At 42.2% G+C, this 144,179-nt stretch overlaps 1 protein-coding gene and 1 pseudogene across 1 annotated transcript; both read right to left on the bottom strand.

The window, feature by feature from the left end:
* Nucleotides 1-38,510: 38,510 nt before the first annotated feature.
* SPA4 (SPA1-related 4) lies at nt 38,511-77,258 on the bottom strand. Its single transcript, XM_087387106.1, has 8 exons — nt 76,700-77,258; nt 74,111-76,137; nt 69,887-70,044; nt 53,527-54,496; nt 41,396-41,542; nt 40,865-41,182; nt 40,362-40,421; nt 38,511-40,250 (listed from the first exon to the last, which is right to left on the bottom strand). Exons 2-8 carry the CDS (start codon nt 75,827-75,829, stop codon nt 40,059-40,061), a joined length of 3,564 nt encoding a protein of 1,187 aa, XP_087243232.1. The 5' UTR covers nt 75,830-76,137; nt 76,700-77,258; the 3' UTR covers nt 38,511-40,058.
* Nucleotides 77,259-133,009: 55,751 nt separating this feature from the next.
* On the bottom strand, nt 133,010-133,881 carry LOC147904536 (alcohol dehydrogenase class-3-like; annotated as a pseudogene).
* Between the last annotated feature and the right edge of the window lie 10,298 nt (nt 133,882-144,179).

Genomic DNA, 144,179 nt, shown 5'->3' on the forward strand with positions numbered 1-144,179 from the left:
TGCTTGTCTCTACTCCCACCTTTACATTGATTTAGTCTTCAATGCATCCTCTAGCATGTTTGGGCTATTTTGCTCCATCCATCTCTTCTACTGGGGCTGAGGATTGTGGCATAGATCCCCTTCATCTACAAGTCTCTTCAATCAGCCACATGGCTCTTAGCTTGCCTGGCCACTCTATGAGTTTCCATGGCCTCGTAACTCTCTATTATATGATACATGAGGTTGATATCATGGCTTATGCTCATACTATAACTTGTGGCAGTGTGCCACCTCATATTTCTCATATTTTATGTGTAGACAACGTCGAGCTCTTGTGTTTACACTTTATAGGGATCTTAAGAACAATCATATGAATTATGTTCCTTGATTTCTTTTTTCGTCCCTCTCCCTTACGTTTATTTCAAAAACCCATCTTTACAAATTATCTATATATATATATATATATATATACACACACTTCATTCTCATTCCAAAAAAATTGTTTAATGTGATATCCAATATGTAGTTATGACTCCCTACCTTAAAAGATGCTTTTATGGTTGGAACATTTTATTTCCTTTTTAAGCCTTGTTTATATATATGTATATAGCTAGTTCCATATATTAAACCCCCCCTCTAATTTACACCCTTCCTTCTCAAAAACTCACTAATCCTTTTTGGTAGACTTACACAATTATTCTTCTAAAGTGTATCAATTATTTATCGACTAACTTTTATGTTTCTCCTTTATTTTTCCTTAGATTTCTCAATTTCTTCAAATGCTTAATCTAAAAGGATTTCATAATTTTCCTTTTTCCTTGGAGTTTATTCATAGACTTAGGCAAGTATTTTTTAGCTTCTTTTTTTGGCAAAATTGAAAAGTTTTCCATCATTTTTTCCTTAATCATGGGTGTGGAGTAACCCCCACCATCTTCATCACCTTCTTCATTAATGGTGTTTATAAAAAAAGAATGAGATAGTTTTCTTTCTCACAAGGGTGTGGACTATCCCCCTTTTTTAAAAACATTTCCACTAAAAAAGTGGTGGATCATCCATTGGCATGATTTATTAGTTTTTCATTATGGGTGTGAAGTTTTCTGTCTAAGGCACAATCACCTTTATATAATACTATAGAATTTGAAAGGTTGTGCTTGTTGCTAGGTAAAGCGATAGCAAACTAGGGAGCACATGCATTACCTATCTACTAAAATCAAGGGTCTATGTCAGCATCAGTATGGTACATGAATCTAATCCTATTTAGGACATTTATGAATCTAATGTCTCTTTGTCACATTATTGCTCATAGCTTGTACACTGATTTTTCTTTCCCAACATGATTTCTTGATTAGGCTAGTCATCTAGGTTGGGTTTTTCAAGATCTATCTATTCCTGACGAGAATTGCTTGGTAGAGGTCACCACAAAATATGAAATTCATGCCACTAAATTATTTTGTGTGCATGTTCTTGATTTAACACAATCGACTGTTGATCAATTCAACATTTTTTAGCCATGAGTGATGCCTCATAAAAAACAACTAGTCTTATATTTTGTATATTGTGCTAAGATTGTTGAGATTTTTGCTTGTTATAGAGCTGCTAGTCCACGTGTCATTACTAGAAGGTGTAGTGCCGAGTGGATTGTTGTCCCCCCAATTTGAATGCAGCTTTGGTTGTGCATGCCATTAGCAAAATTGTTGGGAGGTTGATGTAATTGTTAATTGTCTATGCATATTGTCAAATTAGGCCTTGGACTATGATGCATAGTATCAAGGTATTCCCTATGCTAGCACCTCTAGCCAAGAATAGATGGATAGGCTTGTCAAGGGCCAATCTTTTCCAAAGCATTGTACAACAAGAGCTCTTCAATGTTTAGTTTTCTTATTGCATTATTGTAGTATTTGTTCACCATAAACTTGTATGTCCTATGAATTGCATGATTGGTATCTTGTGTGGGTCTAGGTTTTCCAACGTCCAAGCCAATGTCATCTCTAGAATGATCCTTTGTTGCTATATAGGATGATTTCCTTGAGTCATCATCTCTATTGGTAGGCATTACATGGGGAAGTCTTTTGAATTCTTCAACAATTGTTTGTGGATGGATGTTAATATTAGCTGCTATCATCTTATTTAGCAGTTCATTCTCCTATGGTAGCCATCACACATGCTTTTGCTGGTTACGATCCTTCTTTGTTCTTGAGAACATGAAGGAGTTGGCGCCAATCATCTCCTTTGTATGGCTCATACTAGTGCACTCTTTGAAGGTTTTTATATGGCTCATACTAGTGTTTGCATTGTAAGTTGGAGAGTGCACTCTTTAAAAGTTTTTGTAGGTAAGTATTAATAAGCTCCAATTCATGACGCTTGCAACAACATGGGAGATGTGATGAAGCAACATTCGAGAGGTTGAAGCTATTTTTAGCAATGTAAATGAATTTTGTTGTGTTGTTGCTTCATTGATGATGCCCTCATGCTCTTTGAAGAAGCAATGCCAAAGAAGCATGAAATCATACTTTCTACACTTCACTGCTTTGACATGCTTAAAATGGCCATGTGCTCCAAGTTTTCTGGAGAGACTTTGTGCAAGGGGTTTAAGCATATGTTTGTGTTGGAAGGAGCTTGGAAGGAGCTGATTGAAAGAAATCAAAATCAATTTGCAATGCATTCAAGTCTTTCTCTAGAAGCCATCGTGCATACCTTAAAAAATTGCACTCATTGTTTATATTTGCAAATACAAAGAGGTGTCAAGTAGTTCCAACACTATAATTATCTTTGTATGACTCACACTGGCATGTGCATTATAAGTTATAGTGTGCAACATTTAAGGGTTTTTGTATATTAGCACTAAATACTCTCAAAAACAGATAGTAGAAGAAGTTAAGGCCAATTCTCCAAATATATCAACATGCAAGGTCAACCACCATCACATCAAACTACTAAAATCACGGAATGGACTTCCTAGCAATGGTAGGGATATGTTATGAAAATGTACTCACAACCAAATTTGTAAATATTTTAACATAACACTCGCAACAATGAAGATTTCACAAAGAGAAGATGCGAAGCCTAGCATGGCAACCGATAAAATTGCTGTAATAGCAAAGCTACATAGAATCCACAAGCATAGTGGTCACATTGGTTGTTGCAGTGGCAATCCTATCACATAGGAAAGACCATCAGATAAGTACGAGATCTATCACAATCAAGAAGCTCTAAAGAAGAATAACTTTTTGCAACTTGAAATAAGGCCAATCATGAAAGATCCAATATAAGACTCTTCTTTAGTAGAAGAACCAAGTATAAAACAAAATCATTGACAAACCTAAACATATGACATACAAGAGCTAAGCACACACAAAACACCTAGTTGCATGACAATAACATAGTTTAAAATAGTCGGACCTGGGAATAAATCTAGGGGTGTATGGTTTGTCCCCTAGCTTTGAATAGCCTAGGACCCACCCCACCAGTCACCAAAATAACTGAATGCAAAAAAGTGCAAAAGATTATGGACATTCAAGGATTGAATGTAGGACCTAAGTTTGAATATTTCTAAGCTTTAGCCACTATGCCATGCACATGCTCGTGCACATTAGAGACGTATTTATAAACATATGTTTATAAGCATGTTCACACTAAAAAAGGGCTCTAACGATGTTGAGGCCCATTGCATTTGCTAATGACAAACCAAAGACTCCTATATCTATCAAAAGGTAGCCAGACACATACTTTACCGAAAGAATAGCCAACGAATCCATGTTTATAAGCATGCCGACACCAAAAAAGAGCTTCGATGATGTTGAGGCCCACTGCATCTGCTAATGACAAACCAAAGACCCCTATATCTATCATAAGGCATCCAGACACATTCTTTACTGAAAGAATAACTGATGAATCCACATAGCAAGAAGATTCCCAGCAAACACAGAACCAATCAAAGACAAACCACATGGAGAGCACAAACACTTTAATTAATGAAGCCAAATGAGTGATTCAAGTGCCATAGCCAACACAATTATATTGGTAGAAAAGTTGAGAAAACCACATAGCCTTTGCTCCTACAAAAGTTTTTCTTAGCCTAGCTTTTAGTAAAGCCTTTCAAGCTTGTTTCTTATTGTCTACAAAGCCTATCTTTTAGCAAACAATTTAAAGCAGAGAGGTAGGTACGTTGGACTAAGCACCCAACTATGTTTGCTATATTGACACATGATCCATGTCACACTATAAGGCTACTCTTGTATTAAACCACAAAATAGGTGGTAGCATTCATAATAGACCCAGAATCGATTTGACATGAAAAGACTCATAAAACAACACTGGACAGATTCCAAAGACAAACTATAAATTTCACATATGAATTTACAAGGAGCAAGCTGTACCACATTGATACCTAAAGTAGGGACTAAATGCATCAAACTTTCAAGCAAGCATGTGAAGTGTCCATGCTTCCTCAAGTCAAAGACAGCCATCCAAAAAAACCTACGAACATAAAAGGACTCCCACTTGAATCGCCAAAATGGCAAAAAGAACGAAGAGCATCTGGATGTCTTCGAACGACAAAGTCTTTCGTTTAATCGAAGCCATTGTCAAAGAAAATGCACCAACACAAAAGCATCAAGGATTGAATTGTTGAAAGCACTCCATGAAAAATGTTTTGATCAGTCCAACTAGGAATGGAAGAATGAAGGTTCACTAATGCATCTCGACCATAGAGGCAACATGCAACAAGCAAAGCTAAAGAAGATTCTTCCCCCACTGTAATCTATCTCATTGATATATTTGATGTGGAATATGTTACCCTTCTCTAATCTAGTGCAAAATATGTTACCCTTATTTTGATGTAGAATATGTTACCCTTCTTCAATCTAGTGTAGCCACTGAAGTCAATGCATCGATGTAGAGCCCCCCTAATGCATTTGAACCATGGAGCTAAGATAATTTGAAGAAGACTCTTTTCCTTACTCTAGCATATGTGATGTATTGAAGGCAATCATAGAGAACCAACACATAACCAAAGATAGTAGGGTCGAAAGAAACAAAGAATGAACTCCTCCAAACTATTACGATGGAGCATGTAACCAAAGAACAAACGCCTCCAAGCTATTCTTGACCAATGAAGATCCAAGCAACACAACATAGCCCAACAAAACACAACCCAACAAAATGGTAGACTTGGAACAAAAGCCACAAATCATTTGATTGATGAAGCAAGCCACCACATGCAATGATTGGCATAACACATCAGAGAAATTAGGAGAGCCACATGAAGAAAGCACCATGTTAAAACCCACCAAGACATCCACACAAGCCTGCCACCAAGAATGAGGATAGGCAACATCACCAACTGCAAAAGTAATTTGCCTTTAATTCACCCACTAGTCCCTCGCATGCTTGGAGTAATCGTCCTAGATAACCAAAACCTCCTTCTCTTTAGGTAGACCTTGCCATGGGCCTGCCCAAAATCTAAGAAAACATCGTATATGAAATGATTCAGGCCACTCCCAATCACATAGGTACCAACATATTTGCCTATAAAGAAGCCGACCATCATGCAACACCAATGTGCCACTGTATTTTCATACAATCTCTCACTTTGTTTAGCCCCACAACAAACCTTCATTTACAACTCTCCACAATTGTTTCTAAGATCATATCAAGAGGGGAGAGAGACAAATGCAAATTTGTGCAGGCGAACATAGAGAATTGAGCACCCAAGAATGTGTACCCTAAAGGCACCCAAGAATAAGCAAATTGTTTTGGTGATCATATCAAGAGGAGCAACAGATAAATGAAAATTTGTGTTGGTGAACACATAGATTTGAGCACCCAAGAATATGCACACAAAAGGGATACCTAACATTTATAGGGAGGATCAAGTCCTAACGGACCTTGTGTCGTGTCTTATGTCCATTTTTTACATTATTTTCCTTTAAAATTTTGACAAAATGCTAGGAATCAAGTTTAGTTACATGCTTGACAATAGAAAGGCTCTCTATTACAACTCTAGTTACAGTGAGCATCCAAGAAAATCAAATTTGAACATTTAGAAAAAATTGCAAGATTTTCCATTCTTTAAGGATCACAGACATGTAAGGGTACATATGATGATCATTGAATGAGGCAGGTGGCGGGTAGCAATAAACTGGATAATGTATATTGATTATTTCTTAAATGTGCCATGCCAAAATCTCACATGTTCTTGTTGTGCTTGATTTATCATCAAATATGATCGTCATCGTTGCAAGGTTTCTTTTTGGAGATGGTTGGCCATGGTAATAAATGATGACAAAAGGCAAGATTCTCTCAATGAAGCACGAATGATGCAATCATGAAGGTGCCTCTTGGGTAATTAGTACTGAACATTTATATTCACTCGCTAATGAGTTTCCCGACCCAAGATGTTGATTTGTGTATCTGGGTGGCAATTGGCTGATCGTCTTGCAATGAAGCCTCAGCTTGTAGACAAGGTGCTTGTCAAGCTAGCTTCACTCAACATAACATGATGCAGCAATAGTAATTGGTTGTCTCAAGCTCACACACCCATTTTACCACCAGATGCCACTATAGCAGCATGTACTTTTTACCATTGACAAGAAGGCTTGCCATAGCATCTTGTACCATCTGTGACTTGTCTCAATTTTCTTCACCCAAGCTTTTCTTCTACTCACCCATTATAGCACTCAAGTATACTCAACACACATTGCTATCATGATCCTATGATATCAGGGTAGGAAACACTGAAATAATGCCCAGTCAGAAGGTAACTCAGGCAAAAATGTAACATATGATGAGGCCTTGACAAACGTGGTTATCGAGGAATATATGATGTGTAGTAAGAGCATGTATTCTCTAAGTCCTTATGTCATGGTGGTTGATATATGTCCATGCTGGAATGTGTGGCTTAGTATTTGCATAGCACAAAATGATTGAATTTGTATCCTTGATCCCTTCATACTATTTAGCAGATGGATTTTGATATTGACGTCTTTGGTGGCCTGATATCTATACCTTATAATTTTGGCAAATTTAGAGTTTGATAGAGGCCAATAGATCCTTGAGAAGCAGTAGCCAGAGTAGCAACAGTAGTTGTGGTAGCAATTGCAGCTAGGGTAGTAGTTGCAAGAGTAGTAGCAGTGGTAGAGCAGAAGCAGAAGGCATCTAATTACAATAAAACAAATAGAAAAGAAACTCAAGAAACTCATGGGACACAGTGGCTGACACTCCTCTACAAGCAAAAATGCAGTCTTGAAGGAATCAATAAATTAAGACATCCAAGCGGAAGCAACGGGAGAGGTAAGCACAGACACAAAAAAGAATGAAAGTAGGGAGTATGAGAGGCATGGTAGATTCAAACAAAAGAGGAACATAGACAACAAGCTCAAACTCCAAGATAGAAAGAGAAAATACAAGCATGTATAGAATAACTCATCTAGATGTTGTTGCAAAATGTCTCATGCCAATAGCAGGCACGGTTCACTTAATGATAGTTTCTTGGAGGCCAAAACATGAAGTTGAAGATTGAATGAAAGTAGGGAGTATGAGAGACATGGTAGATTCAAACACAGACACAGAAAAGAATGAAAGTAGGGAGTATGAGAGGCATGGTAGATTCAAACAAAAGAGGAACATAGACAACAAGCTCAAACTCCAAGATAGAAAGAGAAAATACAAGCATGTACAGAATAACTCATCTAGATGTTGTTGCAAAATGTCTCATGCCAATAGTAGGCACGGTTCACTTAATGATAGTTTCTTGGAGGCCAAAACATGAAGTTGAAGATTGAACAAGGAATTATCACAAACATTACCATAATTTTAATCATAATGGTTAGTTTTAGGAAAGACACATCTTTCCTAGCACTGTAAATTCTAAAATTATTTTTTCAAGGCAAAGGACCTCTAGCTTCCTAATAAGTTGATCAGAATTACAAAAGGTGAGGAGATGTTCTAGTCCAAGATAGGTCAACCAAGATAGGTCAAAACATTGTTTGGTGAAATGACTTTGTCATATGCTAATGCAAAAATTCTAAATTGAAAGACTTTTGCAGTTTGCAAAATAGTTTTTTCCCAAGACTAAAATTTGCTCTACCATTGTAAATCCTTATCTTAATGCAAAATTTGGTGAGAGAACGAATCATGTGTACCTACAGATAGCATAGTACGATTAGAGCTTGTTATCAAGGACTCAAAGTTAGGAGGATAGGGAATTGGCTAGATCTATTATTAAATGTTGCAAAGGCACCCAAGCCAAGAGTCTAGGATTGTAGTTGTGATGATTTCAAGTTTAGTCTCCCTGTGTACTCAATGTCCGCAATGTCCAAGGTGACACAAGACATTGATTTGAACATTGCATTGAATGAAGCAGAGGATGCAATTGAGCTTCCAATCCCTTCATGTTGCAGTTTGTTGGAAGGACCTGCTTTGTGTCATCAGTCCCAATCTCACATGGAAGAGCATCCTCAATATGAAGGTGAAGTTCCATTTATCAATTTTGTAAATTGGTTATGAAATTTAATTTGTTTTCCTTTCTTCTTGGCATCTTCAAGTGATTTGTGATTCTTGACGAATTTCATATTGTTTTGCTCTTCAAAAGTAGGGATTAGGGCTGCACTAACTCATATCTTGTATGGCCTTTTGGTCTTATAGATTTTGGCATCACATATAACAGCTTGAAGATTAAAGTGTAGTACATAATGAGTCATCCTTTGGGACGTGGTTCTTCATGTCCTCTTACATTGCATCTTAGCTATCATTCTGCTTTCTCTTTAAGGTGCATTCATAGTAGAGCATTGACATAGTGTGTCAAATGAGACCTGTTGAAGGACTTGATGGACTAGTTGATAATATGAATAAATTTACTGATTGTTTGGATGCCATCAGTAATCTAACCAGGTTTTGAAGCATACATTCCTAAAAAAGGAAAGTTACTAGGAGACAAGTGGTGAGCATGTAAATCCTTTAGATCCTTGACACATTCAGTGTTAGCTTTCAATATATGATGTAAACTTCAACACACCTAAACATAGGAGAGGGAGCTTCGGCAATGGGCTGAACATATACAGGTGGAATATAAGGTGGATCATGATCAGTAACACACTATTTGAAAATTTTAGACTTTTTATCTTAGTTTGGAATTTTTTTTAATAGCATATCCCCTCCACTCAACATCACTTGGTGAACTCTAAAATTGGTTTTTTTGGAGCACTAAATGGGTCACTTCTACACAAATATAGCCTAATAGAGTTGAAAAATCCTTAGTCATGAGTGGTGACCTCCACTCCGTATATCATGATTGTGGGTAAATTTGCAACAAAAAGGGTCACCTTCACACAAATATGACCTAATATGATATGATATGATAGTGAAAATATGGCAACATATGGTAAGAGTTTGTTGAATTCAACAATAGGTGGTGTATAAATACACCATTGGTTTGGAAGAACAAGGCATACAATACATTATCTTATGCATTTAAATCTTGTTTAGAGTCATTAGATTCTTGTACTGCATTTGCACCTGATGGGTCAAGTCTAACCAATTGATATTTAATATGGATATGGCTAGGATCAGGGATTGTGATACATATTTCAACATCATAGCCATGCTTCTTTTAAAAAATTTGAGCCCTTGATTTCCAACAATTAATAATTCTACTCACTTCCACCTCTTTTACGCCCTCTTTATTTGGAACCCATTCACGTTTCTTCTGCAAGCAACCCTCATAGAGTTGCTTTATTGTATATCTTTTTGGAACCCATTCACATTTCTTCTACAAGCAACCCTCATAGAGTTGCTTTATTGTATATATATTTTTTGGAAGACTTTTCAATGGCTTTGGTTCATACCATAAAGCTATGAACATTGTGGGAATCCCATTGTCATCCCTTACTATCTTACCAACCTTTGCCACCCAACTCTAAATCTGGATTAGATGCCCAAACTGCAACAAACAAACCGTCTTTAATATCATTAGATGGTATGAACTCTGGTAAGGGTTTGTCACTCTTCCTACTATAATATCTTAAAGGTAAAAGGCATTGCTCTGTTTCTTCCACATCTGTCTCTTTATTTCTATCCAATCTAGATCCTGGTGACTTAGCTCTTTTTGGCAAAAAAGACTCGGAGTATTCAATTCTTATTAAGTTTTCTTATTTCTTTAAAGATACAAATGCCTCAGTTGACTTGATTATCTCCAAATTTTTAGTTGACTGCTTAGGAGATTTTTTTATCATACTTTCAAGATGTTTAGTAAAGGCTTCCAAGCCTTTCATTTCATCTATGTCAAGTGCTTTGTTCTTTATGAGAACAAATCTAGTTTCCTCCAATGGAATTATTCGTTGTGTAATAAAGCATTTAGCTCACTTCATAAATTATCTCTAGCGAGCGACTGAGTAGTGCTTCCATTGCATCATTGGAGTATTATTGCGCAAGCTAAACTGAAAGTAGTGTGGATTTGTGTGTCCTGTTAGTGCATCATCTCCTTGTTTTAAATATGATTCTATGAATGCTCTCCAATCTACCATCCTCTTTAAAATTGCCAATTCTAATTCTTCTTTTTGCAAACCTTCAAAAAATTTTCCAATACAAAATAGCATATCATCCATTGTTAGAACATCCCTTGACTTAAACTCACCAGAGATAACACTAAATATTTGATCTATGTCTTCATATGTATGATTGACAAAAAGAAAACCAACTTTCACTTCTTCAAATATTTTCAAACCAACCAGCATAAGGCATAAACCAAATATATATCTATTCTTGTTTTCTCTCTAGCAATTATCAGCTTGTATATGCAAGGTGCAAGATAAACAAACACATGAATCTCTAACCTTTCATATTGATTTCATGTGATGGATGTTTCCAATTAGTTGCTATTGCTTTTGTGATAACTATCAATTCATACATCACAAAAGAGTGGTACTAATACCCCACAAGTGCGTTTTTAATCCACATTTACCCCTTAATGGCAATGTAGTACTTTTGTACCTTGGCAAAGTTGTTGTATTGTGGTCATGCCATCAATGGTGATGCACATGGACTTATCAACATGTGAAATAGCTTCCTCTCTCCATGAAGGATACAATGTTCTAGCATCCAGCACATGATGTAAATGGATCATTCACGGCTTTATGTATTTTTCTTGCCGTTGCTCACATCTACTATGTTGGATGGCATTTTTAAATTCATCACATGTCTTACATTTTGACATCTTTTTCTTTGATGTTGTCTTAATATGGCAAAATTGTCCATGCCAGATTTTATATAAGGAGGACCTTGAAATCATGTTCTCATCTCTATCTTGTAAAGTATTATTCGCATTTTCTAGGACAACCTTCTTTGTCATTCCCAAAGGAACATAGTGTTGGCATTACACACTTCCATCTAGTAATTTTTGGTGAAGATGAGGCTGTGGCAACTCATGGTCTACAAGGACTTGCTTTAATATCGCAACTAGCTTTATAGTGCTTCCATTGCATTTACGCTTGTAGGAATTTCCATAAGTTATATGAATCACTTTATCTTTCACCTTTGCCTAAATTGTCCTATATGTGCCATGTTATAGTCTACTTAACAATCGATATCCTTTATTGCAAATGGCTCTTCAACCATGGGTTTCAACCTAGGTTTATAGAGACTTCATCTTAAATCATGATCACCTTGATGAAGAAAGCAAGCATACTCTTAAAGAAGATGGTTATGTCTATTAGGCCCAGTCTTACTCTAAATACCAAGACGTATGGCTGCACAATTATCTTTTCTAAATTTTCTAATGCAAAATTTCTTGCAAGAAACTCACATAAGATTCCTTTCCATATTGTCCTCCTATAACATCACATGTCTCTTGGGTTCTAGAATTGGTACCATGATTCATCACCTCTTCACCCTCACATACTTTCTTTTTGTGAAGTGTCTTACATTTTCCAATCATAAGACCATTACCCATTAGATCCATTTCTCTTGAATCTTCATCTCTAAACTCAAATGTTGAGTGGTTTGGCAAATTTGATGCTTTATAATATCTTGGAAAGGGCAATCTGGTAGACAAGTTTACTGAATCTGTGAATCTGTTGCCAATGCCTATTAAATTATGTGGTTGATGACAAAATATGAAGAGGGGAGAGGAGAAGAGTGGAGATGAGGAGAGAGGGCATAGCTAGAGAGCACATCACAAATAACTAAATGTACACTAGATTTAGTTAAAAATGTAGAATATATACAAACCCATTTAGGGTTAAGGTTAGGGAATCTAACCCTTTCCTTTATAGCACTCTATTGGGTTAGTGCTATGCACATATGATCACATGATGGTGCTATGCACATATGATAACATGATGTTGAGCGTGATCTCTCAACACCTTCCCTCAAGATCAACATCATGAAGTAGGCCTTCCCTCAAGATGATGCTTCTGGGGAATCAAAGAAGGACTGAACATTACATTCCATCACACCCCTTTAATATGAATGTCCTTCCTCTGCATCAAACCGAGAGCTTGTTGGTGTTTCTCAAAAAGCTCTTACTGAGTGGTTTGGTAAAGATGCATGCAACATTATCTTTGCTATCACAATGCTGTAGTGTGATGTCACCAAGTAACACTCTTTCTTTGATGAAGTTCTCTCTGACATCAATGGCATGGTCAGGAAGAAAGGGACACAAGCTGGCAATATTGTGAGCTCTAGTGTGTTGTAGAGGCATGGTCAGGAACAAAGTGACCAAAGTGGCCAAAGATGGCAATATTGTGAGCTCTAGTGTGTTCTAGAGGCATGGTCAGGAAGAAAGTGATAGAAGTTGACAATATTGTGAGCTCTAGTGTGTTCTAGAAAATGAAAAATGCATTGGATGACTTGAACTTATAGTTTTACTAACTAGATAGTCATGGAAGGTTTTGCCAAGGGTCCACATAAGCTTCCCAAGAGGAAGGATGTATTTCTTAGACTTATCTTCTTTACAAGATCCTATTTTAACATAGGAGTGGGAAGTAGTGGAATCTTTGATATAACTGACAATGGACTATCTATAAGTTATGTGTAGGAATACCTTTTAGTCATGGAAAACGAAATGTATAGTCCTTCAAATTTACTTGAAATGGTGAAATAGCAGGCAAGAATCTAGAAAAATGCATGAAAATGTCCATTTTATCCCTCGTGCAACATCAAACAATGTGTTTGACTAGTACAAGCTGTCCATAAATTGTAGGTTGGGCATTTTGGAATTTGCATAGGTTTTCTTCATGACTTGGAGGACATTAAAGGCATTGATGAATTTTATTTTGATGGTTTTATTGTGTGGTTTTGTGTCCAAAATTTTTAGGTAATATGTATAAAGTTTTCATGCCTAAATTTTTCATGTCTCAGTTTATACCTATTTGCCTTGCTTGCATCATTAAAGGAGACAATGCCATGATGGTAAGCATCCTATGTATTGATTTATATTTTATAATCTTTTAATATAAAGTGCTTTGTTGGGTCTACTAATGTAATGGTTGTTGAATTGATGGAGGAGGCATTTGAGATCACTCATTGGTGCACTATATTAGCCGAGCAAGAGGATACGTTGTGCTCTTCCATATCCAATTTTTAGAATGGCCTACTTAACTACTGAAGTGCATCAAAGTATTGACAGCTTGATCATTGTGATCCACATCACATGGCTTCCCCTATTGCATTGTATCGCATTGGCAATGGTGTAAAAAACTTTGTGCCTGGCTACCTTGAGAGGAGAGACTTCATGGTATTAGTATTAGGATCTTACTTGGGGATCTTTTTTCTATGTATTAGAGGTAGCAAAGAGGAGGTACAGGCTATGAAGAGTCTTTGTATTTGAATGGAGAGATTATAATACAAAAATGTACATTTTATCACATTCTCTTCCTTGCAAGATACCATGTCATAAGCAATAATTTTGATTCAGTCATGGTTGAAATTTTGAATGTGTTGTTAATTCAATATAAGGTAATGTCGCTTTGAATTGTAGAGTATTGAATACACCACCTCCAAGTTTGTTGTGTAGAGAGGCGAACCTTTTAGATGCAAACTTGTAACTAATTTTTGAAGGTCTTCTACATTGAATTTGAACATTCGGGTTAAATTAGGGTCGTAGACCATATTTTTCCAGTCAAATATCATAGAGCTTCTCATGCTCTCGATTTTAAACTAAAAAATTTTACAATCGGAGTTATAGCACAACAGTTATAGATATTTTACTATTCTCTTCATATTCCATGCAATTAAGTTCTATTACTTGTATATATATTCTTGTAAAATTAATTTAGGCTTTATGAATATTCCAAGTCAAAATAATACTCTCGACCAAGTGACCATTTTTGGCAAATGTAAGAGGAATTTGACCACGACGCAGAAGGCAAAATTGGTCAGGACATCATGGGGTGTCCAAAAATGCAGAAACATGCCACGACACGAATTTATCCATCTGGACACCCTCTAGATGGCCAAATTCGCACCGTGGTAGGTTTGTGCATTTTGGCACACCCCATGATGTCTTGACCAACTTTGCCTTCTGCGCTGTCATCAAATTCCTCCTTAATTTGCCAAAAATGGACATCAAAATGGCCGAAGTTGTCAAGCTCCTTCATCTACCCCTTCAAAATCTATATTTCTTCATATGAAATCATGAAGTGCATCAATCATTTACAAGGTGATATAGTAGCCAACCTAGAAATTAAAATAAAAGATACATGGACATAACCAACCTCCATGACTAAGAAAACATAGAAAATGAAAATTTTAGATTCCTCTTCAAAATATATATTTTCTCATGTAATGCATCAAATTATTTCAAGGTGATTTAGTGATATGAAATAAAATATCTCATTGACATAGCCAACCTAAAACGTGGCTCTAAAGGAAAGACAAACAAAGAAAATGAAAATTTACAAGGTGATGTAGTGGAAGATCAAAGTCTTCCAGATTAAATAGAAAATTACATTGACATAGCCAACCTACAAGGTTCCTCTAAAGCACAGGAAATTATATAATATATTGCCTAAGGGTCTTACCAGAGCTGTGCTACAAGGCACATAAGTTGTCATATTGACCAACTGTCATTTGCTAAGTTACTTTGTAAATATTTTCTTTTCCATGTTTATCTATGTTGAAGTTGATGCATCTATAAAGACACATGGACTTTAATCAGGTAGATGAAGGAATTTGACAATTTGGGCCATTCCAATGTCCATTTTTGGCAAATGTTGAAGGAATTTGATTGCGGCACTGAAGACAAAGTTGGTCCGGATGTCATGGGGTGTCCAAAAATGCAAAAACCCACCACGGCGTGAATTTTGCCATTTGGAGGGTGTCCAAATGGCCAAATTTGTGCCATGGTGGGTTTTGGCATTTTTGGACACCCCATGATGTCTCGACCAACTTTGCCTTCTTCGCAGTGGTCAAATTCCTCCTACATTTGCCAAAAATTGACATTGAAATGGCCAAAGTTGTCAAATTTCTTCATCTACCCCTTCAAAATCTATATTTCTTTACTTTCGGGCCTTTTTGGTTCGATGCCATCAGATAGAGTCCTGTTCGTTGGATGTGGTACCACACCTTCCTTTTACAGATGTACATGCCTCTATGGATACTTTTTGGGAGATTTTAGCGAGCATGGCATCCTGGCATATCTGGAGAGCCAAATACACAGAGGCTATGGAGGGTACTCAGGTTCATCCCTCGCATACTTTGGCTAGTATCTAGATAGACACCATACATACTTTGATGGCCGTATGGATGAGTATACAAGGAGACTCCCGTGCAGCCTCAGCTAGGAGGGCTTCTTTCTTCAGGGAATGGAAGGATTCTCCTTTCTTCTCTGAGACTCCTATAGGGTTGAGGTGGCACTTTTAGCCTCAGCCTTGGTTGTTTTCCACCTCACTTTGAGGGGGTTTTATTTATCCTCATGATTTCATGATGTTGTATTTCCGCTCCAGAGCTTGCTCTAGCGAGTTTCTTTCTTACTTAATGGAAGTCTCTTTTTTGAAAAAAGAAAAATCTATATTTCTTCGTAGAAAATCATAAAATGCATCAATCCTTTACAAGGTGATGTAAGAAAATCTCAAATTTTGGTTTTTAAACACTCCATCTAATCAATGTGGTGCCATGGTCAAATCCCTTCTACATATGTATTGGAATGGCCAAACTTGTCAAACAACATTTTATTAAAATGTAAGTTACATCAAAATGTGACATAACGTTTGTGTGCAAGCTGATATAAAAAAAGATGCAATATTAAAAACAACAGATAATTAAAATAGACATAACAAAAGATTCACCATTTGGCCATAGATACATGAAAAATTTTTGCTTTAGATAGAAAAATATTATTAGAAATAGGTGTTTGTATTTCAAATTATATTTACAAAGAGTCTTCATAGCCTGTTTCTCTTCTTCTTCAACTCTAATACACCAATAATAGGGTCTTTGAATCCTCGACTAAGTCCTTAGAAAGATCACTATGCTATTTGGAATCTCACATTCAACTCATAAGTTCTTATAATCTCATGTACAACACATTGGAATGGATCATGTAGGTTGCCTTGGGTCAATACCGTCAATTCTCCATGCCTTCTTGTTCCAAATGGATAGATTCTCCATTCTTGCTTGCAACTGCTAAACACGAAGAAACGTCATTTTAGAAATTTAAATTTAAATAGATGTAATGCATCATGTGAATTCTTCTTCTTCAATAAACTTTTGAGCTTCAAGACTTACATTAGCAACATCACAAGCTCCAGCCATCTCCTTTGCATCACCATTCCCTTCAAGTCCTGCATCATCTCCAAAACAACTTGCTCATGCATGACTTTGTGTCTTTCGATATGAAGAGTCCATATCATCCATGCCCACCATTCTTATATCATCCTCCATGAAGTTCCTGAAAGAACAACTAAGGGAACCTTAGCAAAAGCAATGCAACACTGTGGATAATCCAAAGTAAGAGATTACATTGAAACACTACGAAATTAACATTTTATTTCATATTATCCTCTTTAGCACACCTACTAAGGTTTAAGATGCTTCTTTTCTTGAAAAAACAATCATGGATCACATATTGAGCTTGCAACTATACGGTCACATGGTAACCTGGGAGATCTCCTCAAATGGTGCCATCAATAGTTGCAGAGTTTATAGAGACTGTGATAGGCCATGATGGAAGGTAGGTGATGTTTGAGGAGGGATGAGAAGGACCATGAATGATTAGAGGGAGGAGAAGCAAGCGGAGGACTAGGTGTGAGTATGAGGGCAGACAAATATGCATGAGTAGGAGGAGTAGAAGCAACAGGAGCAGGCGTGAGCATGAGGCAAGTGGAGCTTGCATGAGTAGGATGAAGGAGGAGTAGGCATGAGCATGAGGGAAGATGAGAATGGATGAGAAAGAGGGAGGAGGAGGAGGAGGAAAAAGTAGCAGGGGGGGAGGAGTAGGACGCATGTGGGAGGAGGGAGGAGGAGGAGGAAAAAGTAGCAGGGGGGGAGGAGGAGGATGCATGTGGGAAGAGGGAGGAGGAGGAGGGGGGGAGGGAGGAGGGAGGCAGGGGGAGGGAGGAGGAGGAGGAGGAGAAGGAGGAATGGGACATGTGGAAGAGGAGGAAGGAGGGGGGAGACAAGGAGGAGGATGGGGGGAGGAGGAGGGAATTCAAATTCGAAATTCAAAATTCAAAAGTTTGACTTTGGAGGATGGGGGGAGGAGGGAGAGAGAGGGAATTCAAATTCGAAATTCAAAATTTTGACTTTGGGAAAAGTGCCCCCTCCTTGGTGTAAGAGGTGGCCCCCTCCTAGGTGTAAGAGGTGGGATCAACTAGGCTTAACCCACCTAGGTAGGGGAGGTTAGGACTCCCTTGGAGCCCACAAGAGGACTTGCATTAGGCCTAATGCATTTCTTAACCCATTCCTTATGAGGCCCTTTTGAGACCCCAATTCTACCCTAATGATTGTCTTTGAATGCCGTGACTTCTGCATCATGTATTCACCTCCTCTGTCTGATCTCATGACTTTGATCTTTATGCCTATCTAGTTTTCTACCATGGCTTTGAATTCTTGAAATTTGGAAAAGACTTCAGATTTATCTTTTAAAAAGTAGACCCAACAATATATGTTGTAGTCGTCAATGAAAGTCAAGTAGTAAAGTGAACCATTGATGCTGTGGGTCTAGGCATAACCCCATACATCTGTGTGTAATAAATCAAGAATACCTCTCAAGCACGAGAGGTGCTTCTGCCAAAGTTCATTTGCTTTTGTTTGTCGAAGCAGCATGCTTCGTAAAATTTTCCAAGAAACCGTAGCTTAGGAATCCCAATTACACCCATGTCCCCCCAAATCCTCCTCAACCACACTGCCTCACAAGAAGCAAAGCATGCTGATTTGTACTCGGTCTCGGTAGAAGAAAGAGTAACTGTGGGTTGCTTCTTGCTGACCCATGACACAACTCCAGATCCAAGTGAGAAATAGTACCCTGTCACCGATCTCCTGCTGTCCACGTCTCCTGCCCAATCCGAGTCACAGAATCTGGTCAAGACGTTGCCCTTGGTATAGGTGATGCCATAATCAAGTGTGCCTTTGATGTATTTCAACACCTGCATCCCTGCCCTCCAATGGTTCTCCTGGGGCTTATTGGAAAACCTGCTTAGTACACCAGTCGCAAAACTGATGTCCGATCGTGTGTTGCATAGGTAAATCAAGCAACCCACAAGCCTTCTGTACTTCGCTTCGTCCACCAGTGGTGATGAATCCTTGTTTGAGAGCTTCCGTCAACCTCCATAGGGGTACCAATAGTCTTGCACTCAGCCATGCCAAATGCCTTCAGTATTTCTCCATCATACTTCAGCTATGAAATGAAGATCTGTTTTGGCTCCTGCCAAACTTCAATCCCCAAATAGAAATGCATCAGTCCGAGGTCTGTCATTTCAAACTCTCTTCCTAGCAAATGCGAGATCTTCTCTTCATGGTTCCCTGTTATGACAATGTCGTCCATATAAAGGACCATGATCATGCACTTGCCTCCTTCTCTGAAGATATACAAATTTGCATCAAATGGGCTCCTCCTGAACCCGTTTTGTAGAAAGTACGCATCAATTCGCTGGTACCATGCTCATGGGGCCTGTTTCAGCCTGTAAAGTGCCTTCTTCAATTTGCAAACTTTACCTTCTGAACTGGGGATCTCAAAACCTGGTGGTTGTTCTAGGTATACCTCCTCCTTGAGATCTTCATTCAGAAAGGCGTATTTCACATCCATCTGAAACACGGGCCAACTTCCCTAGGCAGCTAAAGCCAAAACACTGTGAATTGTGGTTAGTCGAGCTGTGGGAGCAAAAGTATCTTGATAATCAAAACCATGTATTGTGCAAATCCTTTTGCCATGAGCCGAGCCTTGTACTTATCCAACGTGCCGTCAGACTTGTACTTGGTCTTGTACACCCACTTGGTTCCGATTACCTTGCGTTTTGGTGGTCGATCCACAAGGTCCAAGTGTTGTTCTTCATTATGGAGCCATACTCCGACTGCATAGCCTCCATCCACCTATCATCACCCTGTGCCTCTTCACCTGTGCCTCTTCAAGACACTTGGGTTCATCAGCACGGATCACTTCTGTCATCAAAGCATAGTTGACCAAGTCTTCCTGCACCCTTCTTTGCTCCTCTAATCTCTTGGACCAGCGGTGTTCGGATGGTTCCTCCTCAATGGTTGGAGGTTCTTTGCCGTCCAAAAGCTTCTTTACCCACTTCGGGAATGGCCGTTGCCGTTGTGGTTGTGCAGGTTCTTCTTCATCTTCTTTGTCTTGAATCCTCCCAAGCACCGTTGTGGGAGTTCGGTCTGCTATTGGTGGCAGTACTGGATGGATATCCTGGTCTTGGTTGTCTGGGAAGGAAGCATCCTCCTCCAATTGATGCAGCTGTTCTGAGAAGACCACACCGCGACTTATAATTATCTTCTTGGTAACAGGGTTATAGAGATGGTAACCCTTCACCTCTTCACTGTAGCCCAAGAAAATACACTCCCGGCTCTTCGGTTCCCATTTGGTCCTGGTAGCATCAGGGACATGCACAAATCAGTCACATCCAAAAACTCTGAAATGTGCAGCTGAAGGTTTCTTACCAGAAAAGGCTTGCAGTGGAGTCATCCCATTCACAGCCTTCGTGTAGCCACGATTCAAGATGTAGACTATAGTGTTACATGCTTCAGCCCAGAAAGTCTTTGGCAAATCTTTCCCTTTCATCATACTCCGGCCCATTTCGCAGATGATGGGCATCTTGCATTCTGCTACTCCATTTTGCTGTGATGTATATGGCGGGGGTTTCTGCCCTTGATTCCGTGACTTTTGCAGTAACTTCCGAATTCAGTTGATGTTCCTTGAACCTACTAAAAGCCTCGTCTTTGCTCTTCAAGTATATCCATATCCTTCTACTGTAGTCATCGATCAGCGCCATGAAGTAGTAGGAACCATCCAAAGCTTCCGTCTCCATGTTTCCATAGAGTCTGTGTGAACGAGCTCTAGACGAGCCTTTGCCCCACTGGCCTCTTTAGGAAAGGGCTGCCGATGCTACTTGCCCACCATCATGCAAGCTTCACATACATCGGGAAGATCTGAAATTTCTGGTAGGTCTACAATCATTCCACTTTTATGCATCTCCTTCAAAGAACTAAGGTTTAGATGACCAAAACTCTCATGCCACAGCTTAGTGTTCTTCACATCCGCTCGAGCATTGAAAGCTGAGAGTTTGTAAATGTTGTTGCACCGTGTACCTTTACCAATGACCTTCCCTTGAAGATCCAGAATCTGTGCACCATTCTTATTGAATTGAACTTTGAGTTCCCGATCTATGATCGTGGAAACGGACAACAAGTTCCTCTTGATATTTGGCACATAAAGAACATCGGACAACTATTTTATAACTCCATCTGACTTGAGAGCAATCGTACCTTTTCCTTTTGCTGGACATTTTGCATCATTGCCGACTGCTACCAGGATGTCATTCCCTACCAGCTGTAGAGAGGTATACCAATCCTTCCGACTGGTCATGTGGTGCAATGCACCACTATCAATGATCCAAGGTTCATCCGCAGGTACATGAACTACCTCCGTGCAAATCTCCTCAATTGCTACAAACAACTCTATTGGTGTTACCTCTGCGCGCTGTTGCTGGACTCTTTCTTTACTTCGTTCTTCTCATCTGCAATCTTCTTTTGGCCCTCATTCTGCTTGTGCCCTGCCTTGATCTTCTTCTTTCTCTTTTTATCATCAGAAGAAGATGGGTTACCAGAGTCCTTTCCCTTACCTTTCTTTGATCCGGTCCAAAAAGTCGAATCTTCTCCAGTCCTCGTCTTTTGATGCATCTCCTCCTCCAGAAGCATCGTGCTGAAATCCTCAAAGTTGAGGGGCGGATTTTTGTTCTGCGTATTCAGCATTGTAACAAGACCATCGTACTTTGGTGGGAGAATCCGTATGCACCTTCGTGTTAGATTCTCGCTAGTGAGGTGATGCCAATCACAGTCATCTGATCACGCAGATTCTTCACCCTAGTGATGAACTTCTCTACCGCTTCAGACTCCCGCTTCAGACTCAGACACTTCTCGTTCTCGAGTTGAGTCTCCAGATTTTGAATCCACATCTGATTTGTGGTCTCGTACTGATTTTTCAAGACTGTCCATGCCTCCTCCGCTGTGGTGACATGTTGAATTAATGCCATGGCGGAATCACTAACACTGCAGACAATAGAACACAGCGCATCTGCATTTCTTCTTGTCCACGTGAGAATCTCATCCGTAGTTGGTACTATCTGTTGTCCTGCATTGGCTAGATCCGGTCTCACAACCGGCCTCACATCCACCCCAGTAGCAGTGTCCCAAAGCTCGTATACGCTTAGGATGGTCTTCATCTTGAACTTCCAGAGTGGATAGTTAGAGCCGTGCAACTTTTTGCTTTCGCCAAACGGTGGGATTCGCAGGCTTGCGGGCTGGGCCATCTCTCACAATCTGCTCACAAACAGAAAACACACTACCAAATCTTTTTGCTAGAGTCCAGGCTCTGATACCATGTAAGAAAATAATACAACGTTTGTGCTCAACAGATAACAGGATCTCGTATGCAAGAGAGAAAACAAGATAATATGGAGAATAAAAAATTTGATTACTATAGAACTGATACAATAGATGGCGCTGCCTCCCAACCGTGCGCTCCTGTGAAAGAAGCTTCGATGGCATGCTGGAAACAGTAGAAGACGGAGGTTGGATGCTAAGGAATCAGGGTTGTTGTAGCTAGTGATGAAATGGGCTTCACGGGCTTGCTCTTATATAGCCACCACTTGTAGTCAGCTAGGCCCAATTGGGTGACCGACCCAGTCTGCCCAAAATGATTGATTGGGGGTCGATCCCAAAATAGGCCACCGACCATATGATAAAACCGGTGCGCAAAACAAAGCAACTAACCTACGGTCACCGTTCGGCCCAAATCCGGGATCATCTGAGGCTCCAAACGGGCCCTGCAACCGAAGAGTGGGCTGCCCCGGGAAATGCTCCGTCTACCCTTAGTGTGGTCAATCAAGGGATGCCTTCCCGCACTTGCATGTAGCCTAGTTGGTGGTGTGCCAACTCTATCTAAAGCCATCTAGCCATCAGGCCACACATGGCCCCCATCTAGTGTGCAAACCAGGACCTATTGGATAACCGAGCTACTCAAATGCCTTCTCCTCATATGGGGGGCTTACAAGTAGAGTTAGCCGGTTCCCATGTAGTTACATGAGAGTGGAGCATTGATATCTAACACAAAGCTCTTTTGCATCTTGCCATTTACTACCAGCTCCTTGCCTCTTCCACTCTTGATGTCTATTCATCATGAGATTCCCTCTTTTTGTGGCATTGTGTGCACTTTATAACCACTAATTCTGAGGATTCTTGGCCAAATTTGGCACCTCCTTCATGGATGATTTTTCCCCAACTCATGTCATTACTCCTGATTTGACATGAAATGGCCACTTGCTAGCTAGCCAAAACATCTTGACCTTCATGGGTCTTAGCATGGTTAGGTGTCATGAATTTTGTGATCTATATTAGAATGTCTTTTTAAACCAATGTATTTTCATGAAGTTACATTATTGTGAATGTTGAAAAGCACATGTTAACATTGGAATTGGCTTTCAAGGTCTAAGTTAAATGGGCTATACAACTAGTAATGTCCTAGACAATGGGTCACTGAATCTTGCTTCAACCCTCATTCCATTGTCCAGTTTTAGCACAATTTCCCCTTTAGGTCTTCTAAGATGATAGTCCCATCAAAGTTGTTCATGGTTCGGTATGACCTAACACATACTCAAAGAAGATTTTGTCTTCTTGATCCTAGTGTAGTATAAAGCAATACAGCATGCCCATTTGAGATTTATTTTCTTAATATGGTGATTTTTTCCATGCCTTTATCGTCCATTGAGTTAAGGTTATGGGCACACTACCCTTATATCTAATCTATCAAATTTGGAAAGCTTTTCCATCGTTTTCTGTAGGGATTTCTCTTGTCCATTCGTATGTTGGGTTGCTACCCTTAAGGTAGGCACAAGTATTTCCACCAGTACTACTGTTTCAATGCCAAATGCTAACTCGAATTGAGTGTGCTTCGCACTAACCTTGAATGTCATTTGGTAGGCCCAAATTCTAGTTTGGAGTTTGTGGTCCCAATCATTTTGGTCCTCGTTAGTTTCGTTAAGAATGGATGGCAACACTTTATTCATAGCCTTTGCTTAACGATTCACTCTTGGGTAGTATGTTGTTGATACCTTTTGGTAAATGAGGAAGACGTTTCTCATGATTTCAATAACTAAATTGATGAATTCAAAACTTTTCCCAATGTGATCTCAATTGTGCATCCAAATCTACATATGATGTTCTCATACAAAATTTTTGATGTGCTTCATGCTGCATTATCTTACAGGGCTCCCTTTGGCCAATTTGTTGATGTAGTCTATTGCCACCATTGTATTTGTATTTGTTGCCCCCTAGATGTGTTCGAGTCTTAGGGACTAGTAAAATCTATCACCAATTTTTGAAGGGTTCCCATCGATAGGTGGGATGTGATCCTAGAAATTCCTCCATCCCACTCATTAGCATACATCTCATCTTTTGCAATGCCTTCTTATGACATCTCCATATGTGGTTTTCCACCATAATCCCACACTCAATATTTGCTTGACTATGACATTGGTAGAGAAATGACTTCCTTCCACTCCTTGTTTATGAGCTTCAAATATGACGACTTCTCTCTCATGTGGAATGATGCATCATCAAAGGATCATAGGCACCTATTTTTTGTACAAACCTATAGCAACAATCACTATATATTTGTAGGATTTTGAGTGCAATCTTTTGCATCTTGTCCATTGATTTTCTTTTTAGGGATATGTCTATGGAGAGTACTACATGATTTCTTTGTGCTTATCCTGATACATGGACACATCAACACGATCATTTTCCATCTCTTTTGCCTTCAATTCTAGACAACTAGTTTGCCCATAGTGAGCTAAACTAGGTTTATTTCCACTTCATAGATGAAAATTCCCTTAGAAATACATCAATCTCAATGTTGACCAAATTTGCATAGTTAGGATTCATTTGGTATCTTTGCTACCAAATTAGGTTTGAATCTAGGATCAAGTGAATTTGATGTTGGATGAGAATTGATGATACGTCCTTTATATCTATATACTCCCATGCAAACAAATCTTTGTCTTGTATAAAGGGTTAATAGACTTGCTCTGGAATTCTTGGGAAATTCATCATTGATCTACATCAAGTTAGGTTCTTAATGCAGATCTCTTTGACTTCTTTGATAACCTACCCCTCAATGATTCACCATTGTCACAAATTCAGGTGATGTGATATGTGGGCTCTTCTTGAATTGCCTCTATCTCTCTTGATCTTTAGTGAAACCCTTTGGAATAGCCATTTTGGCTCTTTATTATCCACTGGAATCTCTGTTGCTACCCTCATAGTGCTATCGACACAATGTTCAAGTTTATCCTCTATACATCTATAGCATATGCTTCCTCTACTCCTAGGCATTTGGGTTTACCTCTTTGAGAATGGTGATCTTCACCATAGGTATTCACACTCTTTTCCAATGTTTACAATGGTGAGCATATCACCTCCCCAATAATGCACCAATTTGGTGTTCCCTTTATGTCATTGCTCATTTTCCATCTTCACCACAATCAGTGTCACATGAAAATGCATTTCGTCCTGTCAAAACAGGACGAAACGTTTTCGAAATAATACGAAACGCTCCCAATGAAACGCATGTTTCGCCCAGATCCCAAAGAAGAATTTTTTCCCATTTATCCTTTCTGCCCTTCATGAATCGATTGCAATCCTACTGGCCTGATTTCGTTTGTGTACTCATCATCCTCTCCAGTCCGCTTCTACTCCCTATGCTTCCTATGCTCATGTGAGCTTGTGGCTCGGGGGCTAGCATATGTGCTAGCACTGCCACTGCTCCATTGACCTACTTGCAAGGCTCAAGCTAGCTGCTACTAGCCACCACCAACACAAGGCCTAGAGGCTAGAAGGGAGACCTATGCTAGAACAGTGACGCACTGATGCCATCAACGACCTGCTGCCTGCACAAGCATCGATGCCATGAATGACCTGCATAAACAGGCTGCAATCGATGCCCACACCTAGGGCCTACTGTGCCACCGACAGTCTTGCCCACCATCCCCTTTGTTGCTGTTGTTTTTTTGTTCTGCTCAGGGAGCAACACCTGGGATCAAGGAGCAGCAGCCCAATTTGCCCCAATTCTCTATTTCTTCCCAAATTTCAAGGCCTTCTCCATCATGCCTCCTCGCAAGTCTCCCAAGAGCACAAGGAACACATGGCTGCACTCATGTTCAAGAAGGTATTTTTTTGGCCCATGGTGGATTGCCATCAAAGTTTGAAGAGGTCGGGTCATTGCTCCTTCTACATTTGCCTTTGGAGATAATTGATGCGAAGGTGCAAGAAGCCAAGGAAAGTGAAGCACTGAAAAGAGGGGCCTCTACTTCAACAAGAACCTCAGTTCAAGTGTCTTCTCAAAGTAATACTAGGGCTTCTTCCCAAGTTCATATCACCCCGAAGTCTTCTAACATTGGTGAGTCTTTACCCAATGTCAATGCAAATGAAGCTCCCTCGCATGTTGTGGCTTCTCCACATTCATCAAGCTTTGTTAGTGTTGTTGTGGGTCATGATAGGATCCCAACATCCTCCCATATTCATCTCAAGGCTGCAACAACAAGAAAGAGGGGAAGAGAGCTGTCAAGGTGCCAAATCACCCTTGATGCTAGCTTTGCTCCAAAGTTCAAGCAAGAGGCTCAAATAGCTGAGCATCGTTTCTTCTATCAATGCAACCTTGCTTTCAACATAGCTTGATGTCCAACATACCAAAAGTTCCATCATGCACTTGTGGGAGCAGCCGCAGCAGGAGCTACAGGTCTACCACCAACAAATTATGAGTCCTTGAGAACTACCCACTTGACAAACCAAGTGAGGCAGATTCAAGCGGAGCTTGTGGGTTTGAGAGCTTGTTGGGAGTGATATGGTTGTAGCACCATGTTAGATGGATGGAGTGACACTGTAAGTTATAAGTACAACCCTTCACTCTTGACTCTTGAGTCTTTGGTAAGATTTGTGGTGGCTGATTTCAGTATTAACAACAAATGTATGATTTACTTATGGATCTTGATTCTTGTGACTTGCCAGATGTGGCCAGTGGCAGCGCCACATGATAAATATCTTGGTCTCATCTTGTGCTGGCACTACATTACTTCGTGTAGTTGATGCCTCTGCCCTTGGCTTGAGTATCACTACGGAATGGATTTATGGACACATTAAAAATGCCATTGAGGAGGTTGGGCCATAAAATGTGGTCCAAATTATTATTGACAATGGCTCTAATTGTGCCAAGATGGGAGAATTGGCTGAGAGAGATTATAAAAGCATTTTTTGGACTCCATGTGCTTCTCACTCGATGGACTTGATGATGGAGGACATTGCCAAGTTGGATTGGGTGCAATCTACTCTTAATAAAGTGACCCAAATCATCAAGTTCATAACAAGAAAGAGCCTTGCATTAGCTCTTTTTAGAGTAGTATGCAAGTATGATCTTGTGAAGCCATCTAAGACAAGATTTGGCTATCTCTTTCTTGTTCTTCAAAGGTAAGTCAACATCCTTTTTTAGCTAGCTAATTGAGAGTTCATTTCAATTCTTAATACTTATGTATTCAAATTTTGATTCTTAACTTGTCCTAAATTTGTAGGATGACACAAACAAAAGATGCGCTTAGGCGTCTCGTTTGTAGTGAAGAGTGGGAATCTTGGAGAGGAAGCCGCAAAGCGGAGGCACGTACAATCACTTCATACATCTTGGACAGTATGTTTTGGGAAGAAGCTGCAGCCATAAAGGCTGCCATTGCACCTTTGTACTTCATTTTAAGATTATTTGATCATGAGGGAAGTACAATGAGTCATCTTTATCACTACATGCAAAAGCTTAAAGAGACTATGCTCAATTGTAGATCTCTCTCAAGTCATAGGTATGCAAACTCTTTTGTGATTCTATCATGACTCATGAACTGCTACATAGAATTTTGAGAATGTTTATTTATACAAAATATTGAAATTTAATATATTGCAATTTACAGGGTGGATGATCTTCGTGCCATATGGACAAAAAGATGGAACTCGTTTCATAAACCAATCCATATTGTTTCCTACATGGTGCATCCATTGTACAAGTAGGAAAGTCATTGGCCCGATATTGTTCTTATGAATGGATGGACGTCCTATGTGGATACAATTCTCCCCTCTGAAGAGCAAGGAATGTGAGTACTAACTTCTAAGTATCTTGATCCTTGTAGTATATTGTACGATCAATTAGCTTTTACTTGCAACTTCTTTTGACTCTAGCATGCGTGCCTTTAAAGTCTACTTCATGAATCATTATCCTTATTCCTATCTAACACTAAAGCAATGTCCATGACTCATCTTATAGGATTGAAAGAGAGTTTGTCCTCTATGTTCATGACCGTAGAGCCAATTCAGGCAAGATGTGGCTATGAGTCTAGAGCAAAGGAAATTTGTTGTATCATGGTGGGAGATAAATGGGTGACTTACTCCCACTTTGCAAAGATTAGCTCTTCAAGTTTTATCATAGGATTGTACTAGTGGATCAGCTGAGCGCATATGGAGCATATGTGCGAACATCCATACTAAGAAAAGAAATAGGTAATCCAACTTATAAGTTATGAATGGTTGGATGCATTTCTTGAGTCTTAAGTCTTCTCCAATTTTACAAATCATGACTAATTAGAATCTAGATGCATTTTCAATCTTGTTTTAGTTCGAAATATTTATGTTTTATGTGATGTATCATGTTACAGATTAAGCACATCATAGCTCGATAGGCTGGTCTATGTAAATGCCAACCTTCGTCTCTTGGAGCAATTCAAAGACAAAGAAAGTACCTCGAAAGTACCAGTGGAGCTGAAGGGGTTGAAGTGTTACATTGGAAGGTGAAAGAGGTTGATCCTGAAGTTCTAAGAAAGCTTGAACGAGGCTTGGCTCGAGGGGAGAATATAGATATATCATTCATCCAAAGGCGCAGCAATGAGGATATAGCATATGATTTCCTTCGAGAGGATGAGGCATGCTTTCGATGCGTCACACGTTTGCAATCACGGGTTATTGCACAAGCATCTACTAGTGCACCACCCTTGATTGCAAGCATTGGCACTTCATCTTCACCATGCTATTATAGACGCCGATGAGATCGTGGTCGTACCCTTGCTACTAGTGGTCATAGTAGTGATTCCTTTGAGAAGATGATAGCAAGGGTAGAGGAGGAAGAGAGTTCCGATGGCACAGAATCCACAGATTCAGATGCAGATAGTGATAGTGAACTTGGTAGAGAGAGTAGTGAGCATTGAGCAGTTTCAAATTATGATTTGTTATCACTCATGCTACTCATTTTTGGAACTTTGAAGTTTGAGCTTATGACTCGTCACTTTGGGAACTTATCATTTCATATGTTTATTTTGGGAACTTATATTTACTTGACATTTTGGAAAGTAATGACTCATATACCTAGATTCAAATTTCAATGAATCAATGATGTTTATATATCTAGATGCTAGAATAAAATGTCCAATGTCAATATGCTTTTAAGTTTTGACTCCATAAATATTAATTGGTCTAAATTTGAAACTTGAGAAAGGAGACTTGAATTCTAAATGTGTTTTGTGTTTTGGATTACCTAGACACTGGGTGTCTTGACTAAGGACTTGACACTTGTATTTCTCTTTGTTCACTCTAAACTTGAATATAACATGTCTTATCTGCCCCTATCCTTGTATATATCAAGTATCATTTCGAAACCTATCCGTTTCGTCCGAAGATTCAAAACAAAACCTGTCGAAACCTCGAAATAATGAAACGAACGAAATGTTTCTTGTGACTATGACCACAATGAATGTCATAATGAGATAAGCACCACTTCTTTTAATGCACATATCTTTGAGCATTTCCTTCAATATCTCCAATTGATTTGCCATATGTTTAAATGATGATGGTTTCAACTTGAGCCAATATTGGACCTCTTCTAACATGATGTTAACACTAGATCCTCCATCAATGCGGACTCCTTTCACTATGTGGTTTGTATCTTCATGTCAATCATGGGAACTTCTTCATCCCAAATCTATGTTTTGATCACTTCCATTCTAGTTGTCAACAGCTTTGCTATCAGTAGCTTGTTGATTGGGAGATTCTAAAAGAACTTAGAGCTGCTTCTTATAGCTAACTCTTGCAACGGAAGACTTATTCAATATAGATCACTCTATCTTTACACAAGAGCAAAAATCCCTAATGGGATCCAGTTGAACTAGACCAAAGAGCATGTTAGGTGCTGTGCTTAGGTTGAAGTGTATCATAGGGAATGATGCCTATGGCAAGGCCATAAATACCTTCACACAACAGTCAAAAAACATTTTGTTTGCACAACTGATGCACTTCTTCAAGGTAGTGGAGGTATGGTCAACATCAAGCTTTATCTATCGAGGCAATGCATTCAACCTCTGTCTCAATGTCTACTCTCATCTATCGAACTTGAAGATAAGACATGGTTGCCTAATGATGGATCATCTAAATAAGATGATAACTATGTGAAACAAATTTATGGAAATTGGGTCTCATTTGTAGGCATCAGTCATGAGAAATAGTGTTGACACTTGTGTTTTATGGTATGCAAAGAAAGTTGTGGAAGCTTACCATTGGAGAGTTGCCTCAATGAGCTAAAATTTTTTTCTAAACTAGGGAACTATGCCTGTGATTAACGAATGGCAAGGCTATTAATTATTTCAAACAACATGGTCAACAAATATTAGTTTGCACAAGTGATGCTTTTGTCTAGGTAGCCTAGGTATTGACATAGTTAAGCTCAATCTGTGCTCCAAGACCTATGACCTGTCTCAATCTCAAATCCCACTATCCAACTAGAAGATTAGACGTGTGCCATAGTGATATATCATCTCAATAAGATGACCGTTTTGTGTGATAGATGGATTGAAATTGGCTTTAAGACTAATTTGAAGGTCTCTATATACCCAAAATTGCTAGAGGCACATCAATGAAGTTTGATGAGTTGATTAATCTATTGATCAAAGAAGAGGATTAATGACAAGAATCAATGGAAAACTATGTTAATGGTGTACTAGTGTCGAAGATTTGTAGCACACACTTCAAAGACAAGAAGCATCTACAAGGAGTGCACAACGAAGTGGCTCTATGTCCAAGTCCATATAGAATAAGTGGAATCAAGGATAGCAACATCCTCAATCTACTGCAAAGCAAAAGCAACCAACAAGAAGTAAGGTGAAATGCTACAATTGAGGCAAGTTAGGCCACATTGTCAAAGATTGCCATAGCAGCCGTCGTAAGAATGTTGGATATGCATTAGAAGGGTAGACAAAGGGGACATGTCTCATAAGATATGTTGTGTAGTGGACCTAGGATCCATAGGGTGAAAAAGACAATACAGGGTCAGGATATGTCAGTTCTAGACTATGCACAACCCTTCTAGTAAAAGCGTAATCGTTTTGATCGGGGATGAGATGCCAGACATGGTTCACGGACATCTCATCCCGGAATGGAATCGGGATGTACATCCCCCCGTAGTGATGGGCCAATCGTCCCTTTGATCCATGATAAGAGAGATTTAGATAGTGGCTCTAAGTGCATTGCAACATTTTTGGTTGAAGACCCTTACTCCAAGCAATGACATACCCGGGTGACAACAATCCACTACCAATTAAGGGAATTGGTGACATTCCAATTTAGTTGCCTAATAAGTAGATCAAATTACTATGTGATGTGTTGTTTGTGACTAGACTAGCAATGAATCTCTTATTTGTTTTGTATTGTGCTGGTTAGAAGGTTAAAATTTCACTTTGCAGATAAGAAAAGTAGTCTAAAAAGGGATCATTGGGCACATGATCAAAGATGACATACTATATACATTAACAAAATGGTTCAACTATCTTCACTTTAGAGCCACATAGTTGTTTCAACTACCAAATAGTGGGATATGTGCGAAGGATGCCTCATGAAATGTAACATCAAGAACCACAAGGGCAAAATAACCTTCAGAATTGGTGCATAGTAATGTTGGAAGTCCTCTGACAGCTGCACAATCATTTGCAGGTAGCAAGTATTTATCCACTTTTATAAATGATGCTACTAAAAGAATCATTTGAAAGTTTCAAGAATTCAAGATAAGCAAAGAACTTAGTCTAATCATAAAATCAAATGCCTTGGATCCAACAATGGGAGAGAATATACCTTAGTGTCATGCATTGGGTTTGGGCTTTGTAAGTCGATGATGTGGCAAAATGAAAGAATTGCACCCATAGATGAGAGTGCGAGAAGTGCATGCAAACCAAGGACATGTCCGGTAAGTCTTGGGCAAAAGTGATATGCACAATGGTGCACTTGATCAATCAATCACCCACTAGCTCGTAATTGATGTAACATTAGAGGAAGCATAATTGACATAACACATACTACATCATGCTAGAGGCAAACCCCTCATCGCTCGTACATGGCCTTATTGTTATCTAGGAGAACTTGCATTTTCTCTTCCTCCTACCTTAATCAAGCCCCATCAAGTACACACTAGCAAGGCCTCCCCTCTTACCTTGGCAAAGCGTTTGCCACATGCTATTGTTAGCAATATCAACTCTACTTGAATCATCAAGCCTAATTTCCAAGAAAAACTTCGGCAAGTCCCTCCAAGAAAGTAGGCATCACCATGATCCACTTATCTTAAGTCAACAATGTGTAGACATTATATGGTAATTCTATAGCCTCTCGTCCATCCTACACATAAATTGAGATCTCTACCATTTTAACTTTGTTTTTAAATTTCAAAAAATGAAAAGTAAAGGGAAGGAGGGATATACTCTTTTCATTTGGGTTGCACACCTGGTGATGCATATAGGTATCTGGGTAAGTCCCAAGACCCATTATCACTCTACCCTCACACTAATACTAGTATTACACTTGACATTTCTTCAAAGATAAGATCCCGATTATAAAAAATCTTCTTAATTGTCAGATTGTACAACTTGGATGCCTTTCTCATCTTATATCCCATGAATATGCATACCCCATTCTTTAGTGCAAGCTTGCCACTCTTTAGTACAAGCTTGCCTCTCTTATGTTTGTGCATATGGGCACATTTTATTGAAGGAAATACTCTAATATCTCTCCCTATTGGTTTAAATCCTATGTATGTCTCTACTACTATATTAACTTTGAGTGCATGTAAAGGTGTGTTGAGATATGGTGCCATGAGCACATATTAGAGGCTAAGTTATGATATAGGAATGTATTAAAGTAGCCACCCTAGGATGTGGACTACATGATGTGAAGATGTGGATCAAGGACATCCACAAGGAGAGATGTGGATCAAAGGATCCCACAAGTATTGACTATTCAAAAGATTCTCTCTATAAGAAGCCGATCTCTTGTGTTGCAAAAGCATAGATTTATAATGGACTCATTCATAGTTGCTCATCATCTCTTTCGTGGAGTTTCTTCTATTCTTTGAGCCTCCATAGTTCTTATGCTCATCAAGTTGCAGTAGGCTCAGCACGATCTTACATTCTTTGACATGGTATCAGAGCATAGGTTTAGCTCTCCTAGTTTAGCTCATTAGTAGTTCACTAGGATTGCTCCCATTCCTAGATTAGTCTTAGAATGTAAGATTAGTTTTAGATCTAGAGAGTTCTCTTGAGGTTTCATTGACATTCCTTCTTAGGGAGAGAGAGAGGTGTGGTCGTCCTTGCTTCCTTGCCAGCAGGGAATAAGGGTGCAATAAGAGCCAACGTGCTCACACTAGCTGAAGGCCAATTCCGAGTGCAGATACCCTCCCAAGAGCCTTTGATCATTGGCCATTGCTGGCTCACGCAAGACGCTCACACCAGAGCTATATATAGGTGCAAGACTCGCGGCGCATTTGCTTCTGAATTGCAGCTTCTCAGGAGACCATCACTCCTGTTAGAGTTCGTCCGGCGTCACGCTATAGTTCCCGGCTGTTATTAGAGTCCGTCGAATGGTTCCCCACCCTTCTTCATCTTCTGCTGGAAGCATCAACCAGCGGAACTCAGCTTCTCTATAGACGAGTCGTCCCACAGCACAACAAACTCGTGGCTCTCTAGGCTTCTCCACAACAGCCTCACCAGCCCATGACTCCTTCCGATGGAAGGAGTGAACGTGCCACAGCAGAGCAGCCACCTTCACCTCTGAAGCTCATCCCACAGCGTAGCCATCCATCTCTACACCCGACTTTCAGCATCAGGTACGAGCCAGTGAAGGCGGACGAACTGTGGCAGCGACCAACGCATCAACATGTGCCCTGGTGAGCTGACCTGCAGCGCCATCAGCTCAGCTGCTTAAAGTGTGAACACAGCTGAGGAACTAGCGGAGGTACTGGTGTATAAATCGTCGAGGTACCAAGGGACACCTTCGCTCCATCTCTGCAAGCCACACCATCGCCCACGGCTTTGTCGTGTCGCCATCTGATCTCTGCTAAGTCTGCTTTTCCCAAGGCTCTCAAACCTTTGAAATGGAAAAAAAAAAAACACTCGTGGCAGATAAGGCTTTACCTTGGTTAAGTTTAGTTAACCATCACTGGTGTAAAGGATTGGTTAGCATTGGTTAGACGGGTGTTAAGATTGAGCTTGAATCCTGGTCAGTTTTAGTAAAACCATCAGTTTGGAGGGCTACTTAAGACTGTGCCTTGCCACATCAGCATGCACAGTCAGCAGTGCGACCCAAGCACAATCCCTTTGTAAGCACACGCCTGCATACATCATATGAATCCCTATGCCACATCATCAATTGCCCCTCTTCTTCACAAAAACTTCGACAAGCTATAACTTGCAATACATGAATAATTTGCACATGCTCCAAAAAGGAAAAGTGATCATCTTTTCGAGCTCTACGTGCCTGTCGAGTCAAAATCATTGTTAGCAATTAAACATTGCCATTGAAGCAAAACAAAGCTCATGGTAAGATCTTTGCAACAAATGGAAAAGCAACGTATGAATGCAAAAAGCATGCCAAAAGTACAAGTGCACGAGATGACCATAATACAAAGCATGGCATCCACACATAAAGTGTTAAGGCACATGGAAGAACAACGAATCATGCATTAACCTACATTAAGCAAAGAAGAGAACGCCATCGACAACATGTATTGAGAAGCAAAAACCTTTCCACCTTTAGCCCACATGTTTGTAAAACAAACCTGACCACCTGCAAGTAGCCATGTAAGCACTCAAGGGAGGTATTGACATGTAAAAACCACACTTGACCACCGTAAGTAGCAAGGCATGCACTAAGGGGAGGTAATGGAATGTAAACTCACATCTGACCACCTTGCGGTAGCCAATGGATCATGGCACCGAGGGGAGGTGTTGAGATATGGTGCCATGAGCACATATTAGAGGCTAAGGTATGGTATAAGAATGTATTAAAGTAGCTACCCTAGGATGTGGACTACATGATGATAAGATGTGGATCAAGCACATCCATAAGGAGAGATGTGGATCAGAGGATCTCACATGTGTTGACTATTCAAAAGGTTCTCTCTATAAGAAGCCTATCTCTTGTATTGCAAAAGCATAGATTTACAATAGACTAATTCATAGTTGCTCATCATCTCTTTCATAGAGTTTCTTCTATGCTGTGAGCCTCCATAGTTCTTATGCTCATCTAGTTGCACTAGGCTCAACATTTTGACAAGGTGAGCCATGGATCAAATATATGGCTATCACTATTGCTTCTATCCAAAATGATGTTGGGATTCAGTGTCACCTCCGCACTTATGAATACCCCGAAGGACATGGGGAAGGAAGACTTGAAACAATAAGCGGATGATGAGAGCTGACATGTGAGAATATATAGAAGTGCCACATGTGTAATATCACAAAGGGAATGGGCAAATAAAAAATGAAGACGTGGGGAGACTAGGCTATTGTTAGGCAACATCATGTTGCAATAGAACTTTTCCATGTGGATAGCTATGTGGGATACCACATGGGCTAGGGGGGGCCTACTAAGAAATAGAATACCCTACGGAATGGTCCACTTATAGCCCAAAGAAAATGGGAAGACAAGGGGACTATATGGTCTAGAATACCATTTGGGGTCTATTAAGGGTTAGAATACCAATACAACTAGGCAAAAAATGGTTTACTTATAGGATATGGAAGATCAACAGATAAGCGGGTATTGATCAGGTCTACAATATAGACTTGTTTAGCCTAAGTTGGCACATGAGGGATCTTGTAAATAGCCCCTTGAACCTATAGTGAAGAGCACATAGGCTATGCTCAAGTTGAGGGATTGCTAGGATGACACAAGTGATAGCTTGTAGGGCTTCTAGAGGTGCCAATTAGAATGGTCTGTTTGTGGGTTGTGGTGTACACTAAAGCCATACTTTTTGAAGCATATTATATATATTCTTTTGGCTATTTTATTTGTTATATATTCCTCAAATCTTGTGCTTGTGTAAATAAGTATGCCCCTTTGAAGCTTTTGGTGTTCTTTAACAAACAATGAGGCTAAAGGAAATTCTCCATTGATTGTTTTTTCTAAAGAAATTAAGCAACAAAAAGGGCAAAGGAAAGAGAGTAGCAATATTGAATAAGCAAGTTCACTTTGCATTTCCCCTTATGAGATCTCCATTTTTCTATATGACCATTGATTATGCTCATCGAGATTGAATTTTGATGCATGTGTTGATGTGGCATATAGAGACTTCCACGTTGAAGAAAAAATAGGTACACCACAAGAGTCAAACCCGCAACCCCTGCTCCACAAATCCACTGATCTTGAACAAGTCGTCTGGACAGTAGTAGAAAGGACACACACGGTGCCACATGGTCCATGGGTGGTTTTTCTCACAATTTGGGGAGGATTGCTCCTTGTGAGCTTTGAGAGTTTTCAAGGGTCCATCCACTAGGCGAAAGGCCCCCCCCCCCCCCAAAAGTTAGGGACAAAAATCCGATGGAAATCACTCTCTTACATCAATATGATTTTTTAAAACCCATTTTCCTTTTCATTTGAGAAATTGTCTTTGCGTGACATGCAACGCTCATCGCCTCAACAAGATCGCCCAGGCTCTTGACTCACCAATGCGTCTTTACACGTGCACTTTGAGCTGCCTGGCCTATGCATTGCATGAAGGCCTCTACTACGATCAATACTCATTACCTTCTAGCCTCTACAATGGAGCCGATCCAATATACCCTGCTTCTTAAAGAGAGGCCACATGCACAGATGTTTGAATGTTTGGTCACATGCATGACTAAACAGGTCTGTCCTGGTGAAGTAGATCTGTATGGCGGTTTAGTTGTGAAGTGGAAGTGCCTCTTTGTGTTAGCCTCTCCTACTTTCTGTCCATCTGAACTCTGCCGCCTAAACCAGTGTGCCCTCTTCTCCTACTCTCTGCCCGTCTGAACACTGCTGCCTGAACCAGTGTGCTGTCCTCTACCAAGTCTGCCATCTGGTTCCTGGTCAACAAGCAGCAGCTGCTACAATTGGAGGCATACAGTTGATTACATCAGTGGAGCCATCCAAACATCCATGCATGTGGCTGCACTCTTAGCTTGCATTCATCAATGGGTTGCTGCTATGTCAGTGTTACCCAACATGAAGAAGCTTTCGTTGCTGCTCACCCGTGAGCTGGTTGCATGCAGTAGGTGGTGTTTATCCCTAGCTTTTTGCTGTTGTGAACCTCTGTGTGGCACTACAGTTTGTGACCATTGACCACGAGGCTTTAACTTGCCTTAGTCCGAGTGCTTCATAGCTGTTCTACTGCATGCTATGTTACTCTCCAAGCTTACATGTGCTTTACCAAGTCTTTGGTAGGCTAGTTGCCCTTGCTAGTGTAGCCTTTGCTGGTTCCGACTTTTGGCTTTGTCAGGCCATTTGCCTCCATCTAAGACAGACTCCTTGCAACTACTTGTTGGGTTACTATGTTCTTTTCTAGAGCCTTCAGGCTGATAATGGCCTCTGTAGGACTGGCCCAAGCCCTCTTACGCTCAGTATTGCTTGTTGGGTACGCCGCGCTACTTGCTAGCCGCCTCGCCTCACCTCGCCTAATGAAGCATGTATAAAACTAACACTAAGTCTTTGTGAAGATCTGCCACCTGCACGCTCCAAAATAACAAGGGAGATGCAATTTTTCACCCCTTCTAAAGCTCACTCCCCAAACATCAACCTCCAAGGTTAGTCTTTATCTTACAAACACAATCCTCAGGAGATCTCTAGAACTGAGTGAAAGGGAGTTAGCAGCTGCTACATGAGGAGAATGTAGACGCAGCATGTTGATATAAAATATATCAACATTGAACACGATACAATACCTATTCACCCTAAACAAGGTTGCCCTAAGCAAATAAGGATTGCTCACACTTACAGTTAGATACCATGCGGATTTCCTATATCCTAACTCACTCACCATATACAAACATATGCCTTTCTTTGCGGACCATACGTACATTGGCTTAAATGCGCCCCCCCAAAAAAAACACACACACACACTCTCCCACAAAAAAGAGGGGAAAAGATAACCAAGGTACAAACCATGTCAGGGTTAAGTACAAAATGGATAAAGATCAAATCTTTTTTATTTATACGGGAACCAATGGAAACCATGAAAGCACCATTAAAATTTACTCTCCCTCTTTTGTCACAGTCGATCTTCATCACAATATTCTTTGTTAGTTTCTTACGAGTAACACAGTTCCTAGAAAGAGAGAGAACTATGATAGCAACAGAGTCTCTTAATGTTAATGGCCTAGCTCTATTATGAGAAGATAACAATGTACTTAAGATATACAATACCCAAATAAACAAACCTTGACAAAGAGAGCTGCAAAGGCACTTACATTTTGAGCTACCAAAAAGGAATTTTACTGAATCAAAGAGTCTTCTATTAAAAGGACCAGATAATTGTCTCAGCAATTTATATGCATATGCGCATACACCCACCCACCAGCACATCCACACACATGCCCATTACATGCACAAACCTGCGCACGGACACCCACCACCCACATGTGCCCATGCCTGCACACATGCTTGCACTCAAGACGTGGGTATCTGACCAACCTGTAAACTCAGGGGGAGGCGATTGTGGGTCACATGTTTAGCTTTGGAAGGAGCTTACGCAATAGGTTTCTACCTGTAACCCAAATAGATTTCTACCTGTTCTTTTTCAAGTATCCACTGAAAGAAGAAGTGTCGTCGAATTTGACATGATGGTAGGGCAGAGACCTGCTCCTTGTAACCAGGGATTTTCGACTGTCCAAGCTTCATGCGCAGAAAAGTACAATGCCCCTCCACACAACGTATTTGCTTTGCATGTATTTTAGAACATGTCCCAGATTTCACAGCTAAAGAATCAGTCTGCACGTCTTGCTTGCCACACCTCCCCGTGTCTAAGGGAGAGATGAATGAACAAGAGTGTGAATAGCAATGTGCAGCTTGCCCTTACCTCTACAGAACTTACAGCGTGCTCATCAATTCACCCAATATCATGTAAGTGAGATGGGTTCCTGACCCCAAGTCTTAACCTCCTGTGTGACAATCTAGAGATTATGAGTGCAAAGCGTACTGCTTCTCCAGGATACTTCATAATAGAGAAGCTACTTTCATCGCACCTTCCCATAAAAGCGTACATCCAGTACTCAACCATTCAAGAATATGAGGCAGCACCTGTCTAAACAGCATGTGTACATGAGAAGATCTTTTTAATGTGGGAACTTCAGAATCTGCACCGTTAAATATTACATCGATGCCCTTCAAGTATCATATTTAGATTTACTTCCGAACCTCCTCCATTCCTTCACCCTTTCCAGTCCGTAGAAGAATTACTGTTTATTTTTGCTGCTGAACGAGTTTTTATTAACAAAAACTGCTACCCTGCTTCCAAAGTAGTGAAATATTGCCAAAGCAGAAATCCAAGAAAGCAAATATCAAAATGGAAGTCTGCAGGTGAACAATTTCTTAAGAGAATCCAATGAAACCACACCCATTTCCATCGGTACCTCAAACAACAGATGCAGAGTTTGAAAGCTGTCCTGCATTGTCTTAGATCCTCCTGGAAACTGCCTCTACAAAGTGAATCCCCCTCTGCACTTTCAACAACTTGCTCTGCTACAATTTCTCCAGGCTTCACTACAGGAAGCATTCTCCCCAAAAGAATTCTTTCATTTTACAATATACTTGGTGCTATAAAGTCTCTTCAAGTTTTTACAAGAGGCCGCTACATTTTATGGGGGTGGAATAATCTGAAGGTCGGTCTGCTAACTGTGCAAAGGAAATCGTGAGCTACAGGATCCCCTCAAAAGGATGCGACCAGAAGTCGTCAATCCGTTCAGGTCTATTTTATCCAGAGAGGCAGGGCCCTTATCAAATGTCTCAAGTGCTGTAACTTTTTCCATCGGCAAGAAATAGTTCTCTCTATGGATGAGCACTCCATCTTTTCACCTTGTCTAGACCATTTCCAACACCTTGATATTGCCCATGGAATTCGCTGCTACAAGTGTTTGTGACTTTCCTCTCCAACAGACACTAGAAACAAACTGCCCGGTATCATCTTCCGTATCCTGACCAGATATTGGATCCACGCAACCAAATTTGTGGGATGCCATTGGCATAGGTAAGGACTTATGATAGGTAAATACCTGACACATCAGTTAGACATGAGAACCTTACCTCATGGTTGACTCCCAATTTTCCTAACATTGATGACAAAGAATAGCGACCTTTCACAAAGGATCAGGATGCAAGCTTACCGAATTTGTCTCTGATCCACAAGCTATGTATCCATCCATAACAGACAGTCCAACGAAGTTCTGCAAAATACCAACTCTCACTTATACACCATGTTGGTATAAAAAGAATTGCAATACAAGAGAACATAAAATTTACCTCTTTACAAATTTAACAAAATTTCAAATAGGAATGATTAGGGGAAGCAAAAGAAAAGGATCTTGCATTCCCTCGTGAATGCATTCTTGCTTCTGATTACCCTCTCTGTTCCCTTTTTGTTTAAAAAATACTTCTTTACAAACCTAACAAGATTACAAATAGGAACAAGTAGGGGACAAAAGAACAGGATCTGGCATTCCCTTGTACAAGCATTGTTGCTTCCAATTAATCCTCTCTATTTCCTTTATCCTTCTCAGGTAAGAAGGAAGGAAGTATGCAAAGGGGAAAGAGAGGGAAGATGACATTGAAAAAAGGAGTTTCATTTGACTAAGAAAAATGCAAAGATCACGATGCAAAAGAAGCTTACCTTTTCATTGGTATGACCAGTGTATGTTAGGATACAAGTCTTGCAAACCCCTCCAGATGAACTTGTCCTTGAGAGATCCCAAAGCTTTAATGTATTATCTGTGGATGCTGACACGAGTGTACTAGCATCTAGAAACTTCACATAGCTTACTGCTTTGCTATGATTTGCCAGAATACACCATGGCAGTCTGGTGTTCCGTAAATCATAGCAATAGATGTTGTAGTCAGCCGAACCAAATGCTATCAGATGAGCAGAATCTTTAGGAAACTGTATGCAGCAGACATTCGCATTTGTCTTGATTGTCCCAATGCTCCCTTCCTTTAGACCAAACAGGATAATATATTAGCAGTTCCAATACAACATATTGAAAGCAATGCTTCCATTCTTTTGAGTATCATAGCTCAATTCCAAATGCAGCACACTGGTGCTTACTTTGCTTGTCCTGGCACTACCATAAACATAGTTTGACTTCTATATAGTACGCAAACAACAATGCCAATATTTCTTTGAATATTGCAAAACCAATGGTACCTGATTTATATTCCAGAGCTTAACAGAGCCATCATCACTACCGCTTGCTAGCTTCGTGGGATCAGCTTGAGAGAAATCCACTGACCATGCACGCTTCTCATGTTCTGCATATCGCATCAAAGCCTGGCCGGTACTAGCATCCCAGAGCTGAAAGACATTGATTCAATTTGTAAGATAAATTAAATAGAAGTTCATGTTGCCTTGCAACATTCAACATACGCCCTATGAATTGTTATTTGGCAATGGTACTAATCATTGTCGTGTACAGCTACAGTTTCCTATATTTTCCTTTCCTAAATTTTTTTGGAAATCAGAGACTTTTCTGTTGAGTCAAAATCCCTTTTCTCCCATTTCAAAACTTCTTAAGACTAGGTTGATAGAATGAACAGCACCAGTTTTCATAGCCGTGTACACTAGCTACAGGTATCTATGTTTTACTTCTCTGCATTTTTCGAAATCATGGGGCAATTCGCAAGAGCAAAATTAAAACTAGAAGTTCATGTTGCCTTGGAAAATGCACCCCCACATATGTATTATGCCATATGATTTGTCATTAGGATATAGAATTCAAAATGATGGAATGGATTCCATGTAGAGAGGCTTGATTCTTGCTAGCCACTTGAACAAAGTTCTCAAGGATTCTTAGATCTAAGAAGGTGCTTGGATGATTAGACATTGCAATGGCTTGCAAATACAAAAGAGGGCAGGCAAGCATGGAAACTCCATTAACCTTCACAAGAGACAATGGAGTTTCCATGCTTGCCTGCCCTCTTTTGTATTTGCAAGCCATTACGAGGCAATATGATACAATTTATGCATAAATTTTTATATTATACATAATATAATTATGAATAGAGTCCAAATCATACATAATACAATTATCTATACTTGAAGCATCACGCATGCTTCTATGATTCTAAATTCCTATGATGATTGATCTATCTCGTATCGTCTATTATCCATGAATGATGCTTCAACAATCAACATGTGTCATGAACTAAGTTCTAAGTTCCAAGTTCCAAGTTCTAACAAGTTTGAAGTTATTACAATCCTAAGTTTGAGAGGGAGGATAGAAGGGAGGATGGAGAGGTGAGAAAGGATGGAGAGGTAGAAGGAGGATGGGGAGGTGAAAGAGGATGGAGAGGTAGAAGGAGTCGGAGGAGGAGGATGGAGAGGTAAGAGAGGAGAGGTAGTGGAGGGATGATGACACGTCCCCATTACTCCCGAAACCTCTAATCTGCAAGCAAACACAAGAACACACCAACGTGAGGAAATTGAGCAGGCTGCTCACCACCCAACCATGACATCTTCGAGATGTGATCCCGAATCAGGAGATGTCCCCTCCGAGCCTCGAGCTGAGCTACTGGCACGAACTCCCAACCAGATCCTAACCAGCCTGGTGTTCCATACCACCAGGTGGCGCTGTGAAGCCTCGGATCTGCGGCTGGGTCTTGGGCTACGCTATGATGCAGGCGCACGTCCGCGACTCAAGACCTAGCACCTGGGAACGAGACTTGCTCCCCTCGGCTCCCTAAGAACTGAATCTCTGGGCTCCTCATATAGACTCGGGCCCCAAGTGTCAAATATAGCGAAGACCTCTAACTGGTTCGTACCATTGCCACTCAACCCGAGAATCAAACCTGCCTAGCTCTCTAAGCCTCCCCAAGCTACCTGAGGTAGTCGTGTGTACCCAATACACGTCGGATACCAATCCGTGCACATGACATACTTCCCCTCCTCTAAGAACTCACTTCTGAGTTCGCTAAAAAGCCCGGGAATGTCCTCTGGAGGTTTTGTAATGTCTCCCATGTTGCATCCTCCTCAACACGATGATCTTGTATTCCGTGATAGTTCTATTACGAATCTGTCTTTCACAAAATTCAAGAATACACTCAGGTTCGTGTGGAATAAAAGTCAAATCTGTAACTTCTATTATTTCTTGAGGAGAAACAAGTTGATCATCCGCACCCAATACTTCTTTCAGTCTACTGACGTGAAATACTAGATGTACTTTAACATCAAGAGGCAATTCTAGTCTATATGCAACTGGTCCAATTCTTTTAATAACCTTGAACGGACCACAGTATCTGGGGGAGAACTTCGGAACCAAACCAGTACTTAGGCTCTTGGATTCCTTAAGAATTCGCAAATATACCATCATTCCTTCAGAGAACTCTCCAGGTGAACGATGTCTATTAGCATAAAATCTGTCCCGATCTTGGGCACTTCTAATAGACTCCTTGGCAAACTGCAACATTTCCTGCATGTCTAGCAAGAAGGTCTTTGCAGCATCATTTTGGATTCCCTTTAACCCAACCATAATTGGTGACTTAGGTTGAAACCCGTACATAAGCATAAAAGGACTGTAATCAGTACTCGAATGCTTTGTACTGTTAAAAGTAAATTCTATCATAGGTAGATAATCTTCCCATGAAGACTGTCTCTTAGAAACATATGCCCGAAGCATATCTTCAACCAATTGGTTGACCTTCTCTGTACTGCCATCGGATTGTGCATGATCTGAGGAACTCATACTTAGAGTAGTTTCTAGCTTCTCAAAAACAAGTGTCCAAAAGTTACTTGTAAACTTTGAGTCCTTGTCGCTGACTATGTCAGAGGGCACACCATACAGCTTAAACAAGTGGTCCACAAACTCGTGAACCGGCTGAACAACTGAAATAGTTGTTCTAGTAGGTAAGAATCGAGCCATTTTTGTCAGACGGTCGACTATGACCCAAATGGAGTCATGACCCTTGCGCGTTCGAGGCAAACCAATAATAAAATCCATCGAAATACTTTCCCATTTATTACCTGGAATTTGTAATGGCTGTAATAAACCCGCACTTCTAAGGCGTTCTGCCTTAGTAACTTGACAAATCCGACAACCTACCACATAGTTTTCAATAAATGCACGCATCTTAGGCCAATAAAAGGTATGCTTCACAAGAGATAGAGTCCCATGTATACCTGGATGTCCAGCACTAGGAGCATCATGACACTCCCAGAGAATCTTGGATCGAAGTTCCAGAACATCTAGTACACAAATCTTTCCATTCCGGAACAGCAAGCTGTTCCTAATCATCCACTGACCTCCCGCCACCTGTACCGTAGGTGGCATAATCCCTGAGTCCTGGTCAACCATGGAGCTCCCATCCTGGACTTTCTGCCAATAAGAACTGAAATGACTATCAGTTGCGCAAAGCCCTCTCAAGGATTGAAATAGGTCTGAGGATATTTCCGTAAATGACATAGCATTTGCAAAATTGACTCGACTTAAGGCATCCCCCACACTATTCAGCAAACCCTTTCGATAACGTATTTCAAAATAAAAAATCTTGCATTAATTCTGCCCATCTAGCCTTGCGTCTCCTCAATTCAGAGCCATCACACACATACTTGATTGACTGATGATCAGTCAATACAAGAAACTTCGAACCATACAAGTAGTGTCTCCAAACCTTCAGAGCATACACGATTGCATAGAGTTCTTTTCCTAGTGTGAGCCAACGATATTGGGTGTCATCAAGCTTCTTACTCTCAAAAGCTACAAGTCTGCCCTCTTGGAATAAAGCTGCCCCAATCGCAAAATCACTCGCATCAGCCTCTAAAACATAATGCCGGGTAGGATCGGGTAATACAAGAATGGGTGCTTCCTTGATAGTTAACTTCAAGGTTTCAAAAGCCTTATTCAATGCATCATTCCAAAAGATCGGTTGGGTAGACCTATGTCCACGACCTTTCAATATGTTTGTCAGGGGTGCCATGATGTGTGAATAATCACGCACAGACTTCCGTAGAAATACCGTAAATCCTAGGAAAGAACGAAGTTGTTTCACAGTCTGAGGGATAGGCCATTCTAAAACCTTCTGGATACGATCCAGATCAATGCTAATACCTTCAAAAGAAATCTTGTGTCCCAAGTAAATGATCTCCTTCATAAAGAAGTCACATTTAGTCATCTTGGCATAGAGCTTATGATGTCTTAGAATAACTAAGACAATCCGAAAATGTCCTATGTGATTCTCTAGCGTTCGGCTATATACCAAGATGTCATCTAGGAATACTACAACGAATTTGCCCAAAAAATCTCGGAACAAATCGTTCATCATTTGCTGGAAGGTGGCAGGAGCATTGGTCAAACCAAAAGGTAATACAAGAAACTCGTAGTGGCCATACCTAGTTCGGAATGCGGTTCTATCTACATGTTTAGCATAGATACGGGTTTGGTGATAATCTGTACGCAAATCAATCTTAGTGAAATACTTTGCTCCGGCCAATCGGTCTATCAAATCATCGAAACAAGATAGAGGGTATCGATTCTTAATTGTCACTTTATTCAATTGTTTATAGTCAATACACATTCTCCATGAAGTATCTTTCTTCTTTCTTAAGAGAACAGGTGCTCCCCAAGGTGATTTACTTGGGCGAATATAGCCCATATTCAAATAATCATGTAGCTGTGAAGCTAACTCATCCTCCTCAAGCTGGCTCATCCTATAAGGTGGAACACTAATAGGTTGAGCCCCAAGTACTAAATCTATGCGATGGTCTACTGCCCGTTCTGGAGGTAAACCTTCCGACAGTTGAGCAGGGAATATATCCATGAAATCATCTAACAACGTTCTCAATTCACGGTGTTCAAACACACTTAAATCATTCTTGTTATTAACAGAGACAACAATTGAAGAAAGCGGAATCAAAACACCCTGATACACATCATAATGAGAAGTGTTTAATATATTCCAAAGTTGCATCGCAGATACAATAGGTCCCTAAGAAGAGGGAATATTATCACACTGAATACAAAATTGGGTGTCCTTATCCAAAAAAGAAAGAGTATGTTCCCTCCATCCAATCCGAATATCGTGGGTTTTAAACCACTCTATTCCGATTAACAAGTCCACATGCTCCAAGTGCATGACATAGCACGTAAGAGCCGCTGTGTAGTCTTGAATCTGGATAGAAAGCACTTCAAGTTTGCGATCCCAAAACTGCTTCCCAGCTAGAAGCTGCACCTCATAGGTGTGATCGCTAGGTATCATGGACAGCCCCATCTTCTGCACAAGTTTGTAATTGACAAAGTTGTGAGAGCTGCCCGGGTCAAAGAGAATGTGAACTCTTTGGTCCCTAACTTCTCCATAAACTCGGAAAAGATCATGGGAACCAAATAACGAAGTATTAAAAGTGCAATTACAAGAAAGTGGGCAGGTAATGACATTTACAGAAATACCTGTCATCGAAACTTGATTAGCTCCTTTAACTTTGGTACCCAGACCCGCATGAAGCTTTGGTCCCGGAGCTTGCTTCTGGTTCTTGCGCTTAGGACAATCATTCTTAGTGTGGCCCCGCTCCTCGCAAAAGAAGCAACGTCCTTCCTTCTTTAGCTTCAAGGTACGAAGGAAACGGACACGGCCATTCTTCGCCTGAGTCAAATATTTCTTGGAGGCGTCTATACACTTCGACTCCCCGGTACCAATGGTAGACCCATAGAACTTCCTCTTGTTCTTCCCACCCGTGTTAGCAACTGTGGTTCCCTTTGTGCTGGCCATGGTATCATCATAAATGCGCGCATAATTCATGGCCTCTTGCAACGTGGTACACTTGTTGTTCTTGATCTGTAACTTGTACGAGTCAAGCAAACCATCCACAAAGAAACCTAACAAGGTCACTGGATCCATCTTTGTAGCTTTGGTCTGTAAATCCTGAAACCTCTAAAGATAAACCTCAAAAGTCAAATTCAACTTGGACATATCGAGGACTTTGAGCTTGCCTACGATATCGTAATCTTCCTCCTCCTCCTGAAACTCTTTCCTGAAGACCCATGTTGCAGGCTTGGGTTGGAGTTCCTTCCACCACAATAAAGCCTTTCCTGACATAAACCCGGTTGCAAGTTGTATTTTCTTGTCATCTGGGTAAGCGTGAAACTGGAAGTGTACTTGCCACTTGTGCAACCAAGTGTCAACAACCTCCTTGGTACGAGACTTCTGGTCTCCGAATAAAGGATCTGGAGTGATGTTCGGACCTAACACTGAAGCCATGGCATCCACATGCGTGAGCGCCTGAACAGTGCTAGTCAAAAGTGTGAGTGTAGTCTGAATCCCTTGGAGTTGCTGTGTCGACCCCATTTGATTCGTGTTAACCTGCTCAAACTTTCCATCAAGAGCAGTGGTGAATTCACTGAAGGCTTTCTTCGTAATTAGATCATCGTAGAGACCCTGGTCATCTTCTCCATGGTAGTTCATATCTTGATCACCCATAGCAAGCTCGGGGTCTACTGAATCTGCCATAAAGGATGTGGAGTGAAGGATATCTAAAGGCCAAAGGGAAGGGAGAGAGAATTGTGAGGAAAGGAGTGGGGAGCACAGAAAACGGAATCCCAAAGCAGGTTGCAAACAACAAGCCTGGAGATTTGGTTAGGGGGGAGAGCGTTGAAGTAGAGGAGCAGCAAGATGGCGAACTGGAAGGCTATGAGAGAAGGGCTGTTCCAAACTCAGAATTGCAATATAGCAGCCTGAGCTAACGGGTGATACTCGGTGATGGCGGGTGGATGGTTAGCTATGCGCACTCATGGACTGCGAACTAGAGCATGCGAGATGGCCGCCTGACAAAGAGCGCCATGTTCCAGGCTTATAGTAGCACACACGCCAAAAAAACAGACCCCTACTTTTGGTAAGGCTTTTGCTTTTTTAAGCTTTCAAAGCCCAATTTGACGTAGATTTCCGAGCCTGCTTCGCGTCCAAGCCAGTGGAGAAAAAAAATCGTCCAAAATTCTTGGAACAGAAGTTCCTACCTCGGGAGTTGGCTCTGATACCAACTGACACGTCCCCAGTACTCCCGAAACCTCTGATCTGCAAGCAAACACAAGAACACACCAACGTGAGGAAACTGAGCAGGCTGCTCACCACCCAACCATGACATCTACAAGATGTGATCCCGAATAAGGAGATGTCCCCTCCGAGCCACGAGCTGAGCTACTGGCACGAACTCCCAACCAAATCCTAACCAGCCTGGTGTCCCATACCACCAGGTGGCGCTGTGAAGCCTAGGATCTGCGGCTGGGCCTTGGGCTACGCTATGATGCAGGCGCACGTCCGCGACTCAATCCAAGATCAGACCTAGCACCTGGGAACGAGACTTGCTCCCCTCGGCTCCCTGAGAACTGAACCTCTGGGCCCCTTATATAGACTCGGGTCCCAAGCGCCAAAAATAGCAAAGACCTCTAACTGGTTCATACCCTTGTCACTCAACCCAAGAATCAAGCATGCCTAGCTCTAAGCCTCCCTAGGCTACCTGAGCTAGTCTTGTGTACCCAGTACACGTCGGATACCAATCCATGCACATGACAGATGGAGAGCAAGATGAGGATGGAGAGCAAATGCCAACCTACAGGATGGAGAGAATGGAGAGCAAGCTACAGCCTGTAGGGTAGAGAGCAACCTACTGAATGGAGGGATGGAGAGGAGAGCAGGCTGCGGGTGCCAAGGCCCAAGAATCAAAGATGGAGAGCAACAGCATAGGAGGCAGCGGAAACGATGACATGAGGCGACGAATCGGCGAAAAATGTTTTAATCAAAAGAGGGCAAAAAACAATTTAATCAAAAGAGAGCCAACCACCCCCAACAAAACAACCCCCCCCCCCCGCCCCCCCCCTTTACGCAAAGCCACCCAACAAACAAACCCACAAAAAAAAAGGTATTAGGAAACGGCATTTCTTCAAGTTTCGCCGTTTTCGTTTCTTGGCGGCCGTTTCGTGCAACTATGGTGCCTTAATTATGGCCCTCTTGATTAACTGAAGCTAACCTCTTGGAGTAAGCCAAGTCTTCTAGACCGAAGTCAACACTCTCTGACCAAAGTCAACGCTTTGGTTCTTTGGTTAACCGCAGTTAACCATCTTGGCCGAAGCCAATCTTCCTAGCCGGGGTTAGGCTAACTTAATAGAGGTTAAGTATCTTTGACCGAAGTCAATACTTTGACCAAATAAATATAACTCTTTGAACATAATTAAATAAATGAAGAACTCATTAATTATGATTAATAAATGGTCAACTAGTACTTTGACTTTGGAGTATTTACAGCTTGGTGACATCGGCTTCATTCCTAGAGAGCACAGCATCATGAGGGACTACGGACTCAGCACTTCACACATGTAGTGCAGATGTTCACCCATGTTGTATGCCATGGCTTCTCACTTGCTTGGAGCACTACCACCATAGCCCACAAAGGCTCATTGATAGTGGGCTCTAGGGCAGGCAAGATTTCGGGGACAACACTCCATCTTGGACCACATCTTCACGGTACGAGCTACTATTAAGGAGGCAAGATCTAGATGCCAGAACGTCTAGGCTTGTTTCGTAGACTTTCAGAAGGCCTTTGATACTGTCCAATGATCCCGCATGATTAGGAGGCTACAAGAGATGCATATTCTAGACACCATAATCTCAGAAGTGATGAACCCATATGAGTCTGTTAGATGGACGAATTCGGGCCCCGCGAGGCCTATCTGACTAGGTTGAGAGCACGATCGGAGTGAAACAGGAATACCCCCTTCCGTCGACTCTCTTTGGGCTATACATTGACAAAATTACATCCTTTATAGACCGCCTGGGAGGAGAGGGATCACTATTGGCTGACCTGAAGATGCAGATACTACTATATGCAGACGTCATAGTCCTAATATCATCCTCGGGCAAAGGGGTTGCAAAGACATCTGGAGGCCCTAGAGGTGTTCTATAGAGAGAGGGATCTGATAGTTAACCTTGGGAAGACCAAGGTTATGATCTTCAACACCTCGCGCACAATGCTTCACCAACATAGCTTTACTTACCGAGGTGAGCTAATGGAGATAGTGCAGTCCTACACATACCTGGGGGCTGTTTTCACAAGGCCAATTTTCACGATGACTCATGTAGCAAGGGCACGACTCACACGAAGACAGGATGCTTTGGAGAGGCAGTGCTTCCAGACACATTCACTTGGTGTACTTTGTCCCATATGCCAACGAGGCCTCTCTCTCTCTCTCTCTCTCTCTCTCTCTCTCTCTCTCTCGGATGTATTTTCCTTTCGGATGATTTTGTGTCCCATAGGCCATGTATGGCCTTCCGTGGACCTTTAATAAAATTTCTTTCTTTCTTTCTTTCTTTCTCTCTCCACCACTGCGCCTACCCACCGTATGGCTGCATAGGAAAATAGCCTGGCTTGAGTTATGGTTGCACAAGAAATCTACATCATTGGTTGCTATTCAGTTGTGAGAGGGAGAAAGAGAGAGAGTTAATGTTAATGTCTACTAAAGACCAAAATGACTACAACATCCAATCCGATAAATACAAGTGTCAATAATGCATAATATAGTGAACAATAGTGAAGAAAAATGCAATGAGAGTTAAAAAACAGAACAACTGAGGCGCATCAAGACTCTCAGAGCACGGAATGATGTGCATAAATATGTAAAATCATTGTCCTCTGATGAGAATGAGTGAAGAATTAGTGGAAGTACCTAAAACAATGCTCTAGTAGAATCGGATCGAGAGAGAAACAATAAGATATGTGCTTCATGTCTACAGAAGGTAGAGAGTCTACACGAGAGCACGGGGGCCTAGTCACATTCGGTCGCCACTACAAGCTACAAGCTCTCAGTTCAATCGCTACCCCCTCCCTTCTTCCAGTTGCGGTCCAGAGCACAGCCTTAGTCCGGTTCGCAGATCTTCGGCTCACAGGTCTTCAGCTCAGCCAGTTAGGCCCTGTTTACTCTCAGCCTGCAGCAATGGATTCAGCCTTTTAACCCCCACTCCTGGCTGGGCTGAACCCCAGCCCAACTTGGGGGTCACTTACAGCAAGGGGGTTTTCCCAGCTTATACAGGCCCATATGGAGTCTCCCAAGATGAAGGCTTTTGTTCCCTCGACCCCGGCTAGCAGCAGGCTCTCCTATTCGACTGTTGAAGGTTTTGCCCCTACCACTTCTCTGTACACAAAACATATCAGAAGATGAAGCCTATTTTAGATTCACAAGAGCTGTTTATTACCTCGAGCTTGAAGTCCGAGAATTCAAGCTCCGCGTTGCGGCTCTTGAGACGAATGTTCATGATATGGAGGGAAATGGAAAGCAGGAAGTCATCTGTGAGGTACTAAAAATGCAATGCATCTCCACCAACACCACAGCTGGTTTCTAAAGTGCAGAAATTGGTCACCACTCAGGTGAAATCAATGAAGCAAGAGATGACTCTTGATGTAAACAACAAAGTGGGAAAAGCTTATCTTTACACGGAAGAGCAGGAATCCAGAGAAACTGACAAGCTAATTTTACAGGTGGGGGGATTACCAGATGGCTGCCTTGTTACAGGGGAATACATAGAAGATAAAATCAGCTATCTCAAGGAGAAGATACCACAAGTGGAATGGGATCAAGATGCTACCTGGAATATCCAGCAAAAGGGAACACAGCTACAAATTTCTCTCAATGACAAGGCAGCAAGGATCAATATCCTTCAACAAACACATATCTGAAGGGCACGAAGATATGGATATCTAAGGAGCTCACTCTGACTCAGCTCAAGCAAAGAGCCACTAAACTTACTGAAGTGATAGAAGCCAGGAAAGCAGGAAAATGGGTGGTCTACTACATTGATTAGAGAATTCAAATCTAAGCCCAAAGACTCTCAGCATTAAACTGATGTAATGAAGGCCACAATATGATAGCATTAGAATATAGGTATGTTAGATTATGGCTTTATGCACTCTCTAAGAGTTGCATTGTGCACTCCCCCTCTTATATGTACCTTGTCTCATAGGCCCGTGCGTTAGGGAGGTGGAGACTGAGGAGCACTTTGTTTGCAGATGCCCTTTATATTATGAGATCCGTGGCAGATTTCACTGTTTATTTGGGCACGGATTTGGACCTCTCTCTCGGATTATGGAGTATGAGGATCAGTATTGCTTAGCGTTGTTCATCAGGGAGATCACCAGATACAGAGAGAGATTCCTCAGAGAGCACCGTCGCATCCCTGCCAGAGACCTGGTTATTCATGAGGAGCAGGACGAGGCGCAGGACCATAAGCACAGAGATAGCCCATCTTGCCAGAGAGCACCGATGGTTCCACCCCGAGGATGTACATATGACATGATCCGGCAGCACCGCAAGATGATCTTACACAGAGGCCGTACCCGTCGCTTTATTTCTAGACGACGGAGGATGATGGCAGATTTTCGGAGGAGATTGCTCCATGGAGACTTGGCACCGCCAGCAGCCCATTTGACACTTGCCCAGATCTTCACACTCATGGCAGGAGGCATGGTCGATGGCCATGACTTCCATCATTTCTTTGGATCACAGACCCCTTAGGGAAGACGATGTTCCTCATATTCCATATTTTACATTTTGTATCTAGGCAATTTTGGTACTCTATTTCATTTCATTTTGTATCTAGGATTTTTGTAGCCATTTTTGGCATCTTAGCGGTATTACGATGAGGCCACCTAGTTGGCGCATCGTTGATGATGTATTTTCCTTTCGGATGATTTTGTGTCCCATAGGCCATGTATGGCCTTCCGTGGACCTTTAATAAAATTTCTTTCTTTCTTTCTTTCTCTCTCTCTCCACACACACACACACACTTTTTTTTTTGTAAAACCACATCTTGAATTATCAAAGACTAGGTAATACAGAAGGTGAACTCCGTGATGGAGTCAACCTTTGAAAGTCAAAAGCAGTGGAAAAAAACATTCAAGACCAAAGTATCCAGATCTCCCTGTTGAATACACACACACACACACACATAAAACCTGTCAGCATTGAAACCTTTTCAGGCACCTGAAACGCATAATTATGCAACCATAACACACATACAGCCAAGACTCGCACAAATATCCACTTTTAGGTGTACACATGCATACATAGACAAGGCCCAAGTTTATAAAATGTGGGAAATTTTAGCTATTACACTCGTGGCGGTACCAGGTGACTTCAAAAACTCAAGGAGGCTATCAAGACCCTATTGAAAAACTCACATAATATACAATGATAACTGTTTTCCCCACTTGCTGTCGTATCTATGGAGAACAAAACATGCTATACAAAATCAGAAGCAAAACATATGAGCTCCTGCCCTAGCTAAGGGCAGCTTCTATTTATAGCGTACCTGCACTACTCCTTCATAATCACTTGATGCAATGTGGCTCTTAATATAACTGTTCCAGCAAATGCTGCTGAGCATAGACCTGTTCAACATCTCAATAACAGGATAGTGGATATCCACATTTTCATTTAGTACTGCATCACATTCAAATACTTTGATCCGCTTGCATACCCCAGCTGTTGCAAAAAACTCATGATCGCGATCAAAGCCTAGTGAGCACACCATATTGGCTGTGTTCAACAAATCTCCATGCCGGAGAGTGGCTCTTACTTCAAACCTGCTGTACCTTGCATACTTGCAGAGGCTATCAAAAAAACACCCGAGCGAGTCCCTTTCTTGGATGCCAGTATCAGCAACCTCAGAAACCTTCTGAACATCTGACATGGCACCCAATGCACCTGTGGGAGCACTCACACTGGTACACTTACCAGTACCGTCAAATACCTGAGGCTCAACTTTCCAACGCATGGCAAAATACACGTGCTCAAGCTGATTGAAGTTACTCATCAACCGAGCACACTTTGAACGCAACTCCTCTTGTTTTCGCATGGAAGCGATGCCCCAATGCACATCTCTTTCTTTAGATTCAGCAGCCATATCATCAGCTTGCCTTTGCCCCAAACTTTCTCTATTGTTTTCCTCCAGCATCTCCAAACCCCTTGGCTGCAACGTACTCCTTGAGTCTTTAGTTTGAGTGCACTTGCTTTGAATGTCCTGATCTTCCAGCTGTTCATTCTGGATCCCAGAGTGTTGCAACAATGACCGTCTCCTTTTCACTTCCTGGATATCTGACGTGAGACAAGAAAGATCCTTTTGCAATCTGCTAGCAAGATCTTGTTTCTGCTCCTGCACACGTTGAAGGAAATCCGCAAGTAACTCTACTTCTGCTTCATCTTCCTCAATGTTCATTGCAGCCTGTCTTTCCGCAAGTGCTTCGCCAACTTCATGGAGGATTTCAGATTGCAACACCTCACTGTCCCGGTCCAGAAGAAAATGAGCAAGCATTTAAGTATAGCTTTGCAAGAAGAGACAAAAAAGCCTCGAAATGACACTCTGGAAACAAAAATTTGGCACTTGTATTTTGTGTTAAGGTCAGAATTTATATAATGCAAATCGTTTGATAATGGAAATCGTATGAAGTCGTGCGGACATTCAGTTCAACTAGAACTTGATAAACGAAATCACTGCCACAAAATTCCAACATACATCCCGAAGAGAGAAAGGAAGAAGAAAGAAAGAAAGGAAACTTTATGATAAGCACATTCCCATAGTAGTAAGCTAGAGCTAGCTAGTCCAGTTATGTTAAAAATAACCTTGACTATCACTTTCCCAATAGATTCAAAATCTCTTTTCATGCCAAAAAACACAATGTGTTCTCCTTTCCAATAGCAAGCTAAGCATTTACTATTTAACCTGTCGACAGCTTTTCCTTCACCGAAAGTCTTCAAATGCTGCTTTCAAATGGGTTAGATTTACAAGCAATCTTAACAGTCTAGATGTAGTATAGATAGATCCCACCAAATCCCAACTCCATTCTAGAACATCAAACCTCTCAAATGCCACAGGAAATAGGCCCTAGCATCTTAACAAGACCAACATGGTCTGTGAGAACAAAATGCATTCATGGCATACAATCCAACCAGGATATGCATAGCATAAGTAGCATAACTATTAGGAGCACATCCAGCTGTTACAGCTTCCATACCTCAGATGGTGCACACCTGGAATGCAATTTCAGTGACAAAGCCACCAACAGCTATCCTCAAGGGAGAGCAAATGTGCTTTTCCCAAGAAGCCTGAAAACGACAGAACAGTGACAAAATAAACTTCTGCCTCTGTATACCACCACTATCTTGTGTGTCCACATGTACAACCGCTAAGATGGGAGTGTAGTTTGAAGTGTGAACAATAGGGTGTCTCTAATCTAGCTGCTCAAACAAACAATGGGAAACCTGTAAAAAGTGATGTTGAATCAGACCTCATGATGCATCGCCCATGTAAAGATGAAGAGCAGCTTTGCTTGAGCTTGTGAAGTTGGCAAAGCCTTGCACATTAGTGGGGTCGATAGAGGAGATTGAGGTAGCCACTCTAGAGGTCTAGGATGAGGGTTTACATCACATGAATGCAAATCCCAAACACATTGGAAAGACAATTGCCCTGAATCTGAATCCCAAAAACATTGGAAATACAATTCTCCCACATGGGAATCCCTCAATTGGGCCAGTAACCCACACCTCCTGCAAACTCCGATCCTTTGTCACTGTTCATACTTCCTTATGCCCAGTTGTGGGTTGGGCAAGCATCGAACCACTAACCCACAACCAACCATAGGGGAGTATGAATATTGGCAGAGTGTTTGAGTAGTAGGGAGGTTGGGCATGTGTTGGACCATCAACGCATAGCTGGTCATGGCTGAGTATGAACAATGGCGGTTCTCATTGTGGGAGGGCGGCCCCCTCACAAAAGGACAATGTGACATTGGAGAGTGGTCTTGGCATGCCCAGACAGCGCAATTTGCGTGAACCTTGGTGGTGTCATTCTTCTTAGACACCACTCACATTGGGAGATGACTCAGCTAGTGGTTTCTCCTTGGAACCCTTCGAGCATGAGGCATTGGATTGGGGCCTTCATTGTAATACCCACACGCAATCCTCTCCATATTCTCGTCACAACCTTGGACAAGTCATCAACCACAAACTATCTCATATTGCTGCTAGCCAATAGCGCATGGAGGGCTCTCCATAGGTTCTTGGCTTAGTAAATGAGGACGAATGACGCATGCCATTGTTGTACAATAAGGGTACGAGAGATGATCTCACATTGCTTAAGCAGTTGCCCTTCAGCTCAAGGGTTTGGCAATGTGCACTCAAGATTATTTCGCATTTGCAGCGCTTATAGCAAGTGCTTACTTGGTCAATGAAAACGTAGCTTATAGAGGAGTAGCTTGCATTTCAAACAAGGGCCAAATCCATGTCTTACTTACTGAGTGAAAAGACAATCACACACCAAGAGATCAAGAAAGTTAGTCGTTACATCGATCCCAAGGTAGCACACCTCAGGTCTTGCCACAAGACGATTGGCAAACAATGACCAACATCACAACATGGCACCGTTGTCTTATATAACTTAGCAGCATACATACCATGCGCTAGATTTAGAAGCAAGGTACCAAGGGCTCTTCGAGGACACAAAAAATCATCATCATTTTTACAAGGCTTGGCCTATGGGTATCCTCTACATTCTCACAAATTACAATCAAGTAATCCCTTGATTGTATGATCCATCACCGTAACTTTTGGCACTTGCCTCCGAGTTACCTAAGGCAATTGCAATCCTCAAAAGAAAGTTGCAACACAACTAGTCTCTCTTTCTTATCAACACACTCACCTATCTAGATGAATCCAAGAACATGCCCAAACTCATCCTCTAAAAACGCAACACATAGCACGATTTCAATCTCATGATAGTCACTCATAAGATTGAAAACTATACACTCCATCATGCATAGTAGGGACTAGCTGCTATGACATCGCCACTAACATCCTCCGCGCCCAACGGTGGGTGTGAACCATAGTATAAACATATGCTCTCACAATACAAATCCACACACCCACACATACTTGAGCATCCATTTATGCAAAGGTCTTCATACTGAGTTTCAGTCGGCACTCAGGGGGGTGAAGGGAAAACTCAGCCATGACAAAAGCTAGTGTTGGAGATATCATAGCCAAAGAGTGTGTGTTGGTGTGATTCCTAGGAGTTCTAATAGTGGTTTTATGTGTGAGTGCCACATGTCACTTTGGAAGTTATCCCATATGCATTTGGTACTAGAGTATGTGTGCCTATTCTATAAAGGCTTGTACTTCACATCTATTTGGATGAATGAATGAGAGCCTTTTCAATATGTCTTTTGAGTATCATTTCCTCTCACCCTAGCCTACTCTCTCTCTCTCTCTCTCTCTCTCTCTCTCTCTCTCTCTCTCTCAACACCATGTTTCCTTCAGCCAACCAACAACAGACCGAACTCCCCCAATGGTGCTTGGGAGGATTCAAGACAAAGAAGATGAAGAAGAGCCTGCAGAACCACAATGGCAACGGCCATTCCCGAAGTGGGTAAAGCAACTTTTGGACGGCAGAGAACCTCCAGCCATTAAGGAGGAACCATCCGAACACCGCCGGTCCAAGAGATTAGAGGAGCAAAGAAGGGCGCAGGAACACTTGGTCAACTATGCTTTGATGACATAAGTGATCCGTGCTGATGAACCCAAGTGTCTTGAAGAGGAAAAGGAGAAGGCTAATCAAAAAGTAGTCCCCAATCTCTTCATTCAAGCCACAATTGCTTGTGAAGATCATACGATTTCATTTTCGTCTCTCCAAAGCAATAACTAATCTTGTATCAATGTTCAAGAACATAATATACAAGGGTCTTTTCTTAAGAGACCCCATCCACAAGGGAGGGGGAGCATGGGGGGCAAGTCATATGGTAGGACCTCTCAAGTTCTTACCATGTACCACACTATCACTATGAGGAGCTAGTGCAAGAGGACTCTGAACTACCCTATGAGAGCTCATGCAAGGAGAGCTTAAACTGACCCAAGAGTACATTAGACATCTGCTTAGTGAATGCCCAAGTAGGCTATACATCAATGAATCCCTTGAAAAGAATTGGCAAATGCCCTACTATCGAGAGGTGTCCAAATACTCCCCAATCTTTATGAGGAGCCACCGTAAAAAAGAAGCATTATCATCCCTGAGACCATACCTTGGATCTTGACGAATCCCCTCAGGAAGAGAATGAGGAAATCCCACTCCTTGAAATCAGGGCAAACGTTTGGGCTCAATCGGACATTGAGAATAAGGAGTACATTGTTGATCACTCTAAGAATCTCGTCACAAACGACACATGCACATGATAGAGTTGTGCAGGCAAGAACTAGATGCCAAGCTTCAAGACAAAAGGTTGTCACTGGTCTTGACCATCAGAGCTTGGAAGCTCCTCTAACCCTGGGTGAACTCAGGGAAGCAATGCTGGCCATGAAAGACGGCAAAACTCCTAGAGAGAACAGCCTACTTGTAGGATTCTACAAGGTCTTTTGCGATTGGATAGGCCCCAAACTACTTGAGGTATGGCAGGAAAGTATCTCCACTGTCATCCTGCTTCAACATATATCCACTTGCTTGGTACTATTTCTTTTTGTTTTTCAATAGTATGCTTATTAAGAAATGAAATGTTTTCCTTCTGTTCAGTTACGGACAATGGGGACTAGGTCTAGCATTTGAGGGTGGACCCCCTTGCTTGGGGTTATGGGCATTAGTGACCCACAAGAGTGATGGCCTCTCTTTGAGAGGGACATCTAGAAACCACACCCCACCCGAGTACCCAAACATGGGACCAATCAAATGCACAGATTGCATACCGACCTAGGAACCATTCAAGAGAATGTTCCCTGAGCTTTGGGTGTGGGCCTGGCAGCATGCCAAGAGTAATGGAGATACAAGATAAGACGGCAAACAAATGAGCTCAGTATGGCTCAGTTATGACCTTAGAGTACGTCAATAGATAGTCTAAGCTGTTAGGAACCCGTGGGTGCGATCAGAATTAAATTCTGACAACTTTGAAATTTTAGGGTTTTTGGGAGTGACGTGGCAGCTGACACGTGGCAGACTGCCACATGGAATCTGAGCTGGCAGGTCAGACCACCTGTCCCACACATGTGGCAGCATGCATGGCAAGTGGCAGGGCATGCAAGCCAAGTGTTTGGCCCCAAATCTGGTAGATTTAGGGCAAGTGGTGGGCTGTCCTCTTTGGGACTGCAGCCCACCAAAAATCTGGGACAAGTGTCCACCTTCCACTCTAGGTCTAGGGGGGGGCTGAGCCTATAAAAGAAGGCCTCTCCCCTTCATTCCACACATGAAAATTTCGTCACTTTTCTTCTCCCTCCTTTTAGATGATGCTACAGAACCTCTCCAGCTCCTTGGGTGCAGCCAGCTTCTCCCTAGGCCATTCTCTCACCTCAGCAGCACTTTCTCTCTCTACAACAGCACATTCTCTCTCTACAGTTCCAGCGCCTTCTCTCCAGAAATCTACCCCCTCTCAGCTCTTGTGAAACAGCAGCAGCATCCTCTCTCCTTCACCTAGCCTGGAGCAGCCACAAGCCCTTTCTCTCTCCTGCTGCAGTCTTTCTCTCTCTCTTCTGCAGAATTTCTCTCTCTACTGTTCCAGCCCATTTCCCTTGCAGAAATCTGCCTTTCTGTGCACCTCTGGAACAGCAGCAGCTCCTCTCTTACATCTCCTCCCTTGGGATCAGCATTGGCACTCTCTCTCTACAGCTATCACTCCATAAAAGCTTTCTCTCTCTAGCCTACAGGCTGTTTTTCTAAGCTGTTCCCATTCCAGCCCCATTTCCACACTCCCCTCACCCAAGGTAGCTTCAGAGGCATCAAGGACTTCATCTACAAAAGGGTCAAGTCACGAAGGGAGCCTGTATTGTCAAGTTTATCTCATTTACAGCACTATTTCATGTTGTTTCTACTATCTTTCTAGAAACTAGTGCTTGTCTCTAATGTTGGATGTAAGTGGTGATTGTTGCAGGCTTCTTCCTTGTGGATTGGGCAAGCCAAGAGCTGAAACCTGAGCTTGGAGTCCTCCTTTTTGTTGTCTACCTTGTACATATGCTCTTGAGTCTTGTATCTAGGTCCTAGGTTTTCACTGAGTTCATCAGTTTGGAAGGTGCATTGCACCTTGGTCTTGTATCTCCATTTTCAAGAATAAAGTGAGCCTGGATAAGGGGGGGGGCCCGTCTTGGCCCCTCAATCATATTGCATTCTCCAATGATGTCACTTTGTGTTTAAGCTGTATAAGTCTTAATTCCAGCTTAATTGCAAACTCTTAAGTTCAAGTATATGTGTTTGGCAACTCGCAATCATCTCATTCAAATGCCTCTGCAAAATCCGTTGTCTGAATTAATAGAAAGCACCGAGTAGTTTACATTGGTATCAGAGCTTAGGCAGTGGTCCTGTACTCTGTGCTTTCTCTTGTTGAGTCTCTCCTTCATTGAGTTATCTTGTCATCATGGCAGCCAATGGACCTGACCCTCCTCCTAACCTGCATGAGTTGAGTGCTCTCTTGGCAAACATTGCTCAACAGGTTCAAGTGCTGGAAAGCAGCCAAGCAGAAACTCATGGCATAGGGCCCCAATCCCAAGGAAGAGGCCGTGCGGACAACACCAACTCCAACAAGGAGGGAAGATCATCCTCTTCTTCCCCTCCTCGAGGTAGACGGCGTCATCGGAGTCCATCTCCTTCGAGACGTCCACGGAGACGAAGGTATGCAAAGCATAAGGTACCTCTTGGAGATAAGCTCTTCAAGTTTACCAAGTACAAGGGAGAGGACAAGCCCGAGGTCTTGCTGGCCTGGATCCGAGACCTCGAGTATTTCTTTGAGGGGGACGAGTACGAAGACAAGGCAAAGATCCGGTTTGCCGTCCTGCACATGCAAGACCGTGCTTCACTCTGGTGGGCAGCTATGGTCAACACTGGACAGCAAGCCCACACCTGGAAGCACTTCAAGAAGAACTTGATGAGGCACTTTCTGCCTAAGGAGTTTAAGAGAGATACAATGGTGCAGTGGGACATCCTCCGCCAACGCCAAGAAGAGAAAGTCAGTGAGTATGTTGATCGTTTTTGGGATACTTTGTTAAAAGTTCAAGCATTCAGTAGGAAGGATTAAAAAGAGCAGCAAAGGAAGTTCTTTGCTGGCCTACGGTATATCGTTCAGCATGAGGTGGACATTGCCACTCCTACTTCTCTCGAAGACACCATCAACATCGCCTTGAAGGTGGAGAAGAAACAATCTTTCTCCAACAAGCGGAATGGCAGCAACAACAAGCGGAAGTCCCAGGGAACCTCTTCCAAGGAACAAAAGCGTAAGGAGACAGCAAAGGACGCACCAAAAGAGCAAAAGTCAGCCAGCCAGCCTCCTTCGAAGAAAGCAGCCCGCACTTTCAGCTCATTGTCTCCACAACAGAAGCAAAAGTATTACTCCGAAGGGCGGTGTTTCAAGTGTGGCGATCGAGGCCACAACTTCTACGAATGCCCTCAAGCTGCCAAAAACAGCAGCAACAAAGAAGCAGCCCTCAAAAAGCCAGTTTTGGTAGTCAACAAGGTGGAAGCACCTCCAGAAAAGGGAGCTGTAAACGACACCCATAGTTTGTTGAAAACATGGGGTCAGGTAAAGGATCAATCCGCTTTGTTTTTGTTCGATAGTGGAGCTACTCACAACTTTATTTCTCATGAGATGGCACAGAACTTGGGGATAGCCCCAGAGGATAAAGGAGAAGCCTTGGAGGCAACTGCAGCCTTCAAGAACCAAGAAGAGAAGGTGTACCCCATCATCGGCAAGCTTCGGGTACACATCCAGGGGTACTTGGATCATCTACCCTTCATGGTGGCACCTACTTCAAGGATCAGATGTAATTCTCGGCATGCCCTGGCATAAGCAAGTCAACCCCCGAATCGATTATGTGAAGAATATTCTAATCCTCCAACATAAGGGTAGAGATGTGAGCATTACAGCGGGAGTTTCAGGAAACACCATTCCTATGGTAAGTCATGCACGATCTCCCAATTTGCTTAAGAAAGGAGTATGTTCTTTTCTAGTGTTTGTACGCGATAAGCAACCAAGTGAAGAAAAGTCAGATCATCTCACAAAAGAAAGATTAGATTTCCTTCAGGAATTCTCTAGTTGCTTCTCTCAGGAACTTCCTAGTCACCTCCCTCCTGAGAGACCAGAGGATCACAAAATTGACTTAGTTCCAGGGTCTTCACCTCCAAATAGACCCCCATATAGAGTTAGTCAAACTCAACAAGATGAAATCTTCAAGCAAGTCCAAGAACTCTTGGACAAGGGATTGATCCAACCCAGTAGTTCTTCTTTTTGCTCTCCTGTCTTACTAGTCCAAAAGAAGGATAAAACCTTCAGGATGTGCATAGACTATAGAGCCTTAAACAAACAGACGGTTAAGAATCGTTTCCCAATTCCTCGTATAGACGATATCTTTGATCGTTTAGGAGGATTTGAAATTTTCAGCCGTATAGATCTTAAGAGTGGCTACCATCAGGTACGAGTTGTACCTGAGGACATTCATAAAACAGCCTTCCGAACCACATTTGGGCTGTATGAATATATGGTAATGCCATTTGGCCTTACTAATGCCCCAGCCACGTTCAATCGACTGATGGAACGGTTGTTCAGGAACTATAGACAGTTCACTGCCGTCTTCTTTGATGACATCCTCATTTTCAGCAAGAATGAGGAAGAGCATAAGGAACATCTAAAGATTGTATTTCAAATCTTAGCTGAAAATGCTCTTAACATCAATGAGAAGAAAAGTGAGTTCTTTCTTCCTGAGATTCACTATCTTGGTCACATTATCTCACGAGAAGGTGTCCGTATGGACCCAGCCAAGATACAGACAATTGTAGAGTGGCCTGACTTGAAGAATGCCCATGAGGTAAGGTCTTTTCTAGGCCTATGCTCATATTACCGAAGGTTTATTTGGCATTTTGCTGAACTTGCAGCCCCTCTACATGATCTCACTAAGAAAAATCTGAAGTTCAGATGGACCCAAAAAGAAAATGACTCTTTTAATGCTCTAAAGCATGCCCTGACTACAGCTCCTGTACTTATCATTCCTGACTTAAGGAAACCATTCCTAGTAGCAGCTGATGCCAGTGGCGATTGCCTTGGGGCTTCTCTTACCCAGGATGGTCATGCTGTGGCCTTTGAAAGCCGACGGCTAAGAGATGCTGAACTTCATTATGATATCTATGAAAAAGAACTCTTAGCTGTAATTCATGCTCTCAAACTTTGGAAACATTATCTTTTAGGGATAGATTTTCTTGTAAAAACTGATCATGAAAGTCTTAAATATTTTCTAACTCAACCTCTGATCAGAGAGAGACATATGAAATAGTCTACCTTTCTGCAATCATTTCATTTTCAGATACAATATACTCCTGGAAAAGAGAATGTAGTGGCTGATGCCCTTTCTCGTAGACCACGGCTTCACCATATTTCAGTTCCCTATCATGATGAGCTAACAGCCCTCAAAGAATTCTATGAGGGAGATGCTGATTTTGCTCAGCCATGGGCACATTTGAAAGATGGAGGCACCCATCATGCCTACCACATCAGGGATGGCTATTTATTCATGGAGAACAAACTATGTATCACAAAGCAGCTCTGGGACCAAATTTCGTTGCCGCGATCAAACTACTACTGTCCAACGCCACAGCCAAGGTATGCATCAATGACGAGATGTCTTCAACTTTTCAGATGAGAAGATCAATTAGGCAAGGCTGCCCCATCGCCCCACTATTGTATGCTATAGCTAATTGGGCTGGCTACTTGTAGAAAAAACTGCTGAGGGATCATTAAAAGGAATTGAGTTGCCCAATGGTAAGCAGATGGCGATGCATCAATTTGCAGAGGACACCAACCTAATGCCTAGGAACGCCACATGTGACGTGAGAGAAGTCATGGAATGCCTGGAAACCTATTGTTTAGCTTCTGGTACTCTTATCAATCATAGTAAAACTGGATATTGCACGGGCAATGGAAAAGCTCAAGCTCAGCTGGAGCATTTGGGCTGTCAACTGATCCAAAAAGACACTGTTTTCAGACTGTTAGGCATACCCATGGGCTTCGAGGTGTCAATCAAGGAGAGATGGGAATGGGTACTTAACAGGTTCAGCTCAAAACTGGAAAAGTGGAGAGGCTTTCAATCCAACTTGGCGGGAAGAAGGATGGTAGTCAATCATTGCCTCTACCCCATAACTATCTTTTACTTGTCCTGCTGGCATCCTAGTCAAGCGGGATAGTAAAACTGGATATTGCACGGGCAATGGAAAAGCTCAAGCTCAGCTGGAGCATTTGGGCTGTCAACTGATCCAAAAAGACACTGTTTTCAGACTGTTAGGCATACCCATGGGCTTCGAGGTGTCAATGAAGGAGAGATGGGAATGGGTACTTAACAGGTTCAGCTCAAAACTGGAAAAGTGGAGAGGCTTTCAATCCAACTTGGCGGGAAGAAGGATGGTAGTCAATCATTGCCTCTACCCCATAACTATCTTTTACTTGTCCTGCTGGCATCCTAGTCAAACGGGAATTGATAAACTCATCGCTAAATGCAGGTCCTTTCTGTGGGGAGGCTACAACAGAATATCCAAGGGTATTTCTGCACTCATCCAAAGAGTGAAGGGGGGCTGGGAGATTAACATAAAGCAGGCGACGGCAAAATTGGCAGCGACCTGGATTTTCAAGCTCCTTAACCCGGAACTGGATTGGGCCACGCTCCTCGCCCGATGGAAGACCTTGCTTGAAATTCAGAAAGAATTCAGGCTGACTAATCAAGACACTATGTTTGTCATCAATAGAATGGCACTTTGGGAAGGCAACACTCAGTGGAAGGGGGGCTCAGTGCTGAACTATGCATTGGAATTTAGCTGGATTCACTCCCCACATTTGCTCCCTGTTCCTACTCCTTTTGTGTCTATTAAAGAGATGATTCCAGTATTAAATTCCCATTGGAACACCTCCGACTCTACACTGTGCTGGAAGCGGAGATTCCACTATATTTGGGCCAAAGCAATTCCCGAGATGTCGACGTTGCTTTGGTTGGCATTGATGAAAGCTGTCTGGACAAATGCAAGAGGTCTCAGGATTGGAAAAGGGGACAGCAAATGCCAGCGATGCCAGGGCGCACAGGAAGATGTATTCCACCTTTTTGTAGCATGCCCGTCAGCTAGGAAAGTCTGGAAGAAAATGCAAATGCAACTAGGCGAAACAGTCAAGTGGAAAGCAATTCTGTTGGGAGATGCATCTAAAGTCAAACACTCACGCTGGGCATTAGTGCGAGCACATGCATTATGATTTGTGTGGATTTCCAAAAATGATTTCCAATTTAATGATAAGCTTACTGACGCAGAATATCTTTTTGCTGAATGGTTAGCAGGCTTCGAAGATGTATGACCTTGCACAGTTCTTTGCTGAAATCAAAAACCACGAGCTGGAGCATCCTCAGACCTTCAATCGAGAGTGCCACTTCAAGGGATCCATCTACTATGAGACTGACTCTAAGACAGACTGAGGCAGCTACGAGCTTTCTTCTTAGATGTTTTAAGATAGGCAGAACTGCAGACTGTTTTTTGTAAATAATCAATGTATATCTTATGAAATGTTTATAATATAAACATTTTTTTTTCTCCAAAAAAAAAAAAGAGAGTTAGAGAAGCGCTCACAATAGAAACACATCCTTTTTAACGGGGGGCAAAGAGACCCGAGTCCTTCGAGTCCAAATGAAGTAGATTATTATGGTGGTGAGTAAAGGGGGGCACTGAGTCTACATATCTATAGGAACTCTCAAGTTCTTAGCATGTACAACCTAGTTTCTATGAGGAGCTAGTGCAAGTGGACTCTGAAATACCATTCGACCCATGTAATGCGTACTCTCTATGAGGAGTTTAGGCAAGGAGATCTTGAACTAACCCAAGGGTACATTAGACATATGCGAAATGAATGCTCAAGTAGTCTATACCTCAATGAATCCCTTAAGAAAAATCTGCAAATGCCCTATTCTCAAGATGTGTCCAAGTACTCCCTGGGCTTAATGAAAAGCCATTGAGAAGAAAAAAGGTATACAGCCCCAAGTCTCTCCCTTGAATCTTAATGGATCCGCTCCAGAAGAGTTGGAGGGAAGCACTTACAATAGAAAATAGGGGGGGAAATGGAGCATATCATATGGTAAGTCGATTCAGCTCATCCTTGGATAATCTCGTATCACTAGGCTATCCAAACTACACTATCTATCAAGGATCCTAAATGCTCATCCTAGGTCACTACTTGAGCACACTAGCAAGAAGTATTGGCCCCTGTAATCTTTGGCAGAGATGAATATCTAGACACTAACAAATTCTTTGAATTTCCAAATCGTCCTTATAAAGGTTACAACTTAAACGTAGCCTCCAACTCATAAGAGTGTAGCCTCCAACTCAAGAGGGTGTAGCCACCAACTTAGCTAGGATGACCCAACAAGGAACAAGGGTTTCAAATGAAAGGTTTTCCTAATGGGCCAACAAAACATGAGAATCTGAAAGTGCCTAGTCCATCATTATATGCACATTCTAAAATCATTCTTGCAAACATAGTTATGGACCTTACCACAATGTCAAACACAAAAGTTTTCCTCTAAGCCTTGAAAATGTGGCCCAAGGCATTGAACTTCTACATATATAAGCCACCACCTCTTTCCAAGGCAAGTGCTCTTACAAGCTTCAACCTAACCCTTTGGTCCACACCACAACTCAAGATAAACGTTTTGTATTAACCCAATCCACCCATCTTTTCAACCTCTTAACTCAAGGTAGTTACACAACCATTCGATCCTTGATCTCTAAGAATCTCAAATTTGGCACCGTATAAATGATGTATATGTTTTTAAAACATGGATAAAAGCAAAGAGATCCTTCTCATAGGTGGAAAACCTTTCTTGTGTTAGATCTAGCTTCTTACCTTTCAAAGCTAAAGGCCGTGCTTTTCAAATAAACCCTACCCCATAGCAAAACTACTCACATTTACCTCAACCACAACTTTTGGAAAATAATAACAGAGAATCTTTTCTTTTCGACTAAGCTAGTATGTCATTGTTCCGAGGAAGCAAATTTTCCCTTGTATTTCTTCAAAACTATAGATGAGCCAAAAAGATTAACCAAAGAGGGTCTCAACACACTATTCATAAGACCCATGAAAGTGGCTAGAGCATTAGTTAAACCAAAAGACCTAACTTTTGACTCATAATGACCATAACAAGTTCAAAAGATTGTTTTTTACGCGTCCTTTGGTCCTAGCTTGATGCTATCCACATCTAAGATTCAAATTTCTCATTTTTACACGTCCTTTGGTTTAATCCTAGCTTGATGATATCCACATCTAAGATTCAATCTTCGAGAAATGCTTGGCTCTTTAAAAAGCTTGTCCATGCACTTAAAAAGCTCGTCCATGTGCAGCATGGGCTTTTACTTTATTTGCTGATTTTGTGTGATGTCCACCACAAAACCAAATCAAAGTCGTGAATCAGTGCAGTCAGTCTAAAAGGTGAGGAGACTCTTGTACAATTGTATCCGGCTGCCAAAAAGAATTCTTAATACAAAGCGTCCGTAGCTCTTGCCATGGCAATCAAAATGACTGTTGGAATACTACTGTCACCTCCACAAATGGCCAAAATGAGGAGTAAAACAGGGAGTGACACCTGTAGCCATGAAAGAGAAATTGAGAGGCTGCCACGTAGGCAGGACATTGGCTGCCACATGGGCAGCATAGACAAAACCTACTTGGTTTAAGCTGGACCCCTTAGTTAGGGCTGAACAGTCCAGTAGGGACGGCCATGGAGCTGCCAATTTGGGGCTGCTCATGGGCCCAATGAAAGGGGCACAAAGGCTGGCAGCAAAGCCCAGCAATATGGCTGAGAAGTGGGGATATATATCAATCTCCAGCCATCCTCATCAACCAGGTGAGAGCCTCAGTCAGGCCATAAAGGCAGCTGGTCAGCCAGCACATCAAGGGGGAGGCCAAGTCGGCCAACCAAGGAGGGGCTGTAGGCCCTTATATAAAGTCCTCTCCCAGGGATACAAGTCACTGAATTGGTCAATCTTTCCAGTAGTGCCTAACCTACAAAGAAAATGTGTGCACAAGGAACTCAAGAGATATGGTCAAAGTTGATGCACAAGAGGGTCAAGGCACTTCCAAAAATGGTAACAGCTCTGGTGAAAAACTGAATGTGTGGAGTGGCCTTTATTTAAATAGTCAAAACCCAAGGGAACTGCCTAAATGGGTAACCAAGTCTTGCTTGTACAACTTCCATAAGTGTCATGTCGGTTCGGCACCTCGACCTGTCCATCCTAAATGGCTGGCTGCCCAACTAACGTTCCAAATGTCTAGCCAGACGATGAATGATGGACTGTAGGTGGCCCTTGGCTGACCATACACGCACTTCGTGTGGCTCTTGACATGTACCTTGCAATGGTCCAGCATGGGACCACAATGGAAATAACCCTCCAGAAACTCTACCATTCCTGCATGTGCCCTAACTCTCCTACAATACATACATAATTACACTCATGAACTAATATAAAGCCAAAGCATTGATACTAGCATGGCATAACATGTTAGTAGTGGGTTAGTGCGAATACCTAACTAACCCAAGGGGGTTTTCCACTTGCCTTGGTTAGGACCAGTAACTAGTTAGTTCATGCTAGTAACTAACTAGTTAAGCCTAGTAACTAGTTAGTTAGTGCTAGTTAAGGCTGTTATATTGGCTTGAGGGTACATAATCCTAAGGGTGAGCAGAAGGGAAGAGAATGAGGGGGAGAAGGAAGGAGAAAGGGTGCGCGTGCACGAGAGAGAGAGAGAGAGAGAGAGAGAGAGAGAGAGAGAGAGAGCTGGAGAATGCATATATATATACATATATATACATATATCTATATATATGTGTATGTATATACATATATACATATATATATATCTATATATATATACATATATGTATATACATAACATGTACATATATGTATATATATATAGATATATATATATGTATATATGTATATACATACACATATATATAGATATATGTATGTATATACATATATATATGTATATATATATAGATATATATATATATGTATATACATGTATACATGTATATACATATATACATGTATATACATATATACATGTATATACATGTATATATGTATATACATGTATATACATACATATATCTATATATACATATATATGTATGTATGTATATACATGTATATACATGTATATATGTATATACATACATACATATATATATATATATATAGAGAGAGAGAGAGAGAAAGAGAGCGTGTAGATTAGATGTCACATCAAAACTGTACGATGAATGATGGATGGGGACTTTTCCTGTTCCCGCTAACTCTAGCTAAAGGGGTACTAAGGTAGCCCCTTTTCCCCCTTCATTACAATTACCTTCTACGAAAGGCAGCAATCTCAGTAATACAAATGATATGTATTGAGTGGCGACATGCAATCTCATTAAATGTCCAGACATTGACTTCAGGTCTTTTCTGCCTATGCTTATGCTGACTTGTTCCATGCATGGTGATGGAGGATATGCGAAGCTGTACTACAGATACATAAGAATCCTATAAACTGATATTTTTTCACTCCTCAAACATATTCAGCTTTACATATAGGCTTACAAATATAAAAAATACTAGAATTAGCATTCATTAGAGTTCCTTGAAAAAAAGGCTTCACCTGGATTTTGGCCGTGAATTTGGATCAGGATGAAGCAGCCAGAGACAAAATGCAGCTTCTTTTGGCCGGTCCGAAAGCATGCGGGGAGGAAGTATTCTATGGCGAAGATCTGACATTAACCTTGAATATTCCTCCCAAGTGTTGAAAGGGCAGAAAAGCTGCTACAAAAATCCAGAAGAGTCTCCAATAAGGTCATGCCATGAGTTTACATTTGCCTTCATTGCTTCAAGAGACTGAAAACAACAATATAAACTCAAATTCGGACCATACAGCATATGTAGTATATTAGCACTCCCCCCGCCCCCCAAAACACACACACGCACACACACACACACACACAGAAACCAGTTGTGTATATGCACCCATCAATGTCTCCTTTAAAAACCATATCATTTGAAATTCAGTTCTACCAGCTTAGGCTTTATGCAAATGTCAGCCCCCAACTCCAAACAAACACCAGTGAACAAATTAGCATCATTGACACAATCAAGACGTGTGGATTCAAATGTTTCAAGTTTCAACTCACAAACCTACAAACCATTCAATATGGTTAAGTACAGCACGCACAACATTCTGTGGCATCACTAGGCCAGAATCAGAAATAAACAGCAAAAAAAAGACTCCATCTAAATGAAAGCTAAGGCATTCCCCAATCCACATGGAAAATAAGCACAAAATGTAGTATTTTATCATGTGTCACCCACTTAAACACCATCGTACATAGGGACTAAATTATGATCCTTAGAGATTTATCAGCAGCCAACGAGGCATTACAAGATCATTATATAGACATAAGTTTCTCTCTCTCTCTCTCTCTCTCTCTCTCTCTCTCTCTCTCTCTGGATCAGAGATGACTCACGAGATTCAGAAATGAAAAGCAATATACTTGTTATTGTCTAATATGTGAAGTTGAGACCGTCAGGCTAAACCATCCTAGTGGTTGAAACTATGAAAGTGTCCACACCATCCCAACAGTTGAAATTGTGGCTATCCTAAATGTGTCCTAAACCAACCCGGTGGTTGACTATCCTAAACGTGTCCTAAACCAGCATGGTGGTTGAAAATTATTTTGCTTCATTATATACTTTAATTAGACCGTGTTTTGTATTCTTTTAGTAGTAGCAAAAAGGGGGCTCACATGTTGGGTTAGTAGACGGAATTGTATCTCAAGTTTATGGATTAGAATCCATACATTTCAATTGGGCAGAGGAGCTTTGAGAATTTTAAGCCCTAGTATGTCAGGAAACTCAAAGACAGGAATGTTTGTTGTTGTGAAACACACATAGACTTTGACCTTGGCAGACAAGCTATGAATGACTTGAGATCTGGTCCTGTTGGAGCATTGCTCCATGGGGATCGATGCCCATGCCTCCCCAATGAATTTGTAGTCAGTAGGCCACTCGAATCGTGTTGCAAGGGAGGGCAGGTTTTGTAGCCTAAGTCTTTGTGGGAGCCAGTGGTTTGTTGTCCAAAGGGAGACCGTGAGTGGCACAGGATTGAATGCATTCATAGCACATGCAAGCATTGCAGTTTAAAGATGAAGAAGAAGAAGGCCATATGACACACAAACCAGCTGCTCAAGATACAGAGAGAAGATCGAGAGGCCCAAGTCCAGCCAGCAGGTGATTACTGATTTTTTTTTCAGTCACATAGCATGGACCAGCAGTCCCCAAGGAGACGACGCAGCAAAGATTGAGGGGGAGAGAGAGAGAGAGAGAGAGAGAGAGAGAGACGAAACATCCACCAGCACGTTGACATACAGATAAGGCTTGGGGATCTCACCTGAAGCAACACCTCATGTGAAGCTGAGTACAAGACCGTCTTCACAACAACAGTTAAGTAAATACCCAGATGAATCCAGGAGCATTCCCAAACTCATTCTCTAAATACATAAGATAGTGCAGTTTCAATCTCACGGTAGTCACTCATAAGATTTAAAACCATAAACTCCACCACTAGCTACTATGACATCCCCACTGACGTCATCAGCACCCAACAGTGGGTCTAGACCATACTATAAAAATATGCTCTCACACATACAAATCCACACACCCACACATACTTGAGCATCCATTTATACAAAGTCTTCGTACTGAGTTAAGTATGTATCATGTATGTGAAGCGACCCACTGAGTACACGGCTGCCTTTACAACAGTTGAATGTGTATGGCTCAAGAGATTGTTGGTGGATCTTCATGAAACGTTACAGTGACCAACTCCTATCCTCACTAACAGTTAGAGTGTTACTGCAATAGCACAAAACCTTGTGTTTCATGCTCCCACAAAACACGCTCACTATGTCAGAGGATATGTAGCATGAGAGATCAACTTGATGTAGTTGTCTTACGCATGACAAAGTTGGAGTCTTTGACCAAGGCATTATCCAGAGAATTTGAAGCTTTTCGCAAAGCTTTAGGCTTGATTCCTTAAGGTGATTGATCTACTTTCTTGTACATGTTCACCCTGCCAATACATTGTACAAGAGGGATTTATTGGATAGAGTGGTGTGTTGTGAACATCCCTTGGGACACTTTTTACCTCCGGATAGGAGGGCTCTTTCCCTTTAGGGTTAGGTCCTTTATATAACCTCTTTTGAAATTTTACTTTGCAACCCTCATGACATTTCATAATAGTACGTCAGCTTTCTCGTGCGCTCCACTCTCTATCGTCCTGTACCCAATCCTTACAATGCTGAGAGTGTTTCCTCAATATGCCTTGGTTGTCCACTCTCTCTAATCCCTCATAATTCAACTCTTAAATCTAGCCCTTCCCCTTCAACAGTTAATTCACGCTGACTGTGCTGGTGCCATTCTCACATTGGATCTGTCTCTAAGCTCGAGATGTGGGATAGCTCCTACATATGGTCCACAAGGATAGCTCTACATATGGTCCACAAGGTACATGCAGCATGCAAAAGGAATAATAGCCCTTCAAGAAGATTACATCAAAGAGCTTGGGGCAGCACCAATTAGGTTGTGGATCCAACTTGCTAATCCATGCCTCACTAATTTGATGTTGATGAAGGTTGGCTGGAAAGTTGTCTAGGGTCCATCCACCTCGAGTTTTCATATCAAGATATTTGCTCCAAAATTCCTTGATGGGATTACTTGGAAGTGGTATCTCATCAAAATCATACCCATCATTAGAGCTTGGCATGGGAGTACGAATTGGATTATTCGGATCCTAATATTCAAAATCAAATACTATGTCCTTTTCTGTTGATGGAAGCACAAGTAGTGTCGGAGGTATTGACGAGGCAGGGAGAGAATCTGGGGACATGGGGGAGAAATATGGAAGAGTGTTACTTGCGGAAATGGGAGCAAAGGGGAGGGGGGGAAGAACTGGGAAAATGGCCACAAGGACACTACAGAGAAAAACTAATCAATGAAAAGCCCAGCAAACTCAACACAAACTTCCATTCCACAAAAGTCCAACACCTAAAAGTCATAATTTTCAGCAATATAGAATACAAGCTCAACCACCATTTACCAATATTATCAATGCCTCAAAAGGGGTGCAAGTCAGATGCATTTACCAATATTATCAATGCCTCAAGTCAAAATTTTCAGCAATATAGAATACAAGCTCTACCACCATTTACCAATATTATCAGTGCCTCAAAAAGGGTGCAAGTCACATGCATATACGTATCCCTTTTCATATTTAAGCCTTATGAGTTTCTATCACTCCTTTGGAACCAAAGGACAAACTCAGCAGAGGTAATGTGGTCCCTATGATCTGATGATTGATCCAGCAGTAAAAGTCAGTAGGTGTATCAGGCATTCTAGTCCTGCACCTAATTTCTGATTTTCTGCAAGATTATATTTGAAATATGTAGAATGAATGCTCTTCAGCCACCCTACTTTTCTCCCTTACGCACTGAAATTTTGCTTATCCAATAGCCCATGGCCCAAAGCCTATAAATTATTCCAATACCCCAATTTAAGAACACAGAAAACCTTGAGCTGTAAACCCTTGCCGCTACCAAAATGTATTCAAAGATTTCGCCAAGCACAAATTCGAGAACATGCATGTAACAAGAGTGCCCATGTGCCCCCCAAAAATTTAGAGAAGAAAGTAACCAGAGAGAACAGAGTCTCGTAAAAGATTGCAAAATGTTGCCTTTACAAGAACACAATCAGTGTTGAACTAAAAACTGGCGATTCATCTAAAAGGAAGTAAAAAACTGGTATATACAAGTAGATAGGCCAGAAAAATTCGTACCTCAAAGAGCAGTACCCCTAAACTGTAGATGTCTGATGCATAAGAACATGTGCCATCTAAGATTTCCTCAGGACTTGCATACCAAGTCTCCTCCATTAGGTGGGTAGGCCTCACAGGAAACCGCTCATCTTGGTGCAACTTATCACTTGAGAAAAGTTGCGAAGAACCCACAGTCATATTCTCTTGCATTTCTAAGTTGCCTGCACCCAAAACAGCAGCCTTGGACAGAAGAATCCCCTTTGAAACATCAACTGCAGACCTGTTATCATATAATCTCTCCATGCCAGAGCTGCCACTTTTCTGACTAGTAATACTCAATCCCTTGGTTGCTGACAAACCTTGTACTCTGTCAGCAAAACTATCCATCCTCTTTGCAGATAAGACCGTCTGTTTCAGATCAGTCCTGCTCCAATGTCTGTCTGTGTGAGGCTGCTCTTCAGCCCATTCCAATCCTTGGTTCTGTGGTGTTGCACAGAAAACAATCCTTCCCTCATTCTGAGCAGGAGTAGCATCACTTAGACTTTCTGTATCTAAAAGCGAAGCTTGGACAGAAGCTGCACCTGTAGACGGTTCAGATGAACCAGAGCTAGATCTCGAACTTGCAGAATCCAGGAAAGAAACTCGATGCATTGATGAAAGGATAAATGATGAAGGCCGGACATTCCTCAAGACAACGCCCTGTGCATGTGCCAGATCCACAAACTCCAAAATTTGTTTAAAAATGTGCAAGCACTCAAAACGATCCACAACTCGCCCAGGCCTACTAAGCCACTGTGACAAAGTAATGCTTTCATTACCACCACCATCCCTGGGAATGCATCCCCCAGCAAATGAAGGCAACTCTGGCTGCTCACAAAGTGCTGATGCTGCTTGACAGCCTTGATCGGCCTCTTCAATTGAGTCTGCCAATTTTGTTCTTTTCACGGAAGCATCTTCAGATGCATAGAGAGTTCCTGAGTTGACTGTAATAGCATCATTGGAAACAAAGCGAGCCTGTTTTCTTTTAAACTCTGCAAAACTCATCTTCGGGGGGTCTTTATAGAGGGACTGTGTACTGCTTGATTCCCGCCTTTGATCCTGATCTACACCTGCACCCTTACTGCTTCTAAGTTTCTCAGCTGAAACTGGGTTCTCAAGCTCAGTGCCCGCAGTAATTTGAGGATACTTGTCAGGCCAACAATCACTTGGTAAAGATTCCTGAACAAAATTGTGCTTCAAGACCCATTGCTGTATTTGCTGTTGACGAATTTCCTGCCTGTAATTCTCAGCTTGCTTGCTGAAGAAGGCCCTTGGGTCAGTCCTTAATCCTAAAGTCTTACCTGAGAGGTCAGTTCTAACGGAAGAAATGTTGTGAGCATCCACTGCAAAAGCTTTTGGTCTCATGAAAGAAGGCTGACCTCCAGTACCACCTTCTTTCCTTTCACTATTGCCAGCCACAGCTTTTGAAGCCCCAGCAGAAGGCAGACCTAGAGCAAAATTGGATTTTACAGTGCAAGCGGAACTGCAAGCGGACATGCCTTCAGACTTTACCCCCAATCTTCTGTCTGGTAAGCCTTCTGTGGTACATCGTTCAGATTCTCTGGCTACCTGTCCTCGACCTGAGCTGAATTGCTGAAGATCGCCCTGTTCATCTCCACCAGTGGCAACTATAATCCCAGTCCCATGATCAACCTTGGATGTCCAATCACCAGTTTCCCAATGAAAACTACTTCCCTCCATTAAAGCAATGCAGAAAATTCATGAACGATATTTGGACCCTTTGAAACAAGATCAAGCGCCAACAAAAGCATGGATGCTAGTGTGCAATACGTGTTACATCACCAGACGTTACAAGATGGCATCAGCCAAGCTTAGTCGAGCCCAGACATTACATGGAAAGGGAAGATAAAGCCCTGTGTACCCATACTTTATAAGCGATCCTCATAAAATTCAGAAGAAGTGTACCGAGTCAAAATATCCTTCCCAAGCAAATCTGGTCCACTATTCAAAATCCTTCCCATTCGATTTCCCAGGAGCCGTACGAATATCTGCACCAAGTAAAGGGTGACTCAGACAATTAAAAGACTGAACTGTTGGGTATACAGCAGAACATATACTTTTGTAAGACTAGAATATATCCAATCTTCTCAATTCATTTATAGAAGAACGTTTTGAAAAAAACAAAGATTATGGATCTAAACTTTAAACGGCACATCACGAGAGACGGATTGCATGCATGTTGTCCAAACACGACCTGCATGTATATTAATGGCAACCCTAAAGTTCTGCGTCAATTAACGGGTATTGAAGCGTTAGCACAACCCTACACAATGGTACATGTCAAAATTGCACAAAACAAATCATCTCTGATAGCGTTAATCCAGAGGATATGGGCATGGCACCTAAAAAATAGAACTTGCAGCAACCTGATTGTCAACAGCACTGGGAGGAATCAGTGGCTCAAACAGCCTTCAAAAACATGGATACAAGGAAAGGGAAAATAACAGAGCCATGGCTTTGTCTCATTCGTAGGAAGGCACCCACTACTCCAGTAATAAGGCCTTGACTGATATGCAACGCACAACAATGCGAAAAAAGAGAGTAACTCACAATGACTGCAGTGGTAAGTCCCCAAGGCAGGTCAGGTAGGTTAACGTGATGCTTGCTGTCTTTCGAAGGCGCAAGAGAATTTAAACCGACCGTCGACATATGCGACTACCCAATTTTTTCGTCGTCATCTTGATCCATGACGGAAGCTTGAGCGAGCGCTCAGAGCCACTCTACAAAATGAAAGTTGGCGACCGCTCCACCAGAGTCTTCCCACATGCAACCACTGCTCTACAGCCCAATTCCGGAATTCTCTCGGGCTGTGCCGGCGAATGTCCGCTAGCACTCCGCCGCCCGAAACCAAGCCAGAGTTCAGGCGCCCAGGTGCGGATCCCACGGTACAATTGGGGGAGGGGCAATGCAGGAGGGGGGTGCAAGCGCGGGCAATGGATGGGAAATGGGGAGGTGGAGGGGGCGGGAAAAGGGCGAGGCGAGGGAGGAGGGAAGCGATAGAAGAGCATGAGAGGTGATATCCTGAGGTGAGCTCGCTCGCTCGCTCGCTCGCTCTCTGTCTTTCTCTCAAAAACAAACAAACAGAAGCGGGAGAGGAGGAGGAGGAGGACGATGAGGGGAGGTGGTGCTTGGCTGGGGGGCAGCCACATCAGGCCATCGCCATAGCTTTCATGCTCACTACTCATCCACTCAGCTTTGCGTCAGATTTTGATGATAATAAAAACTCTCATTTCGGCCTAAATTTCCACGTCACCCTCGCTTCTCCTTTCCCAGCCATAAGAATCTCCCCCCCCCTCGTGCCCCCATGTGGTCCCCTCCCACGTGGCGCCCTCCCAGCCCTCCGTCCCCCTTCCCGGTCCCCACCTCCACGTGTTCCCCGCCCCCCCCCCCTCCCCGTCCCCTTTCTTTTTCTTTCTTTTCCGCAAGGGTTGTTTGGGATATTGGACAAGTGACTCGATTCAACATTCAAGAAGCAAGTGGGCAAACTTGCAATGTATGTACCGTAAATAGAAGTCAAGACGTGGTGGACTTAGAGTTTGTGATCATCTAACATACCCTCCAATCATGCCAAGGTCTTTAAGGTATCTAGGTATCACCAACAAGTCCATCTAGTCGTCCCTCTTAGAAACTAGGGATAGAATAATCTTGTCAACAATAGGTATGTTTCAACCCATTCCATCTCCAAAAACATCCACAACCTCAATCCTTGAAATTGATGTGAGATCCATGTGGGTGCCTCACATAGATGACCTCCCATTGGCTTCCTACAAAAGCTCTAGAACTACTCCCAACTACCTCTGAAACCAAGCTTTCATTGAGCTATACTCATGCCTACTAAATCTTGAGTAGACTAAGGTCACTTGCAATCCCTCTTTAACATCAAAACACATGTAATCCCATCCACCATTAGCCGTAAACATAATTCATAATAATGAAATAGAGGGGATACTCCTAAAAGCTTACATTTCACTAAAGAGAAGCAAGTTATTCAATATGCAAAATAAGTGCCATAATGCCCTAAAATTCAGGCTAAGAAAATTTGTAAATCTTTGTTTTCAACCATTACCATGCCATTGGCACATTTAACACCCGTTTCTTTAAATCCTAATATTAATTTCATTTCACCCATATGCATCATAGGGTCTTTTAATCCTAATACTCATGATATGGTTTTCCATACAAAACATTGTGGTTTAGCAATTATCTTAGAACAATTCTTTTAATTTCCATGCATGTGAATCTTAGCTTGGTTTATTGAGGTGCAAAAATAGCTAACCAATTCCAAACTTGCAAAATCTCTAGAAATTTGCTTTGCAGGTGCAATGATAGAAGGTGCCCTTTAATGTAGTGCAATTATTATAATCCTAACCTCTAAGCTCATTAGATTTCAATGAATGAAATAAGAAACTTCAAATAAGGATTTTTCTTTGATTGTTTGGTGTTGTTATCGATTTTGTATAAATTGCATCCCTAGTTGATAGGGCTCAAAGCATGGCCCTTATGAGCCAATCACATTGGGGCATGGCAATCCCATGTGCCATACCCTCCTACTAAACCAAACATGAGAGTATTTCTTGAGGACTAAAACATTAACATTGTAATAAATAAGTAATTGATATCAGAGTAACTTCTTAAGAAACATGTCAACAAGGTGTGGGACGTGTGTTCGCCCCTTGAAACCTCCAAATAGGCAACCGAAGATCCTACGACCCACTGTTACATTAAAGCATAGATTTGCCTTTGGGTTTCCATTCAATCCCACAAATACCACTATACCCATGCCTGCAAGATAGCAAGATCACTAATGAGGTTTCAATCATGATTTAATGCTTAAGAAATTTATTGGTGAGAGTATAGTTTTCTAAAAGGATTTATAAATCATGCATGCACATGCTAATGATACATGTGCAGTAGGGTAACTAGCAAAATCAAATGGTAATCATACACTTTTTGAAAAATGTTTGTAAACCAAGAATTCTAATCATGCTCACTCTTTAAAACATGAACGCATTTGACTACAATGACATGTGCATTGCAATAACATAATGAAATGATTAATGAGTCACCTCACCTCATGACAGCTCTCAAAGGTTGCATGCATCACATTCCAATTTCCAAAACATTCAAAACAATGGTCCACACCACCATCTATTAGCTCACACAACACCTACACATTGAGTCCAAAATGCTCATGACTTCATGATCCATGTAGCATCTACATGTATGTATGCCAAGATTGACAATATATTAATGGACATACCTAGCTAAAGGATTTTAAGAATGCTTTTAAAGTTATATTTCAAAAAAAGACAAGAACAAACCCCCCTTCCAACGTGCATGTGCATATGCATAGTGGCATATGCATGCATGCATGTGTATACATGCGTGTGTGCACACAGACACACACACACACACGTGCATGCACATACACATACACATAGACATGCACGCACACACACACACACGCATGCACGCACACACATGCATGCATGCACAGACGCACACATGCATGCACACACAGATGCACACACACATGCATACATACATGCATACGTATGCATGTATGTATGTATGTACATATGTATCTCTCTCTCTCTCTTTATATATATGTGTGTGTGTGTGTGTGTGTGTGTGTATGTATATATATATATATATATACAGAGTTTTTTTCATCCATTCACATGCACAAATGATAAAAGGACACATTCATTGAAAAGCACCAATCCAAGACTGTTACTCATTCATTCACATGCACACGTGATTATGTCATATTCATTTACAAGCACACGTGTAAGAATGCATTTATTCACATGCACGATTGAATGAAAGTTGAATTAATTCTTAAGTACAAGTAAAAGCTAAACTCTTTTATCCATTCAAATGTGGGAGTAATAGACTCTTCAATGAACACTCATGGTCATAAGCTTGTAGGGTATTTTTTTTCCAATTCACTAAAATGCCTATACAATGTATAATCACTAAGAGAAGTGTAACAATGTATTATTCTAAAGGCCATTCACCATCCACATAAGTAAACAATTCCAAATTCTTTCAATCAAGCACAAGTCTAAAAAACTATGCTACAATTAATATTGAAGACAAGAGAAAACATGTTCATTCACAAGCCCGAATGTGAAAGAGTATGAATGGAAGATTAAACAAACTAGTTTGGTTTTAGGTTTCTGTGCTATGGGTACAAGGTGGCATAGTATCATTAACCAATTTGTTAGGCTCTTGGTGACTTTCTTTTTCTAAAGTCTCTTGATCGAGCTTAATCTGCACATGTGGCTTATACTTCCAAAACTTCTTACGTTGGGAACTGTGGGGTAACTTTTCCACTAGTAAGGTGTTCCCAAGTAAGGGTTCATTCGCTGCGCATACTCCTTCCAGTCCCTCAGTAGACCATTCAAGAGGAGGTGGCTCAAATTTTGAGGGAGCTGACTTTGCGAGATACAATTTGACGATCCTTGTTTGGACTCATTCAAATTGTTCGGCCTTGGCTTTTCTGCTATTTTCTCCTTCAGCTTTCTTGAGGGATCTTCTACTGTTATTCAACTTTGGAGGTTTAACTTTTGGAAGCTCGATTGCCATTAGGGCATGGAGAATGGCTAAGTCATTGTCAAAGACTTGATCTTCAATTTGAGCATTCTCAACCTCAGTTTCGAGGTCCCAAGGGAAATTTGAGTCATCATTGGTATGGATACCTTCTTCAGGTTCATTATCGCACTCGAGGTCAGCCATAAAGAATGGCACCTCTAGATCGATTGGTTCTTCATGTGTGAGTTGAGGATCTACCTATAGCTCCTTACCATCTATCTCCGAGAAGATGGGCTCTACTGAATGGCAATTGTTGGTTGCCAATGTTTGTATCTAGTTATTGACATTGCTTTGTGTATCGCCCAATGCTGTGCCCAATGCTGTTGTAGGGGGGCTGATTTGCTTGAGATCGTCGTTAAAGAGGTTTCATCCAACGCTCTAGGCACAATTGGGTTTATAGCTCCTGTCTCCACATTCACCCTGACTGTGGTGTCACAATTTTGGATTGTCAGTCTATCAGTTCCCCAATCATCGAGGACTGATGCTTCCCGCAACCAAGGACGTCCCAAAAAGATTTGATAGGATTTCTTGGGGAGATCCAAGATTGTGAATTGAAGGGAAAAGCAGACTCTTGTGACTTTTGTTGACATTCATTATATGCCTTGTGGATCAAGGGCATAGTAATGTTGCGTATGTCATGTCTCTCACCCATCTGCACAGGGATATCTTCAATCTCTTCCATATGTGGAGGGGGATTTGCGAGTTCAATCCATCCTTTGAAACTCTCCTAGAGATTGGGACAATTCCGTAGGAGGATTCCGATGGGAATTGACACAGGGCAACTCAAAATGCTAGAGAGTGTGGCTCCTTCAAGTTGATGTGGTGGTACATTATGTTGCGGATTCTGTTGTTGGAACAGAGGCTCGAGTACAGTACCATACTTTGTGGGGCCAAGTCATCGATTGGATTTTGAGCTAGCTTCTCAGCCTCAAATTGAGCTTGTTCCTTTTATACCCATTGTTGAAGTGGCTGAAAACGAGCCTTCTTCACTTTTGCATTCGGATATGGAGCTTCTTTTATTAGAGGCTCGAGAGCTGATGTGGAGGAGCTTGGCTGCTCATTGCTTGGCAAAGGTAGAGGCACTTGTGCAGTCTTCTTAAGAAGTCGTCTTGGGTGGAGTGGAATATTAGGGTCCTTGGTGGCCTCTTTTTGCTGGCGTGTAATTACATTCACAAGTTGTGATTTTATGCTTGCTGGCCCTAGACTTTGATGGTAGATGGCGCCCGGCCATGTTGTGGCATGGAGGAGTCAAAGGGATTTCTTGAATTTCAGCGGGGCAATTGGGGTAGAGGACTGTCGGAGACGATGGTCGCAACGGAGCTGCATGCATATTTGGTGAGCGTTGGTGTTAGAGGCATTGGTCGGAGCGCTGCTACATGCAGGTGCAACGGGTATCTCTGTCGCAAGTGCGGGTGTTGATTTAATTGCATTAGGAGGGTTACAGATGTGTTAGTGTTGTAGGGACCATTGTTAATGGTGGCAAGAAAGTGCCATCTAATAATGTAGAAATGTCACTTTTGGGTTGCCATTTCTACCTAGTTTTGTAGTAGTGAGGTATCGCAATTCAAACATACATAGGCTTTGAATAATGACCAACTATGATGATTCTCAAAACAAACAATATCCAAAAAATGAGACAAATTAATGCGGGAGCTAACCTCATTAAGGCCAAGACACTTGTATCCGACCACCCATACTTTGCTTGCAAATTCAAGATTGAGAAATAAGCCTGTAGTTTTGACATCCTAGCACCCTCGTACAACTGTGTTGATTGCAACTCTCACATGTTGGCCTCAGACTCGAACATCACGTGTACATGTGATGTACTGCCCCTAAAAATAGAATCCATCATGTCCACCATACCCTCGTCACATCATCTAGCATTGCCCCACGTGTGTAGGGACATGTGCCGGTGCAGACGGATCGTCAATCGGAGGTCACAGCGTAAATATATGAGTGAATTAGTGCGAAACAAGGCCCCACATGGGGGCACCAATTAACGAGGGCTAGGGATGCTTAATTGGTGTGAAATGGGCTGAAAAATCCCCATAGTGTGTTGTTTCCGTGTGGGAAATCGTGGCTCAAACGGGGTCCAGTTTGGGTCCCAAACGGGCAAGATACAAAGTGTTGAAGTCGGGGTAAAATGTGGTCTTTTTGGTGGTGGTGGTGGTGGTAAAAGTTTGGTGTGAATGGGCTTTAAGTCTAATTGAGGGGGAGTAACTGAGGTACTTCCAGTTAGTCTAAATATCCTATTACCCTAGCTATCCAATTATTCTAACTGTGAGTTACTCTAACCTAGCTTACTCTAACCTAAACTCAAACTGACTACAGTTAGCTAAACTAACCACAAATAGTTGAACTAACTATACTACAGTCAGGCTAACCTAACCAAACCAAACTAGTCACTAACTTAAGCTAAACTAACCTAAGGTTGTCAAACCTAACCTAGGTTAGTACTAACCTAACTATGGTTAGGTTAGGGTTTTAAAAAAAGCCCGGGGGGGGGGGGGGGTTTTGTCGGGCGGCGGCCACCAAGAGGGGGGTCTATGAGGAGAGGGGAGGTGGGAGACGAAGGGGTGGGGGGGGGGCTGGGAGGTGTGGTAGAGGGAGGAGTAGGGAGGGTGGAGGGCAGGTAGTGCACAGGAGGAGGCCGCGGGCGGGAGGAGGCGGTGAGGATGGTGTGGCGTGGTGGGCTAAGTGCCGCCTGCTTGCGGGTGAAGGTACGTAGCCTAAATGGGTGCATGTCGCCGCATAGGCGGGCGCTGCGTGCACCGTAGGCTGGCATTGCGCAAGCGGGAAGCCTTGCAATAATGAACGGCTTAGGCCCTTACTAAGGGCTAAAGCCCCTTAAGAGTAGATTTAGGGAGAGCGGTCGGCCAAGGAGAGACAGGGGGTGGGGAGAGAATATATATATATATATATATATAGAGAGAGAGAGAGAGAGAGAGAGAGAGAGAGAGAGAGAGAGAGAGAGGGGGGGGGGGGGTAGGGGTTGGAGGGGATGGTGGTGGGGGGGGCGGGGGGAAGGAAGGGGGGTTTGGGTGGTATGGAGGGGGGGGTGGAGGACCCAGTGGTGGTGGAGGGGGGAAAAACTTTGACGGGCAAAAAACTTGGACGGAAATCCAAAGGGAGGAAGAGATGGTCACCTTAACGCTCTCCAAGTCTTTCTCGATGTAACATGATTATTGATGGTGAATGGACAATGGCTGGATGGCTAGGTTATCTCGCTACGAGACGGGCTTGAAATAACTCATTGTGTGAGGATGGGAGTAGGGTGGTGGTCAATGGAGAGGGAGGAGTGTCTTGCGTAGGGCTCAGAATGGGGAAGAGGATGGAGGCTAAATGTGAAAGAAGAAGAATGAGGGGGTGGAGTGGGTTTTTATAGGAATGGGTGTAGGGTTAGGGCCAAACCCTAAACTCTTCCCAAGCCATAACCTTTCATGGTTAGCTCGGATCGCTCTTCTATAAAAAGGTGAAATTATCAAAATTCTAAGATCTATGCATTCGTGTCCACTACCTAGCCTGATTTGTTTATCAAGTGGATTCTTTTTAAGAAATAAAGAAAACTTCTTGAGGTAGTAACCCCAGGTTGATGCTTGGAGTTGATATGTTTGGTTAGAGTTGGATTATAAAAAAAAAACTCTCCTTGCCCTTGAGTGTTATGTTCGTGAAAATTCATACTAGCTCATTTTTTACACATACTTGCGTATGTTTACTCGTTACTTGAGATGCTAGTCTCCCCGAAAATGGCGCCAAATGTTGGCTCTTTCCCATGGCTTTTGCAGAAAGAGCAGGGTATTCTCAGTATGCAGGGTTCTTATGCTTTTTGTCACCTACAGATATATTGGTGTTGTCATTTATAGTATAAGTGTAGCTTAGGACCTCGAGTCATATTTCGGTGAGAGACATAGGCTTAAATGGGGTAAGCAAACATAGTGCATGCATGTGTGAAAGGAACACGCATCATCATGGTTGGGGTAATAAGGCTTTCTCCTTCACTGGGGGTTGAAGGGTATAGGAGGGGTTTGAGGGTTAGAGGGAGGTTCAGGGTTTAGAAGGAGGTTCCAAGGTTCAGAGAGAGGTTCCAAAGTTTAGAAGAGGTTCAAGGGTTAGAAGGAGGATCCAAGGTTCAGGGTAGAGTACATGATGGAGAACTCATCTCCCTTGTAGATCATGGAGGTAAAGGGTTGAGGAACTAAGGGCTTAGGGGGAGCATAGGAGTGGGAGAGGAAGAAGATGTAAGAGCATGGGGGGAAAGAAGAGAGAGAAAAAGGAGGAGGAGGGAGGAGGAGGGAGGAGGAGAAGAAAGTAGGAGGGAGGAGGAGGAGGAGGAGAGGGAGGAGAGGGAGAGGATGGGTTGCAAGGTTGGAGGAGAGGGGAGGAGGAGTTGCAAGATTAGGACATGCTTTTGGATGTGGAGTGCAAGGAAGCATGGTGGACAATTGAGACAATTGCTTGGAATACCAAAGTAAAACTCAACACAATGCCCCAAAGAGTGTGGGCTTCATTCCATTATGGGGTATTTATACAAGTTGAAGATCTTCTCTCTTTGCATGTAGGAATTGTAAGACATTCTCTCTCTACATGTAGAACTTGCATATAGAAGTTGCATGTAGGAGTTGCAAGTTGCATGTTGAACTCGCATGTTGCATGTTGCATGTAGGAGTTGCATGTAGAAATCGCATGTTGCATGTAGAACGTGCATGTAGAACATGCATGTAGTAGTTATACAAGTTGGATGTAGGGGTTTCATGTTGAACTCACATGTTGCATGTTGCATGTAGAACTCGCATGTAGAACATGCATGTAGGAATCGCATGTAGGACTTGCATGTAGGAGTTGCAAGTAGATTCACTATCTGCTCAAAACAGATTGGTTGTTGTGAACCATCATCATCATCTAATTATGCACAATATCGTGCCTAAAAGCCCATGACAAATGATGCAACAGCAGTAGACTAAGGAGTACCTAAGGGTCAAGAAGAGATTCTTAGAAGCCAGTAGTGTGATGAAGGCACATTTGGATGAGTATATAAAGGACTATGACGTGGGAGATCTATGCAAAGACAATTGCCATTGCTTAGATGCTGATGGTGCTTGGGTGCGATCCACTATCGGTAGGGTGTGTATGGCGAGAGCCACTATATCAAAGCCAATCGTTGGGCAATTCCAAAAAATTAGAACATGAGGTGGGCATTTTGAGTGCTCAAGGAACAACGGTATAGGTGGAGGGGATTCTGATAGAGAAAGTGCTGAGGTGAAGCTTAAATTTCAGCATGGAAGTCAAAAGTTTTATAGCTTTACTGTTGGATCAATTGTCAAGTTCACCTTCTATTAATAGGTTGCAATGGACTATGTTGCTTCAAGAACTGTCATCCATGAAAAGGTCACAAGAGAAATCCTCATAATGGGCCAACCTAGCTATAGATACATCATATTAATGTCTTCATATTGTAATTCCAACCTAGCTATAGATATATAATATTAATGTCTTCATATTGTAATTCCAACCTAGCTACAAATACATTGTTTATGCTCATATAATCGACTACTACATCTCCTGTATTTAAATTAAATCTTTATCTGCTATTATTAAATATGTGCCTCTCATTGTATGTAGTTTAGCTTTCTATTTCTTATTGTAGTGGTTTATGATTGTGCTGAAGATTACAAAACCAAACTAGAGATCATCGGCCCACAGTCACAAAATGTTTCGTCACACACTCTTGTAGCTTGACAAACATTCAAGAAGGTAATCAACTATTACACTATTCAAAACTAGTGGACCAAACCCAATGGACCACTAGATCATTACAATGATAGACCACGAGGGAAGCTCAAGGGAAGGGCCTATTCATGGTTTTTATAGCTCTAGGAGAGGAGGTGCACTGCCTCTCCAACCACACACTATGTGGCTATATTTACTTTGTGTGTGTGCGCGCATGTGTGCGCGTGCATGTGTGTGTGTGTGTGAGTGTGTGTGTGTTTAACTTGCAATATGAAAAAAGTTTATATTTCAAATCAATTAAATTTGTATATTGATGGTTCCTCTCTTTTGATGCATCTTCTCGATGCGAATGAACATTTGACGTCAGCAAAAGGAAGATAACCAAGTTGGATGCAAATATTATATAAACATTACATCCTCTTGGATGATGAAAATATTATATAAACTATACATCCTCTTGGATGCTGATGATGAAAATATTATATAAACTATACATACTCTTAGATGCTGATGCTGATGCTACTGTTGATTATGATGTTTGTGACCACTTCTTTGAGATGCTCTTCCTCTGCCTCTGCCTTTACCTCTATCTGAAGCTATGAATGCTTGATCATTTGAATGAGCTTGGCATGCTTGAATGGCTCGAGTCCTGAGTTCTTCAAGAAGTAACAATGACTATAGCTCTTCTAGTGTTGGAATTTGCCTTTGAATGGCAATACTCTGGACTAGATTCTTGTATCCCTCTCCTACTCCATTCAAGGTGACTTGAACTATCTGTGTGGGATTCATAGTCTCTCCTACTACTTCGAGTTGATTCTTATAATCTTTTATTTTGAGTACATAAGCATGAACAATTTCATTTCTGTTGTAAAAATTTGGTTGATCTATTTTCTCAGTGTGAGAATCTTGGATGTTTACATAGACTCATTATAAAGAGTTGCGAACAGATCCCATGCTTCTTTGGATGGCTCCAGTATGTTGAGCTATCCAAGCATGACTGTTGACATCTTGCACATTATGCTTAATCAAATGATATGCATATTTGTTTTTCTTTGTCCCATTTTGTCTGTGCTCTGGCAATGGGTAGGATCTACTGCAGGTGTAAACGAGGTGTAAACATCATTGGTATAGGTGTAGACCCTTCTGATTGCATTGTGGTTGTTGTGGGAGTTGTTGCTGGTTGACTAGATGGTCTAGGTGTAGACCCATCAACATACTCCCATTTGTCTTAAAGCACAAGAATGGTCTCCATTTGTTATGTCGATGTGCCGTAGTTGGAATTGTATAACTTAGTAGATGCCTCCAAATTGAGGTTGCTAGTCATAGACATGATGCAATAAATGTACTCAAGGTGCCTGTGAAAAACACTGTCTAAATAACTACTGCAAAGCATGTTTGTATCAAGTGGAATTTGAACTATTGGTGAAGATAAAACTGCAATGTGTATCTAATTTATTACAAGGCTCGTGTGGTAAATGATGGCGGGAATAGCCAAGAGGCTTTATGAGGTTGAAAATAGCATGCATGATTCTAGAAAAATTGCCCCAATAAGATTTACAATGTAGGCATGTTAGTGCAAAAAGAAATGATGTGTAATCTGCCCACTGAATAAGCTTCCAATACCTTTGAATACTCTAGAATCTGTTCACTGATGTGTAGACGGTTAGGTTTTAGGACATGTGAGCATAGGAGGTGAGTGAGAGTATAGGAAGTAGTCATCGGTAATTTTTAGGCATGGCTTTGATTAGTTGCTTTGGAGTTCTCTCCTCTATGGATAAACTAATCTACTCTGATCTGGAGCTAGAGACCACCAACCATCGGGCAATGAAAGCAGCAAATAATTTCTTTTTTTTTTGTTCCTTTTAGGTGTTGGGTCAGATGTGTCAATGAAGAGGCTTAAATGTGTGCAAGAAGTGGATTTGATGTCAAGGGTAAAAAGTGTGTAATACAAGTGCCAAAATGTGCATGTGATGTGATGAGTAGAGCACAAAAAATCAAACATTTTTTCTTTTTGGAGCACCCTCAAATTCTTCTTGAATCAAGAGATATGGCTTGATCTAGGTGGAGGGGTAAAAAAGGAGAAAATGATGATGTTGCAAGAGGGATCACATGCAAAGTATGCATGGCAAGGGCCTTGCTTCTAGAGTTGTGTGATGATGTGATAGCTCTGTGCACATGGAAGGTGCTAAGTGTGGGGCAAGTGTGCTTGTGAAGAGGTTACTATGCCTACCAGGGGGCTGTGTGCAACGTGGCAATGATGAGGTGGTGGCAATGTCTTGATGTGGTTGTTGACATGTCAAAGCTGATGTGACAGCAGACTGATATGACAATTGGAATTTGCCATCCACGGAATTCTTCAAGTTGGTTAACACGCTCTTGGAGATCACCATTGAGAAAGATACATCACGTCCTTTTAATTGCTCTACTACTGCTTGAATTGGCCAGAACTTGTAGGTTCCTCTCGTATCAGGAAAGAAGAGAATGGTCTTCTTCAACACATCTTGGAGGTCTGTTGGCAAGCTCAAAATCCTGACTCCACCATCTTTACTAATTTGAGTGTTGGGGTATACATCTAGAATATCTTGTCTCTTCCACTGCTTCTTGAAAAAGTGTGCTTGCAAATTGCCTCCAAAAATTCCTAGAGCATTTTCAATCACGATTTCATTGATGGTAATCTTCTGACCTTGACAGACCCTCCTTCATGTTCATCTCTTGTACCAACCTGGTGAAGTCTTGGAGAGCATCCAAATTGGGCTTTTGAAGAGCGAGAGAGGAGCTCCCATATGTCACAATTTCAAGATTACAGAAGGAGGGGCTCTTGCATTGTGCTGCAGAGGGGGAGGAAAGATTGTGTGAGGAGCTCCTGGACAATGCAGGGTCCATTACGAGAGGGAATAGAAGTTGCAGGAAGAGTGCAAGGGAGATAGAAATGGTCGAGAGGGATAGAATATGAAACACTGAAGGAAATGGAATAGTGGAGGCTTGAGTTTGAAGTCTGATTGCAAGGGAGAAAGAAATGGTTGAGAGCAATAGAAGATGAAGTAGTGAAGGAAATGGAAAGTGGAGGCTTGAGATTGCATGGGAGAATGAAACAGTCGAGAGGGATAGAAGATGAAACGGTTAAGGGAATGGAATAGTGGTTTGTAGCTTGACTACACTATCAAGGTGAGAGCCACCATAGTGGTTGTAGCCTGACTACATTGTCAAGGTGAGAGCCATCAGAATGGTTGGCCTGAATTTTGATTATTTCAAGGCGACAGTACTGACTTGCATGGTAATGAATGATTAGAAGTGGTGGCATCTAAGATTCTCATCCACCTCTGTGGTGGCGGCTAAGACCCAATGGGCTGGCAGTTAATTACTAGCCATTGTAGTGGCCTGCAATTACTCAGCTTCCAGCTACCACCACCGGGCTTGCATGCATGATTACTACGAGTGTAGTAAATTACCAGTCACTGGGCTTGCATGCTCAGGAGAGTACTAGAGTGCATGGTAATGAGAGATAAGAGGTGATTAGGCTTCATGATTTACTTTTGTGGGAATTACTACCCAATGGTGGTGCTTGTCATCAGCCACGTCTGTTGTGGCTACGATTCCACCATGCTGGGCAGTTAAAATTACCAGCCACCGCCACCACCTGGCTTAAGCATGAATGATCACTACAATTGCAATAAAAATTACCAGTCATCGGGCTTGCATGCTCAGTAGAGTACTAGAGTGCATGGTAACGAGTGATTATAGCCACGTCTATCGTGGCTACAATTCCACCGGGATGGGAGTTAAAATTACCAGCCACCACTCACCCACCACCGTGCTTAAGTATGCATGATCACTACGAGTGTAGTAAAAATTACCAGTCACCAGTCTCGCATGCTCAGTAGAGAACTAGAGTGCATGGTAATGAGTGATTAGAGCTTCATGATTTACCTTTATGGGAATTACTGCCCGGTGGTGGTGGCTCTCATCAGCCATGTCTGTCGTGGCTAAGATTTCACTGGGCTGGCAGTTAATTACCAACCATCGGAGTGGCACCACATGGCGTCTTCTTCATGATTACCATCCCGTCTAGGGTGGTGCCTAAGATTCCACCGCGGTGGCTTGCAATCAATATGTATGGAACCCCAGGCTCCAGCCACCACAGTGGCTCGAACTTTATAATATATATAAGATCCGTGGCATTTGGCATTTTACTATGTTGCTCTCATCTGCCCCTGCTCTACTACTTTTCTCCACACGATCTACTACTTTGTTCCACACCCCTCCTTTAGCTCTTTTTTGCCCCTACTCTACTTTGCTCCATGCTCCCTCCTCCAACTCTCGTCACTCATTTGCTCCCCTGCTCATCTACTGCTCACCCACTCATCTTCAGCATGCCTCCTACCACCGCCCCTTGATGCTCTGTGATCCCAATGTTATCTTCCTTCTCATATAAGGTGATTGCATTACACTCACTTGGAGTAGAAATGCTAGCACTAGTGGAGACCTTTCGTTCCCACAGTCGATTCCCCACACATCTGCATATCACCACCCTGTCACCACCTTAGATGACATACTCACAAAGGGCCTCTTTATGGTTGTGTTGTATGGGTTCCCCCTAGATGTTCATGAAGGCCTCAGTATTTTTAGAGCAGAGTATTCTCAATTTGTTGGGGGGGGTGTAATCTGAGTCCTGGTAATGTGTGGGGGTTAAAGGTCACTGTGCCTTAACCCTGGTTATGTACAATACTCAAACACATATATAAATGAATGAAAAAAGAAGATTAGGGTGGTTCTGCACCCACCAAAACTTGTGTGGCTCTCTGTCTCTCTCTCTCCTTCTTCCGTTCTTGCTTCCGTTGAGAGCACTCTCAACTGGTATCAGAGCCCGGGTGATCTAGCTGAGCGTGTGTGAATGCTTGAAGCTCAGCAGCTCTATGGGAGGAAGTAGAAGCTCTGTGGGAAGCTTTGTGGGCGACTTTACTTGCATCCGAGTGTGCAGAGACCTTGGAGGAACCTTTGTAAAAGTCACTTTGGCTTTGCGAAGTGGTTTTGAGAGCCTGTTAAGTGGTTTCAAAGAAAAAGTCGTTTTTTGAGCTTTTCCCTGTTCCGTTCGATGACAGAGACTCTGTATTGACTTGTAGAGGCAACTATTGCTTGCTTTTGGTGTCCACATTACTTCAGGAGCTTGGAAACACCTTCATTCCTGAATCTGGGATCATTTCATTGGATTTCTGAGTCATTGTGTCAGTTCCTGCGTTTTTTGCCCGGGTGTTAGAACTCAAGTTTGGAGCAACCATTTGCAGATCTGTCAGTTCCGGTGGACTCAGGAGGTTCTAAAACTTCTATGTTGCTCATCATTCGCACTCCGGTGGAGTTTACAGATAGCTCTGTTTCCAAAAACGTTTTTCAGTCTGTGTGTTGGACCCAGTGATTGAGACCACGGTTTCCAAAACCATCTATCCCATTGCATTCCGAACGCCCAAAAACCCCTACCAATCAGTTCTTGCGCGATTTGGTGGAGGATTTTCAGAGTTATAGATCTCTGTGCATTCGATTTCGTCTCTCTGTTATGCATTTTTCATTCTAAGGTTTTGAAACCTTAGATTTATGCCACATGGCAGTGGGTCTGTGTTGACTCCCATTTCTCACTCATCGGTTGGGATTTTGGAGTTCTGGCAGAACAGAGATATTTGCAGATTTTCTTGCTGATTCTGATTATGCAATGGCGCCCATGTTTTGAGGCATCTCAGGTTCTATTTTCAGTAGCGCTCATTACCGTAGGACTATGATTTCTTGAGCATACCTTATGCAGATCACTCTGGTTGCGTATTCGTGGTGTGCATTGGGTTGCAGTGGATGATTTATAGGCCATTTGGATGCATTGCGGTCCTTATTGGATGCGCTGATAGGCCCAAATTGCCTTGTGGGATGCTATTTTTATGGACGCTTTGCACATGGATGCTATTTTATGCTGAGGGACAGCTTTGAAACATTGCAGGTGATGCACTGATAGTGCTATGCTCTCTTGGATGAGATATAATTGATGCATATGCTAGTGGACGGTGTTTATGCTTGAGTCATTTGGCACTTATTGGCATTTTCTTTTGGGCCAGATTTGCTCATATGGATGCATAGTATATGCACATGAGTCAGATGCATCTTTTGATGCTTTGAGCTTTGAGTCTTTTGTGATATTTCAGTCTATTGTGGCATACACATTTGGGTGCACCTGGTATTTGGTGTGATTCTCTCTTGCAGGCACTAGCATTTGGGATTTTGCTTTATTTGCATCATGGCATCCTCTTCCATGTCTGAAAAGGAGTTTTTCAGCATTAAAAAGTTTGATGGGACAAACTTTTCTTTGTGGAAAGAACAAATAAGGGATGTGCTTATTCAAAAGAAGCAGATTAAACCCTTGGCAGGGATTGAAGCTAAGCCTGCAAATATGTCTGAGGATGATTGGAATGAGTTGGATGCATTAGCAAAGTCTACTATTAGACTTCATCTTGCAGAGTCAGTTTATTTCACAGTAGTAAATGAGTAGACTACGGAAGATTTGTGGAAGAAACTGTGTGCCACTTATGAGAAGGAAACTGCCTCTAATAAAGTTTACCTTATGAAGAGGTTGTTTGAGCTGCAGATGAAGGAAGGGGTCTCCATTGCTTCTCACTTGAATGAATTCAATATTATTTTCAGCCAGCTTCAGGCTCAGAAAATGAATTTTGATGCGGAGACTAAGGCAATATTTCTCTTATGTTCATTGCCATCCTCATGGGATACCTTCTGTACAGCTGTCAGTAACTCTGCACCTGGTGGAGTACTGAAATTTGATGATGTTGTGGGTAGCTTGTTGGCCGAGGAGATTAGACGGAAGTCTATGGATGGCAACAAGCAGGATGCAGCCTTAAATGTGCAAAGGGGCAGATCACAATTCAGGGGGAAGTCCCAAGAAAGAGGGAAGTCTCGTAGCAAATCCAGGGCACGAAACATTGAGTGTTACCATTGTGGCAAGAAGGGCCATATGAAAAAGGATTGCTACAAGCTGAAAAGAGAGCAAAAGGATAAGAAAAAGAATGCAAATTGGGGTGCAAATCAAAAGGAAGAGAGTCCAAGGGAGGACAAAGGAAAAGTGAAGATCGAGGAGATCAATGCAGTCACACATGATAGTGACAACGATGTTCTCTTCATGTCTACTTTATCTGCAGAGCTGCTTACCACTTCAGATGGTGCATATTCCTAGGATTGGATTTTGGATTCTGGTGCTTCATTCCATGTGACTCCCCATAGGGAATGGTTCTCCACTTATGACAGTGGAAAGACAGGTTGTGTGCATCTTGGAAATGACTATGCATGTGACATAGTGGGAGCAGGTGACATAAAGTTTTCTTTTGCAAATGGGTCTGCATTTGTTTTGAAACATGTGAGACATGTGCCAAAGCTGACCAAGAGTCTTATTTCAGTGGGTCAGCTAGATGATGCTGGTTTTCACACCACTTTTGGCTTTCAGAGTTGGAAAATTCAAAAGGGCTCTATGCTTTTGGCCAGGGGTGCCAAGTGTGGGACTTTGTATCCCTTACATGTATCAGGGGTATTTGATCATGTTGTTGCAATAACCGAGCAGCCAAGCACTTCTTTGTGGCATTGCAGGTTGGGGCACATGAGCCAAAATGGAATGAAACTCTTATGCCGTTTGGGTTATGTACCGCATTTGAGTTTCTCTGATTTTGAATTTTGTGAGCATTGTCTCTATGGGAAGCAGACTAAATCAGCCCATAAAAGAAGGGGAAAGAAAGAGTTTAAAAAGCTTGATTTAGTGCATTCAGATGTATGCGGTCCCATGCCTACACGGTCATTAGGTGGGGCTGATTACTATGTGACATTCATTGATGATGCAACTAGGAAAGTGTGGGCTTATGCTATAGCTCGAAAGAGTGATGTGTTCAAGGTATTTCAGAAATGGCTGGCCTTGGTTGAGAATCAGTCAGGTAGAACGCTTAAATGCCTACGGACTGACAATGGTGGAGAGTATCTCTCTCATGACTTTCAGCATTTCTGTGATACACGTTAGATGAAGAGGGAGCTCACATCCCCTCGTACTCCAGAGCAAAATCCAGTTGCAGAAAAGATGAACCGTACCATTCAAGAAAGGTTGCAATGCATGCAGGATTGCCTAAATTCAAGGTTGCAGAAATGCATAAGGTATGTGAGGCCTATCAATTTGGAAAACAGGCAAGGAAACAATTTCCTAGACATGTTCAAGAGAGTAAGAAGCCATTGGAATTAATCCACTATGATGTGTGGACTACTAAAGTTGCATCTATTGGAGGCTATCATTATTTTGTCACTTTTATTAATGACTACAGTAGAAAAGTTTGGGTGTATTTTATGAAAAAGAAAAGTGAAGTATTTGGGCATTTCAAAGCTTTTAAAGCAATGGTTGAAAAAGAAATAGGCCTGCAAATAAAATGCCTAAGGTTAGATGGAGGGGGAGAGTACCTCTCAAATGAGTTTGCAAGGTTCCTACAGGAGCATGGCATAAAGCAGCAATATTCATGCAGTCATACCCCACAGCAAAATGGACTTGCAGAAAGGAAAAACAGGCATATTGGAGAGGTATCTTGGGCCATTCTAAATGAAAAAGGCCTACGAGATTATTATTGGTCTAAAGCAGTTGCTACAGCAGTTTACATAATGAACAGGACTCCCACTACAGCAATACATGGCATGACGCCAGAGGAGATGTATACTAGTAGGAAACTAGATATTTCTCATTTGAAAATTTTTGGTTGCATTGCCTATGTTCATGTGCCAGATGAGTTGAGGTCCAAGTTGGATCCAAAAGCTGAGAAGTGCATCTTTATTGGTTATTCTCTATAGCAGAAAGGGTATAGATGCTATAACCCTTCTACTCGTAAGTTTACAGTGAGTAGAGATGTTTTTGATGAGATGAGCAGCTGGTATAAACCAGTAAATGTGATTGATGATGTAGATGCACAAAATGGTAATGCTGCACAGAATTCACAGGAGCAATCACAAAATATTAGTGGACCTGTAGTATCCTCTAGTAGTGGTTCACATAGTTCGCCATGGACAAGTAGATTGAGATCAGGAGAATCTCCTCAAAGCAATGCAGATAGTGGTATGCAGGTATCACAAAAAGGAAAAGAGAAGGTAGATCAGCCCATGTTTGATGTGAATGCAGGTCACTCTTATGTGGATCGTGAATTTAGTGGCTCAGAACAGAGCATTGATGATGAGTTGGGTATTCCTTTTGTTGTTACACATGGAGTAAGGAAGACCAGGGATGCTTTGAGAGCACCTGGAAGTGAGCCTATTTTGCGCAGGTCTACCAGAGCTAGGTATCCTGTGGATAGGCTGAAATATGATGGATTTATAGCCATTCACTATGCCTATATGGTCAAAGTGATACAGGAACTAGAATCCACTTCTTTTGAGCAAGCCATGGGAAAAGAAAAATGGGAGAAAGCCATGGATGAAGAAATGGATGCCTTGGAAGCAAATGCTACATGGGAATTGGTGCCTTTGCCTAAAGACAAGAATGCAATTGGCTGTAAGTGGGTTTATAAGGTGAAGCACAATGCAGATGGTTCTATGAACAAATACAAGGCAAGATTAGTTGTCAAGGGGTATGCACAGACATATGGCATTGATTATGAAGAAACATTTAGTCTGGTTGCAAGGATGGCAACGGTAAGAGTAGTCATTGCTATGGCTACATCAAAGGGATGGTCTTTACATCAGATGGATGTAAAGAATGCCTTCTTGCATGGTGATTTGCAAGAAGAGGTCTTTATGGAGCAGCCACCAGGTTATGTTCATGATGTTCATCCTGAGTTTGTTTGCAGGTTGAAGAAAGCCTTGTATGGCTTGAAGCAAGCACCTAGAGCATGGTCTGACAAGATAGGATAGTATCTTGTTACTATTGGCTTTCAGATTTCCAAGGCAGATTTCTCACTTTATGTGAGAAAAATAGAGAAAGGTATTATGCTGCTTGTCATTTATGTTGATGATTTGATCATCACAAGTGATAGTGATGAAGATATCCTTCATGTGAAAATGCTATTGAGGTAGAAGTTTGAGATGAAGGATTTGGGAGAGCTGCGTTATTTCTTGGGCATTGAGGTGATTAGATCACCAAGTGGGATACGGCTCTTACAGAGGCAGTATGGATTGGACATGCTATCCAAATATGGGATGATAGGCTGTAAGCCTATTTCACTTCCTTTGGAGTAGAATGTGAAGCTGAGCGCAGATGCAGGTGAGCTTCTGGAAGACCCTACTATGTACAGGCGCATAGTAGGAAGTTTGATTTATATGACTATTACCAGGCCAGATTTGAGCTATGCTTTTGGATTGGTAAGTCAATTTATGCAGGCTCCAAGGAAACTGCATTTGGATGCGGCTAGACGCATACTCAGGTATGTGAAGTCCACATTGCAGTATGGACTATTTTATGAGACTGGGGTTCAGATACAGTTGCATGGATACACTGATGCTGATTGGGCTGGTAGTATTTCAGATAGACGATCTACCAGTGGATATGTGTTCTCTTTTGGGAGTGCTGCAGTCACTTGGAGCAGCAAGAAACAGCCTACAGTTGCCTTGTCAAGCGTAGAGGCTGAGTATAGGGGTGCAGCAATGGCTGCATGTGAGGTAGCTTGGTTGCATAAGCTACTTTATGATATGCATCAGTCTACAAATGGGCCAATTGTCATTTATTGTGACAACATGAGCTGTATACACTTGGCAAATAACCCAGTCTATCATGCTAGAACAAAGCACATTGAGGTGCATTATCACTATGTGTGGGAGAAGGTTTTACTAGGTCTTATTGATCTAGTTTATGTCAGCATAAAGGATCAGGTAGCTGACATATTCACGAAGGCATTGGGCACAGAGAAGCTGTGCAAGTTGAGAGACCTGCTTGGTGTGCAGGAATTGGGATTGAGCTCGAGGGGGAGTGTTGAGATATCGAGCTCCACTCGTGATATGCCAGGGTGTCCGTTGTGCATTTATGTCACCGACTTGTTAGCTGCAGATGCGGTTGGTACACCGCCCATGAATAATAGCTGGATGACAGCTATCCTTATGTACTCTAGTTCGTGGCTCAGTTAGTATGCCACCTTAGTTAGTTGAGTTTGGTTTGAGACCCACATATAAGATTCTTCTATTTATTTGTACTAGAGTTTTTTTGGCTTTCACAACTAAGAAGAGGAAAACTGTTTTCAGCCTCCACCTTTATGTGTATTCCCCCATTGTGTATGTGAGAAAGCCACAAGTGAGACTCCTTCCTTCTCTCCCACTATCTTCACGGATACATGTCAGTAGAATTGGATATCCCAAACAAGTGCAATGTGGCCTAAAATGCTTCAAAACACAAATAGGCCAAAGGGAATGCTATCGGGTTTGATGCTGTGTATTATTAAATGCAATGACCTTTAGCATGCTTATGAGCCATGTAGCAAGCAAGTGCATGGAAAAAGAAACAATTCAAAATTGTAAATAGTGTCAGATTTATTAAAATATCTTTTCACATGCACAAATTGCACTTTTCCAACTTCTTCCACTTTGGGGTGAATCTAGATACCAATACTAACAACTATCAATGTTTTAAGACCACCATGCACTAGTCCCACTAGTTTGGATTCCAAATTTTCAATCCGTTTTGGTTATTTGTCCTCAAATGGGTATGCATCACTTTACCATAACATTGGAGGCTTGTTAACCCATGCCTAATATTCTCATTTAAATGTGTCCTTGGGTTGAGGAGAAGCTCACGTAGTGTACTTTTGAATGATTACTTGGTTGCATGTATGTATAGAACAAAATTTTGATGTTTTTGAATAAATTGCTATATCCTATAGTCTTCAGGATGCATGCTTCACATGCAACATAGCACTTGTAATGCTTTAATGGTCTCGTTCAAAATCCTTATTTTCTCTCATGTTCAAGTTTGGAATGTGTACTACAACTTGAGGCAAAGTTTGCCGAATTCCTTTGAGCAATGCATAAGTTATGGGTCATGCAATATACCTATATATAGAAAAGTCCCTGAAACTCACCAAAAATGGCTACACCCAAGCAAACAATGACCCATAAGTAAATACATATGAACAATTAGAAAGGTTGAATGTCACTTACTTTTACCTAATTAATTAAATGTCATGACATTTATAACTAAGATAAGGAACTTAAAACACTTTATTTTTGTAGCTCAAATAAGTACTTTCAAATTCAAACAAATGGATATACTATAATCCTTTCTAATATATAAATATGTAAACAAACCAAAAAATTAATTGGTAATACATGCCAATCGTATTAGAGCCATATATCAAAAGACTATTAAAAGAAGCATGCAACATAGCACTTGTAATGCTTTAATGGTCTCGTTCAAAATCCTTATTTTCTCTCATGTTCAAGTTTGGAATGTGTACTACAACTTGAAGCAAAGTTTGCCAAATTCCTTTGAGCAATGCATAAGTTATGGGTCATGCAAGATACCTATATATAGAAAAGTCCCTGAAACTCACCAAAAATGGCTACACCCAAGCAAACAATGACCCATAAGTAAATACATATGAACAATTAGAAAGGTTGAATGTCACTTACTTTTACCTAATTAATTAAATGTCGTGACATTTATAACTAAGATAAGGAACTTAAAACAATTTATTTTTGTAGCTCAAATAAGTACTTTCAAATTCAAACAAATGGATATACTATAATCCTTTCTAATATATAAATATGTAAACAAACCAAAAAATTAATTGGTAATACATGCCAATCGTATTAGAGACATATATCAAAAGACTATTAAAAGTAATAATGTATAGGAGCATATAACCATTGGAACCCTTCTATGGAAGCAACTTTGCTAAACCACCTACTAATTAGTCATCATAAGTATCTATCTAGTCACTCTAGTCATCATGTATGAAACAATAATACTTTAACAAGAAAATCACAAATTACCAACTTAGAAATTCTTCCAAATTAGGAGAGACTATGAGCATCAATTCTTTGATCACCGCATAGATTTAAACATGGCATATATTTAAAAACCAATAATCCATAGCTAGCAAACCTAGACATATGCTCCCATCACAAGTTTTATAAAAATGTGAAAGATTTAATCCACATCATCATGTTGCCTTCCTATAGAGAAAAGGTATGGAAATTTCCATTGAATTGACACAACATAAAGACTACATATCACCACAACAATCCAAGGTAGGGGTTTCAACCCCTTTTAAAAGTTTTGGGCTCATTTTATGTCACATGACATAAACCACTCATGCTTCTAAAACTTTTGTAATTTACATTACCCTTCTATATTTTGACATTTAGGCCTTAATTTACTTCCTTATGTATATATAAATCTGTAAGTAATGAAATTAATAAAGACCCATCTGTTGAACTCATGTGATAGGGTTACGTATGATGGGTGACCCCCCTCGAGAAGAGATCAAAGATGGAAATACAAAGAAGGAAGACATTTAAAATTGTGTAAGAAATCCTAGAGATCTAAAATACGATAGAATTTTATTTGTCTATTTATTTGAGTTCTTAGGGGCTCTTTTGTGTTCTAAAAATGAGTGTTGTTTACAATTGAAAGATTTGTTTTTTGGTGAATGAATAGTATGTGAAATAATGCTATAATTTTCTTACACTTGTGCATGTGAATGAATGGATAGCTATAGACATAATTTCCTACACTTGCACATATGAATGTTAATCATTCTTACATTCTCTCACTTATGCAAGTGAATAAACATAATAAACACAATCATTCTTACATGTGTGCTAGTTAAAGATGTGATTGTTGTTGGCCCTTCGGTAAGGCCAATGTAGGTGAACTTACCAACACATGCAAAAGAGTTGGTGGCACCCGTGATTGGTGAATAGGTGAGTATATCATTGGATAACTTCTCGAGTGGCGAGCGATGGCACCGGCTATAGTATTAACCCCGAGTCTGAGTAGAAGTCATCCTCAAGCTAAGGGCAGTAGACGATGGTGAGAAGTGGTCCAACAAACTACTAGTGTTACAGTTTTGAAGTTAGTCTACTTACTAGAGAAGTGTTGTAACAAAGAAGGGGTGTGAATAATATTTCTTTTGATTCATGACCTCTCTTTGGCTTAGCTTGCTAAGATAAGAGCATGCATAGTAGCTGAGTGCTCAATTCAAGCCATGGCAGCTTCATTGTAATGGATTCTTCTCAAAGTGATCAAGCGACAAACGACAACACCACATATGCCTCAGCAAAATTCAATTGTTGAACACCAAATGCAGACGTGGAGATGGGGAGGTGTATGTTGAAAGGTGTTGGACTGCCAAACCACTTTTGGGATGATGCTGTCAATACTGTGGTTTACATCCTTAATCGTAGCTATACAAAGGCACTCAAAGGTAAAATACCACATGAGGCTTACAGTGCTAAGAAGCCATCTGTCTCCCATTTCAGAACATTTGGGTGTGAATGCTATGCGCATGTACTAGACAAAGAGAGAAACAAGCTACAACCAAAAAGCACCAAATGTATCTTTTTAGGCAATTATGATGATAAGAAAGCCTATAAGTTGTATGACCGAGAGGCAAAGAAGATCATAGCGAGCCGCGATGTCGTGTTCAGGGAGCAACCACATGCAGTGGAGGCAGAGAAGAGCTCTTCCACTTTATCATCAAGCGAAGAGGTAATTCACTATGAACCTGTCCCAGGAGCTATAAAGGAGGAGGAAATATCAGATGATGAAGGGATAAGTCACCAACCTGTTGTTACACCACTGAGAAATCCATTGCCATGATGGATAAGGTCTACGACCATGATAACCAGATGCTTATGTCTGTTAAGCAGCATGCAGATGGACCAAGGCAGTCTCAGAGAATCGAGGAGCAAAGGAGGGCTTCTACTCACGTAGTGAATATGGCCTTGATGGTTGAGATTATTGCAGAAGTAAAGGAGCTTGTGAGTTTAGAGGAAGCACTTGCAGACTGAGATTGGAAAAATGCTATGCAAGTAGAATATGACAACATCATGAAGAATGAAACTTGGGAGCTAGTAAATCGACCACCTAACAGAAAGGTTATTGGCACCAAGTGGGTTTGGAAGGTAAAGTACAAGGCTGATGGGACTTTGGAAAGTACAAAGCCAGATTGGTTGCACAAGGATTTTCGTAGGTTGAAGGATTTGATTTTTAGGAATCTTTCGCTTTGGACTGCTGTCAAAATGACCACTATTTGCACAATACTATTAGTGGCTACTCATAAAAAGTGGCCAGTTTATCAAATGGATGTTAAATCAACATTCTTGAATGGTGACCTCAAGGAGGAGGTATACATGGCTTAGCCACTAGGGTTTGAGCCCCCCCATTCTAAGAACAAGGTATGTAAGCTCAAGAAGGCTTTGTACTGAAATAGGCCCCAAGAGCATGGTACCAATGGATAGACAAATTTTTTCATAAATTAAACTTCAAAAGATGTGCCTCAGATGCTAACTTGTATGTGTATAGGAAAGGTGGAAAATCTGCTATTATTGTTCTATATGTGGATGATCTCCTTATTACAGGTGACTATGAAGACATGATCCAGCAAACAAGAAAGGTGTTGAGCACTAAGTTTGAGATGACAGACTTAGGCTTGATGCACTATTGTTTGGGGATTGAAGTCTGCAAGCAAGATCTTCATCTCTCAGTAGAAATATGCAAGGGAGATCTTGAAGGCATTTGGTATGTCCGAGTGCAAGGAGATAGCTACACCTATGGAGGTAAATGTGAGGTTGTCTATGGAGGATGCCTCACCACCAACAGACATCGGGAGGTACATGAAATTGGTCGGTAGTCTCATCTATCTATGCAACACTAGACCGGACATCAGTTTTGCTGTTGGCGTTTTGAGCAGGTTCTCCAATAAGTCCTGGGAGAATCATTGGAATGCAGGGATGTAGGTGCTCACGTATGTGAAGGGCACTCTTGATTATGGCATCACTTATGGTACATGCACTTCCTTGGCTGGCCATTGTGACTTGGATTGGGCTAGAGATGTCAATTCCAGGAAATCAGTTTCTGGATATTGTTTCTCTTTAGGTTCAGGTATCTTCTCTTGGATCAGTAAGAAACAACCAACTGTGGCATTGTCTTCTACCAAGGCTGAGTACAAGGTAGCATGTTTTGTTGCTTGTGAAGCAGTGTGGATGAGGAGGATCTTATGGCACATGGGAGTGCAAGAGTATGAGGCAACTGTGCTGAGGTGCGACTATCAAAGTTGCATGGCCATTGCTAAAAATCCAGTGTTTCATGCGTGCACAAAACATATAGAGATTTAGTATCACTATGTGTGTGATTTGATCAAGGACGGGATAGTGGAATTGGTCTACTATCCAATAAAGCAAAATGGAGCAGATATCTTCACCAAGGCACTTGAGAAGGATCAGCTTCAGGTTCATCTTCAGAGACTCAGCATTGGGCCGAGAAGGTAGTTCACCTACGGGTGGACATTGAGGGGGGGTGTTAGATATGCTCAATGCCCCACCCTCTTGGTAACCACTAGTGGTCCAAGGTGCTCAAGTTGTAAGGCCCCCATATGAGGAAAAGCCATGTGTGAGCCCGAGACACTGGATGGATCCTGACTTGCATGTCAGATGAGGTCTATCAATGAGACTGTTGATGGTAGAAAGGTGATTGTGTGGGAGCCCCTTATTCTTGTTGGGGCCCCCTGGGGGGTCCCAAGGGGCTAGCAACCCCTTGGTGGGGGTTCAAGGGTGAGAGCCCCCGAGGCAACGATATAGGAAATATTTCCTAAATATTCCATGGATGACTAGTCGGTTCCACTGACTAGGTTGACTAGTCGGCTCCACTGACTATGTTGACTAGTCAGTTCTGCTGACTACTTTGATCCGACTACCGCCCTCATAGCTATAAAGAGGCAACCTCCCCAGTCCATTGTATCAGATTAGTTCAGGTCAGATCAGATCTTACAGCTAGTAGCTCTTCGCCTAATATCTGTCTAGATCGCCATCTAAGATCCACTGTGGGAGCACATGGGTGGACGGAGCCATTATCTGTACTACATCAATATTGAAGGAAAATTTTGTTCTTCTCCAGTTTGTTGTGTACTCTCTATTCTTTGTTCAGTTTTTGTTCTACTGCATCGTGTAATTTAACATGTGTGTGTGTGGGGGGGGGGGGGGGAGAGAGAGAGTATTTCCCCTCCCCCCTTGCACAATCTATTGCATATGCAATAGGTTGGGGGGGGGAGGGAAATCCCCCCTGACCTATTGTTTATGCAATAGGTTGGATGGGGCATGAGTGGAGTGGGGGGGTGGGGTGGCAACCATCCCACCCTCCCACCTCCCTTCCCCCCACAAACCGATTGTGTATGCAATAGGTTGGAGCGACCATCTTAGATAATTTGGTAAAATCCCAATTCCCATAATGGTAGTTTTGGAAGAAATTGTAGCCTTTCCCTATGAACAACATGAGAAATTGTAACCTTTCCATTCATGAAGTATGGAGTGTGAAGTACATTCTCCAACAATAAATACAATATCAATGCGTAAACTATATCATCATCAACAGAATTATAAAATTCCAAACCCATTAGAGTGAGAATATTCTCATGAGCCATGGTGGTGTTTAAAAACACCTTCATAATAGCTCTCCATAATTTCCATTGATATTGAGACTCAATTTGTTGTGATCATTGTCATTTGAAAAGCTTTAAACCTATACAAAATATCCCATACTTTCCACCATGTTTGACCCTTCATGGTGTTCAAATGGTTCTCATAACACCATTTAAAAAACTCAAGAGTATAATTGATAACCTTGAATATTGCAATGGCAATGTACCGGATCTTAAACTTGACCAAGCAAGGATAAGCATGAGATTTGTTTTTTGAGGAGGATGAATGCAAGATATGTAGTTGATTTAAAATCAAGTGGCAATGACAAGAATTTGCTATTAAATCAAGTGGTGATGACAATCATTTATTGTGCACTTTCAATATTAACATTAGACTAACTCGCATTATTGTAAAATGATATCTTTACATGTCATGTTGATTACTCATTGCAAAAAAAAATATTATATTTTTGGTTGAAAGCATAACAGTTTGTTGATTCACAATTGAAAACCTTGAAATAAAACATGATTCCAAAGAAACTCTCAATTCTAGCCCCATCGGGGAGAATGGCCCCAGTGCCATTGTTCAAAATCCATTATGAATTAGTTATGAACAAAGTTTGCATATTATTCACACACAACAATCACACAGCTGGCAATAAAGTAGTAATTCCCATCAGTAATGAATGGATAAAGAAATATAATGTCTTTAATCAAAACTCATAGGCTGCAAATAGCTCCTCTCTTGCATGTATATCATCTATGGATTCAATATAAGTGTGACCATATTCTACAATTATATCTATGTTCATCATGGGGTCATACCCCTGTCATACCAAGGTGGAATGTTGAGGGAAAATACATAACAAACGTTTGGCTTTGCATTGGTATTTTTATTGCTGTTGATAAACTTTGCCACATTGCCATATTGAACATCACCAATGATATGCACCATATCCCTCATAGGGATAGTAGGGTCCTCTTGGATGGAGTACTCCTTTAGCCTTGGATGAACTTTACATAATTATTTCTAGTCAGTGTAGGAGTACTTGTGAACTCCATAATGGAGAATAGTAGTCCCTCTCTTGATGGAGTCATGCAAAAAAAAGCCCACAGGCCAACACCTACAATGGTTGACCTCATGCACCTCGTAAGGCACATTTTTGATTCGAAACACTTCGTTGATAGGGATAGGTAACTTTGGTGGTCCAAATGGATCTCGTTTTGGTATGTACCTACTCAAGCATGATTTGAATGTATATCTCTCTACATCACAAAAGACAAGTCCAATTAGCTCCAAAAATAATTATAGTCACTTGAGATAAAATCAAAGAACAATTTGACATATGTACCTTCATGGAAAATACATATTTTGTAGTTGATTTATGTTGGCCTTAGCAATGTGTTTCTTGATATAGTGACCTTTCTACCCTAGGTCTATAGCCAACTAAGAAACTTGCATAGCATTCGTACTAGAGAGTTGTGGAGCATTCCTTAAAAGTATTATTTGGGATGCATTGAGTTCAGGCACTTGGCCATCACCGCCATGGATTTGCCTAGGGTATACACCCTTTGGTTTTGTATTATCACATATAGCCCTCTCTCTTAATTGGTCTGCAAGAGGAAGCTTTTGTGTTTTGTATTCCATTCTTGACCATGAATGATTTTCCTCCCTCCATTCATCAAGAACTTTGTGGACAAGGTTAAATCTTTATGCCCCTCCATCACGGGCAACTTCTCATATCGATTTTTCTCAATCATGCTGCACACATCTTTAGCTTCATTGAGATGTAGTAATTAAGGCATCAACTCTCCCAATATAATGTTATCCTCCTTGTCTTATACATCAAATGTAGAAGGAGTACTAATGCAAGACTTGTATGGGGAGTCATCAATAAGGATTGTCCTTCTAGCATAACATCCAAATGCCTTCGAGATTGTTGCTAAGGGTTTGAACATTTCCTCAACATCAACCTTGTTGGGTCTATTTATCCTCATCTTGTTATAAGTGTAGCATCCTTAATGAGACCATATAGTAAAGAAAGAGAGGCTCTCATTGCATAAATTTGCATCTTTCCTACCATATCAAGTACATTATGCTCCATTGCAATTGACCAGATACCTACATTAAATTTTTGTAGAGCAAGATTTTTAGGAACTCTATGCACCCAAGATGAATAACGGATAATAGAAAGAGTTCCATTATTTAGAATGTATTCAACATAGTTGAAGCACAAAAGCATAAGAAACCAATAAAGGACCATAAAATACGACCATTATCCATTTCCTCTAGATAGAATGTCACTTATTTCATTATCCTCTTGGGAAATGGCACTAGTGGCAATCTCTCTAAAGGGCCATAGGGAATGCCAATTGTGTAACCTTTCTCTCAACTCATAGAGAGAATAGCACTAATGCCATTCTTCTCTTGGGGAATGATGCTAGTGCCATTTTCCCTATAAGGTCATGGAGAATGCCACTAGTTCTTTTCTCTATATCCTCATTGGGAGGAGAGAGTAGCACTAGTGCCTCTCCACATGCCCTAAAAGAAATTTACAATGCATGCTTTGAAAGCATGGATATTGTATTACATTTTAATTCTCTTTGTTACAGTCAAAGCACACAAGTGAACAAAGGAACATAAAATATCCATAACCCCATAGAGTGAATGAAACAAGTGCCATTATCCAAATGATGACATGGAGAATGCCGATAACCTCATTAGGAGAACGAAACTAGTGCCATTCCCCATGTTCCAATAGATTTGTTAAAAGCACTCAAATCCAAACTTTGACAAGATAGTTATTACAGTAATTTTTAATCTCTGTAATACCTTCAAATCACATAGAATCAAGAAAGGAGCATAACATTATTACCATTTCCACATAACCTTAGAGAAAGAATGGAACTAATTCCATTATCCCTATGAGACCACATAGAATGCCAATATTACCTCTTATCTATAACCCCACATTGGGAGAATAACACTAGTGCCATTCCCCATGTCATTATATCACATTTTCATCATATCACACATTGAATCTCTTAAATACAATGAGAGTATGTGAAATCAAGAAAATCCATAAAAGTGATGTTATTATATTACTAAAATTCTTTTGAAATTGTATATACAAGGATTTAATGAGAAGCTAAAGATCTTCTTGATCCAAAATTTTTAATGTAATTTTTGGGATAGCTTCAAGTTCTTCTTCAGTTAAAGGTCACAAGGGTTTAGGTGAATTAGCCCTATGTGTATTGAGAGGCCTCTCAATGCTAGAACAAATCCCAATATGGGGATTATCTTATGCATTTTCCACACACATAGCCTCGACCTCTATTGCCCGTTGAGATGCCTTCACTAGTGCGATCAATTTTCTTTGCTTGACAATTCCAGTAATGCCACATCTCCATTAGTAAGAAGGTCAACAACTTCATGTTTCGTGGTACAATAGCACCTGATGCACTCCTTGATGATGCCATGCTCACCAACTGACTCTTTTTCATCTCTTTTTCATACTCATCATCTCATCAAAATAAATAATATTATTCTTAATTATTGTATATGGCCTTGTGTTTTCTAATAGGTGCTCAAATCCATCAAGCCCGCCGTCATGGAGCTTACAAACGACCAAAAGCAGAAGGTCTCACACAAACCCATTTGTGCACTCTCTGATTCATGGTGGATAACACTCACAAACCTTCTATGCTAGAAAACCGATCCTCTACCATTACTTCCTTGAGATTTACCATCTCTTTCATTGTAGCAATACAAACTATGACAGAGAGGCAGAGGTCTCCACAGCAAACCACATAGCAACTTCTTGAAGGCAATATTATCCTAACACATGCCTTTGGCAGATCCTTCTAAGGTGTCAAGCACACACAAGCTCATTAGAAACCGTCCCTTGGAGTGACATGTTAGAAATTGCTCCCCTCCATCTCCATGTTCATCTGAATAATTGTCCAAGGAAAACAAGATTGCGATGTAGAATTGTTACCCTCTCTTGAGCTAGTCACCCAATCAATATACAATGACGCGGCTTCTAGGAAATCAAGTGTGGCCTTGCCAGCTTGTAGCTTGTGTCTAACCCATGACTCACATGTACCCTTCAAGATCTGATAAACAATTGAATCAATTTTGAAGTACCTTGCAAGGGCGTCCCATGTTTGATGCCGGGCAAAGGGTGGCATAAGTTGAACTCCTTCATGAGCACTTCGTTTAGTGCTTTATCATGCTTAATCTCCATCACCTTTGAGAAATTTCAATGGAGTATTTGTATTTGATTGACTTGACCAAGACAATTTGTCCAGACTCAATCAATCTCTGCTTGCATGTACATGGTCATCCTCTAATCCTAGTAGAGACACCTCATGTATGTTAATGTAGGATTTGAACCCTCAAGATCACCTTGCTTACCAAAGTCAAAATCCTAATCAAATTTTTGTAGATGTCATCATCGTATGTGACCTGTTGAGAGATATGGTGCCATGAGCACATAGATTACAGGGCTAAGGTATGGTATAGGAAAGAATTAAAGTAACCACCCTAGGATGTTGACTACATGATGTGGAGATGTGGATTGAGGATATCCACAAGGAGAGATGTGGATGAGAGGATCCCACAAGTGTTGACTATTCAAAGGGCACTCTATATATAAGAGGCCTATCATGTATTGTTGAGAACACACATTGCAAGAGATATAGATTTGCTCTCTCTCTCATGTCTTATTTAGTTTGCTTTGAGCCTCCTTAGTTCTTATGTTGATCTTGTGTGCACTAGGCTTAGTGGCGATCATATATTAGATCTTTCACATGGTATCAGATTATAGGTTGCCCACAAGCCTAGGTAGTTTAGAGTGAGTGGCACACTCTTATCTTGATGTTAGGGAGAATTGTGAGATTATGTCCATAAGATTCCATGTGAGAAAGAGAGCATTCATTCTGAGAGAAAGATAGAGAGAGTTAATCCTATTCTAGGTTCTAGACTAAGAGAAAGAGAGATATGTCTAAGGCTCAACACAAAGAGGGATAGGTCCAAGGCTCTCACAACAACACAAGCTCCTTGCAATTAGACGACTCGGAGGTGTCTTCTCTGCTCCAACGATGAGTAAGAGCAGCGAGAAGAGCAGTGCCTAAGCTTCTCCAATCTAAGGCTGAAGCATCTACAATAGCCATCAACAGTGCGGGCTCCTAGCAATAGCTGGCTCTTGTGCAAACTCCTGGCTCATAGGCAGACTCTAATACTAGTGCTTCTCACCAGCTCCCTAGCTTCAACGCTCACAACCAGCCTACGATTGTCTCCAGCATCGACAAGCATCCAAATGATGGCCACAGCAATAGAAGTTCATCTAGAAAGACAAGGTGCCGTGGAAAGGCCACAAAGAGGCTTTGCAGAAGGTCAGCCACATCGCTTTTGAAGGAGTTTGGGCTTCCAACAAGTCTGCTCCCACTGGAGGACGTGATCGAGATCGTCTATGTCCAAGAGACGGGCTACATGTGGATAACCCAAAAGAAGAAAGTGGAGCATCAGTTCTAGCTGATCAGCAAACTGGTGAGCTACGACACTGAGATCAAAGGCTATATCGAGAAGAACAAGATCAAGAAGCTGAAGGGCATGAAAGCGAAGGAGCTGATGTTGTGGCCACCTATTGGCGAGATCAAAGTGGACGAACCTGCCACTGGCAAGATCCACTTCAAGAGTCTTGCAGGAATCACCACAACTTGCACCGGCTCCCATCGACCACTGAGCGTTACCATCCACGTCACCTTCATCCCACAGAAGCTTCAAAGCTTCTTCTCTGTTTTCTCCCTAAGGTGAGACCTTAGCACACGTGGCCGCTGTTGCCAGAGACAAGTGGCAAGATAGAAACTCACCCGAGTAAGGTTAGTTAACCTTGGGTTTGGGAGTGGTTAATCGTTTACCATGTGGCAGAAGTTGGTCAAACTAATTATGGTTAAGTTAAACCATGGTTAAGGCTTAAGGTTACGTTAATGCCACATCATCATGCCACCTAAGCACACTGTAAACCTTGCTAAGCACAGTATGGAATTTTGCACGTGAATCCCTGTGCCACATCATCAAAGGCCCTCTTCTTCATAGAAACTTCGACAAGCCGTAACTTCCAATCCAGGAAGAATTTGGACACGCTCCAAAAAGGAAAAATAATCATATTTTTGAGCTCTACGCATCTATCAAGTCAAAATAATTGTTAGCAATTAGACATTGCCATTGAAGAAAAAACGCTCATGGTAAGACCTTTGCGACAAATGATAAAGCAAAGCATGAATGCAAACATCATTGTCATAAGCATGCCAAAAGCACAAGTGTATGAGATGACCATAGCTCAAAGCATGGCATCCACACATAAAGCATTAAGGCACATGGAAGAACAAAGCATCATGCATCAAGCTACATCGAGTAAAGATGCGAACGCCATCGACATCAAGCAATGAGAAGCAACATCCTTGCCACCTTCAGCCCATATGTTTGTAAATCAAACCTGACCACTTGAGAGTAGCCATGTAGGCACCCAGGGGAGGATTTGATCTTATAACTCACATCTGACCACCTTGCAATAGCCGAAGGATCATGGCACCAAGGGGAGGTGTTGAGAGATATGGTGCCATGAGCACAGAGATTAAAGGACTAAGGTATGGTATAGGAAAGAATTAAAGTAACCACCCTAGGATGTGGACTACATGATGTGGAGATGTGGATTGAGGATATCCACAAGGAGAGATGTGGATGAGAGGATCCCACAAGTGTTGACTATTCAAAGGGCACTCTCTATATAAGAGGCCTATCATGTATTGTTGAGAACACACATTGCAAGAGATATAGATTTGCTATTTCTCTCATGTCTTATTTAGTTTGCTTTGAGCCTCCTTTTCTTATGTTGATCTTGTGTGCACTAGGCTTAGTGGTGATCATATATTAGATCTTTCACATGACCATGGGGGAAAATCTTTTGGTGTTTTTTGTTGTGAGATTTTGGGGCACTCCAAGTTATTTGGTGAGATTTATTCACTAGAATCAGTCGTGTGTACGCCCACAAAAAAGGGGTGGTTGTCAATGCCACCCAAAAATGCATACTGAAAAGACTTTGAATCTTGCTATTAGTACGTCCTCACCACCAACGATGACAACGACTCCAAGAGGGTGTCGATGCAGGAGGAAAGTAATGAGGAGGACAACTGGCGGTAGAAATACTAATGTCTTGGGGGAGGTAATAAGTGATGATGAGGACTACTGCCTTAAATGCGAATCCCTTTCTCCAGTTTTTGTGGAAAATACTACGACGAATGGCAGTACCTCTAGATATGGAAACGTTGCACGAGAAATGTGAATCCAAGGCCCTAGATTTTGCACCGAATGCTAGTACAAGCACCTCCACATGCAAAAACATTGTGAAACTGAAACTACGGTGAATGTCAGCACCTCCACATGCAAAAATAAGAAATGTAAATCCAAGGCCCCAAATTTTGTGCCGAATGCTAGTATTGGAATCTCCACACGTGGAAACATTATGAAACTGAAATGAGTAGGCTTCCTTCAATGAACTGTCTAACTATTTAAACAGAGGAGATGCTTCCCTCCCTATGCTGAACCCAAGTGACTTGTGGAATGGGAAAAACTTTTTGGCTGGAATGCAAGATGGACGTCCCACAGCTTCCATGAGATGTCTACAACATTTGCATGGTTGGATCTTGGAGGTTCTTGTGGAGGTACATTTTTATCTGGAGGAATCTGGTCTACGGGTCTAGCTCCTTTGGCTAAAAATGTGAAGGAACGATATCCCTCGGCCTACAGATTGCTCAACTACGTCAATTCTTCCATTTGAACATTATTCATGAGTATCAAATTACGTCCTCAGCTAGAAGACCATCCACAGGAACGAGTTTCCCTGCCATGAAGATTGCTCGATAGCTTGTGGCAAGCTCCTCCTTGTGGCTCAGTTCACCGTCTGTACCTGTGTCTTTCTATTCCCTTTGACTCATTTTGTCGGATCTACCTGAAGTAGATCCTCCGTGTGAGTCATTGAATATTTGCTGAAGGAACGATATTCCATGGCCGGCAAATTACTCAACTGCATCCAACTCCTTCCTTCAACTCTTCCATCGTACCCCACATCGAATAATTCCTCATCTGTCGGGTTGTCCACCTGGCTACTGCCTCTGCCACCTTCGACAGGAAAAGGCATCATTTGAGTGGTATATCTATGTATGGTGACCAAAGGGTTGGATCTTGGAAGTTCCTTTACAAGGCCTTCTTATCGGGCGAGACCTCATTTCATTAGATCTAGCTGAGTAGAGCCTCTAGTGGACTGCCAACAGGCTACTGCTTTAGTTGCAGTAAAGGCTTCAAGCAAGTCATTGCATACTTTGCTAAAGGTATCGTTCTAGTCATTTGGGGTCTCAACCTTGACTTCATGCCCAAAATTGATGTAATTTCAAATATCTCCCTCTTTTCAGACTTCTTTCAGGCCCATTGTTCATGGAACCGGATTGTAGTGTAATTTTCTCGCATAGTCTTTACATTGAAGGCATTTGAAAATTCTTATATAGCATTGTGAAAAATGCTCCCACCGTGTATTGTTTTGTGTTTGATTAATTAATTAGTATTATTAGTGCCAATGGGGTTGGCGTAGGGGGGGAAGTATAGCTTAATATAAGGCATTAATATCCAGGTAGGAATCAGTGGCCGCATGGTGTGGTTCAGAATGATGACTGCATGGCACTCCATGTGGTGACCTCCCACATGGTTTTGTTAAGTGAGGTTCTAGAGGCGTGCAATTAGAATATCTTTCTCTAGATTTTGTAGCCAGTGCAAGTTTATAGTGTGAAATTGAAAGTAGTACGCTAAGTCCATTGAACCATCTTACGATTTAAATAAACTAAGTTCATTTATCGCCATCCAAAGTTCACTGCGCATCTTTCATACACTCTCTGCTTTTTCCAACATCTACCCACGAGCATCTACCCACAAACATCCCTATTAATGAACTATGTTGTTGTCTATGATCTCTTCTAGAGAAGATCAAGGAATGTGAGCTCGAGATGAGGAAAGAACGAGGAAAGAACCCTCTGTCGAGGAGGGTATGATACGTGGATGGTTGTTTGATTTGAATTGCTCAGAAACGATGAATATTCCTACATTGTTTCTTGGTTTCATTGAATCATGTGACTGTCACGCTTATGATCCAAGTTTTCATGCAGGATATGGTGGCCACCAGGCATGTGATTGAGCAACAAGGATTGAATGACCAAAGTGCAGAGAGCAATGAGGAGTTGTTGGAGGCTTACAAGCTTGTGGAAGACTCCAAGCGGGGAGCTGAGGCTAGTGTGTGAGGAGATTGAGGAGATTGCAGATGTCTCCCTTGGGATTTAAAATGGGCTTATTGTTTTGAGGTCAGTGGGATAATGGTGGGGAGTTTGGATTTTCCTTGAGATCCCACCCATGTGAAGCTTCAACAGCTTGACATTGAGCAAGCATATGCAAACTTGTGTCATTGCAACCCTCTCCAAATCATTCTTTGAATTTTTGAGAGTCTCGATTGTCTCAAATGCATTTTGGACTTCTGTTTTCTTTGTCATGGAAACTGGAGGATAAGATTTGAGACCCAAGAATTGAAAGAATGATTTGAGTCTGTAAATGCTTGCTAGATTCTAGGTTGCATAAGTGCAAGGAGCACTTGCATGTGGTCAGCCTAAGGAAGTGCTGCCAGTATCTCCTATATCTCTTTTCACTTTGTTAATACAATATCGCCTTCCTTGTGAGGAATAAGTGAAGAATAAGCTTGTGCATGAATAATAGCTACCAATACTAAGTAGTGCAGACATGAATATCGTGTGAAAAATAAGACTGTGCTTTAGCGAGAACCCAGCTCGTTTGCAGATGACATATCTCTCCAGATGTTATATTTGTTCTTGCATCAACTTGCCAAAACTTTGGAAGTGTTGGTTTGTACAATATATTACTATCCATGTGCCATGTGTGCCCCCAATCATCTGCACAAAACCACATCCACTGGGGTTTCAGTCCACCGGGGCCAAGATGGTGTCTTTCAGAAAAGAAACAAGGAGCCACAACTCCTTGAGAGATTTATTCTATATGGAGATCACACTTTCTCTTATGAACTATTCCAACACACTTCACCCTTGAATGGATCAAAGTTCTATCTATTGCCCACATAGAATGGTTCATCACCTCCTGCATGAGACTAAGGACCTCATCTCTATTAGGTGTAGCAATTGGTGTGGGAACCTCTTCTCTGCTCAGGGGGTGCAGTACTAAGAAACCCTAGGTATCACGTGCATTCAAGGAGCATTAAAAAAACCCCTCAACTAATTTTTTTCTCTAAATAAAAACACCCCTCTTTACTTATAAAATAAGTGATTTTTTTCTAAAATTGAATTAAAAAACCCCTCATGTTATTGTAATCCTGTTATTATTATTTTTTTAATTGGATAAAAATACCCTCCTTTTGAATGGACAGGGTACACTAAATTTTGGAGGTGAACCCCCCGAGACTCTCTGTCATTTCTCTACAAAGGGGTATCTGAGACATCCAACATGTGCACTTCGTTTGATGTAGGAGCTTCCCCAAATCGGATTTTGCATGGTCTCCCTCTTTTCTTCTACTCCCTTGTCTCCATCATGTACCTAGGCTTGTAAGAGGTGGACTCAAGTGTTGAATACTTGCTTGTCTTCCTTTGCACAATCTCCTTATCTCCATGCAAAACCCGTTCATCTTCGAACATTGGTGTGCCCGCTACTGCTTCATGTATCATCCGCGCAACCTGTGGAGGTGACAGAGTTTGTCTATTGGCCACCCTCTTCACCAGATCTTGAAGACTAGGCCCCTTCATATACGCATTCTACTTTGCACTTTAGAGTAGTGCATTTGCCATGTCAGATACACAAGCATCATACAATGTTATCTTTGACTTGTATCCTTCCACAGACTTGAACCGGCTACCATGCATACTCTCTGCAAGGTTTGTTCTTGGTGTTTGCGCTTTCTCTGAAAGACTCTTTACCACCTAATCAAACAATCACAAGTTTTCAGATTGGGGTGCATGCCTCACTTAAAAAATAGAGCCCCCACTTAAAAACCAAAGGACACACAATGATTTTTCAGGGATAGCATCCTTAGCATAGCCACCTGCATGATGGGACACATCACTAGGTGGATGCTGATCCTACTGGAATTCGACTTCACAGTCGCTGTGCATAAGGGCGAAACCGATGTTCTGGCCGACCACCTATCAAGGATCTCAAATGGTGAGGCTCCAACAGGAGTAGAATATGATGTCCTCGACGCTTCTCTCTTCTTCCTCGACATCATTCCTAAATGGGCCGCCGAAATCAGCCACTACTTGGCCAACGGACTACCCCTAGGTTAGGCCCTTAAGAAGGATAGAGCCTGCAAACTCATTAAGGATGTAGCACCCTATCAGCTGATAGCAGGCCAACTATACTGCATGGGCAAGGATGGCATACTACAAAGATGCATGTGCAAACACGAATACATCGAGGTGCTCGAAGAAGCCCACTCAAAAATCACAGGAGGTCATTTTCGCTGATGTTACAGCACGTAAAGTGCTACAAGCTAGTCTTTTGTGGCCAATGCTCTTTGGAGATGCGGCCGAATTCATCAAACGATGCGACCCTTCTAGTGTATCCAAATTCCACACAAGGCAGACATGATGCCCCTGACCGAAATCCTGGCCGACCAACCGTTCAAAAAATGGGGCATCGATTTCATTCATCCCATAAGCCCAACAGCTAGGGGGACTGGGGCCCAATACATCATCCTGGCCACTGACTACTTCACCAAGTGGGTAGAAGGAAGAGCCACGGGGAAGGCTGACACTGCCAAATTCTTATATGAACAAGTCATTACACGGTTTGGATGTCCGTTGGAGTTAGTCGGTGACCGAGGAACTCACTTCCTTAATGAAACCATAGCAATCCTGACGAGAGAGTTTATGATCATTCATAGGAAGTCAATGCCATACTACCCTAGAGCAAATGGCTTGGTTGAGAGCTCAACAAAACAAGCTATAAGATCATCACATGTACGGTAGAAGCCAATCGTACTAAGTGGGAGCGTAAGCTCATAGCAGCATTATGGGCCTACAAGACCTCCTACAAAGTGGCAACACATTGTACCCCCTTCAGGTTAGCCTTTGGGGTGGAGGCGGTAATGCCAATGGAGTATGTAGTTCTTAGCCTCCGTCTCGCTACCTGTGAAAGAAAGACTCACAAAAAATGTGCTAGCTGAACAGCTAGTCGACCTCAAAAAGTTAGAAGAGACAAGGTTGCGTGCAGCCTACTCTCTCCGAGTAGAAAAGGCCCAACATAAAAAGTGGTTCGACCGCAACCTCGACAAAAAGGACCTAGCAGAAGGAGATTCGGCGCTCCTATACAACATCCACAATACCAAACATAAGCTTAAGTACCGAGGTATGGGTCCTTACCATGTAGTTGAGACCACTCCCTAGGGGTCATGCCGAATAGCCACCCTTGATGGGACAGAAATGGATGGCTACCTTAATGGGAGCAAATTAAAAAGATACTATAGACCACTTGCTCTCTCCACCCTTCAAGCCATCCATAGAGAAAAAGAACTCAAGGCCAAGTGGCCAGAATGAAGTCCAAGCCATCAAGGAAGCCAGAATTTGTAATACTAAGCTTCGACAGCGTAGGCAAATGAAACTGCTTAAAGCAACAACTGAACAGGAGCAACTAACGATAGAACCAACCAGGTTGCTTGTTCAACTGTAGGTTCTGCACATGCGCATCAAAGCAATCGTGGACCCAGGAGTGAGCCACAACTTCCTCTCTTGAGAGGTATGGGAAAAGCTACAGGTATGCCTTACCCTCACTGTCGCTTCAATAAGAGCTATAAACAGCCAACTCCTACAAACTTTGGGTTATGTACATCTAAGTCTAATGGTTGTTCACCAAGCAGTAGATATACGATTATACTGCTATGCCGTCAATTGTCAAATCGATTAGCACGCTTGAACTGCTTCGCTCACCAATGGTGGCCAAATGGCGGTAGTTCTACTGTGTGGACCAAGCCCCCCCTCTTCAACTCTGACCTCACCGATCCATGATAATGAAGATACACAGTAAGGCAGACTGGAAGCCCCAGCCCCCATTAGCACCCCACTTAAGGTCCCCGCTTGAAAGGAGAAGAAAGCTCATCGCAGTGGTAAACCAATGCCATTTCCCACTCGACCAATGCCACCATCCCAAGAAATCCGAGAGCTACAAGCATAAGATGCTATCCTTTGTGCCCAACATCACTTTGATTGGAACTGAATCCTGGAGAATTTTAAAGCAGCAATGATAGCTCCGGTTGCCCCAAGAAAGCCTCCTTCGAGCCCATCCATTACAAGAAGAAAGCTGCACCACTCACCCATGCCCCTGCCTCATCCACTGCCACACATTGCCAATAGTTCCATCAACACCACCCACTTGGGCGGCCAAGGTAAGAAAGTCGCCTGGGTCTAGAAGTCGATAGTACAAACCTTGAAGGAGTTGAAGGCAGCACCACAAGAACCTATGTCTCCTCGAGGTACATCACCACAAGAACATGCCGATACACCGAATGAAGTAGGCTAGCTTCAAGGTATTGAATATGCACTAGTGCCATGGGTGGTCCAACTCAACACAAGTATTGTCACAACCAGTCGAGGAACTCCGCAGGAACCGAATTCCCCCTTACAAAGAGTTACACAAGAACCTCCCTCTGGGGATGAACACTCAAGGTAATGGTGAATGTACCCCCTCTAAAGGTACCATCCTACGCCCCATGGGTAGACTCACAAAAGCTCACCTCTCCCAAGAAGATGGACCATGCCGTAGCAACGAAGTTTGACACAAATGTTCCCCTAGCATCCACGATAAAAAACAAGCTGGACACGTACTCATCATGGCTCCTTACATGCTATGCCTCCGTACGACGTCCACCTACATAGAATTCATCATAATCATCGTGTCCCAGTCTAGGTGAGTCTATACAGCATCTCACCTAACACACCTACAGCTCACTAGTCCCTACTAAACACACCGCACACACACACATGGTCAGGACCAGGTGATTAGAATCCATTTTTGCATTTGTTCATAATCTTGCACGCTGACCTCACTATCACGTCTGCATTGCACAAGTACACTCAACTCACTCACCCTCCCCCCCGGCCCCCCACAAACCACTCCCTCTTTCTTCCACTCTTTTTACACACTATCTCATCGGTCGTCGCCATAATGGTATCCTGCTGACCACCGCGATCCCAACATCTCACCTACCGTCACCAACAAAGTACCTTGCTGACCGTCATGATCCCAAAATCATGTCGGTCATCACCATAGAAGCATCCCATCATCCATCATGATCCCAACATTCCACCGATCGACGCCAAGAAAAGACACCACTGCTCATCACCATCCCAGATCGCACTGCCCGTCTTCATCTCGTATCACATTGGTCGTGGTCTTGGCCACACCCCACCGACTGCCGCCATTGATTTTTCACACCGACCATCGCCATACCCATATTTCGTTGATCGGGGGAATAGGAAATCTATATAAGTAGGCTTACCCCGCCGGGTCATTGCCATAGTAGTTTCCCAAAATTTCCCTGAAAATCTGACAGTTTCCTGTCCCCTTCCAATACAATCTGAGCAGCCTATTTATGTCGTCTTGCTCTTCCTCATCCACTGACTCCCTCGTCACTCAACTTCCATCCCTTTTCTCAATGGATACCGAACAAGACTTCTTCGAGTTTGAAACAGACATGGGACTCCACCCTCACCCTATCCCAGAGGCCACTGGCCCATCAGACTCCCAAAGCACTCCGTCTGCCACGATCCGCATGCCTACCAAAAAACCCTTGGAAGACTTACAAGGCGAAGAAACGTCCACTAGATAGGCCACTCAAGAGGATCCAACCACGACAGGAATGCTACCCTTGAGGACACGAAAGCGCACCCTGGTGCCAACTGTAGGTGAGTACAAGGTCGTGCGCTCCCAAGCACACTCGCCACTTGGAGAAGCATGGATCCAAGAACTAAATGCTGTCGTGATACACTCACGCTTTGCATATGAGGGCCATAACTACACCCTCTACTACCATACACTAGTAGCATATGCCACTTTCCAGCACCAAGCAGTGGTGGAGTCACTCAACTTTGCAGGCTTGGGCAGAATAGCCACCCGTCTCCTGTGCCACTTGGACATGACACTACTTGCGAAATTCCTCAAGGCGTACAATAGCAACACCAATGTTGGTGTCATGTGAGATGCAGCAGGCAATCCCCACCACTACCAAATCAACCAAGACATGGTGCGGGCAAGCTTCAACCTGCCAGTGGTCGGGGAGAAATACTCCAAGAAGAAGAAAGCGCTTGACACCCTCAAAATGATCTGTCACTACGACTGCCACAAGTGCAAGGGCTGCCTCCAGTTCATAGCCATCCACAAGCCTGAAGTGGAGCAACCAGCAAGGGCCTTGCAATGGCTCACTCAAGTTAAGCACACGGACCATCATCAGTCCATTGTGCCCAATATCCTACTGTGCATGGTGGAGTTGCAAGAGACAAACAAGGCTAACTACTTATGGAGCCAAATGCCAGACGATCTCAGCACCCACGGGGATGTTATCGACAATCCCCTACTATATATACCGGTCCTTTATTACTTAAGGAGTCAACATCTGCCAGTCGGCTTCAACCTAGCAGAGAAATCTGCCTCTGGCCCTATACAGACCGAGCAAGAAGAGACGAAGGTGAGGCCCAAGAGAGTAAGGACAACACCCAATGTCACTCCAGCAATTCATGTGCAACTGGACACAGTTGCTCGACCAATATGAGGATTGCCAGTTGCACGAGTTCATGTGCCAACAACTACGCCTCCAGTGTGCGGATCCTCAAAACAAGGGCAAACAGGTCCAAGTAGAGCCCATTCTCATTGAAGACCTCTAGGGAAATGAGACAATCAAAATCGCCTTCCATACAGGAGCCGAAGCTACGCCGACCATCCCCGCTATGCCCTACATCTCAGTCTCCACCACCCCTTAAGAGACAACATCCTTCACCACTGGAACCTCTTCCACTCCATGGGTAGGCCTAGCGGAGGCCTTACAATTTTGCAGCATGCCCCAATATGAGGCATCAAGTGGCTATAGCCACATGATGGCAGAGCAGTTGTCACGTGCAAACTTGATGGAGCTAAACCTCTTTGAAGCCATGGGACAACTTCCACAGGTCACCCACAAGATTTTACAGAGGAGGCAAGAACAAGCCTCACAACTCTCTACCAGTCTCATCCAAGCCCAGCTCTCTGCACATGAAAGCCAATCGATAATGGTCGTAGCCCAAGCAACATGCCATGCTGCAATACATAGAGCTAAAGAATACCGGGCCAAAGTTGAAGAGCTCGAGCTTGCTCTTATAAGGCTCAAGGATGACCAGTGAATCCCTGGTCCACACTCATGGACCAGGCAGACAAGAGTTGAACCTGCACACAACGCTGGAACAACGGGCATAGGTAGAGGAGCAGTACGCCCGGTCACAGGAGCCCCACAAACAACAAATCCGATCTTTACAGGATCTCTTGGCACAAGAGAGGAAGCTAACGGTCTCCCTCCAAGAAGAAAACAAATGCCAACATGCCACCAACCAATCAGAGGAGTTAGGATTGGAAAAGCGGGAGCAACAAGAGTTTTGGATGTACAGGGAGGTCTCCGCACAATTAGCCACATACACACTTGCACCACGCACCATCCCCCAAACCCTCCAAATGCTCTTTGATGCACTTTGCGCACAAAATCTCATCTTCCACCTAGACCTCACTATTCTGCTTTTGCCTAACACCCTCCAGACTATCCTTCACGTAAGCCCGACCCCTGCTGCCCCATCTTAGCCATGTCATACTTCTCTCTTGATCTCCAACCCACTTCTCTATCTCTTCTCTGCCCCTTCGACCTCCAAACACTATCATCCTCCTCAATTTTCAAGCCTGGTGCCACATCATCATTGAGTCCCTTAATTACCCTATGGACGATGAAGTGATGCAGCTCACAAAGCCCAAGGAACTCACACCATAGGTTTGCACTCCCGCAAGTTTGCATGCAGACATCAATTGGATGCAGGCCTACGGCCGAGCCTCAGCCATCCAATCTCAAGTGCACCTTGCGGCCTACTAGTCCACAACCTACCACCCCCTCGGGATTAATGATCCTCTTCAATAGGGTGCTACAGGCTCTCCAAGGCTCACTTGAGTCCTTGGTGAGCAATTTTGAAACAATTCACGTAGCCTACCTAGAGGAAGTCACTGCGGACAAGGGAAATGAGGCAATCACCCTCTTTAATACCATCGCCCCTTGCAAAAATTTTGCTATTGCCTCCTCTAGATCCTGCCCTAATTACCCAACAAGCAGCCTACCATACCCTCCCTCAGACAACACTGCCCGAGTACTTGTCTAATGCCTCTAACACCACCACCGCACAGCATGGACCCTCCCTGTCCATCTCCTCCAACGTTCTGGTCGATCTTCCTGAAACGAAGCCTTCAATACTCTACTCAAAGCAGTAAATTTTGTACAAAGAGCTAACACATCAACTCCTATAGGGACAATAGAGCCGGAGCCCATGCCACTTGCAGATGATGACGCTCCGCCCCTTTGAAGTGTGTTGTAGGCTTTAGTGACCATAGTGGTAGTATCAAGTGGTCATTCCATCATGGAAGCCTCGTGGTGGCTAAAGGAGCATGGTGGCGGCTATTTAATTGGTTGTAAGCATGGTGGCTAAAAAAGTAAGTCATCTCACTTAATCCTAATCAAAGTGCTAGGGCTACCACTCAATTCTCATCACACCATCATTTCACCTAGATGATGCTATCTTCTCCATAAGTTTTCCCAACTAACATTATGTTTCATCACATAACCAAATTTGTGACTATGAAGTTGAATATAACATAAGTTACAAGGGTTACAAGGTCTAAACTAGTGCTCACTAAGCGATTCTACTAGTGGCAATAGTTAGAAGCCATGCATGTGATCCCTAACAAGTAGTAACTAGTAGTGTTAGCAGATGACCGATTTCCACAATTATTATAAATGTCCACGTCCTAATGCTTATTGAATGCTAACATGGTGGCCAATTTTCTTCAACATGAAAATTGGTAAATCTATGACTATGAAGTTCAACATATCATAAGGTACAAGGGTCTTGACTAAAACTACTACTCACTAATTGGTTCTGCTAGTAGCAATAGTTAGAAGTCATGCATTGCCACTAACGAGTTTCTCCCCTTGAAGATGTCCATTGGCGCCTGTACTTATAGTCCTTTTGGAAGCTTCCGGATAGCGTGCTAATGCACCATTGGAAGCACCACCTTGAGGGCTCACACCTCCACCTCTATGAAATTCTTGAGGTGCGTCCCCTCACAGTTCATCATGCAGTCCTTCGAAGGCTCTTCGAAGGCTGGTGCCACGCGCATCCAAAGCACACGAGAGGAGGATATAGCCTCACCCTCGATGCCCTAGTACCCGCAATTGATGCCAATGCCAGTCTGCAGCCACAATGGTGGCTTCCCTTCTTAAACCTAAAGAAATTTTGGTGCTACTACCGAAGCGCACCCACCGATCATCGAGTCCACCCACTCTACATGCCCCTGGAACGACGATGGACTTGGGCCACATTTCGAGACCTCCAACAAAAGGACCCAAATGTGTTGTACGACTTTCCCAAAGACATGATGCGGGAGGGATTTTGCTTAAACCTCCAGTTATTCAACGACACATACGGCTCAGTGCCAAATCCTATCGTCATCATTGCAATACATTTCAACTTCCTCCTTCTCTTACTCCTCTGTGATCTTCTCGGCCACAGTCGCCCCATCAACGACCGCATCCACCATCTCAACAACCAGATTGTCTTCAGCCTTGACATCAGTCTAACTCAATTCTAGTAGCAAAAGTGAGACAGGGACAGAGAGAGGAGTGCACACGATATAGCTACATGTACACTAAGTGTATTGACAATGAACATGAAGATATACATGTGAACCCCTTAGGGTTAGAATTAGGGTTAGGGTTTGACCCTATGCCCTATGTGGATAGTGCAATTTACACTATCTTTAACACCCCCTCTTAAATTGCACTGGGTAAGCAAAGGGTACATGTACAAGACCTATTTGTGGATTTCGTTTTGGTGCATCTGATAGCATCCAAAACTAAAAAGAAATTAGAGTAGTATATGCGTATGTGAGCATAGTGACTATGTAGTAGAAGCATGTATAATGAGTACAACTTACAGACCTATACAAGATGTGTATTTCCCCCTCTTAAGTTGTGTGTCATCCTTCGCCTTTGCGAATAAAACCCAGATGATAGCCCAAAAGGAAGAGGAAGGAAATATGCAAAAATTCAAGTCCACCTGGATCAAATACTGGTCGATCAAAAGATGACTGTATGGATGAGTGCATGTATGGCTGCATGGTGAACATGTCATGAGTCACCGTGAACTATGCAGCTACTCTAAAGAAGAGGCATCTGGACGTGAGGCTAGTCAATGTAGCTCTGGCGATGTGATCCGATAGGTTGTGACATACGAGAGTGCCACCAACCCAAAAGAACTGACAGCAATGTGCGAGGTATGCTGTAGTAATGTAATCTCCATCGAATGATGTGGGGTCAAAGAAGATCGCATAGTTGATGTGGACAGAGTGATCCAGATGTTGAAAATTTGGGGCTGAAGGTGCAAGTATGATACATTGCTCTATTGATGAAGAGGCCCGTACAAATGACAAGGTATGGCAACCAACCTATATGCTCAACTATCATGAGCTAAAGGTTTGTCTGATGTGTGCATGGCTAAACATCCATTGGCATAGGATGTAGCATCTGTCATAGGCTCGTCGAGAAGGAGCTGACAGTATAAAGGCCTAGAAGCCTAAAGTACAACTATGGATGTATAAGATATCCCTGAGGCAAATGAGGTGCCGAATGCTGATGTAGGGATCGATCTGTAGTCATGGATCCAACCACTAATTTGCATCATGTAAGGACTATATACTATAGCCATAAGTGCATGAACACAGGTTGCACTATGGCTGAACCTAATGATGTCTACTGCACTGGAGTAGGACCGCACTGATGCATAAGTATCCTCATACTGAGGAATGATCTGCTGATCAAAAGAGGTGGTGATAACTGATCCAAGGGTGGTGCGATGCAGCATGACTGAGCCGATGCTAGAATATCTTGAACTAAGGGGAACTAAGCCCAAGTTATTCTCTATGTCAGAGGTGAAAGCATAAGTGATGGATGCTAGAATGGAATCACCTGAAGAGCTGAATGCGTTATGGCATGTATCTTTGCATGCGACAGAAGATGTGAGTGCCTCGTACTAAGGACTTACCTGCTATAAATCTGCATGATCACTGAACTCCTGTTGAGTATCTACATCTGTGGCAAAGGATAGATTCGGATCCATGCATGAGGGTGATGGTTGTACATCACTGAAATCAGACTGTGCTGATGTAGATAGGACTGCCTTGTACTGAGGACTTACTGTCAAATATGCCTCGTGCTAAGGGCTTACTACTAAATATGCCTCATACTGAGGGCTTATCAAGAAGTGTGCCTCATACTGAGGGCTTACCAAGGAGTGTGCATGATGAGAAACTGTGGGCTGATACATGCTAACATCTAAAGAATCTGCATCTGATCTATCAAGGCTAATGAGGCTCGAGTCAGCATCATACACTGGTACATACCATGTGGCAATAAGTGGTTGAAGAAGGTTCTCTTTCCACTCACAGATCTCATCCAGAGTCATGATTGGTGTATCATCAACTGTGTGATGTGGATAAATCCATGCTAGAGGCAGTCTAGTGCTCTATGCAAGAGGCTTACCCGTGTACCGAACGAGAGTGTCTACCCAGGAGAACACTGTGTGAGAGCTGCCACTGGGGGGCTTACCCTAAATTGTCAGAACCAAGTCATGTGAGAACATGTATGTGCCAAGGATCAAGCCTATAACATGATGGTGACAACTGCGTGTTGGGATAGCCAAAAGGCTATACAAGGTTGATGTATGTGTGTAGAAACCAATGCCAAAAATAGTCAACAAATGTGACTATACATGGGTGGCATTTGTGCATGCAAAAGTGCAAGAATCCTGAATCCAAGAAGGAAGATCACTGCCAAGTGTCACAGTGAGTGATGAAGTGCCAAATGCCAAGAGAACTACACGAGTGTCAGATATGTGAATGTGTACACCGATGATAGAACTGCATGGACTGACACTGGTGGGAACTAATTGGGTAATGTGGCATGGCTTGCTTGGCTTGGTGGAGTTGGGTCTCCTCTATGGCGATCCTAGTCTACAACTAGACTACATGTCAAATCGCAAAATGCAGCGAATGAATTTATCTTGATTCATTTTAAGTGCTAGGTATGATGCAGTGGATCAGGAGATGGTTCCAATGATGAGGAAACATTGATTCTGGCTTGTGAAAATCTTAGATAGCAATTTTGAGGTGCTCAATGCGTAGAGCATGATCTGGTGAGCATATTTTCTTTTTAGATCGCCTCCAACTTCCCTCTGGATCAAAGGTTATGGCTCCTGGAAGGATGGCCAAATTTTGATTCAAGGAGGGGGTCCAAATTGATGATCAGGCCTATGGTGATGTGGCAGTGTGACATGGCAATGGTGGTCACATGCCGCTTACAAGGTGTGCCTGTGAGGCACTCTGTGTTGAGGTGGCACTACTGATTGGGCAGCTGACTGTGCATGATGGCTAGACACTGTATGTCACATGCATAATAAAAGGTGTGCCTGCAACTGTGCCTAGGAGGCACTGATGACATGTCATTGCCATGTGGCCAATGACATGGCACTTAGGGATAAGGATGCCATGTGGTAGAATATTAACCAACCCTCCTAACACATGGTGAATTAAACCATGGTTAAATATGGCCACTGGCCATGGTTAAATTTGACCACTGATTAAACTATGGCTAACCACGATTAGTTTAACCAAACTTGACCAAGTATTACCTCAGGTTTATCTAAACCTGACCATGTTTAGAGCCTATCTATCACGTGTCAGACAGATGGCAGGAGAGAGAAATGTAGAAAGCTCTTCTGTGCAAAGCGATGGTGAAGGCGAGGGGACGTCGCAGCGGTGGGACGTACGGTCATGGTCATGGAGGCGAATTGTAAAGGCGATGGCGATGAGATGGATGTGGCATTGTGATGATAATGAAGAACATATTTGGAACTTGCTTAATTAGCATGTGCAACCATCCGTGGTTTGCTGTGAAACAGCCTCGCTATGGTGAACAATAGTATAGTGCACCTACCTAGGTCATAAAAGATCTAGAAAAGCTTTTGTTTGGTTGAAGTAGGAGCTATGCCACCTGAGTGGCCGATGTAGAGCCGCCAATCGAGTTGCCTAGCAGTGGAGCTGGCATTGGGTGTGCTGCTTCATTGAAGGAGAGCCACTTCTGTGGCGTTGGCACTTGGATGCAGCCGGTGGTTGCTTGCAACGTTTGTAGAGGTCGTTGTTCCTTAGGATCCATCTTGAGTACAGCAGCCGTTGAAGGCTCTCTGGGTGCACTTCTGCCATTGAAGATGCAGTTAACTAGAGCTGCTGTGCGGGGAGCCAATGCACTGTGTTGTAGGAGCTTGGGCTTTGGATCCCGTGCTATTTGTTGGGGCTACTAGAGAGTTGTCGTGGAGCATGGAGCTGTCATGGAGTTGTTGGGATACCATTGCGACTATGGTTTGGGTTGGCCATTAAGGCTGAGTGAAGTATGGAGGTGGACCTCAAGCCATGAAAGTCATGCAAGGTGCAAGGGCACATGTAGTCGGGTCATCGTTGCTTGCGAGGGATGGCGCTCTCCGAATGAGGTGTGCCACCCTTGAGTTTGTGTTGAAGATTGGAGCCGCAACAGATTGGAGATTCATTGCAGAGGAGACTCGAGGAGCTCATAGGCTTGAGGAGCTCGTTTGTTGCCTTGTTGTGAGGGTCAATCGAAGGTTGAGCTTTTGGTGAAGCTTGCTAGTCGGGGCTGAGCTAGTGTGTAGAAGGCATGACTACATGGCAGTTGAGAGGTCGGCTTGGTCTCTAGCTTGTGTAAACGTTGAGGCTATTGATAGAGCCTTAGGGAGTACACAGCATAAATCAAGGTCATGGAAACCCTAGATGGAGAGAGCTCTACTTATAGAAAATTGCTTACAGCAGAGGAGGCACAAGGCCTGAGATGCAAAGGCATAGCAAAGGAGAAGGTGTATTGAACATAATTATCAATTAGGGGAGATTTGGGGTCTCAAAAGGGCCCCCGATTAGTGTTTCCTAATTTCAAGGGATTAGAGAGCAATTTGAGATGTACCAATGAGAATGCACTGAGGTGTGGGGCAATGCCATGTTAAAGTTGACAAAAGCATTTAATTGTGTGGAGACCTCTAACCTAGAGTTTGGACCTATGATCTTCACTCCTAGCCCTTGATCTAATCTTCAATCCAAGGGATACATTCAAATTTGAGGTAAAGCACTCCCAGCCATTAGATCAAGGGGTAGATCTAAGGGATACCATCAAAGGATAGAAGGGTGAAATCTCCACCCTTAATTAACACAACGATCTAATGGACAAGATGAGAGGAAAATGCGCTTCAATATGAGCCATAGATTTGCTAGTAGATCCAAGGGAGGAGATGAGTGCAAATGGCGCTTCAATCTGCAGGCCCTAGATTTGGAAGTAGATCAAGGGATGAGATGAGGGGAAAAGGCGCTTGAATCCGAGCCCTTTATTTTGAAAGTGAGCAATCTAAGATCGAGGGCCCATATTAAAACCCACCTTTCCCCTCTTAATGAGGCCTCCCCAAAGTGCAATTTACACTATCATTAACAAATTCCAGGACTCTGCCTCTACCTCCATGTCTGCAATCTCCACAGGCATCACCTCCGCACGTACGAGGATATGCACGCCACATATTTTTAAAAGTACCTCACTTGCCTCACGTCACAACACCTGGACTACTATGCCATTCTATAGACCATCCTCACCACCAACCTCCTCTAGCACAGTTGATCAGCAATCGAAAAGGGGGCATGTTAACATCCATAGAGTATAGCCACCGAATGCAGGGTAATCAATGATTAAAGGTGACTAGGCTGCATGATCTACTTCAACGGACAAGCTCACGGAGTTTGACCCCCAAATACCACAAGGCCAATGATTACAAGCAATGTGCACACAGAAGGAGTATAGCTCAAACTCAGGGAGTTTGATCCCCAAAAACCCAAAGTCCATTGCAAAGTCCAAGGATTCCAGGCACAAGTTGCATGTTCCAGCTAACATCAAGACAAGCAACGTGCACACTTCAGGACGACGTCCATGGAAATAGCCACACTAATGAAAATAGCCATGAAAGGAGTACAGCTCAAACTCAGGGACTTTTATCCCCAAATATCCCGAGGCAAAAGATTGCAGGTAACGTGCAAGGTTACCGTTGAGTGTCTCGTGGAAGTTAAGCCTCGCCACTCCAGGTTTTGAGCCGGATTCATGGGGTTCGAGCCCCAAATGGATTAAGGCATGAGGGCGCTCAGGGAGTTTGAGCCCCAATTCACCTAAGCCTAGGAGATGCGAGGCTAACACAAGCGCTATTTGGAAACTGGTTAGGACCACCTCCTAATTCTAGGCTTGTCCCAAGTGCTCTAATATGGTTAATACAAGTGCTATTTTTGCTAGTAGGGAGAGATGGTAAGAATAGCAATATGCCTTGGCACCCTACTGGCCCAAGAGCCCTTGGTTGGTAAAGAGAGGGAGAGTGCTAAAAAGGAAAAGGATTGGCCCTCCCTTCAAAAGGTGACTTGTCTAAAAGGCCAAATGGTTGTCTTTGGTCTTCATTGTTGTTTGCACAAGTTTGAAATACAAGCTCCCTCTTCTCTTTCAAGAGAGTATTTTGGGTGTTCTCTTGTCTCCATTGTAGTGCCTTTGTGTCTGCCACTCCATCCCCCTTCACTCTCCTCTTCTCTTCTTCTTCCTCATCCCTTCTCCCTCCCCTTTCCTTCTTCCATCTCCCCTCCCCTCCTCCTCTTCCCCCTTCCTCGTGTGGAGACACATTATTGCAACAATACAAAGGCCGCTCGAGTGACACTTGCGAACAACTCGTGCTATGCATTGCTCCCACAAGGAGTAGCTAGGAGTGGAGACTTTGTCGGCATATCTTCAACATCCCTATGACACGTGAGTCACCGCCAAGACCCACAATAGGGTGCACTACCTAGAAACCCTATGTATCATGTGCATTTAAGTGGTGTCCCAGTGGTGTTTTAAAATCCTCTTATCTAAAATATACCACCTAATAAAACCACCCCTATTTACCCGAAGAGGGCCACTATGTAAAACGCTCGACATAGCATGTGTGATCAAGGGATATTAAAAAAAACCCCCTACCTATGTAATTTTTATAATCTATATACACCCCTTTTGTAAATTTTGAGATGATTAAAGTATCCCTTATGTATTGAAATTTTCACTTTTTTAAATATATTTTATGTAAGCCCATAAATATATAAAACCCCTTCCATTGATCACATGTGCTATCTTACAAATTGCTTAGTGACCCTCTGTGCTCTTTACTTAGAAACTAGCTGATTTTTCTATTGAATTAGAAAAACCCTCCTATTATTTTAATCCTATTAAGCTTTTTCTAAATCTTTATTTAAATAACCGTGCTTTTAAATGCATGTGGTACTTTAAAATTTTATGACTTGAACTCCCTCGAGAAGGAGACATGTGAGCTTGACACTAAATTGTGAGATAGTTTCTTGGCAGCTGATGAAGATCTTGAAGATGAGTTAAAGCATTCTTCACCATATTTATGCTTTTGAATGTGTTTTTGTGAGAGTGTTATAGACATGAGGTGGCCAAGAATGTTGATATTATCATCCAATTGATGGTATCAAACTACCGTGACTAGACCTTGGAATGAGGGACTCTAATTTCCTCAACTTTTTGTGGTCACTCCACTGGTGAATATCAATGACATTCAAAAAGTAATCAAGCCACAAAATAAATGTCATCATCAAACAAACCAAAAAATGGATTCGAACATACTTTAGAGTCATGGACTAGATTTGTCACATGAAAGTATGAAAGATGAGCCATAAGGTTGGCCATATGCATATTAGAGTAGAGCAATTGTCGGAGAGATGTCACTAAGACATTGCTTGTTACTGGAAGGTGACGATTGTTCAAAGCTCTTGTACTCCATACCTAGTATCTCCATCAATGAACTGTTGGAAAACTGAAAGGAAAGCATGGAGTGAACACAAACTGAGAATTCTTGCTTATAGAATGAAGAAAGGTGAGATCCTTAAGTAGGCATGTCTTACATGATCATTGACATCACTGATGACCTCTAAGCTCCACAATCATCTCCTCAATTTGCTCCTAGATTCTCTCAATCATCCTATGTGGCTTCTACCACCACCTAACAATGCTTATGGGCACCTAACTGTGCCTCTAGCACACACACATAGAAACCAAGGTGTGCCTAGGGCATACACCTTGAGATATCCCATCATACCCCCCCTCAAGGGAATGCCTCAGGCTATGTCAAGGATACATCTAGTCTCATAGTTTCTCATGCCATCTCATGGTGGTCAAGGATAAATCTATGGCTAGGTTCTCATGCTAGCAAGGGGTTCCCAAGGGTGTGAAGTAAACAAAAGGGATACAAAAGACCTTCCAATGGTTATCTCCCTTGCATGTACATGCACACAATCTTTGCAGGAGGTACCATGGAGCAAAAACACATACAGATGGCCTACATCATATGCTGACCAGAGGTGTTTACAAAACACACAATAGTTTATTTCATTCATTTTGCAGGACTATCCAGGTTGAGTAGCTTGACTCAAAAAAAAGAGAGATCTGGAGCATACATGGAGATGATTCAAAAAGCATAATCTTCATAGGATGCCTCATCTTGTGGAGGCACATCAATTGGAAGTAGATTGGCAGTTTCTGACTTTGAAGTTGCTTCCTTTTCGGCTCTACAAAACTTTTCATGATGATTGTTTTTGCCACAGTGTTTGCATGGATTGATCTTGAAGCACTCTCTTGAGAGGTGATTAGTCTTCCCACAATGATTGCAAGGTGAAAACTTGCCCTTCTGGATTTTTATGGCATAGGTTGTGTCATTGCCTTTCCGGAGTTCCATGTGCCTTTCTTCTTCTTGAAGAGCAGAGATAAGACCTTCAAGATTAGGATTAGGAAGTGGTAACAACATGATCATAATCTTTAGGCATACTCTTGAGCAAAACTGCCATTGCATCATCTGTAGTGATAGGAGAGTTGATAGAAGCAAGTTGAGTCAATGTAATTGACATGGGTAGCCAAAGGAGTGCCACTAACCATCTTCAATTCAAAGAAAGCAATCTTAAGTGACAATTTTGAGATGTGAGAGCTAGCACCAAAAATAATGTCAAGCTTCTGCCAAGCTTCTAAAGGAGACTCCAAATCAGAGATGTGATGAATATAGTCATCTCCTAAGGCAAGAGCAATGATGCCATAGGCTTTCTCCTCTCTAGCAGGATCTCTTGCCAGGCATGTCAGAGCTGAGGATTCTCCAGCATTGGAGGCTGTTGAAGAAGAAGTTGAAGCCGGTTTGACAAGCCCCCAGAGGTTTTCCCTCATCAATGCAAACTTAACCTTCATCTGCCATGTGTGAAAGCCCTTACCATTGAACTTATCCATATTCAAGATGGTAGCCATGAGAGGGTCTAACCCAAGAATTGGGCAGTGTCTTCTCTCTTACAAGGCTAGAAAAACAACTAAAAAGCTTCAAAGTATAAGCATTTAATGTAGCAAAGACTTGTGACCAAATTTCATACTACAAATCAATGATGCTTTCACTTGCATGCTTCACAGAGGTGGCTAAATAAAAGCTTTCCAAGCAAATCCAGGTGTAGCAACTTAAAGTAAAGCTGTAGCTACAGTTGTACTGATGCTATTTAACACTTTAAAACGATAGAAATGCTAAAGTAGCATCTAATGTAGCATCACACTCACAACCTTATCAAAACTGTCCAAAACAGAGGCTTGAACTTGGAGGGCTTGTATCTCACTCTTCAAAGAAAAGAAAAGAGGGCTTTTTGAAGCAAAAGAAAGCTCATATACCAGAGAAGATCCAGCATAGAGGTTGGGCGAAATGGCACGCGATATTGCCCGGGGGAGTTACTGCAGTCTGAACTTGTTTTTTGACATTTTCTCCTTCGTTACTGAACGAAATGGTTTGCAAAGTGACTCAAAATGTTCGTCTTGAGGTCGCCCATCTACTCCTAAGAGGCTCGAGCAATGGTACAGCAGGCAGGGAGTATTTTGCAACAGAAGAATGATAAAAAAATGTGCTATTTGGGGAATGGCAGCCAGCAGAGATGTTTTTTTTTCAATTGCTTGCAGGTGGAAGTTCGCCCAAATGAGGGGTATCTCCAACAGGAAGGGCTTGGAGAATGGAGGAGAACTGAGGGAGAACAAGCTTTAGCAACATTTGGGAAGAAAGGGAAGAAATGGTGAAGATGAAGAAGAAGAAGATGGAGAAGAAGAAGATGATGTGGCACAAGTGGGCTCAAGGAGCATCAAAGTGCTCTGATACCATGTTGGAAAACTGAAAGGAAAGCATGGAGTGAACACAAACTGAGAATTCTTGCTTATGGAATGAAGAAAGGTATGGTCCTTAAGTAGGCACCTCTTACATGATCATTGACATCACTGATGACCTCTGAGCTCCACAATCATCTCCTCAATCTGCTCCTAGATTCTCTCAAGGCCTGTAAACACCGTGAGAGGCGTGTGGCTCATTAGGGAAGCGCCCACATTGCTCACAACTCAACATTCTGTAGTGCTGGAATAGCGTCCAACCGGGCACCTGTCGGTATGCCACAAGCAAGCAGGCACACTTTGTCGAGAGGAGCTTTCGGATTGATTTTTGCGACGCACGCCTGCGGTACGACAGTGTACTCGCTGAAAGTCGACGTCATGAAAGCGTGGATCGGTTGTCCATCCTTGGAGAAGATCGGCTTGTCAAGATCGTGAAGCATTGCGCGTCTAACGCCTTCCCAATATGTCGCGCACATGTTGGTCTTGTCCGATTTGCAGAGCCTGCACTCTCCGCATTCCGCTGCCTAAGTGGGAATAACATGGTCTCCTTCTTTGATATCTGTAATACCTTCGCCAACGCATTCTACGATCCTGTTCAAAACAAGAATTCATCAAAAAATTTGAATCGTAAGCGCCGGAATGAAGAAGAAGAGAATGCAAGGGCACACTCCTTACCCTGCAGCCTCGTGTCCAAGAATTACCGGGAAAATTGCCTACAGCAAGCAACCGATCAGCAGTTTGGAGTTGAGTTAATGTGGACTTATGGGTGTCAAAATCATTCTGGTAAGGGCCAGGCACCTGTTCTAATTGCCAAAAGGTGATATCGCTGTGACAGAGGGAAGCAGCGACGATCTTGATACGAACTTGGCCTGGTCGAGGAGGCTGGACTTGGACGTCTTCAATGACAAGGGGCTGCTTGGGTCCCCAAGCGACGGCAGCTGCAGACCAATAGAGCCAACCGTAAGGAGGGAAGAAAGGAAGGCAGGAAGGTCTCACAAGGAAAGCTGCGAGAAAACACAGAGAGAGAGAGAGAGAGAGAGCGCGCGCCTTTGCATGTGATGACTTTCCTGGCTGTGCTAGAATGAAGACGATGTTAAGCACGTTCATATCGGATATCAAAACACACCACTCTCACACGTCATTTGAATTTATTTATTTGAATTTGTCCTCATCTGCCTGCATCATGCACCTTGGGTATTCCGAGTTTCCTTTCTAAATTGAACCAATGGCACTCCTAGTGTTCATAGAAAACCTCCAAAGTACATTGCAACATTTTCATTTTTAATTCTCAAGAAAAACCTTCAAAATTTGAAACCCCAAGTTTAGTGATTTGTTGAGAAAAATCATTCTATGAACACTCAATGGCACCTAGAGTAAATTCAATATTTATTTCTAACACGTCAGGTGCATTCAAAACACCTGGAGAGAGAAAAGCTCTTCAAGCATGGGCGCTTGGTGTTCTGGGTGTTGTGGTTCACAACACCGGCCTCCATGACTTATACCACAGGCGGCCATTAGAGTTCTACCACCGCTCAGCCACTTTCATGGTTAAAAATTTCAACCACCCACTCCATGGGTAGCCCTCATATGCCAAACATGAATCTCTTGTGTCGGTGTCTAGGCCCATCTCTCCGATTGGGCCAACTAGGATGGCATCCCTTCACACCACATTTTGGAGGTTGGCATGTACGTGGTGTGAACCTGGCCTAAGTGAGCTCAGACGACGAAACCACCTTTTTTCATTTTTGTTTAACACCACCACCTTGTAAACTTATTTAAGAAACCTTAGAACGTGGGTAGTTTCTTTCTATCTTTAAGCATATTTTGAGACACTTTCTTCTAAAGTTTGTTGTTTCCACATCAAAGACCTTCTTTACAGAATGTTTTTCTCCTTTTAGATCCAATTTATACATCTGCTTTTCAAGTATTTGCAGCCTAACTCATTTGTTCTTGTAACTTCTTGTAAATTCATATAATCCAGTCTCATTATCCCCCTATTAAGCTATTAATCCAGAGGTTCAAGCCCTTTAAGTCTCATTATCCCCTATTGTTAGCTACTATTATCTTTTTTTTATAAAAGCCCTAGGGTCATTGTTTGCTTGAGTGTAGCCATTTTGGTTGAGGTGAGGTTTAGGAAATTTTCTATATATAGGTATCTTACATGACCCATAACTTATGCATTGCTCAATGGAATTTGGCAAACTTTGTCTTGAAGTTGTAGTACACATTGCAGTAGATGAAGTGAGAACACTGCATGGCTTCTCAAAATAAGATTCCGTTCAAAATCCTAGTATTATTGGCCACTTTTTAAAAGTATTTCATTTTCTCATTGGTCCATCTCCAAAAACAATCAATTCTACAAAAGGGCACAGATTTATGCAATACAACCTTTTAAGATGAACTAGATACGTATGCTTAGGCTTTCATGCTTGACTACACATGAATATCATCTTCAAAACACTTGCTAGATTATTAATTTTATTTTAAAGGTTACAAGAAATATTTTACATTGACAAAGTAACCCTAAGATTTCATCATACTTATAGTATAGAAATTTAATTCAAATCAAATGAACATGAAAGATATTGTTATTTATATTATAACAAAGAAACTAAATGAAGTACATGTGAAATAGATACCAAATGGGAAATCCATATGACAAATAGAAAACCAAGTAATTCAAATATCTTAAAATATGTCCATATATCAAAATTTCTATGAAAAACCAAATGTCTAACGAAACATCAACACAATCTATGCATGTCTTATCAACAGTGGTAGCAGTGTCTCTTCTTGTACACTCCTTGTACAATAGTTGAACCTATTCTAGTTTCCTCAATAGCTTCATCCTCTAGCCCAACAAATTCTCCAGCCTCATCATGAAGGGGAGATAGAGGCTCTGATGACAACGCTTGCACCCGATCATTATTAATTATAATTTTTACATGCCTGAGATAAAAAATCAGGCTTGGAAGATCACAAGCAACTTTCTAAGAAATACTTGGAAGATCTTAGAAAATTTTTGTGTGGCTAAGATAAAAAATCAAGCTTGGAAGATCATATGTGAATCTCTAAGAGAGGCGACCAGGGAAAAAACTTGTGAAAAAGAGAGGCAATTAGAGAAAAACTTGCAAAAAAGCTAATTTTGAATGTGGTTTCATAGTCTTCTTTTTGCCCCAAAAGTACCATAAACCCTTTCAATTGACATAATTTGATGATATCATGAAGCCATGTAATAAATTTAACCCTTGTAGTAGTGAATGTTATGATGAAAGTCGATGATATTATTAAATTTTGGAATGATTGTGATAGAACTTGATGATATCATCGAATTTTGTCATAAGTTACGACAAATTTCGATAAGATCATCGAATTTTGTCATAACTAATATAGAAATAGTAAAACGATGATAACTTTTGAACCAGGACTCTGTTTTGAGAGCTTTTTAGCTCAAAATTTAGAGCACAAGTGGCTCTACAATGGTATCTTAGAACTTTATTCTTATTTATAGTTAAATGCACTTTAAAATTGGGTGCAAGGTAAGGGGGTCATTATCTAGTGCAAAATTTCTTATAGAAGAAATTCCATCCAACCAACACATATACCATACAAGTACCAAGCAATAATTATAGCATAAATATAGCTCTAATTCCCATTTTCAAATCATATTATGGCTCATTGGTATTTTGCTCCAACTTATGACATAACTTAATAACATCATCAACTTCTATCATGAGCTATGAGTTATAATAGCATCAACTTTCTTGATGACCGATAGATGCCTTTGTCATAAGATGGAGATCAAATTTAAACTTTCACAAATAAATGAGGATGAAATACATGCTGGCATTATCCAGGAATTACAAAATATGTGCTTGAGGAGGAGACAAAAATATGTGGAGAGTATGATGGTTCCTTGTGCGTACATCGGTTTAATAGAGGATTTACTCAATTTAATGTATTCATGTAAATCCAGTCAAGCTAGGAATTCCATTTTTCTAGTGTTTTTTTTATTGGGATGTATGATGGGAAGCCACTTTTTCAAAAATGAGTTAAAAATGGTAATTTTTAACGGTATAAAAAAGAATATTCCATTTGGTTCTCGTTTCTATGATATAGTTCTCACTTCATCTCCAATAGTGTTGACACCAAAAAATTATGGAATAACGATTTGGAACAAGACCATTCAAGCATTACAAGTGCTATGTTGCATGTAAAAAGCATGCATCCTGAAGTATAGGATAAAACAATTTTATTCAAAAACATCAAAATTTTGTTCTATACATACATGCAACCAAGTAATCATTCAAAAGTACACAACATGAGCTTCTCCTCAACCCAAGGACATTAGGTATGGATTAATGGGCCTCCAAAGTTGTGCTAAAGTGATGCACACCCATTTGAGGGCATGCTCTTTAACTCTTTTTTATTTGTTCAAATTGAAAATTTGGAATCCAAACTAGTGCGACTACTGCATGGTGGTGGGTGTATACATGACTAGGTGGTACACTAGCTACCACTTTTTGTGAGGGTTGCAAGGATGGCTTGCTACCACACTTAATGACTGGTAGTTCATCTTGGTTTAAACATGATACTCTAATTTGAAAGCTACTCTAGGATTCAATGCTAGTTGCCAATTTTAATCTTATTCCCTACTGAACATCCTATTGTGGGGGCTGGCAGAAGTTGCACATAGCCAAGGCCGAATGAAGATGCGTAGGAAGGAGGTTCCCTCCCCCATCCACTCTACATCTCCAAAGAAAGCAGGGAGAGGAAAACGGAAGATAGCAACTCCCTCTTCATCTTCAGTTTCACCGTCATCTTCTCCTCTGTAGAAAAAAAGAAAGGAAAACCATCGAGGTTGCCCAAGGTTGATAGTCAACGTCAGCTTCTACTCCGCATAACAAAAAGAAAAGAACACCATCAAGAGTGCCTGAATTCGATAGTCCGGTGACTCCGGTGAGGTTTCAAATTTAGGTTGCAAGTTTTTCAATTTTCTTTGTGCATGATAGCATCTTTCTTTCAGAGAAAATGCATGAACCTACTCACATCATGCCTTCTTCTCCCACTATGTGTTTGAGCAAATGAATTGGTGGCATCCTCCATACGTGGCATTCGACTCCACCTCCTAACTCTTGTTGAATGAATGGTATGCCAATTGAGGTAGGATACACCCACCTCGTCATATTTCCAAAGGTCAAAGAAGAAAATTTTTGCTACCCTACCTCTTGCAGACTTGGATAGTGTTTATGTCCATGGTACCTATCTACCTATGAGGTGCAAGGTGCATGCCCGTGATGTTGTAGCTATCTAATTATCCAGCATGTGCTACCTAATAGGCCTTTCCATTTTTATAGTAGCTGCCAAGCACTAGAGGGTCACTACCTACCCCCACCAAATGATACCTACTAGGCCATACCACAAATGTTGAATTCCACATACTAGGTGGCAGGTACTTAGCAATCTACTACCTACTTGCTGGCAATTGCCAGACACGAATTGGTAGCTACAACATAGCTACCGCTAGTACATGGTGTATAGATAGCTACAACACAGTGTATGGTAGTAGCGAAGATCTAGGGGTTGGCTACTTGCCCACCAAATGCTACCTACTAGGCCCTCTTACAAATGCTAGCTAACACACACCAGATGGCTACAACACAGTAGTAGCTACCTCATGCTCGATATAGAGTTGTGACGTGACATCTGGTAACTTCCACATGGTGCATAGCTAGCTACGACTTAACGAGTAGTGGTCACCATGGTAGCTACCTCATGGTGGCTACAACACCATGGTAGGTGCTACATGGTGGATACATAGCTATGACTATGTATAGCTACTCCATGGAATAGGTAGCTACCTACTATCCACCACATGGTGGATAGATTGCTACAACACAGTGGTAGCTACCTCATGGTGGATACATAGCTATGACTTGACGTCTAGTGCCTTCCACATGGTGCATAGATAGCTATGACTTAAGGAGTAGTGGTCACCATGGTAGCTACCTCATGGTGGCTGCAACACCATGGTAGGTACTACATGGTGGATAGATAGCTATGACAGTGGATAGCTACTCCATGGAATAGGTAGCTACTCCATAGAATAGGTAGCTACTCCATGGAATAGGTAGCTACTTGCTATCCACCACATGGTTTAGGGTAGCTACAACTTAAGGAGTAGTGCTCACCATGGTAGCTACCTCATGATGGCAATAACACCATGGTAGGTACTACATAGATAGCTACCACACAGTGGTAGCTACTCCTCGGAATAGGTAGCTACCTGTTGTCCACCACATGGTGGATAGATGGCTACAACACAATGGTAGCTACCTCATGGTGGATACATAGCTATGACTTGATGTCTGGTACCTTCCACATGGTGCATATAGTAGCTATGACTTAAGGAGTAGTGGTAACCATGGTTGCTACCTCATGGTGGCTACAACACCATGGTAGGTACTACATGGTGACTACATGGTAGGTACTACATGGTGAATAGATAGCTATGTCATAGTGGTAGCTACTCCATGGAATAGGTAGCTACCTACTGTACCTACTGTCCACCACATGGTGGATACGTGGCTACAACACAATGGTAGCTAAATTTCCTTTTGTACAAGCCTAGAATTAGGAGGTGGTCCTAACCAGTTTCCAAATAGCGCTTGTGTTAGCCTCGCACCTCCTAGGCTTAGGTGAATTGGGGCTCAAACTCCCTGAGCGCCCTCATGCCTTAACCCATTTGGGGCTCGAACCCCATGAATGCGGCTCAAAACTTGGAGTGGCGAGGCTTAACTTCCACGAGACACTCAACGGTAACCTTGCACGTTACCTGCAATCTTTTGCCTCGGGATATTTGGGGATAAAACTCCCTGAGTTTGAGCTGTACTCCTTTCATGGCTATTTTCATTAGTGTGGCTATTTCCATGGACATAGTCCTGAAGTGTGCACGTTGCTTGTCTTGATGTTAGCTGGAACATGCAACTTGTGCCTAGAATCCTTGGACTTTGCAATGGACTTTGGGTTTTTGGGGATCAAACTCCCTGAGTTTGAGCTATACTCCTTCTGTGTGCACATTGCTTGTAATCATTGGCCTTGGGGTATTTGGGGGTCAAACTCCGTGAGCTTGTCCGTTGAAGTAGATCATGCGGCCTAGTCACCTTTAATCATTGATTACCCTACATTCGGTAACTATACTTTATGGATGTTAACATGCCCCCTTTTCGGTTGCTGATCAACCCCGAACTAGAGGAGGTTGGTGGTGAGGATGGTCTGTAGAATGGCATAGTAGTCTAGGTGTTGTGACGTGAGGTGAGTGAGGTACTTTTAAAAATATGTGGCGTGCATATCCTCGTACGTGCGGAGGTGATGCCTGTGGAGATTGCAGACATGGAGGTAGAGGCAGAGGTCCTGGAATTTGTTAATGATAGTGTAAATTGCACTTTGGGGAGGCCTCATTAAGAGGGGAAAGGTGGGTTTTAATATGGGCCCTTGATCTTAGATTGCTCACTTTCAAAATAAAGGGCCCGGATTCAAGCGCCTTTTCCCCTCATCTCATCCCTTGATCTACTTCCAAATCTAGGGCCTGCAGATTGAAGCGCCATTTGCACTCATCTCCTCCCTTGGATCTACTAGCAAATCTATGGCTCATATTGAAGCGCATTTTCCTCTCATCTTGTCCATTAGATCGTTGTGTTAATTAAGGGTGGAGATTTCACCCTTCTATCCTTTGATGGTATCCCTTAGATCTACCCCTTGATCTAATGGCTGGAAATGCTTTACCTCAAATTTGAATGTATCCCTTGGATTGAAGATTAGATCAAGGGCTAGGAGTGAAGATCATAGGTCCAAACTCTAGGTTAGAGGTCTCCACACAATTAAATGCTTTTGTCAACTTCAACATGGCATTGCCCCACACCTCAGAGCATTGTCATTGGTACATCTCAAATTGCTCTCTAATCCCTTGAAATTAGGAAACACTAATCGGGGGCCCTTTTTCTCTCTCTTGCCATCCGTCTGACACGTGATAGATAGGCTCTAACCATGGTCAGGTTTAGATAAACCTGAGGTAATACTTGGTCAAGTTTGATTAAACTAATCATGGTTAGCCACAGTTTAATCAGTGGTCAAATTTAACCATGGCCAGTGGCCATATTTAACCATGGTTTAATTCACCATGTGTTAGGAGGGTTGGTTAATATTCTACCACATGGCATCCTTATCCCTAAGTGCCATGTCATTGGCCACGTGGCAATGACATGTCATCAGTGCCTCCTAGGCACAGTTGCAGGCACACCTTTTATTATGCATGTGACATATAGTGTCTAGCCATCATGCACAGTCAGCTGCCCAATCAGTAGTGCCACCTCAACACAGAGTGCCTCACAGGCACACCTTGTAAGCGGCATGTGACCACCATTGCCATGTCACACTGCCACATCACCATAGGCCAGATCATCAATTTGGACCCCCTCCTTGAATCAAAATTTGGCCATCCTTCCAGGAGCCATAACTTTTGATCCAGAGGGAAGTTGGAGGCGATCCAAAAAGAAAATATGCTCACCAGATCATGCTCTACGCATTGAGCACCTCAAAACTGCTATCTAAGATTTTCACAAGCCAGAATCAATGTTTCCTCATCATTGGAAGAAGAAGAGAAGAGGAGAGTGAAGGGGGATGGAGTGGCACACACAAAGGCACTACAATGGAGACAAGAGAACACCCGAAATACTCTCTTGAAAGAGAAGAGGGAGCTTGTATTTCAAACTTGTGCAAACAACAATGAAGACCAAAGACAACCATTTGGCCTTTTAGACAAGTCACCTTTTGAAGGGAGGGCCAATCCTTTTCCTTTTTAGCACTCTCCCTCTCTTTACCAACCAAGGGCTCTTGGGCCAGTAGGGTGCAAGATGGGATCCCACTTTGGATCCTTCTTGTCACAATTCGGAGCTTGCGTTTGGTTGCAAGATAGAATGCCATTCTCCCATTGTAAGCCAGCCTTTTGCTTACGTTGTGAACACATGCAATAAAGGCATGTGTTCATTGCATTTGCCCCTGTATCACAACCATGCAAGCACTTGAGGGTTTTCAAATCACCAGCAAGATGCCATTCAACTTAAAGGTTCCATGGCCATCCACTGTTAATGTTTGCCCTTCCTCTTGTCTTCAGATGGTCGATGGGATTCCTGTTCTATCTAGAACCCACTTCAATGTCTCATGGCACTCTTTCGGAGTCTCAAATGCTACAAGCCACCATATATCTTTCGCTGATTGCACTGAGAAATCTTGCTCTACTTCTTCATCCCCTTGAACAAAGGCTAAGGCTTTATTCATAATGCAGATGCTGGCTCTCTCTAACTTGTGTTCTTTCACCAATTGAGCTTCATCCATTTTGATGACAAATATGAGCTTTCCATTGCAATTTGTACAACAAAAGAGAAAAATTGTTAGGATAAACATGATATAGGAAATGAACTAAGCAAAGTGCAATGCTATAATGGATTTCCTCTTACCATCTTCTCTCATGCCATAGAATTTGACCATTGCTTGTTGCAGTTTCTCAACATCTAAGTAGACATTGTTGAAAGCATTCATCTCAAAGGTTTGCAAGCCAGATTTCTTTTTATTCTTCCAAGTCATTGTGCCCCTTACGCAATGGTACCCTCCAAGCATTTCTCTTACACATTGGTTTGTTTCTCGCTGTGCACATCTCACAGACCAAGGTGTGGGTAGGGGCACTGTAGACTTCTTATACTTTCCCAAAATAGTAGACTTGAAATTTTTGAAAACAGATGTGTAAGCTTCATGACTTACACCGGCAGTATCACAAGCTGCAAGCATCTCCTTTGCATCCACAATATCCTTGAAGTCCTTCCTCAGTCCTTCATCACCTCCTTGGCAACTTGCACACATAGGCGCTTGTGTCTTGGGTCCCTTAGTATCCCAATGACATCGCTTGACTTCAATAAACAAACTTAGTCACAAACAATGTAGCACAAAAGAGTGTAATCTCATTGGAACATTTGATAACCAACCTTGTAGCCCGGACTCTCCTCTTTCTAGCACCACCAGTGGGTGCCAATGCATCCATGTTATGTAAGTACCTTCTTTTCCTCTCCTTCAATCCCAAAGGTGTTTCTTTCATCTTTTGCACTCGTTGTTCTACCTTCTCTCGTTCCTTCTCTACGGCTCATTGTACTTGATTGTATATAGATCTTTCCAAGCCTTTTTTGGACTTAGCTAGCTTACAGAGTGACTTCTAATTTATGTTGCTCCAAGTCCAATGCTTTGGCTTTATCATAAAGATCCTGGTTCTCCCTTTGAAGATCTTGCATAGAGTTATGCATTGCAACAATGGTGCTATTTCCTAAATGTGCTAGCATCTCTGCTTGGGCTCTGCGTAGCTTGCTTGCTTGCATAGCCATTGATTGAGCATTGTTTAACCGATTGCAATAACCAAGCAACCCTGCATGTCCATTTCCAACAAACCCAACTAGCTCATGCATTGTATGGAAAGGACGGCTCTTTTGGTTGGCAGGATCTAAAGGATACAAGGATCCTTCTACCCAAAGGTCGAGATGCTTCTTTCCTTGCAAATGAAGACTGTGGATTTTGGAAGCTCCCCTCAATCCTAGACTATGTGTGTTTGCATATTCAGCCTCCAACTCTAAGTGAACCTGGTACTTGTTGGAGATCTCCTTGAATGGTGCCATGACTAAAGGAGTGTAGAGAAGGAGAAGGTGTGGAGATGTAGGCTTGAAGGAGCAGCATGCAAGAAGAGGGAGGGCGAGGAGGAAGAGGGATGGGGGAGGGAGGACCAGTAGTTGAAGAGGAGGAAAGGGAGGTAGACCAGCAGGTGTGGAGGGTGAGGAGGAGTAGGTGTGGAGGAGGAAGGAGGGAGGAGGGAGGAGCAAGAGGGAGGGGGGAGGAGGAACAGCAGTGGAGGAGGAGGGAGGGGGAGGGCAGGAGGAGGAGGCATGGGGGAGGGAGGGAGGGGGAGGGCAGAAGGAGCAGGCTTGGAGGAGAGAGGGAGGGAGGGGGAGGAGGAGGAAGGGGAGGAGCAAGAGGGAGGGGAGGCCAGGAGGGAGGAGCAAGAGGGCAGTGGAGGAGGAGGGAGGGGGAGGGCAGGAGGAGCAAGTGTGGGGGAGGGAGTGAGGGGGAGGGCAGAAGGAGCAGGCGTGGAGGAGGGAGGGAGGGAGGGGGAGGAGGAGGAAGGGACAGGAGGGAGTGAGGAGGGGGAGGGGAGGAGAGGGGAGGGGGAGGAGGGAGGGAGGGAGGGGGAGGAGGAGTGAGGGGGAGGAGGGAGTGAGGAGGGGGAGTGAGGGAGGGGGAGGGAGGAGGGGGAGGGAGGGAGGGAGGAGAGAGAAGGAGGGAGGGAATTCAAAATTT

The sequence above is a fragment of the Dipteris shenzhenensis genome, chromosome 2, assembly GCF_047967505.1.
Source record: "Dipteris shenzhenensis isolate YYH24624 ecotype China chromosome 2, Dip_SZ_1.0, whole genome shotgun sequence".
Taxonomy (NCBI): Eukaryota; Viridiplantae; Streptophyta; class Polypodiopsida; order Gleicheniales; family Dipteridaceae; genus Dipteris; species Dipteris shenzhenensis.

Bases quoted from the DNA above. Each gene is read 5' to 3' on its own strand.
- SPA4 (XM_087387106.1), bottom strand. From the start codon at position 75,829: ATGGAGGGAAGTAGTTTTCATTGGGAAACTGGTGATTGGACATCCAAG. The intron at 41,543-53,526 runs GTACGCTATAAA...AATGTCTTTCAG, and splicing joins ATTATGAAGGAGTAGTGCAG to CTCTGGGATGCTAGTACCGG. The intron at 41,183-41,395 runs GTACCATTGGTT...TTTGGTCTAAAG, and splicing joins AGCTCTGGAATATAAATCAG to GAAGGGAGCATTGGGACAAT.